General features: G+C 33.7%; 9 protein-coding genes, 2 long non-coding RNA genes and 4 pseudogenes across 14 annotated transcripts; 11 read left to right on the top strand and 4 right to left on the bottom strand.

The window, feature by feature from the left end:
• Positions 1-5,281: 5,281 nt before the first annotated feature.
• LOC146922906 (uncharacterized) lies at positions 5,282-8,703 on the top strand (annotated as a pseudogene).
• An 18,821-nt stretch (positions 8,704-27,524) lies between these two features.
• On the bottom strand, positions 27,525-31,545 carry LOC146922905 (uncharacterized). Of its 2 annotated transcripts, XM_085715687.1 has the most exons (10): positions 31,409-31,545; positions 31,210-31,302; positions 30,849-30,886; positions 29,826-30,088; positions 29,484-29,725; positions 29,192-29,398; positions 28,999-29,091; positions 28,791-28,892; positions 27,886-28,264; positions 27,525-27,771 (listed from the first exon to the last, which is right to left on the bottom strand). In XM_085715687.1, exons 4-10 carry the CDS (start codon positions 30,073-30,075, stop codon positions 27,752-27,754), a joined length of 1,293 nt encoding a protein of 430 aa, XP_085571813.1. In that variant the 5' UTR covers positions 30,076-30,088; positions 30,849-30,886; positions 31,210-31,302; positions 31,409-31,545; the 3' UTR covers positions 27,525-27,751. The 2 variants fall into 2 exon arrangements, with proteins under 2 accessions (XP_085571813.1, XP_085571812.1); XM_085715686.1 differs by lacking the exon at positions 31,409-31,545 and having other exon boundaries at positions 31,210-31,320.
• Positions 31,546-37,404: 5,859 nt separating this feature from the next.
• Positions 37,405-37,728, top strand: LOC146922904 (uncharacterized). Its single transcript, XM_085711632.1, has one exon. It carries the CDS (start codon positions 37,405-37,407, stop codon positions 37,726-37,728), a length of 324 nt encoding a protein of 107 aa, XP_085567758.1.
• A 122-nt stretch (positions 37,729-37,850) lies between these two features.
• Positions 37,851-41,073, top strand: LOC146922903 (uncharacterized). The gene is made up of 7 exons (XR_015010879.1): positions 37,851-38,301; positions 39,135-39,246; positions 39,596-39,632; positions 39,765-39,831; positions 40,075-40,157; positions 40,411-40,489; positions 40,802-41,073. It is a non-coding gene; the product is annotated as an uncharacterized LOC146922903 (long non-coding RNA).
• Positions 41,074-41,420: 347 nt separating this feature from the next.
• Positions 41,421-42,965, top strand: LOC146922902 (uncharacterized). The gene has a single exon (XM_085711631.1). The coding sequence runs from the start codon at positions 41,421-41,423 to the stop codon at positions 42,963-42,965; it is 1,545 nt and encodes a 514-aa protein (XP_085567757.1).
• Positions 42,966-48,811: 5,846 nt separating this feature from the next.
• Positions 48,812-52,569, top strand: LOC146922901 (putative F-box/LRR-repeat protein At1g56400). Its single transcript, XM_085711629.1, has 3 exons — positions 48,812-49,717; positions 51,390-51,473; positions 52,282-52,569. Exons 1-3 carry the CDS (start codon positions 48,812-48,814, stop codon positions 52,567-52,569), a joined length of 1,278 nt encoding a protein of 425 aa, XP_085567755.1.
• Positions 52,570-57,618: 5,049 nt separating this feature from the next.
• On the top strand, positions 57,619-66,073 carry LOC146922900 (putative F-box/LRR-repeat protein At1g56400; annotated as a pseudogene).
• Positions 66,074-69,629: 3,556 nt separating this feature from the next.
• On the bottom strand, positions 69,630-73,324 carry LOC146922899 (protein FAR1-RELATED SEQUENCE 5-like; annotated as a pseudogene). The gene is made up of 3 exons (XR_015012634.1): positions 73,086-73,324; positions 70,339-72,587; positions 69,630-70,056 (listed from the first exon to the last, which is right to left on the bottom strand). The product of XR_015012634.1 is annotated as a protein FAR1-RELATED SEQUENCE 5-like (transcript).
• Positions 73,325-79,322: 5,998 nt separating this feature from the next.
• Positions 79,323-85,493, top strand: LOC146922898 (uncharacterized). Its single transcript, XM_085715683.1, has 5 exons — positions 79,323-79,501; positions 79,880-80,015; positions 81,269-81,406; positions 81,493-81,614; positions 85,108-85,493. Exons 1-5 carry the CDS (start codon positions 79,458-79,460, stop codon positions 85,262-85,264), a joined length of 597 nt encoding a protein of 198 aa, XP_085571809.1. The 5' UTR covers positions 79,323-79,457; the 3' UTR covers positions 85,265-85,493.
• Positions 85,494-86,918: 1,425 nt separating this feature from the next.
• LOC146922897 (uncharacterized) lies at positions 86,919-93,991 on the top strand. Its single transcript, XM_085715682.1, has 15 exons — positions 86,919-87,014; positions 87,121-87,242; positions 87,542-87,601; positions 87,833-87,952; positions 88,129-88,248; positions 88,409-88,550; positions 88,801-88,983; positions 90,121-90,279; positions 90,381-90,487; positions 90,675-90,765; positions 91,327-91,468; positions 91,672-91,828; positions 92,229-92,345; positions 92,658-92,784; positions 93,630-93,991. The coding sequence occupies exons 1-15, from the start codon at positions 86,973-86,975 to the stop codon at positions 93,870-93,872; spliced, it is 1,932 nt and encodes a 643-aa protein (XP_085571808.1). The 5' UTR covers positions 86,919-86,972; the 3' UTR covers positions 93,873-93,991.
• Positions 93,992-95,603: 1,612 nt separating this feature from the next.
• Positions 95,604-96,222, bottom strand: LOC146922896 (uncharacterized). The gene is made up of 2 exons (XM_085715684.1): positions 96,002-96,222; positions 95,604-95,886 (listed from the first exon to the last, which is right to left on the bottom strand). The coding sequence occupies exons 1-2, from the start codon at positions 96,146-96,148 to the stop codon at positions 95,758-95,760; spliced, it is 276 nt and encodes a 91-aa protein (XP_085571810.1). The 5' UTR covers positions 96,149-96,222; the 3' UTR covers positions 95,604-95,757.
• A 3,580-nt stretch (positions 96,223-99,802) lies between these two features.
• On the top strand, positions 99,803-107,492 carry LOC146922895 (uncharacterized; annotated as a pseudogene). Its single transcript, XR_015011158.1, has 14 exons — positions 99,803-99,902; positions 100,009-100,130; positions 100,414-100,473; positions 100,714-100,833; positions 101,030-101,149; positions 101,282-101,423; positions 101,957-102,139; positions 103,258-103,443; positions 103,681-103,805; positions 104,682-104,823; positions 105,595-105,751; positions 106,264-106,380; positions 106,719-106,845; positions 107,131-107,492. The product of XR_015011158.1 is annotated as an uncharacterized LOC146922895 (transcript).
• Positions 107,493-107,929: 437 nt separating this feature from the next.
• LOC146922894 (uncharacterized) lies at positions 107,930-108,695 on the bottom strand. Its single transcript, XM_085715685.1, has 2 exons — positions 108,336-108,695; positions 107,930-108,227 (listed from the first exon to the last, which is right to left on the bottom strand). Exons 1-2 carry the CDS (start codon positions 108,480-108,482, stop codon positions 108,099-108,101), a joined length of 276 nt encoding a protein of 91 aa, XP_085571811.1. The 5' UTR covers positions 108,483-108,695; the 3' UTR covers positions 107,930-108,098.
• Positions 108,696-117,089: 8,394 nt separating this feature from the next.
• Positions 117,090-117,697, top strand: LOC146922893 (uncharacterized). Its single transcript, XR_015012633.1, has 2 exons — positions 117,090-117,280; positions 117,388-117,697. It is a non-coding gene; the product is annotated as an uncharacterized LOC146922893 (long non-coding RNA).
• A 2,884-nt stretch (positions 117,698-120,581) lies between these two features.
• Positions 120,582-124,272, top strand: LOC146922892 (transcription initiation factor IIA subunit 2-like). The gene is made up of 4 exons (XM_085715681.1): positions 120,582-120,707; positions 120,859-120,999; positions 121,262-121,312; positions 123,858-124,272. The coding sequence occupies exons 2-4, from the start codon at positions 120,871-120,873 to the stop codon at positions 123,996-123,998; spliced, it is 321 nt and encodes a 106-aa protein (XP_085571807.1). The 5' UTR covers positions 120,582-120,707; positions 120,859-120,870; the 3' UTR covers positions 123,999-124,272.
• Positions 124,273-126,554: the final 2,282 nt, after the last annotated feature.

The raw sequence follows: 126,554 nt of genomic DNA, 5'->3' as shown, positions 1-126,554 counted from the left end.
CCATGATGGTCCAAAAGAGTTTGTCCACCATCCTAAATGCCCCATGTTGAAACTAATTAGGAGACTCACCAAGGCTGAATTTCTCTGCCAAATTAAAGCTTTGTACACTTCATACATAGATATATTTTTCACGGAATATTTCTTCAAAAAAAATATTTTTTTTCACGGAATATTCATTGACATTTTTTAGGGAATAACCTAACACTTATCGACATATAATATATAATCTCTTTCTTCAAAAAAAAAATATAATATATAATCTCTATATATGGATGTAGTTATAGGCTGCCATTTCCCCTTGGGACGAGGAACGAGAAGGGAGCAAGGGAAGCATACTAAATTAGTACCTACATGATTATATTAAAAGAAAATGCAAGTGGCTCATAATTTAGTTACAATCACGTGAAGAAAGCGAACTTTTTTTGTAATATATTTCTTTACCGATGATCAGCCATAATTGATTAGTTGTTATAGTGGAGTAATATTTAATTTCATTAATACTTAAAAGTTTAGACTTGATCAAATGTAAATTCGATTTTGACGTCGTTAACATTGTCTGATGACATGGGTATTTCAGAGACTTGAATATAGTTATATTTGCAGGTGTGTATGTATCTAACTGTTTTATGCTTTTTTAAGAAAAAATTAAACTAACCCACTCAAATTGACACCGAGTATTCTCGAACCTGAGACTTGGGAGCATACTCCAAGGTCGCAACTCAAAATCATATTTTATACTATTAACATGGTGTTGCGAGTTTATTCACAGATTCATCATTTTTTATTTTTAGTGACATTGAATTGGTATTGCATCAATGTACTTAATTTAAATAAATGAATACGTTTATTTTTGTCAATAAATATAATAGGAAGATAAATTAATCCTCTTTTTTGTAAAGAATAACTCTAAAAATATAGTAAATATTAATAAATTTAATACATGAGTATTCACATCAAAATTGAATCATGAAAACCTATAAATCACACAAAACCTAGTATTGTTGAATTATTTTAAATTCTTTTATGAAAATCACTCAGATCAGATACATATTGATGTTAGTTTTTTTTTTAAGTAGAATAGAATCACACATATATATATTTTTTTATTGTTGAATCACACATATATCTAAATTTGAGTACATATCTAATTTTTATCTGTATGATATATTGAATTAAAACAGTAATTGTTGGTTTTTAGGCTTTTAAAAGTACTTCTTTGAGAATATGCTTTTAAAAAAAAAAATTAGCGTATACTTTTCACTATTCCAAAGTTTATATATGTTAATTGACATTTTTTTGATGAAATATATGTTAATTGACATAATATAAATATTTTTTTTGACACAATAATATAAATATAAAAGTTGAATAAATCGATCAAAATCAAATCTCACTTAGTTGGATCACATCAAGTTTTTGTTAAAAAACAATCAAATTTAGATGTGGAAGTATTATTGCAATTAGTACTCATAATCGCCACAGATGTTATCCTTATCTTATCTGGTTTTGTTTCTATCTGCATTATAAAGGGCATTTTCGTCATTATAAAATAAAGCAAGCACAAAAGCTTGCTCGAAATCCTAAGTACGATGAAGGAAAGAGAGGGCACGTGTCGTTGATTAGGTTCACAAAGATGGGAACTTCTCTTTTTCTGATATTTTAAGGTTTCTAATTAAGGAATTGGTGGTACACCCGATTCTAATTTCTGCCTCTCTTTAGATAAACAAATGAACCATTTCTGGCACTTCATATTTCGATGGCGATGCCAGCTCCATGAACGTGACTTTTTGCACTTTTGCCAAAGATATGTTATTTTTTAGAATTGTATATTGCATAATCTATTTAAATTGACATGTAGTAGTACTATCATAATTATTACTCCCACCGTTTTAAAATACATATCAAATTTTTGCAATGTGTACTATTCACTTGACTTACTTTGATTATACTTTTTAACTAATGTATAAATACAAATATTAACATATAAGATGTTGTTTGATTTGTCTCGACAAATATTTTCAAAATATTAAATTTTTATGATTTTTTACTTTAGATAATTAAAGATATTAACGGTCAAAATTGTGCATTGACATATGTGAAGTGATTGACTTGGACATATATTTTGAAACGGAGGGAGTATTATAGAGAAAAATGGACTCGTTCAAAAAAAACTTGTTCATAAAATAAATTTTTCTCAATCGTAAATGACACTTTTATATTTTAAGGGGATATTAATTATTGGCCCAGGGGTGGTAGTGAATTTTTAGTTTGGATTTTGAAAATCAACTCCAATACCAAAAGGGTAAATGAGTTTTTTTATTATTATTTTCATAACTGTTTTTTTTTTCTTCCTAAAATCAACTAAAAACACAAGTTTTTGTATGTTTTTGTAAGCTTAATAGGATACTACATAATATATATACATGGGCGTAGTTCGAATCCCGAACACTCTACTTATTCACTTTAAAGTTGAATTTCTAGCCACCAAATTACTTAACCAAAAACAAAATTTTGTTTTTGATTGTTGATAACGATTTTTTTTTTAAACAAACTGGCAAACACCATTTGAAATCCTCACAAAATGCGTCAAACTCTGATGAAGGTGCTCAATTTAACAATATCGGCATTGTTAGTTGAATTATGTCTTACACATTGATTGATTGTGGTTTTCTATTTTAACTCTTTGCAACCTTTTGCATATTGTTCCTTCGTCCTCCTAAACACATTCTTCCTCTTCTATGAACATCGTCCACTCTTCACCAACAACTCCTAAACACGTTCTTCCTCTTCTATGACATCGTCCACTCTTCACCAACTCCTAAACTAGTTCCGGCTTGCACGTTGCCGCCTCTGTATTGGACACCCCTATTTGTCATCTTGTAACACGTTTCTTTTTGACTTGCTTCCTTCCATGAATGATTGTTCCTACGTGTGCTGCTAGCGTGGTTATGTAGTTGCTTTTGAGTGCATCATCATTCTAGGTTGTGTTGCCATTCTAGGTTGCACTTCCGTTTCAGTTCGTTGCCATATCCTTTTAAACTGTTCATGTCATTATTATTTTGTGCAAAATTAATTTTCTCAAACAATTGTATCAATATTCATCTGGTTGTGGCCTTCTGTGAATTTCATCTTCTATATGGGTTGTTTGATGCAGTGTCAAGTTTAGGATTTATATCTGGAAGTTTTCAACTTGCTTTTGTTCTTGTCTATGATGTTGATTTTGATATAGGTTCGTGATCTTGGTGTAATCATTTTTTTTTTGTTACCATAATATTGGTACAAATTTTTCACCATCACTTAACAATGACTAATCTCTATCTAGGAAGCTATGGGGTACACAAGCGGATTCTCTCCTTCAACCAGATTTTTTCCATACGCATGAGTCAGGAATCAAATCCCTGAATACATGCTTAAGAGACCAAAATCCCTTATCACTTGGATCAATTCATTATTGGTTTGTGTAATCAATTTTATGCCCATACAAAGGCAATAAATTTGAGTTAATTAAAGGCAATGGAGGTTGATACACTTTTTTTTTTTAATACTCATCGTCGGTATGCTTTTGGTGTAGATGTTGAGAAAATTTCAAAACTAAAACTGATTTTAGTTTCTGAGAATTTCAAAACTTAAAACACACACTAGTTTTGGCTGTTAAGAATTTCAAGACATTAGGACCGAAAACCACCTCAAACAGGACCTATATTTTTAAACTGTACAACCTAATAAATGATACTTTATCATGTTTGTGTAAGAGTTTGTTGGTTGATGACATGTCATCTTACATTATTCTTAGCATTTTTTTCAGTTATTTTCAAAAGGTTTTTCATCCAAAAGAGAGGACTATTAGAGCAATTGCTTATGATTTTGGGACATTTGCAATGTTTTTTGTATTTGAGTCATGTAATTCTACTTTTCCCGAAACATAACAATTCTAGGGCGTTTTGATGTAATTTATGAAGAAATCATGCAAATTGGCAAAGCAAGACATCTGAAGACTTTGGGAAGATCATGAATGAAGATTGAAGAGGCCTTAAAGGACATCTTACATGGAAGCAAACGCACAATAGACGAAGAAACATGCATTTATGCACAAGAAAACATAGAGGGGCGCCCCGAGCATAGACATATTCCCCGAGCATGACCTAGGTTCCCCAGGCATGCAAAACTGCACACTCATGCGCCTTGAGCATGAGCCAGATTCCTCGAGCATGTAAAATTTGCACTCATGCGTCTGGCATGTGCCTCGAGCATGGGAAAATTGGGCCAAAATTGCTTTTTGCTACCTTTTTAATGGGGAAAGCCCGATTTTAAAGCACAACTTCAGGGGGGAAACTCTCTATAAATACCACTCCTCTCATTCATAATTTCTCGTTCATAACGAAACGGTTCAAGAGGAAGAAATCACTAGGAGCTTCCAGGGAGGAGTTTCTCTCCTTACTTCGAGCTCTATGATATGTTTTTATTTCTTTTGTAATTTATCTTTAGTTACCATGAGTAACTAAATCTTTTTAGCTTAGGGTTGTAAGGTGAACCTCTATTTTGTTTGTTGGATATTTTATTTAATTTAAAGTCTTAATCAATTATTTTTCAAATCCTATTTAATTTCAATGTCGTGCGTAAGAATTGTCTCCTTTGGAGCACAACCATGAGATAATGATACTTATGAAGGTGATGATCAAGCATCATACGTGTTCAACTAACTATGGTGATGATCAAGCGTCACCAAGAACAAAGTTAATATCATAACAAGATTCGATCAACCCTTTTTGCAAGCGAAAAAAGCATATATAGTTTTCTGTTCAAATTAATTTAAACAAGCGATGAATTAATTCGAACAATCTCAACGGTATGAATATGAAACAGAATAATTAAGCATCAATTGTACCAAATTCATACGCATAAGAGAGACAAGAAAATTGATATATGATCAGCATAAACATAACAAATTGCTATTAAAACCGAACCTCAAGAGTAACAACAAAGTTCGTTCACCAATGGATCGAAAGAGAGATTAGTTCTCCATAGCAAGCGGCTGCCTTAGGGTTTCTATTTTCTGAAACGTGAATACAGAATGAGCAGCCCTAGCTGTGTTTTTTAGTTTTTATATTACATGGGAAAAACGGGCCTTACAAGTATCGGGCCAAAAAACAAATGTTGTCTCGAAATTAATTATTTAAAATAACGTCTGGAACAAAACGCGATTATTTGACTCCTTTGCGCTCCGAACTGGGTTCTGGCCTCAACATGAAAGTTGTAGCATTTTCTCTTAGCTTTCCAACGCATGGTTGCGGGCCTCAAACCGATAAACGCAGCTCCAGTTATGCCCTGTGCAATGAAAGGTATCAAATTACTGTTTATTCAGAAAAATAAGTAGCGAAAATAAAATAAATGCAAGACTAAACTAAACTTAGAAAACACATTAAAAACACTAAAAATAAAGGGAGAAATCATAGAATTGCCATAGCATAAGATAGAAGAAAGTACATTAAAAATGCACTGATCAACTACCAAGAGGGAGAGCGTGTTGACGTCCTTCTAAGATTCAATAGACAAGAAAACCGTTAGGACGTTGTGAATTTAAGAACTCTAATATCCGTCATTGTTTCAAATACCTCTGAGAAAGTAAAAACCTACATGTAACCATCCTAGCGTAAGTATATCTCTCTATATGACTGACAACCCTAAACATTGAAATCCGTAGGAACTATGGTGTATTGGTTGAAACTGACATCTGTAGGGCAATGAACCTATACCTCTGAGAGAGTAAGACCCTACACATACGTACCCGTGTGATCAATAGATGCAACTTGACAGATGGTAGGTAGTAGAACCCCACGAACTCATCACTTAGATAGAAAATGCTAAAATCTGAATAAGATTTAACTTTTTAGTAATTCCAACAAATAAATAGAGGGGACTCGAAAAATTCTAACCGCCATTAACATTCTGCAATCAAAATAGGTACTTTGCTCCGTTGCAAACAAATTAAATTGCAAAACCTCTAAACCATATATCTTTTATTTTATTGTTTTATTTAGTTGTTCTCAAATAAGTAACGTGAATTGCCTAGTTGGAACGACAATCCCTATGGATACGATACTCTACTTACACTTTATTACTTGGTAAACGATTTAGTACACTTGCCTAAATCCGACCATCAAGTTTTTTGTGCCGTTTCTGGGGATTGTTGATTTATTTTACTGAGAAATTCAAATTACTTATTTGTAACTGTCATTTAGTTTTTCACATTTTTTAATTTTTGTCATTTAAAGTTTTTTAATTTGTTTTTCAGTAATTTATTTTTCTGTTTTAAAAATTCAAAAATACCAAAAATATAAGTCATAGTTAAGTCATTATTAGGGGTCTAGTTTAGTTATTATTAATTAGTTTATTTTTCTTAGTTGTTATTAACTGTAGTATTTTTCTTTTAGCATAGTTTATTTTTTATTTTGTCATATTTGTTTTATTTCTTTTTAGTACTAACCATTTTTCTTTTCTTTTTAGGAACTAACTTTCTTTTTCGTTTTTAAGAGTCGTAGTATTTTAGGTAATATTTAGTACTCATTAATTTAGAGAGTCATAGTAATAATAACAGTTGTGATAATAACTACATTCATTAGATCGAGTCTAACATTAGGCCATTTAATTTTAGTGGAAGATTTTTTTAGGCATAGTTTGCATTTAGGATTAGGATTAACATCTAGTAATAATAACATTAAGTCTAAACATCGAGTCATAAGTCAAGTTAGATAGAGTAAGCATTGCATAATAGTAACAAAATTAGGTCATAAGAGTCCGTCGAGTCTAGTAATTACATTGGAATAGTAGTTAATCTAAACTTTCTTTTTAATTAAGCGCAACCTTATCTAAATCTTCGCTAGAAAATTTTCTCGAACTGGCTATTATCGTGTGAAATAGGCAATCATGAAAACAACCAAAGACCCACCAATGATATCAATCAAATTATTGATGATTCAAGTTCTGAAGAGGAAGAAGTCCTGAATGAAGAAGGAGATGAACGTAGGAATCACCATGATTACCGTGTAAAGGCTGATATTCCATTGTTTTATAGATTGATGGGAATGGAAGAGTTTCTTGATTGCCAAATTGATGTTGAAAGAATTTTCGACGCCATGGACGTCCCGTAAGCAAACAGGTTAAGATGGTAGCGATTAGGATGAAGAGTACTGCTGATGTCTGGTGGGATATGCTTGTTGTTCAGAGGCAGAGGCAAAGGAAAACACTCATCCAAACTTGGCGAAAGATGAAACAATTGATGTTGGAGCGGTTTTTATTGGAGGATTACGAACATATTTTTGTTTAAGATGAATATTGATCGTGTTCAAGGAAAGCGATCGGTGACAGAATACACAACTGAGTTCCTACGTTTCTTTGAACGTAAGGAACTGAGAGAATTAGAAAATCAGAAGGTAGCTTGATATAACAGCGACTTAAAGGGATCATTACAAGAGAAGATGGGATTACAAACTGTTTAGATCATCGCTGAAGCGTCCAACCTAGCTTTGAAGGCGGAAGAAATCCCCCAAAAAATTTCTTATCATTAAGAAGATATTCTCCCGAGAATAACCTTGAATCAACAACTGACACGGAAATGAGTACAACAAATAGAGATTCTAATCCTAGTAATAACATTGTGCAACAAAGTAAGGCACCGACCCAGAGGCAGAATAATCCATATGTTAAGGCCACCAGAGATACTTGTTACTAGTGTAATGGAAAAGGTCACAAGTCAAATATTTGTCCATAAAAAAGAGTAATTATTGTTGCGAAAGAAAGGGAAGGAGAGGAAGAAAGAGAGCTACCTACTATCAAGGAAGATGAATATGCAGAGGTTGAGTTTGTCGAGGAGGAATTTGATGAAAGGGTAGATTTCGTGTTGCATAGGATATTACTAGAATCCAAAGATGAAGGGCAGTGCAAGAACTAGTTCAAAACACATTGTTTTGTCAAGAACAAAGTGTGCAATTTGATCGTGGATAGTGGCAACATGGAGAATTTGGTATCTCAGAAATTACTAGATTCTTTTAAGTTATCCACAAAACATCATGAGAATCCATACACCCTAGGTATTGTCAGCAAGGGATCGCAGATTCGAGTAACACTATCATGTAGAGTTCCTATCTTCATCATCAAGCATTATAGAGAATATGTATTTTGCGATGTTCTTGATATGGATGTTTTTTCATATTTTACTTGGTAGACCTTGACAATTTGATAATGATATTATTTATCGGGGACGAGGTAACATGATGATGTTTACATGGGGCACACATAAGGTTTCTATGGCTCATGTCTTACACTTTGATAAGAGCCCAAGGGAAAAGAAGACTAGGTTTTTTTATGAGATGAAATGAAAAGGAACTTGATGAAGCTGTTAATGAAATTGAATGCTTTAGTTTAATGGTGAGGAAAGGGCTAATGAGTGTTGTGAAGGAGGATGTGTCAATTCCAAAAGAAATACTAGAGATCATAGGATATTTCAAAGAGCTGATCGCAAGTAAGCTACCAAAAGATTTACCTCCCACGAGGGATAAATGTCATATGGACAATGTTGTTGATAAACGTTGGAGACTTAAATTTTTTAATGTCGCAGACATCTATAAATATGATGCAGATGAAGCTCTTTATCAGAATGAGAACTCGGGGTCGAGTTCTTCAACTGATGTAGGAGGGTTTCCTTAGTATTCTTATTTCAGCCCAATTTTAATAATTTATGTTTTATTTTTTGGATTTTCTGCCCATTAGGGTTTCCTTAGTATTTAAACACTTCAGTTATAGCCAGAGAGGCAGCTTTTCATTCAGTAAAATTTCAGAGAGGTTTCTCAATTTATGGTGGATTCCAAAACCCTATTTTCACAGGTTTGTCGATTTCAAACTTGTTTCTTTTCAATGTAAGTTTAGCTCTTGCTAACCTCCGCTTCCGACTGCGTTAGATTACCTCTTCAGATATAGTTAGAGTTTAAATCTTGATTCATTACGTTGTAGGAGTCTAGTCCCTCTTCAACTAGACTAAATCTTTATTGGTTTATATTAGAGCTCTTAAATCAGATGGCATGCATTTGGCCATCCCGATGGGGCAACATGTATAAATGAATTCCACTTTTCTCCCAACTGTAATTCCCATAATGCCCCTACGTGAGTTAACTCACGCAAAGATTAACACTAGCGTAAGCTAAGTCACACAGAATTAGCACTAGCGTGAGTTAACTCACGCAGGGGCATTTTCAGAAGTTTGGTTAGGAATAAGCAAAACGTGTTGAAAGAAGAGCAGAATTCCGTATAAATAGGCTAGTTAGGATTGCCTTGATTTCTTAGTGGGATACAAAATTGAGCCCAATCCAAACATTATGTGGGGGATTCTGCTCTTTACCCAAACGGTTATGCTCATTCCCAAAGTAAAAGTTCAAAATGCCCCTACGCAACTTAACATGCGTTGAGTGAGTTAACATGCGCTAGTTAGAAAATAAACGCAACTTAAGTCACGTTGCGTGCTGTTATTAGCCCAGACAGAACCTCATTCTGCCTCATTTTCTAACACAACACACTCAAATCTCAATTCTCTCTCAAATTACCCAACTCCAAAATTCCTTCAAATTCAAATCAAACAACACTACAACAACAAGAACAAGTAAGCTTTCACTTAAATTATGTTGGTATGATAGATTTTTTTGTTAATCTAGAATTTGTTTGGTTTATTGTTTTGTTAAATTTTTTTTTTTTGCAAGAAATGATAGAATGCTACGTGCAAATGACTTATAGTGCTTAATTGTTATGATATTTAGATGTTTGCATGATTATGTTAGATTTTTTACACTTAGATTAGATTTTTTTAGATTTAGGGTTTGTTTAATTTTTTTTTTTTTTTGCAATATATGATACAATATTGTTACATGCAAATGAGTAATATTGCTTAATTATTTAGATCTTTGCATGTTTATATTGTAGTTATTATTTTTAGGGTTTATGTATAATTTGCACTCCAAGTGTTTGAATGAGTTTTTCATTGATTATGTTTAATTTGTAATTGTGTAGATTTGAAGCAATGGTCTGGTGGATCGACGTTCATGCATAATTCAACGGCGGAGAACCTCAGAGGTTGAAGGTTCGGTGCCTTGATGTAACATTAAGAGGTCTCAATGATCAACTGAATGAATTCAACCAAGCACTCAACCCGAGAGACACAAGGAGGGTGCAAAATGTTTGGTATAAACGTCCAAAGCTCGACGAGGGGAGAGTATCATTCACTTGGGTGGAGTTAAAGAACGACGAAAATGTGACGAGCATGTTTTGGGACCACACCAAGTTCCAGTGGATCAATATGCGGGTTACGTTGCTGAGATCAACTGAAGATATCATCAAGAGCTTGATTCCGCCAGAAGATCGTCATTAGTTAGGGTAAGGTGCATTCCAACTACAACATTTGTCTTACCTCTGAAATGGGGTAATTCAAACTTGCCAAACGGCGAGGACTCAAGCATTTCGCTCGGCATTCATGTTTTTTCTTTGAAAAGATTAAATTCTTGTTAGGCTGGTTTAGATGAAGGTATTAGGTGTCAAGGAATGGAACTCATTTCGGTGGCACTTGAATACCTTAATCTAAATCAAGCCTAACAAAAATTTATTCTTTTCAAAGGAAAGCATGAATGTCGAGCGAAATGCTTGAGTCCTGTTGTTTGGCTAGTTTGAATTTACCCTATTTCAGAGGTAAGACAGTTGTTGTAGTTGGAATGCACATTTCGACTACAACAATTGTCTTACACTGGATGGGGCAATTCAAACTTGTTAATCGGCATGACTCCAACATTCGATGAGCATCTTGAACGATGGTATTCAAGTGTCAAGGAATGGACCACATTTCGTTGGCACTTGAATATCATCGTTCGAGATGCTGATCGTATGCTGTAGTCCTGAGGCTTAGCAAATTTGAATTTGCCCATTCAGTGGTAAGATAATTGTTGCAGTTGGAAGGTACATTCCGGAATGTAATGTAATTATTGACATGCATGTCGTTTATGTAATGTAACGAAACCTCTATCACAATATTTATTCAAATTCACGATATCGCAATATTTATTCGAATTCACGCTATCGCAATATTTATTTGAATTCACGCTATCGCACTTTTTATTCGAATTCACGCTATCGTACTTGTAACACCCCGTTCTCCCAACAATTAATATTAATAAATAAAATCAGAGTAATCACACAACGGAGTGTCACACTACTTTTCAAAATTTCATAACAGAAAATTGTCTATTTATTTAAAACCGACATTTAAATTATCTTACAAACTGCAGCGGAATAATTCTTTAAAATATAAATTCAACCAAATTCAACATCAATAAAAGTCTTGGCACAAAGCCACAACATAATTCAACTTTATTCTAATAGCAAGTCTTTTCTAAAATATGTGATACACAAAAGAAATGAGAAGACACTCGCGACGATCCCCATCCTAATATGTATCAGAGCCCTAGACACTTGAGCCAATCAACCTACAAGCCATCATTACCTGCACATTACCCACGGTCGAGGCAACATATACGCAGAAGGGGTGAGAAACTTATCCAATAATAATAATATATAATTCATCAAATTAATGAAAATAACAATATATCACAACATGCATCATTAATAATGTATATAGAGAATACATATAACAACAACATAATCATTTTCAGCAACAAGGTACAACAGCAACAACAACAACAACATTATCCACAACGACACCGATAACTTGACAATTCGACAACGACAACAACTCGACAATTCGACAACGACAACAACTCGACAATGCTACAACGACAACAACCCGACAATGCTACAACGACAACAACAACCCAACAATGCTACGACAACAACAACTAATGCATCATGCAGGTGGTACCAATCTACGCGCGTTGAATGCTAAGCATTCCAGGGCATAAGCCCCCAACAAATTGGATGGTTAAAGCATCCCAGGGCATAAGCCCCCAACAAGTGAATGATAAACATTCCAGGGCATGAGCCCCCAACGGGTGAATGATGAACATTCCAGGGCATAAGCCCCCAACAGATGTGAGTATGCAAATGGACTCAACTTGTGTATATCAACATACAACTTCAACAACGACAACAACAACAACGACAACAACGTATGTGCCTAAAACAATTATGACACACTCCCCAACTTCGACATTAGACGATACAACAACTTCGACAATGGAACAACAACTTTTATTATACAAAAGTGCTTACACATACATTTCATATAGTACAACCTTCGATAATAATATATTCACTTCATAAACATGGCTTAATAAATCAAGGGAACCTATTAAAATAATTAGAATAGACCCCTAGCGCTCTAAACAAAATTCAGAAAATGGCCGTACAGGACCAGGGACGCTTTCGCGACAGAAGGACGCTTTCGCGTCCTCTACAAAAAGGGGTAGGACGCTTTCGCGAGCGAAGCACGCTTTCGCGTCCAAAATGTCGTAACTCAGGATGAGGACGCTTTCTGCATGCTAATGGGACGCTTTCGCGTCCTCAACAATTTGGTAGGACGCTTTCGCGTCAAAAGGACGCTTTCGCGTCCTCCACAAAAATTTCTGGGCAGCTACAAGGTGTGGACGCTTTCTGGACGCTAATGCGACGCTTTCGCGTCCTGCTTCAGATTTCAGAAAAAATGCTGCGATTTCAACATAGTTTCACCCCAAAAATCCTAGCTTTGATCCCTTAATCACCCAAATTGGTTTACAAACATGTTTACAGGTTTAGTATACATCATAGGGGTAAAACAACCTATATTCATACAATTAAACAACATGTTTTATTATAAATTATCATCTAACATAACCTCTCAAACCCTAAACTCAAGAACAACAATTTCATCAATTTTCAAATTATATATCAAGATTATTGAAAGGAATCCCACCCTTACCTTAATTCAGCAACACCAAACGACAAGCTACCGCAATCGATTCCTTCCTAGCTCTCTCTTTGCCTCTTCTAGGTTTTCTCTCCAAAAGCAGTTTTCTTCTAATGTTTTCACGTGAAAATGTTTCTCTCCCTTTTTCTTTCTTTTTACTTCAAAAATATCTCTCTTTTCATTTCTCATCCAACTCCCTTAATTTCTATTAATTTCCACTTCATTCCCATTAACCAAAAATAAATACTATTTCTATAATATTTCTATTTCTCATATTATTTCTATCAAATAATAACAACATTCATTTAAATAATACACAACCCCAATATTCATATAATAAAATTGCATCATAACCTATTTCATATAAAAATCATATAAAACATATATTTCACATAAAATCATTTATATAGCAATTAAAGTCATATATAAAATATTCACACATCTACTAAAATATTAGAATAAAAATGGGGCGTTACAACTCTCCCCAACTTATAGAATTTCGTCCTCGAAATATTACCTCAAGTAAACAACTCAGGATAAGACTCCTGCATCTTACTCTCCAACTCCCAAGTAAGACTTTCACCAGCTGCTCCCCCCCAAACAACTCTCACTAGAGGTATCTCCTTGCCTCTCAACGTCTTCACCTTGCGATCATCAATCCTCAAAGGTAAAGTTTCTACCGTAAGGTTGTCTCTAACTTGCACATCATCTCTAGGAATGACATGTGAAGGATCCGCTACATACTTCCGAAGTTGCGACACATGAAACACATCATGCAAGTTTGAAAGATGTGGTGGCAAACCAACTCTATAAGCCACCGTGCCAATTCTCTCAGATATTTGATAAGGACCAATAAACTTTGGAGTCAACTTCTTGGACTTCAATGCACGACCCACACCGGTCATAGGAGTGACTATCAAGAACACATGGTCACCCTCTTGAAACTCAAGGTCTTTTCTACGCTTGTCATGATAACTCTTCTGTCGACTCTGCGACGCTTTCATATGCTCTCTTATCATCTTGACCTTCTTCGTAGTCTGTTGAACTATTTCAGGTCCTAACACAACACTTTCACCCGACTCAAACCAACATAAAGGAGTCCTACACCTTCGACCATATAAAGCTTCGAAAGGTGCCATACCAATACTCGAATGGTAACTATTGTTGTACGTGAACTCTATCAGCGGTAGATGACTATCCCAAGCTCCACCTTGCTCAAGCACACACACCCTCAACAAATCTTCTAATGATTGAATCGTCCTTTCCGACTGACCATCTGTTTGCGGATGATAAGCCGAACTCAACTTCAACTGAGAGCCCAAAGCTTCTTGCAAGCTCTTCCAAAATCTCGAAGTGAACCTCGGATCTCTATCCGACACAATACTCGACGGGTCACCATGCAACTTCACAATATTATGAATATAAATCTCCGCCAACTGAGCTACTGAATAGGTGATATTAATAGGAATAAAATGTGCTGACTTCGTCAATCTATCGATAACAACCCAAATGGCATCATGCCCTCTTTGAGTGTTTGGTAAACTCGTCACAAAGTCCATGGAGATGCTATCCCATTTCCATTCCGGCACATCTAAAGGTGTCAACAAACCAGCAGGCTTCGGATGTTCAACTTTCGATTTCTGACAAGTCAAACACGCATAAACAAATTGTGCGACATCACGCTTCAACCCAGACCACCAAAACAGTTTCTTCAAGTCATGGTACATCTTTGTAGCTCCCGGATGGATACTCAAGCTACTTCTGTGACTTTCTTCTAAAATCAACTTTTCAATTCATTATTATCAGGGATACAAATCCTGCCTCGGAATCTCAACACTCCTTGATCATCAACCTGGAAATCACCATCTGCAGTCTGATTACTAGCAGCCATCAAGTCTAGAAATTTCACATCAACTTCCTGGGCTTCTTTGATACTCTTCAAGAAATCATTATTAATTTTCAACATACCCAACTGTACACTCTGAGGTGCCAATTCACAAACAAGACTCAAGTCTCTAAACTGCTCTAGCAATTCAAATTCTTTCACCATCATAGCCAACATGTGCAATGTTTTCCTACTCAAGGCATCTGCAACTACATTGGCTTTACCCGGATGATAATTCAAACCAAAATCATAATCCTTCAACAACTCTAGCCACCTTCTCTGCCTCATATTCTACTCCTTTTGATCAAATAAATATTTCAGACTCTTATGATCACTAAACACGTCAAATCTGGAACCGTACAAATAGTGCCTCCAAATTTTCAACACAAAAACCACAGCAGCCAACTCTAAATCATGTGTAGGATAATTCTTTTCATGAATTCTCAACTGTCTAGAAGCATAAGCTACTACCTTACCATCTTGCATCAGCACACCACCCAAGCCCAACTTGGACGCATCACAATAAACAACAAAAGGTTTATCTAGCTCTGGTAAAATCAAAATTGGAGCCGTCGTCAATCTTCGCTTCAACTCATTGAAATTACTCTCACACTGAGCATCCCACACAAAAGCTTTACCTTTACAGGTCAACTGAGTCAATGGAAGTGCCAACTTCGAAAATCCTTCGATAAATCTTCTGTAATAACCAGCCAAACCAAGAAAACTTCTAATCTCCGTAACTGACTAAGGAGTCTCCCACTGTGATACCGCTTCAACCTTCGACGGGTCTACAGCAATACCACTACCAGAAATAATATGGCCAAGGAAACTTACTTCACTTAACCAGAACTCGCACTTTGACAACTTTGCATACAACCTCTTTTCTTTCAACACCTGCAAAACAATCCTCAAATGCTCTGCATGCTCCTCTTCAGTCTTAGAATAAATCAAAATATCATCAATAAATACAACAACAAACTTATCCAGAAAAGCATGAAAAATTCTGTTCATATACTCCATGAACACACCCGGCGCATTAGTAACACCGAAAGGCATCACTTTATATTCATAGTGTCCATACCGTGTCCTAAAGGCCGTCTTCTGCATATCTTCATCCTTCACCTTGATCTGATGGTAACCTGACCTTAAGTCAATCTTGCTAAACACGCGAGCACCCACTAATTGATCCATCAAGTCGTCAATTCTCGGAAATGGATACCTATTCTTTATCGTCACTTTATTCAACTGACGATAATCTATACATAATCTCATGCTACCATCCTTCTTCTTAACCAACAACACCGGCGCTCCCCAAGGTGAAACACTCAGTCTTACAAACTTTTTATCAAGTAAGTCTTCCAACTGCTTCTTCAACTCTGCCAACTCTGAAGCTGACATTCGGTAAGGAGCCATCGACACAAGCTTCGTACCAGGCACAAGATCAATTGAAAATTCAACTTCCCTCTCCGGTGGCACATCTGGAATCTCATCAGGAAAGACTTCAGGAAATTCATTCACAACCAGCAACCTATCAATCACAGCCTGATTCTCCACAGACAAATACGCCATCAAGGAAAACATTAAGTTCCCTTCATGTTCCAATTGCTTCAGCTGCTTAGTAGTCAAAAACCCCGCTCCACTTTCTTCTTCAGCAGAAGAAAAATATACCGACTTACTAAAACAATAAATATGAACATGGTTGTCCTCCAACCAGTTCATACTAAGGGTTACACAACAAACAACAAACAGGACAACGAGGACAATACAAAATTGTCACACAACACTACTAGGCTCGACACGACTCTACTAATTGGCCGGACGGACCGACCTGCTCTGATACCAATTGTAACACCCCGTTCTCCCAACAATTAATATTAATAAATAAAATCAGAGTAATCACACAACGGAGTGTCACACTACTTTTCAAAATTTCATAACAGAAAATTGTCTATTTATTTAAAACCGACATTTAAATTATCTTACAAACTGCAGCGGAATAATTCTTTAAAATATAAATTCAACCAAATTCAACATCAATAAAAGTCTTGGCACAAAGCCACAACATAATTCAACTTTATTCTAATAGCAAGTCTTTTCTAAAATATGTGATACACAAAAGAAATGAGAAGACACTCGCGACGATCCCCATCCTAATATGTATCAGAGCCCTAGACACTTGAGCCAATCAACCTACAAGCCATCATTACCTGCACATTACCCACGGTCGAGGCAACATATACGCAGAAGGGGTGAGAAACTTATCCAATAATAATAATATATAATTCATCAAATTAATGAAAATAACAATATATCACAACATGCATCATTAATAATGTATATAGAGAATACATATAACAACAACATAATCATTTTCAGCAACAAGGTACAACAGCAACAACAACAACAACATTATCCACAACGACACCGATAACTTGACAATTCGACAACGACAACAACTCGACAATTCGACAACGACAACAACTCGACAATGCTACAACGACAACAACCCGACAATGCTACAACGACAACAACAACCCAACAATGCTACGACAACAACAACTAATGCATCATGCAGGTGGTACCAATCTACGCGCGTTGAATGCTAAGCATTCCAGGGCATAAGCCCCCAACAAATTGGATGGTTAAAGCATCCCAGGGCATAAGCCCCCAACAAGTGAATGATAAACATTCCAGGGCATGAGCCCCCAACGGGTGAATGATGAACATTCCAGGGCATAAGCCCCCAACAGATGTGAGTATGCAAATGGACTCAACTTGTGTATATCAACATACAACTTCAACAACGACAACAACAACAACGACAACAACGTATGTGCCTAAAACAATTATGACACACTCCCCAACTTCGACATTAGACGATACAACAACTTCGACAATGGAACAACAACTTTTATTATACAAAAGTGCTTACACATACATTTCATATAGTACAACCTTCGATAATAATATATTCACTTCATAAACATGGCTTAATAAATCAAGGGAACCTATTAAAATAATTAGAATAGACCCCTAGCGCTCTAAACAAAATTCAGAAAATGGCCGTACAGGACCAGGGACGCTTTCGCGACAGAAGGACGCTTTCGCGTCCTCTACAAAAAGGGGTAGGACGCTTTCGCGTCCAAAATGTCGTAACTCAGGATGAGGACGCTTTCTGCATGCTAATGGGACGCTTTCGCGTCCTCAACAATTTGGTAGGACGCTTTCGCGTCAAAAGGACGCTTTCGCGTCCTCCACAAAAATTTCTGGGCAGCTACAAGGTGTGGACGCTTTCTGGACGCTAATGCGACGCTTTCGCGTCCTGCTTCAGATTTCAGAAAAAATGCTGCGATTTCAACATAGTTTCACCCCAAAAATCCTAGCTTTGATCCCTTAATCACCCAAATTGGTTTACAAACATGTTTACAGGTTTAGTATACATCATAGGGGTAAAACAACCTATATTCATACAATTAAACAACATGTTTTATTATAAATTATCATCTAACATAACCTCTCAAACCCTAAACTCAAGAACAACAATTTCATCAATTTTCAAATTATATATCAAGATTATTGAAAGGAATCCCACCCTTACCTTAATTCAGCAACACCAAACGACAAGCTACCGCAATCGATTCCTTCCTAGCTCTCTCTTTGCCTCTTCTAGGTTTTCTCTCCAAAAGCAGTTTTCTTCTAATGTTTTCACGTGAAAATGTTTCTCTCCCTTTTTCTTTCTTTTTACTTCAAAAATATCTCTCTTTTCATTTCTCACCCAACTCCCTTAATTTCTATTAATTTCCACTTAATTCCCATTAACCAAAAATAAATACTATTTCTATAATATTTCTATTTCTCATATTATTTCTATCAAATAATAACAACATTCATTTAAATAATACACAACCCCAATATTCATATAATAAAATTGCATCATAACCTATTTCATATAAAAATCATATAAAACATATATTTCACATAAAATCATTTATATAGCAATTAAAGTCATATATAAAATATTCACACATCTACTAAAATATTAGAATAAAAATGGGGCGTTACAGTACTTTTTATTCGAATTCACGCAATCGCAATATTTATTCGAATTCACGCTGAATTTATTCTAATTCATTTATTTAGTCTTATTCGAATTTATTATCTTATTAGAATTTATTAATTCAATACGCAATCGTAAAATAAATGCAACAATTAACAAAAATAAAGAAACAAAAATAATGGATATAAAATATCATTTTATTAATATAATTCTTATTACATTTACAATGGGATAAAACTAAATCTACGAAAAAATAAAAACCACCAGAAAACCTATCTTCCTAGGGTAAAACTAAAAGTAAACCACAAGAAAACCAACCTTCCTGGGGTAAAACTAAATCTGCACATTTAGTTTTATCCAATGTGGTTCTTTTCCCAAGAAAGCTGCTCACTACTTATCTTTTCCCCAGCATTCCCACTACTTATCATTCTTTCTCTTTTTACACCAAAATAAAGAACGAAAAAAAGAAGGAAAGGAAGAAGATTCATAGGGGGAGAGAGTGAGAATGGGAGATGGTGTGAGAAAATGGTGAAGTTTAGAGGTGTATTTATAGGGGGAGATTGTAACATAGGTTATATCTACCATAAATAGGGTCAAAAAACGTGTAAAAACTTAACAAAAACGTGTAAAATTAATTAAAATGCATTGAACAAAGTCAAAAAAACGTGTTCTTGAACCCATGATTAACACTAGCGTGAGTTAACTCACGCCCAGGATTTACACTAGCGTGAGTTAACTCACGCCAAGGATTTACACTAGCGTGAGTTAACTCACGCCCAGGTTAACACTAACATGAGTTAACTCACGCTAGTTAGGCCGGTGGTCACAACTCAAGAACATGTTTGTTGGACTTAGATCGGTTATTCAACCATGGTTTTATTGTGTTTTACACGTTTTTTTTACTGTTTTTTACTTAATTTAGTGCATATAAAACCTATGCACTAAATAATTTTCAATTAGGCCTTTATTTTTTTTGGGTTACATTTAAGGCCTATATTCTAAATTAATTTATTAACTTTATTCTAAATTATTTTGTTTACATTAATCTAAATTATTTTCTTAACTTTATACTAAATTATTTTATTAACATTATTCTGAAATATTTTGTTAACTTTATTCTAAATTAGTTTGTTTACATTAATCTAAATTATTTTCTTAACTTTATTATAAATTATTTTGTTTACATTAATCTAAATTATTTTCTTAACTTTATTCTAAATTATTTTATTAACATTATTCTGAAATTATTTTATTAACATTATTCTGAAATATTTTGTTAACTTTATTCTAAATTAGTTTGTTTACATTAATCTAAATTATTTTCTTAACTTTATTCTAAATTATTTTATTAACATTATTCTTAAATTATTTTGTTAACATTATTCTAAATTATTGATTCGATATTATTCTTTAAATAAATACGAATATAAATAAAAGTAAATGGACTAAATTAATAAAAGCAAATGGACTAAATATAAATAAAAGTAAATATAACAATATCTCATTTCATTGATAATTCATACATTACAATTATTCATTACAATTATTCATACAATAATTTTGAACTAATTCACTAAATCTACTTATTTTATCCTTTTTGGGGTAAAAAGTAATCAATCTTTGTGGGGTAAAATAGTGAGCAGCCTTCTTGGGGAAAATACATCATCAACCCTTATTTAAATCTGGTTTTTTTTTTTTTTTACCACAAGAAGTTCTTTTTACCCACGGTAAAAAGTTTCTGCGGTTAAAAAAGCAGATTTAAAATTATCTCAAGGGTCGATCACTTCCCCAAGTCGGCTACTCACTATTTTACCCCGACGAATTTTGATCACTTTTTACCCCCAAAGAGAATATTGAAAAAAAAAACAAAGAAAGAAGAGAATTAGAGGGAGAGAGTGGGAGGAGATGATGTGAGGAATATGGGAAGTATGTGAGGGTATTTATAGGTAGAAATGGGAACCTAGGTTGTATCTAACTTAAATGTAGTAAAAAAAAAACGTGTGAAAGTGGTAAAAAAACGTGTTTCTTTAATGTTGAAAAGCTGACCAAAGTTGGAAAAGTGTTTGTTCTTCACCGACCAACTAGCGTGAGTTAATTTGTGCTAGTGCTAAGTGGTGCGTGACTTAAGTCACGTTTATATTACACTAACGCATGTTAAGTCACGTAGCGTGACTTAACATACGCTCACAATACACGAACGCATGTTAAGTTGCGTAGGGGCATTTTGGACTTTTACTTTGGGAGTGAGCAAAACCATTTGAGTAAAGAGCAGAATTCTTATGTGGGTCATGTGGCCTAATGGGTCAACCCGACCCATATGTCAATATTACCATTTGTAAGAAAATAATATTTTAAATCAGGTTCTAGTTTCAAATATTTTTGAAATGTTCAACAAAGTTATTCTATTTTTTACACACCAGAAAAGATAAATTACACAATATCTATCACATAAAACTTTTATTAAATCAATGTCCAAACAAAATATCTACCACATAAACATCGTGCAAAATTATAGAGTATTTGTTAAAATCGCAACTTATAAAATGAAACCTTAAATATAATAAAGTATAGTCTAACATAACAAAATAGTTATTAGCTTAACTATTTTAAATATGGGTTTTGCTAGAAGCCACCCATGAAGGTGTCTTTTAGCAACTCACAGCTCAAGTTGTGATTTCCACTTTTTAGTTATAACTTTGCTAAAAGACACCTTCATAAAAATTAGTTGGTGTCTTTTAACAAATGCTCATAGAATAACTTGCTAGAAGACACCTTCATAAAATGTGTCTTCTAGCAAAACCCTTTAAATATATTCTAAAATGAAAAACTTTTTGGCCTAACTCTCTTGAACATTTTTTTTTGGTGGTGTCCAGGGTTCGAACCACGAACCTTGCATAAATATATGCATTGTCCTTACCAACTGAGCTAAGCTCACGGGGACACTCTCTTGAACATTTGATTATACGTATGGTTGTCTCTTTTTTTTTATTAAGTTTAGATATTTAAATATATATTTATTAGTAAAATATATATTTAATATTTTTTAATATTTTTATTGATACAAATTTTCAAAAATCACATTAAAATGTTGATAGTGGGAAAACCTAAAGTCCGATGAACTAGTTAACACGACCCAATTTTTACGAGTTCAATAACTGGGCGTTGTTTTTAGGCTTTTTTTTTTTTTGGAGAGAAAATAACTTATACCATTTCATTAAGAATCAGATCAACAATACATGTAGGAATATCATCAAAGATCTGGAAGCCAGTTGTAGATGGGGCTGCCTTGGCTAAAGTATGAGCAACCTCATTTGCTTGCCTCCTAATAAACTCAACATGAGAGTTTGTTAAGTAAGAATTACAAAATTGTCTACTACTATCCATAATAGACCCAAATTCGGTGACATCTCCACGGCCTTTGTTGAAATAATCGGCAACCCTTTTAGAATCAACCTCGAAATCAACATTTGGTATTTGAAGTTCATGAATCCACCGAATCGCGTGATGTAATCCCAGAGCTTCTCCAACATCTATGGAACAAGCTGGAGTGAAAGACATGGTTTTTGAGCGGATATGATTACCATCAGAGTCACGAATGCACATTCCTAGCCCAACTCTATTCGAATTGTGTGGAAAAGATGCATCAATATTACATTTGTATCTACCGCTTCTCGGTTTCCTCCAACTATGATTAACATTCCCATTATTATGAGAAGAACTCTGATTGAGGGTTTGTTTGCTATTAGCACTCCTCCAACCTTCTAGCAAGTGTCTTGCTCTTTCCAGAATAGTAACTGTCGAATCTGACACCTGTTGCCAAAGCTTAAGATTCCTGGCTTTCCAAATACTCCAAATCACAGACACTAATTTCTCAATTTGTGCTGCAGTCAAATGTTGTAGTAAGTTAGGCTTATTTTCTTATGGCATAATTCATAAATATTTATCGGTTAATGACCAGACTATAGGTTTAGCCTATTTTTAAGAGCTCTAATATTTGTCACATGCCTCAAGCATCATTTTTTTAGACAAAAAAAAAAGGTAGAATAACAAAGTGCTATTACTACCAAAATATATTAAACCAAAGGGAAGGAAACAAACAGAGAAAAAAAATGTGGACTAGACCAAAACCTCCTTAATTAGATACAAACCTAAAACTATATGTAAGCCTAATTTGTTTTTCACACAAGTATCTCTAATGCAAGCAGGAATGCAATGTGACATTGAATTTTTTGAGAATCACAAGTAGAAGCCACAACTTTTGAGTAAATGTTTGAAAAAGAAGTATTTGATTTAGGAAAATGCTAGATATCAAGAATGATTTTATCAAGAAAGATTCAAGGACATGGCAGGATAATCACCCTTAGATTTCAATCTTATTTGTTAACCTTTAATAAAATAAAAAATACATAACACCCACCACCCCATGATTTCCGGCCAGACTGAGATTTTATTGACTAACATTAATTTCAGAACAATTTCTTGATAAAATCTAAGGGTGATTATTCTGCCATGTTATTCTTGAATCTTTCTTGATAAAATCTTTCTTGATATATAGCAATGCTCTTTGATTTAATAGATGATATAGAAATTTTTTATTGGATCTTCTTATTATTGACTATCATTTCGTTTCTTGCATACCAAATTGCATTAATGATGTTAATCATGGAAGTAGTTATAACAATCTTGCACCGATGGTTCCATGATCTGTTACATAAGGACCAAAATATATTCTTCGCATTGAAAGTGGAAAGTACAATAAAGCACAAAGAAAACGAGCTCCCAAATATTAAAGGCACATATTCATTCAAAAAAAAAAATAGATGAAGGAATGTTTCTACATTTCTAACACAAAGAGAGCACATTGAGGGAAGACATCAACCTCTATATGATAAGTTTTCATTAGTATGTAACTTATTAAGCATAAGCCTCCAAATCAACAATGATTTAGAGGGTGGAATGTCGACCAAATGATTTTAGCCCATTGAACTTTGGGAGATGATGTTTCTTAAAGGTATAACCATCTTTTAGGATTAAATCTCCAGTATAATTGTGCTTCCAAACTAGCTTATATGCATGACTTTGTTGTTTCATTCAAACAAATGGGAGATTTCATACCAAAGCTTCCTTCATCATAATCTGCACAAACTTTCTTCCTAGCCACAATAATAATATTTTTTTTTGAAATGTCATCACTCTAGGTGAAGTTTTTGATCCATTTTTCTAATTATATAAGAGTATTACTTTTCCCACCCTATGCCTTTCCTCGCGCGCCCTATTTTTTTTTCTTGCAATTTTACCCCTGGTCCGGATTTCGTATTTTGGAACGTATTGTTAGTATTCTTCAGATGGTTCCGGATTTTAAAATCCGGAATAGTATTTTAGCAGAACTTTTGCAATTTTAAGCTCTACAATTCGTAAAATAAAATGCAAATAAAATAAAAAACAGAAATAAAAAGACACAAACATAAAAACAATTCATTTTATTAATATATGAACAATACATTACAATAATTGTCAAGTTTTTTAAGCTTATTACATAAGATCCTAAATCTATTTCTAATCTCCTAAAAGCCTAATTCTAATCTCCTAAGTGCCAAACCACTGGTATGTGATGGGACATACCAGTAGTTTCGCTATTGGAGGAAAACCGGAGGAGGAGGGAAGAGGGTGCTCAGACTTACGCCCAGGCAGACGAAGCTAATAACCACACTGACCCACATGACCCTCAGATGAACCGCGCTTTGTTGCAGCGCGGTTCCATCCTCATTGACCGTTCATACAAACCCTGAAAGTTTTCAACGAGGCCCTTATCTATGAAAGGCCAACGATGGAAAACCATGGTTGTAGAAGGAAGAAGAGGAGGAGAGGGATGGTGTGAGAAATGGTGAGGTATTTATAGGGAGGGGTGGGTGAAAAATGGTTGGGAAGCAATAAATGCAGTCAAAAAACGTGGTAAAACACGTTTTTTTTGACTTGACCACTGTCAAAAACGTGTGTGGCTGACCACCGGCCATGGCACTGACGTGTTCCGGAATGTACAAACCGGAATTCACCTTTGATTTCCGGAATATATATTCCGGATAAATGCGATTATGGTGAACGAGGGAAAGGTTGGCACTTCCTGTACTAAGGACATTTCGGAAACTAAAATCCGGAACCCTTCAACATTGGATTCTTTTGAAAGAGAGCCATTAATTTGGTGGGTTTGGACGGTTACAACCACTTACATGTTTTCATTGACTCTATTAATGACCTAGGACTTATTTAAGGCTATAAATAGGCTTCCATCTTCAACAAATACCTCCATTCTTCACTTCACCTCTTTTCTTCAATTTTCTTCAAACGTTTATAGTTTTTTAGGGGTGTCGGTGGTGTCATGGTCATTGTTGACCGTTCCTATGAACCCTGCAATAACATTTCAGCTTGTGTGGGGTTCATAGAACGGTCAACAGAGACCCTTGACATCAAAGAAAGACACAAAAAAACGTACAACATCTGATCCGGATTACGTTTTCCGAAAAATACTTCACCTCTTTTCTTCAATTTTCTTCGTATGTTTTTAGTTTTTTAGGGGTGTTGGTGGTGTCATTGTCATTGTTGACCGTTCCTATGAACCTTGCAATAGCATTTCAGCTTGTGTGGGGTTCATAGAACAGTCAACAGAGACCCTTGACATCAAAGAAAGACACAAATTATTCATATCATATTTGTCCGGAATTTATAATCCGGAGAAACTAACAATCTGGTTCGGAAAATGTAATCCGGACCAGGGGTATTTTTGGAATTTTTGCAGGGCGCGCGAGAAGGCGATATGGTGGGAAAAGTAATAAAGGCCATATGGTGGGAAAAGTAATAACCATTATATAAATACACTTGTAGGCCAAGAATAGATGGACATGGTGTGAAGGAGAATGCTTTGCACCGTAGAGTTTACTAATTGAACCCTACAAGAAATAGAAATAATGAAAGCCCTCCTAGAAGCTAATTTAATCTTAACCTTATCTCTTATAGGTTGTAAGTAGATACTTTTTGGTCTCCCTTTGAAGATTTGGACACCAAGATAAGTGAAATGCAATGAATTAATTGAAAAACCTAGCAGATTCACGATTCATTCTATTATTGCTGATTGAAGAATTGCATTGATCCACTAGCAAAAGATTTAATTGAAGCCAAATCATTGGTTCACTTTGAGCAGGAAATCCCAATTTAAAGTGTCAAATGGTTTGGAAATATCAATCTTAAGGGCCAATTTACCACCAAAGCTTCTCTTATCAAGAACATTAATTTCTTCTGAAGCTAGTCCAATGCAAATCCTTATTATTTCTGCCTCTTATGAATCCTATTTTCTCCTTAGATATAATGTTGTGAAGTAATGAGCTAATATATCATCTAAAACCTTGGAAATAATTTTGACATTGAAATTTACTAAAGCTATTGGTTTATATTGATCAATGGTATCAATATTTGAATTCTTTGGTATCAAAATGAGAGAGTTCACGTTAAAGTTTAGAAGCAACAAACTAGTTTAAAAAAATTCTATCACAACATCACATACATCTTTATGAACAATCTCCCAATAAGACTGAAAGAAACATGCTCCAAATCCATCATAAACAAGAGCTCCTTCATTGTTCAGATCAAACATAACATTCTTGATTTCATCTTTAGAGGGAATCATGTTGAGTAAGTTGTTGGCATGTTCATAAATTAATTTTGGGATAACTTCTTCCACAAGCATCCGTTACTGCGAAAAATAGTTAAAAGAAAATAATTTTTTTATAATAATCCACACTTTCTCTGCAATTCTCTAGGGCTTAGTGATAATCTCCTCTCGATTTCTAATATATTTTGGTTTTGTTTTTGATTTTGGTCATTCTATGAAAGAATATGGAATTTCTATCACCATTCACATGCCAGTTAATCCTAGCTTTTTTATTCCAGAAAACCTCTTGTCTATGTAGGGCTTCGTCTAAAATCATATGAGCTTTCTTTTCATCAATCATAAGATAATAAGTATGACCTCCCAATTTAATTTGATTTTGAATTTCACTCAAATTATTCTTAGCATAATTGTCATAGGAGTGGACAATTCCAGAAACTTCTTTATTCCACAGTTTCAGCTTATTTTTCAAAAGCTTCAACTTAGTAATTAAATCATATGCATAAGGCACCTTGTAACTCTCATATTCCAACATTTAGTAATAAAATCTCTGCAATCTTTACTGAGATTCCACTTCTTTAGAACACTACCAGAAAACCGGTGATTAGCCACGGTCAAAGGCGTGGCTAAACTATTGTATAACCGTGGTTAAGGAATGTTACCACGCAGGCCACAATCGTGGCAAACAAGGGCGTCGCTAAACTTTAGCCACGGCTATTCCATGTGTTAGCCACGGCTAATTTTGTCGTGGTAACCTTGTGTTAGCTACGGATTTGAGCTCTTATAGCCACGGTTAACTCGTGGATAAAGAAATGAAGAAGGTCTGTTATACATACAGTTTGCCACAGGCCTATCCGTGGCTAAAGTGTTTTTTTTTTTTTTTTTTAATAATTGCTAATTTTTCAGCTTCAGCATACTAGCCAAAATGCAGTACAGTATATAAAGACAATAGTAGCAATACTCCTGCTTGGGATATAAGTAGACATTAAACTAACAAGGTCAAGAGCCAATTTCTTAAAGCAATATGTAGGGATCAAAATACAAGTTGCAGTCATATAAAATGTAGTGGAATCAAAATTACATTCTTAACATATTATAGCATGACTAATATACTAACAAGGCCAAAAGCTAATATACTAACACATTCACTACTGAAGCTAAAAACACAAACAGAGTCCTTCATTTAGCAGTCCAAAAAACAGCATGTTCCTTATTGGTTTAATTACTAGAACTGGTACCTGTCAAGTAAAGAAAAATGAAAGGAAGAATTGGTTAATTAAAGATCAACAATTGTATAATGCTAATTATAATGTAAACTAGAAACACAAGATATGATTATTATGAAGAAATACCTTGGTTGAAACTTGGTAATTCATCGCCAAATTTTTCTTGCAAAAAATTGGTGAGAAATGCCAAGTGACTTTGAGCTTGTGTAAGCTGCTCCTTAGTCTCTTCATATCCAGTTAACTTTTCCCATAAAGTGTGTACTTGCTTCTTCAAATCCTCAATATTTTGGCTAGAGCTACCAACATTAACAAATTCAGAGAAACGCTTGCGTGTTCCAAATACCTTCGAGGGGCAAACACCAACACCTAATCCACGCACTCGACCTGAATGCTCAGCTCCATACACTTTTCCGACAACATCATCTGGATAGGCATTAATCTTTAAGGGAACACCTAAAGTAGCAACACGCTCTTGATCTTTGAGCAAATTCTCTGATATCTTATCCTATTAAAAACAGGTAATTAGCTACCATGAAATATCCAAATAGCAGGCTATATACATCAAGAGTGATGTTATATCTCGCGACCCAACTAGATGCAATTTCATATGCTCTGATAATTAAATAATGCAATTTCAGCATTACTCTTAAATTAAATATTGTGTCACATAGAAAAGAAAGCAATGACTCATTCAAATTAAATAGTATCCAGACAATAAATATAGAACCAATGCCCACCCAAAAAAACATGAAAAAACTGCTAGTGTCATAGCAACATGTTCTACCAACACCCACCCCAAAGATGACAAAACATAAACATAACACGTCATTATCAAATTCAACTATAACTGAAACTGAAGCCCTCACACACAAGATCAAGGGGAACCTGGAAATTTTGCAGAAAATACATTTGACATCTCCAAACAACTTATTTGAATCTATGTCCCGCCTAATCTAAGTCTTTAGAACACATTCATTAAACTAAAACAAAATTATAGAAAAATGATAAGGAAATGCAATCAATTTACTTACAGCAATAACTTTTCCTTCGTCACTCACAAATTTTCCGTGCTTATTTATTAATGTTGACAAAATAACCTCACTGCGACATACCGGTCGTTTTAATCGTAGCTCCTAATAAAATCAATACAATAAAAGTTAACTATTAATTATCATATATAATATAACATACTTAAACTTTACTATGATAAAGTAATATAGAACGCTCTAAACAACTTACCATCTGACGACCCCTTCTTGCATTGCTCTTACTACCTCCAGCATGTGAAACTTTCAGCTTCTTGCGGTTTCTTGTATTTTGCTCACTTATTTTCTATAATTGTTAAATATATTAGTCATTTTATACCTTCAAAGTGAAAATATAAATATCTTTTTACATATTTTGTTAAAAAATATACAATGAACATCTATACCTTCATTTTGTCACTAGTATAGTAACTCACAAAAGTTGCCCATTGAACAGGAGGAACACTAGAAGGACGATTAGCAAGTATCTCTTCTTTACTTTTCCTGGGATAAAAGTGATCACACCTTAACTTGTATTTATAGGCCCTCCATCTTTCCCCTAGTGCACTCCATATCCAATTGATTCCAGCAGCATAATCAAATTCAAAACGATCCTTTAAATATTATATTCATCAATCAATCAGTAATAACAAGAAATACAATAAAACAATTAAAGTAATGGTAATTTTAGATAACAACCTCGATAGACTTCCATTGTGCCCGACCATTCTCGATTGGCATCAGATCCCATGTTTCAATAGATACAGGACAGAATGCTGACTTTGTAGCAAGTTTACCTAAATATCTCACAAGTAGATTTGAACCATCATCAATGCCTGGTCCGTCACCACCGATCTCCACCATAACTTTCTTTGTCTTTTCCAAATGCCAAACTTGGTTTGCTACCATTCTTCGAATTGTAATTTCATTGGTAATAGTATCTAAAATTATGTACATGAAGTGAAGTAAATAAACTTAATTAGAGAATAAACTTAATAGTGCAACTAACAAATTAGAGAATAAACTTAATAGTACTTTTACCTCTAACTTTGACAAGTAAGGGCTCCTCTTTTAGCTGCGGGACTGTTTCATTTGGGCATGAAGAAGAGTCAAATATGTCATTCTCAATTGAGTTATCTGTCATGTCCACATTGGTAAATTGGTCATCCAGTTGATCGTCGATATTTTGTTGGGGCTGGTCTTGTAAAGTCTCCCTGTCATTTTGATTTTCTTGTCCTTGTAACCTTTCTAACAATTCGTGTCCTGAAGTATTCTTGCGTCTTCTACCCATATCAAATCAATACCTATGTATACATGGTTACAATTCATGTCTTGAATTACTCATTTCAGCAACAAAAAAAAGTTTAAAATTGTGAATAAATACTAAAACTAAATGAAGCACATTATCAACCACAATTGAAGAAGTATGTTCATAAGATTAATCGCTACCTACCACTAATACAGCACAAAAAGTCTCATATAAAATTCAAATTTATACTAACAAAAAGTCTCATATAAAATTCAGAACTGGTGTAAGGACTTTGTTCCATTGGTTTTAGTTTAGAAATAAGTTATGCAGTGCAGGAGAACATTCATTGTGACAGTCCAACAGTAAAATGCAACTTAAATAAGTTATGCAGTGCAGTCCCCTGAACTTTCCTCAACCACAACCAAACCAAAAAACTTTCCCTCTTTATTATAACACAACCAACAAAGGGTAAAACTCGACTACGCCGCAATTTGAGAATAAGTAATAGCTTATCCTTTACTTCAGAAACAACATTAACAATTTAAGGGTTTCAAATCTAAGTTTAAAATATTGAATAACACAAAAAGATCAAATCTAATAAGTTTAAATCATCAAATAATAGCAACGATCGAACTTAATAATTTCAAGTCATACAAATTCAACTTCTCAGTGAAGAAAATATAAACTGAAGTAATACCAATGCTAAATACAACTTTTCACAGAATAATAATCACAAAAAAAATGCTAAATACAACTTTTCACAGAATAATAATCACAAAAACTAAACGAACAAGAGAAAGATAAGAAATCCTTACCTTGAGCAAGATCAAAGTGAAACCAGAAATTTAATAACCTGTGTTAAAAAACATGAAAAAGAAAGAACAAGTTAAAATCAAAAGAAACATGGGCAAAAATCAAAGAATCAAATAAAAAGACAGAGAACCTAGAAATGGGTTAGAATGGGTTAGTGGGTTAAGGAATGAAATGAAATAAAAACACAGAGAACCTAAAAATTTCATGCTCCAAACGATGAATACAGATTGAAAATCAAACTTGAAATAGCAAAACAGAGATAGATGAATACAAATTGGAAATTACAAAGGTAAGAAAATTGAGATTTGAAGAAAACTAAAGTTAGGGTTCGGCTGGAAGGAAGAAGAGAGAAAAATGATTCACCTTGATTCCTTATGTGAGAATGCTGGATGGACGGCGCTTAGTAGGTGGAAGGAGGTTAGGGTTTCATGTTTGGGGAAAATGAATTTTGTCTCTCTGTTTCACGTTTTTGAGGGAAATGAAATGAAAAAAATAAATAAATGAATGAAGGAGGGAGAATGAAAAAAATAGGCGCGGAGACAATTTTAGTAGAGGGGGAAACCTGAATTGGGATTGTTGACTTAGCCACAACTTTGACCGTGGAAAATGAAAATTTAACCCGTGGCAAAATGAAATGTTAGCCACGTTCACCATACCGTGGCTAAATAACCGTGGCTAATAGCCGGTTTTTTGGTAGTGGAAATTTAAAACTTGAAGCAAATTGTTAATTTTATGTCTTGAACTCTAGCAGGAGAGGATAAGGATCCGAACTATTTTTAATTAATGTAGAAAAAGAGATAAAGGTACACTTATGACTTATCTATAAGTGTTGATTGCGAACTACTATTCACTTGACTTACTTTCACCATACTTTTTAACTAATGTATAAATACAAATTAATATTAGCATGTAAGATGTTGTTTGATTTGTCTCGACAAATATTTTCAAAATATTAAATTTTTATAATTTTTTACTTTAAATAATTAAAGATATTAACGGTTAAAATTGTGCATTGACATATGTGAAGTGGTTAATTTGGACATGTATTTTAAAACGGAGGGAGTATTATATTTAACCTCTTTTTGGTGTGTCTCCTACAAGTGCTACAATTTTTCCAAGTGAAAGCTACACCTTTAGTAAGAAGATGAAGTAAATCATTGTTGTCAGTCTAGTTTAGAAAATCAATCATTCGAGGCCTAGCTCAAGTGACGTTACCAGTGTATTCAATTGCTAAATGACGTTAAAATTACCAATGAAGCACTAAGAAGCATCATGTTGGTTTGAGGGAAAATATTTTCCCTGCCATTAAAAGAGAAAATCTTTAGACCTAATATATTGAGCCAAGTTAAGGTAAATGCTTCAAAATTCATCCAGGGTTCATCTATAAAAACAAACTTAGGTTTTTGAAGAAGAATCAATATTTCTAAAGCCAATCTTGAATGGGAATTGGCCAAAAACCCTTATATTCCAATAGATAACCTTCATCTGAAGGGTTTAGGAATACTATTTTTGCTTCTAGTTCCATAATTACTTTTCATTTGTGAACCTTTTTTATTTGTAGCTTTACATTTTGATCTTTTAACCACTTGAAAATAATTATAATTTGCAGGTTGCGCAGCGAATTAGGGACTCAGAGATTCTAAAACTTGAAGTTATCTTTGTTTAACCTCCTCATTTTCAACAATGTTGGCTCGAGATTGATCAAGAGAGGTTATATTTTTCTTTTCTTCTTCAATTCTTCTAGCCTCCTTAGACAACACCTCATTGTTTTGCCTTGCATCAGAGTTCATCTCCTTATTTACATGGTCATCTAATGCTCCATCTGACTCATTATTGTATTGAGTATCATCAACAATGTCAAAACCTTGGGAACTAACATCCTCACCCTTTCTAATAGTTTCATCAGTTCTTCTTTTCTGAGTAGCATCTAGATCTGCATTGATCTCAAATTCAACTTGTTTTTCATTTTATCTCCCATCATCTCTAATAGATTGATGTTGTTCATCATCATTACTCAAAGAGCATCAAACCTATTCTATTGTACCAAATCTTTTGCTCCTTTGGTGTTCCACTTGTACCAACTTTATCTGAAAGTTGCACCATGATAAGAGACTTATCTTTTATAACAAGTTGATAAATTTCGTTTGTAATTCTAACTTCTTCAACAATGATAGGGTCATCAGAATTCTTGCACTGTTCTTTCCAACCATATTTGCTTTGCATATTCTCCATTCTAGGATCTTCGTAACTCTTTTTGGTGGTTATATTTCCTTATTAGCCTCAACTTTGTTGACATTCTTGTAGATATCAATGTAAGGCCCAATTTTCTTACAATGAGTAGAAAAACTAGGTATATTTTCAAAATCAAGTTCTACAAAGAAAGCAAATCCCTTCATTTCCACAAGCACTTTATATCTCTGATTTTGAGATATCTATATCAACCAAAACTCTCACGAATTGGTGTTCCTACAATGATAGTGGTTGCAAATAATATCTTTGGATGCCAACATTCCAGTGAAAAACCTTAAATTCACTACAAGAAAAAACGCGTTTTGCGACCTTTAAAATTGACAATTGCGACTGTTAGAAGGGTCGCAAATGTACATTTGCGACTGTTCCCCAACAGGCGCTAATGTTGGGGTCGCAACAGTCATTTGCGACTCTTCGGAGAACAGCCGCTCCAACCGTCGCGAATGTTATTGCGACAGTTCCTAACAGTCGCAAATGAAGAGTTTTCACTTGGTTTTGAAGGGGCTTGCGACCCTTCACAACAGTCACAGATGTTAAATTTTTTTAAAAAAAATGGTTTTGAAGGGGCTTGCGACCCTTCACAACAGTCGCAAATGTTAAATTTTTTAAAAAAAATGGTTTTTAAGGGGCTTGCGACCCTTCACAACAGTCGCAAATGTTAAGGCTCTTTTTTAAAAAAAAAATAAAATTGAATGGGGCAGTTTTTGTTGCCAATTTAAATAAATATATTATTAAATACTTAAAATACAGAAATATATAACTAAAAATATCAAAATCTCATTCATATAATTCTTTCAAGAGTAACAATCAAAACAATAGATAAAGTACATAGTTTAAACATTGAAAAACCAATACACTAGTGGGTAATCATTCAAAATAATATTACCAAAAATTAGATTAAGTAATATTCCTAAATATCGTTGGCCAGAAAAGTTGAAGAGCCTCATTACAATAGATATATCTGACTGCACAAACACGATCCATGCACTTCTATCGGTACCGCATCTGCTGCTATTCTCAACAACAGACTGAAACTTTGGTGTAAGCATAGGCATCAAGAACAGAGAAATATGACCCTAAGATATTTAAATATGATTAACTATAGCAGACTCTAAGACATTAACCATCTGAAAGACAAATGAAAGAATATGCTCACCTCAGGCTTAAGATCTTTGTGCACCACACCCTGAAGATGACAAAATGCAACAACATTTAGTATTTGTATGACAACCTTGGTTAGGTTAGGTTAGGCATAACAATTAAGTGGATTGAGAGTGAGATGAAAAATTTGGGGGTTAGGTTTAGACAGATTGGAGATTTGGGGGAAAGTAAGATGGAGAAAGCGGGAGATGAAATTACATAGTGAAATGAAAAATTTGGGAAAGTAAGAGTGAGAAAGCAGGAAGGAATATGGATAACGCGCCTTCTAATTAATTTAACAAAGAAAACCTGCGACAGTTGACCCAAACAGTCGCAACAACTATCGCAAGATGCACTTTGAGGCAGTTACAAGACAAGGGTCGCAGATGAAGTGTCGCAAATTGTTGATTTTCATGTAGTGATTCTAATCCAAACTTGTGTCGAGAAGCTATTTTGCAAATTAGGGTTAAAATCTCTCTTCCAAGCAAAAAGCTCCATGATACCAGGGTTAAGATTCCATGATGCAATAGACCTGATTATTTTGACATCTTCTAAACATGACAAAGAGAAATCATAAAAGCCTTTCCGCAAAGAGATTACTCCCCACTTACCTAAATCTTTCCACAAAGGTTAGTTTGGAGCGCAAGGTAATAACAGTAAGATGAGTCACACCTTTTGACCAAATAATCTTTGCATGGAGATTGTGCATGCAGGGATCAATCCCTGCAAGAAATTCATCGTCAAGAATGGTGAATTCAATATTATAACCTTTAAGGACCAATTTTGGAAGCTGCAACAAAGGAATGTCATATAGATTGGTTAAGGCTTAAGTAAACGTCCGATGAAAGGTCATCTTTCATTATTCTTAGCATATTTTTCAGTCATTTTCAGTAGGTTTTTCAATAGAATAGAGTTGCATTAGAAAAATTGCTTATGATTTTGGGACAGTTGTAATGTTTTTATATTTGTGCCATGTAATTCTACTTTTTTCCGAAACATAGCAATTCTAGGGTGTTTTGATATAATTCACGAAGAAATCATGCAAATTGGTAAAGCAAGACATCTGCAGACTTTGGGAAAATCATGAATGAATATTCAAGAGGCCTCAAAAGACATTAAAAAGGGAGGAATACTGTTCCCAAGTCCCAAGACATCTTACATGGAAGAAAACACCCAAAAAGACGAAGAAACAGACGTTTATGCACATGAAAACATACTAGCGCCCCCCGAGCATAGCCATGCGCCCCAAGCATGACCTAGGCGCCCCGAGCATGCAATTATGCACACTCATACGCCTTGAGCATGAGACAGGACCCCGAGCATGCAAAATTTTCACTCATGCGACTCGGATGCGCAAAAATTGGCGAAAACTACTTTTTGTTACTTTTTAGTGGAGAAAGCCTAGTTTTAAATAGGGTAGAGCATCGGTCGGGTTCATGGCTGAACTGGCTAAGATGAATGAAACCGATCAACTTATTTCAAGGCCCAATTTCTCCCATAATTACATTCGGTTTGGGCAGGTCTCGGTTTCGACGGGTCACGGTTTAGGCGGGTGGGTTGGATCGGTTATGGCATTCTCATAAATGAGACTTTTTTTATAATAAAAAAATCAGTATTTTTTAAAGTCTAATTTTAAGCCTAAACATCATTGGGAGTCTTTTTTAAGCCCAAAAACCATTGTACATGAAATTATACATATATATTGTAATTTCTAGTCTTAAACACACACACACATATATATATATATGGGGCTGTTAACTTGCACCCACCTAAAAACACTAAGGTGCAAGTTAACAAGCTGCACCTACTTGTACTTTACTAAAATATTTTTGTAAATAGCATAAAGACACAACTGTTTTTCCTAATTTTCCGGCGGAATATCCGTTTATGTTCGATTTGTCTCACCTTATACTATAAAAACATGTAATTTTTTTTGTTGAACTTTTTAAGATGGTTCTAATTCTGTGTTTTCATCATTCATGATAATGCTTTAGTTCCCTTTCTTATTTAATAATTAGGTCAAACTTTAATATCCATTACGAAAAAGAGGATAGTCATGTATAAAGAATATATTAGTTAAAAAAAGAGGAAACATCATTCAACAAACTGGTTTACGGAACATCCTTCAAAAAAAAAAAAAAAAGAACGCTGGAACAATGGAACGAACATAAGAGCTAGATAAAACATGTTTTGAGGAAAACGGTTGGTGTGTTTTATTTAAACTAAATTTACAAAACTATCCCTTGTCTAATATTTGTTTATAATAGAAAAACATGAGTGTTTTGGTAAATAATTAGTAGGTGCAGCCTGTTAACTTGCACCTTAGTGTTTTTAGGTGGGCGTAAGTTAACAGCCCCCTATATATATATATTTATTGCTCAAAAAACCTGGAAATAAAACAAGGCATTTTAAGAAAATACTAATAGTCATTATAAGAGCAACATCTATTGGCAGTGTACTTGTGCAGTAGCTATTTAAGTCTTAGCATCAACATGCATCATAATCACCATGCTACTAGCACGGCAACAACTGTGCTTAATAATAAACTGAACGTAATAATAATACTAAGTTTTGTCCCTGCTTGACTTGGATCGCATTCGCAGAAGTTTGGTCGTCTTACAGTTATACTAAATCTAATCCACCATGGATATCGAAATATATTACATACCCAAATAAGAAAAAAAGTCTAGACTATTACATCATGAAGATAAACAAGATAAGGACAATAACTTGCGTAGCAAGTTACCAAACTAGATAGCTTCCTTTGTTCATATTAGTTAGTTAATCTAGTTTCTATATCCTATGTGATTACCATTGTAATATTGTGCTCCTGCACTATGTCTATATAAGTTGTAATCACTCACATTTGATCAATAACAACAATATTATTTTCTCTATTATTCTCTCATTTCTTCTCTCATAATATGGTATCAGATAACTTTCTCCATTGGTTGAGAAAGTTAGTTACGATTCGGTTACGGTGCTTCCGCCATTGAAGCTTCACTTTGAAGCTTTCTTTCTCCTTCCTTTCTTTCTTCTTCCTTTCTTTGCTTCCTTCGTGAAGCTTGTTTCTCTTCCTTTCTCTTCTTTGCGTATTATCGCATTTTCTTCTCCTTTTCTTTGCGTTCTTCTCGCAAATTTTTCTTGTGATTTCTTGCCTCTGTTTTCATGGCGCCTCGCAATGTTTCTCCCAATTCTGATACTGATTCACCATACTACGCTCATCCTAGTGAAGGTCCTAATTCCCTCACAATTTCACCAAAATTAACTGGTTCTAACTACCTTGCATGGAGTCGTTCCATGCAGCGCGCTTTGGGAGCCAAGAACAAGCTCGTATTCATTGACGGTTCTATTCCAATTCCTGATCTTGATGATCTCAATCGTAGTTGCTGGGAACGCTGCAATCATCTCGTTCACTCATGGATCTTGAGCTCTGTTTCAGATTCTATTGCTCAGACTATTGTTTTTCACTACCACAATTTTGGCTTTTAATAGCACAATTTTAATAGCGCTTATGAATAAATGCTATTAAAAATGCAACTCATAAACCTGTTATAGCACTTTTCAGAAAGCGCTAAGAAAAACATGTTAAAAATTGGGTTAGATAGCGCTTTGAGATAAACGCTATTATAAAGGTACCGTTTGTTAGCGCTTTTGCAAAAGCGCTATTAAGTGGCTGTATATCAAAATAAAATAAAAAACACGCAGCTTATTAATTTTGCCTTCAAAACTCATAAACCCATCTTCCACAAAGAAAACCCATTACCTCTGAAACCCTTCTTCTTCCTATTCCAGTTCAATCTGAAACCCTTCTTCTCTTTTGTTTGTCTCTCACCCATGAACTTAGAACTCACCATCTTAAAACCCTCTTTTCTTTCATTGTTATTCACCCTCACTCACAAACCCATTAAAACCCTAAAATCAAGAAGCTTTCCATGGATTGAACCAGGATTCGTTGAAAACCAAATCAAATTTAGAGCTCGTCGAATTCCAAACCCGAATTCTGATTCATACACGAATCATAACCCAGATCTGCATCATACAACGAAAGGTAAATCATGTAAGGTATGTTTATACTACTCATCTATTCTTAAGGTCAAATCTAAGAAAACCAACATGCTATGGTCTATCTAGAATGCTACATGAAGGTCTCTCTCTGCATTTTTTTTTTGTTTCAATTTTTTTGGGGTTGAATTAGAAAACACGTGAAATGAAATTTTGTGTGTGGATGTTTTGAAAATTTGTTATTGAATATGTTGTGTAGTGTTTTTTTGAGTTAGGAAAAACAAGTATTGATGTACAATTGTGTTTTTATGTGTTCAATCTTAATTTTAAAACCTGAAGCTCATACAAAAATAATGTGGTGGTCATGTATAGGTAATTGAACAGCGTAGGATTCTTAAAAGTCTTGGTTCTTCAAATTTTATTTTTTTTGTATATATAGTCATCATTGATCTACTACTTGAGAAATTTTGAATGTGAATAATAGCCTTGAAATTTAATATTATTCTCTGGACTCTATACAACTTATTATTTCATATGTTAATGTACTTTTGTCCTTCGTTGACATCTTTGTAAGTATTTGTTATTAATTACAATTTCATTGCTAACCAAATACTATGAAGCACAAATACTCCTCGGATTAGGCGTATCTCAGTGTCGGATATGTATTGTGTTTGACACCGACACGACACTGACACATATGTTTATATTGAATTATATAAGTTTAAAAAATATGTCTACGTCGTGTCCGATGTCCGTGTCCATGCTTCATAAATTTGTACAATAGACACACGCAAACGAACTGTTCATTGTTCCAGTAAGTTTTTACTATAAAATGGTCTGGTTTCTTTCTTAGCTTATGTGATTTGTTTGGCTTAACATATGTTTATTGTTAGCTAATGGAGGCTGCAACGCAATTATATGAAGTTTTGGAGAAATGTGAGGATATAGTAAGCATTGAACAAGCTTATTAAAGCATAGTTTGTCACTCTCGTTAGATTTGATGAGGTATAGTCACCCTTTATGTGTTTCAAAGTTAGTAAATGATGGGACCTACCTATATTTGTGGACATGTCATCTAGGAGATTGTTGATGAGAATATGAAATTCATGCTTCTGATGATATATTATTCTATTTTATCAATTTCTCATATATTGTATATATATGCTACATGCCTCTTAATAGTTTATTCTTGAATAATCTCATTAATTCACAAATCATTGTATTATATTCTCTGCACAAGTTGACATCTTAGAGTAAGTGCATTATTAAGTTCACATCATAGTTTTATGCAGTGGACTACAGATGTTGCCTAGGCATAACATTATACACTTTTCTATTCTATTTTGCATGACAGTCCTGGAGAAGAATTAAGGATCAGGGTGGGCTGCAAAGTAAGTTCATAATAGTTTGTATTTACTAAATTTTAAATGATCTGAGTTGGTGTTATGTGGCATAATTTTGCTATTCATTTTTCGCTATCGATCCTAGCGTGATCAATTTTTGTTGTTGCTAAGATGCTGTAGAATTTTGGGGTTCTGTTTTGGTGCATCAGCTTTGATCCTTAGCTTCTTTCCAGCCATGTGTCCTAAGGTACGTACTGAGCGAGTGAGCTTCAGGTTATGATTGGTAATGCTCAAATATATGTTGACTACTATGATCAAAATCACACTTAATAGTTTTTTGTCGTTTCTGGTGGCTGCTTAAAGTCATGTAAACTGTAAAGTGTTGATGGCATGTAAAATTATACATGTTTCTATGGTGTATAGTGTGTACAAAGTATTGATTTTGACGCTTTTTCAATCTATATCTGAATTTTCTTTTTGTTGGTCCAAGTTTTCTTTTTCAGGGAAGCATCCATATCACGAGTCTTGTTTTAAAGAGTTAACTCTTCCAAATGTGATGTTTGCTTCCAATTTGTAAGATCAATCTTTCTTTGTTTATTCAATCTTCCAATTATGTGTGAAAAGCGCTTTATGTTGAGAGTGAGAACTTATAGAAAAAGCTTATGACATGTCCACAAGCTATTTTCAACTTATTTCCATAAGCTCTCCATGATAGCTTAAGAGAACAACTTATAGTTATATAAAAACAGTTTGACTTTATTTTCAACTTATTTCCATAAGCTCTCCATGATAGCTCTCCATAACCTCTTTTTTTTTTTTTTTACAGTTTTTACAGATGGAAGGCATATGGTCCGTCTAAGCTTGCTAACATTTTACATGCCAATGAACTTGCAAGATATCTTAAGGTAATATGATATTGCTAACATTTTTTGTACGTACCATAATATGATTGTGCCATTGTTCTTTTAACAATAAAGCAACTATTTAAAAGGTTATTGATGGCCAATAAAAGTTTGAATTTTTGTCTTCTGGACTCTACCTTATTGGTTTTATTTCTATAGGATAAGTAACTTTGGTATATATTAGGTCATGTTTGGTCCTTCGGAATATGTATTCTTTATGGAATTTGTTTAATTTCTCATGTCCCTTATGGAGATTTTTTGGACTTGTTTATGCATTGCTGAATTCATTTTGTATACCATGCAATCTTACTTCAGGTTCGTTGGAATGCCCGTGGTCAACTAGTTGGGGAAGAAAGGCAGGGTTTTGTCAGTTAAATTGGAATCATTCGTCGGGAGGTTCCAATTAGTATGGAAAATTGGAGGAAAAAGCCAAGGTTTTGTTAGTTACTTTAGGTTTGTCATCGTTCATATATATACGTATTGTGTCTAGACTTTGAATTTTTATGCAAGAGTACATTTGATGTCATTTGTAATTAAGTTTATGATCAACACATTATTGTTGTTTATTTCTATTAATGGATGATTAGTGTTTCTGATAAGTATGTATATTTTTTGTCTGGTCGATACCTAATTATGATGCATTTAGGTGTAAATGTAATTTTTAAAATAAAAAAATAGGACTTTTTTTAGCGCTTTTATGAAAGCACTATTAAAGGGGGAATAATTAAGATAGCGCTTTGCAAAAAACGCTAAGAAACATTTGTATAAAAGTAGCACAAAAATAAGGCTATATTAGCGCTTTTCTAAAAGCGCTATTGAAACACTGCTGTTTAATAGCGTTTCAAAAGCGCTATTATTGGCTCCTGACCTTTTATAGCGGGGGCTTTCTTAGCGCTTGAGAAGCGCTATTAAGAGCCAAAATAAGTGCTATTAAATGGGGTATTTTGTAGTAGTGTTTCACGATACCGCCATTTCTGCGTGGATTGATTTGAAGGAACGATTTGCAAAGGTTGATCGTGTTCGTATCTCAACACTACGCTCCACCATTAACAACCTCAAGATAGGTAATAAAACGGTTTTGGAATATTTTCTTGAGCTCCGTTCTCTTTGGGATGAATTGGACTCTCACAGACCTATACCTAATTGCACTTATGTTCAACAATGTCGTTGTGCTTCTATTCGTCTTACCAAATCTTATCGTGTTGAGGATCAAATTATTCAATTTCTGACTGGATTGAATGAATCTTTCTCTGTTGTTAAAACTCAAATTTTACTCATGGATCCTCTTCCATCAATTAACAGAGTATACTCTTTTGTGGTTCAGGAAGAAAGTCAGAATGCTTTACTTCCTTCTCCTGTTTCTATTGATGAATCAAGCATCTCTGTTAATGCTTCTGATTCCAGAAAATTTGCTGGTAATAAGGGCAAGACTGGTAATGGTGGTAACAAGGGCAGTGGTAGGTTCTGTACCTTCTGGATCCGTTACAATCACACCATTGAATTTTGTTATCAAAAACATGGTCACCCCAATTTCAACAAGGGTGGTTCATCTTCACAAGTTGCTAATGCTGAGTCTTCTGATGCAAGCAAACCTACACCTTCTTTTGATGTGGTAACAACAGGTTCCAGTTTCAGTTTAACACAAGAGAAGTATGATCATCTTGTGTCTTTGCTGCAACAAGCAAATTTACTTTCCTCAGCTTCACCTCCATCTGGACCTGTCTCAAATCATGTTACCACTGCTTCTCCAGGTCATTCATCTGGTGCTGCTTCTCAGACAGGTATCTATAGTGTTATTTCTTGTTCTCTTCAAACCAATTCTGAGTATTGGCTTTTAGATACAGGTGCTAATGATCATATATGTTGTTCTTTGTCTAGTTTTGCTTCCTTTTACAAAATTAAACATGTTAGTGTTAATCTTCCCAATGACACTTTTGTGTTAGCTCACCATGCTGGTAACATTCAATTTTCACCAGATTTGTATCTTACTCATGTTTTATACTCTCCTTCATTCAAATTGAATCTCATTTCTGTTTTCAAGATGTGTGAATCACTTTCATGTTATGTGCAATTTTCCTCTAATAGTTGTGTCATTCAGGATTTGAATACCAGGAAGATGATTGGTTTGGGTGAAAAATTGAATGGCTTATACAGATTGGTGGTGAATGCTTCTGCTTCAAGTCACCCTCACTTGTTTCATTCCAATAAAGTTTCTTCTACTATTTGTAATTCTGTTAAGTCTTTAGTTTCTTATGTTAAAACTTCCAATGTAATTCCTGCTTCAGCCATTTGGCATTTTAGATTGGGTCACCTCTCTCATCAGAGATTGGTTTCCATGCAAACTTTGTATCCCTCAATTTCATGTGATAATAAAGCTATATGTGATGTTTGTCATTTTGCTAAACACAAGAAGTTACCTTTTGTTTCTAGTGTTTCTCATGCACATTCTAAATTTGAGCTATTACATTTTGACATTTGAGGTCCTCTTGCTATTCCTTCTGTCTACAATCACAAATATTTTCTCACTATTGTAGATGATTTTAGCAGATTTGTATGGACAATTTTGCTTAAAAATAAATCTGAAGTTTCTAACCATGTTAAACATTTTCTCACTATGATTGAAACCCAATACCACATTGTTCCTAAAACTGTCAGATCAGACAATGGTCCTGAATTTCTTATCCCTGATTACTATGCCTCTAAAGGTATTTTACATCAAAAATCTTGTGTTGAAACTCCCCAGCAAAATGGGAGAGTTGAGAGAAAACATCAACATATTTTGAATGTTGCTAGAGCCCTTTTGTTTCAATCTAAACTTCCTAAGAGTTTTTGGTGTTATGTTGTGCATCATGCTACCTTCCTTATCAATAGAGTTCCCACTCCTTTATTGAATAACCTTTCCCCTTATCAACTCTTATATGATTCAGTTCCTGATATCAATGTTTTCAAAGTTTTTGGTTCTCTTTGTTATGAATCTACTCTTCAATCTCATAGAACAAAACTTGATTCTAGAGCAAGAAAATGTGTTTTCTTGGGTTATAAGTCAGGGTACAAGGGTTTTGTTCTTTTTGATTTGCAATCTAGAGAGATTTTCATTTCTAGGCATGTCACTTTTCATGATCATATTTTACCTTATGTTTCTTCCCATGTTCAACAATGGGAGTATTTTCCCTCTCAATCTTCCTCTTTCATTGATCCTCCTTCTGATGCTTCTGCATCACCTTCCTCATTCATTGATCCTCCTTCTATTACTACTTCTTCCAACACTACTTCTTCTGATCAATCTCCCACTCCTCTTCTTGATCTTCCTAGATTTCTAATCAATCATCTTCTACAACTTCTGACAGTATTTCTTATCCCATCACAGATTCTCTTTCTTATAATAATTTTTCTGACTCTCATCTTCATTTTGTTTTGTCTCTACAAACACACACTGAGCCAAAATCATATGCTGAGGCCAGTAAATTTGATTGTTGGAACAAAGCCATGGAGACTGAACTCACTGCTCTTGAACAAACTGGAATCTGGAAACTTGTTGATTTACCTCCCAACATCAAACCTATTGGCTGCAGATGGGTGTATAAGATCAAACATCATGCAGATGGCTCCATTGAGAGATTTAAAGCAAGATTGGTTGCCAAAGGATATACTAAAGTTGAAGGTTTGGACTATTTTGACACATACTCTCCTGTTGCCAAACTTACTACAGTCAGACTGGTGATTGCCTTGGCATCAATCCATAATTGGTTTATTCACCAACTTGATGTAAACAATGCCTTCCTTCATGGTGAATTACAAGAGGATGTTTACATGCAGTTACCTCTAGGAGTCAAAGCCTCTAAACCTAATCAAGTTTGTAAACTGGTGAAATCTCTTTATGGTTTAAAGTAGGCCAGCAGAAAATGGTATGAAAGGCTCACTGCTTTATTACTGGCTCAAGGATATAAGCATGCAAACTCAGATCACTCCCTTTTTACCAAATCCTCCTCTGATACTTTCACTCTTCTTTTGGTATATGTGGATGATATTATACTTGCTGGCAAATCCATGACTGAGTTTACCAATATAAAGTCCATTTTGCATGCTTCCTTCAGAATCAAAGATCTAGGTCAATTGAAATATTTTCTTGGTTTAGAGGTTGCTCATTCACATCAGGGTATCTCTCTTTGCCAAAGAAAATATTGTTTAGATCTTTTGAAGGATTCAGGTCTCACATATTCCAAACCTGTCTCCACACCTTCTAATCCATCAGTAAAGCTTCATAATGATTCCAGTTCTTCTTATGAAGATATTTCTTCCTATAGAAGATTGATTGGCAGACTCTTGTACCTCAATACCACAAGACCTGATATCACCTTCATTACACAACAACTTTGCCAGTTCCTCACTAAACCTACACATGTACATTACACTGCTACTTTAAGAGTGTTGAGATATCTTAAGAGTTCTCCAGGCAAAGGCTTGTTTTTCCCTAGAGATTCAGAACTTCACCTTTTGGGGTTCTCTGATGCTGACTGGGCAGGGTGTTTGGATACCAGAAGATCAATCTCTGGCCAATGTTTCTTCTTAGGCAAGTCATTGATTTCATGGCGTACTAAGAAACAACTTACTGTCTCAAGGTCATCCTCAGAGGCAGAATATAGGGCACTTGCAGCTGCAACCTATGAGCTTCAGTGGTTACTTTACTTGCTTCAGGATTTGCAGATCACCACCATCAAGCTACCTGTCTTACAATCAAAGTGCTCTTCATATTGCTGCTAACCCAGTTTTTCATGAACGCACCAAACATCTTGAAATTGATTGCCATTTAGTCAGAGACAAGCTTCAGGCAGGCATGATGAAGCTTCTCCCAATCACTTCTTAAGCTCAAACTGTTGATTTCTTTACTAAAGCCTTGCTTCCTCAGCCTTTTCAGACTCTCTTATCCAAGTTGGGCATGGTTGATATTTACCATCCTCCAACTTGTGGGGGGATATTACATCATGAAGATAAACAAGAGAAGGACAATAACTTGCGTAGCAAGATACCAAACTAGATAGCTTCCTTTGTTCATATTAGTTAGTTAATCTAGTTTCTATATCCTATGTGATTACCATTGTAATACTGTGCTCCAGCACTATGTCTATATAAGTTGTAATCACTCACATTTGATCAATAACAACAATATTATTTTCTCTATTATTCTCTCATTTCTTCTCTCATAATATAGACAAATTAGAACATAGAGTTAACATTCTTCCATTCCATGTTTTTTACTACTACTGCCATGCCAACAAAGTTCCATCAATTCCTAAAAAAAAAAAAAAATGAGATATCAATAACTTAAGTTAAGAAATAAACCAACAATACATACTTGTATGATACTAGCATTATTTGTTATTCCATCCTTAACACATGTGGTTTATTATATTAACCAAATATAAAACAGATAGATCTTATATCACTAATCACCTCATTTAAAACGTGTATCCAAATTTGGTTATGGGAGAGGCCTAAAGCAGCGACAAGTCTTAGAACACTTAAAATTATGTTGGCAGCAACTTTTTGCAAATTCCCTTCAACCATGATAGCCTAAAACAAAAACCAAGTTATATTTCAAAATAACAAGCAATTGATTCAAGCAGCGGGAACTTTTTTAAAGGCTAACTTCAAGTGAAAACTCTCCCTATAAATACCACTCCTCTCATTCATAATTTCTCATTCAAAACGAAGCGGTTCAAGAGGAAGCAGGGAGGAGTTTCTCTCCTCACTTCGAGTCTCTAGAGTATGTTTTATTTCTTTTGTAATTTGTCTTTAATTACCATTAGTAACTAAATCTTTTTAGACTAGGGTTCTAAGATGAATCTCTATTCTGTTTGTTGGATATTTTACTTAATTTAAAGTCTTTATTAAGTTATTTTTAAAACTCTACTCCCGCTGGTCACTATTATAAGCAAAATTTGACTTTTTAGATACATTGAATAATTAATGTATCTAGTCTATAATAAAGTCTAGATACATTAATTATTCAATGTATCTAAAAAGTGAAATTTAGCTTATAATAGTGACCGGAGGGAGTATTTAATTTTACTGTCGTGCATAAGATTTGTCTCCTCTGGATTAACCTTGAGATAATGGTACGTAGGAAGGTGACATACCTAATATTGGTGAATACCTACCTGAATCAGGAAGTAATTACTACAACAAAGTCAGTCATTAGCGAAACAAGTGACTCCATGACTTAAATTAGCCCAATAAGGTAGATGAGGTAGGGCTACCCGTTTTGTAGAACTACCGAGAGGGAGAGTGTGCTGATGTCCTTCTAAGATTCAATAGATGAGGGATCCATTAGGACATTGTGGATTTAGGAACCCTAATATCCATCGTTGTTTCAAATACCTCTAAGAAAGTAAGAACCAACATGTAACCCTCCGAGCGTAAGTGTATCTCTATAGGACTAACAACCCTAAACATTGAAACCCGTAGGAACTCTGGTGTAATAGTTGCAACTGACAGCTGGAGGGCAATGAACCCATACCTCTGAGAGAGTAAGACCCCACGCGTACATACCCATGTAATCAACAAGTGCAACTTGACAGCTGGTAGGTAGGAAAAATCCCACGAACTCATTACTTAGATAGAAAACGCTAAAAGTTGAATAAAACTTGACTGTTAAGCAATTCCAACAAATAAATATATAGGGGATTCGAAGAATCCTAACCATCGCTAACATTCTGCAATCAAAAACATGTCAACTTTGCTCTGTTGCAAACATATTACGTATACATTGCAAAACCCCTAAACCCTTTATCTTTTATTTTATTGTTTTATTTAGCTGTTCCTAAATAAGTAACACGAATTGCTTAGTTGGAACAACAATCAATGTGAATATGTTCCTCTACTTACACTTTATTACTTAGTAAACGATTTAGTACACTAGCCTAAATCCGACCATCATAGTCTTTGCTGGCTTTTAGATAGCTTAAGGTGGTTTTTTTTGGAGGATTCATACATGTTTCCTGAAGACAAATCCATGGGATAGTTGTTGAGGAAATGGTGGTTTTAGGTTGAACACTGGTTTTGGCTTTAGAACCTAAGTTTAATATATGTGGTATTAACACAATATGCATGATGACCGGTGAAGAAAAAACTGTGGCGGTGGTGGTTGTTGAGGTTTCCCAATAAGGAAAATAGCTAGATTGTAATGGCATATGTGAGTAGTATTTTTTTTGGCTAAAAATTTCGCCAAAGAACATGGTTTTATCAATGGAAAATGCTATTTATCTAGAAAAATAGCATCAAGAATTTTTCAAGACACATGTGACAAGTTTTAATTGCATGATTTATTTGTCCACTTCCTATTTTTCAGCCACACCTCCTTGAATTGTGGCAAATATTGCATTGTGATTGGTTGCTTTTTATTCTTGAAGAATTCTTGATGTTTTTTTACCTCCAACAGTTATTTATTTCCAAAGTCAAAACTCAAAAAGTTGTGACATGCCTCAAGCATCATTATTTTTAATTTCATCTGACTTTATAAAACCCTTTAAAAAAAAAAAATCCGACTATCCATAACATTAAAATATTATGAGTCAATTTTTGGTATCTTTATCTATTACCATTCATTGTATTCAAAGTTCAGCCAATTTTCTAAATATTTCCTTTAAAAAAATTATAAATATTACGTGTTCATACCTACGCGCTTCCTTAAAAGACCTATTTCCATATACAAAAAACAAGTAAAATAGGGAAAATGATAACAGAATATTTAAAAAGTTGTACATTTTTTTTAAGGGAAAAAGACCTATATTCAATCATAATAATAACGATCCCTACATAAATAAAAATGGAGATAATAGTAATAATGATAATAATAGTTATTATTATACGATAATACGTAATATCTGTCTAGGAAAAACTCCCTTAAAAAACTGTTTACAACATAACATTAAAAATAAATCTATATAAAAAAAAATTTGAACAGCTGTTTCCATTGGTTTCTTTTTGAAAAAGAAATTAACTTTTACTTTTTTTGGCATTTTATATATACACATTCTTTAAAACATTTCAACAAATTTTTTTTTTGGCATTTTATATATACACATTCTTTAAAACATTTCAACAAAAAAAAAACCACAATAAGGAAAACCATTATAATAAGATTATGTACTATAAGTAATAAAAAAAACAAAAACCAAAATATTATTTAACATTAATTATATTTCAGCCATGAGCATTATGTATATATACCTTCATTCTCTAGTTGAGTAACATACACAACAGAAAAACACATACACGCATTTTCTACTATCTTGATAATTTTCTCTTGCAAGTTGCAACATAACCATGGGAGTGAGCAATGACATATTGAGTTCATTGCCCGAATCATTGCTTTCGGCCATCGTTTCCTTTCTGCCGTTCAAAGAAGCGGTGAGAACTTCTATTCTCTCTAAAGATTGGGTCAATGTATACAAATCAACAAGAAAAATAGAGTTCAATGAACTCTTCTTTGTTAACGTTGATCAATCTCCTGAAATTGTTGATGCTCAAAGAAGGGCATTTTCAGCTTTCGTGAGAAAATGGATTGAAAAACACGGAGAAGATGTCATTGACAAATTCTCTTTAACAATTATGTTGCCTGAATTTTTTAGTGAGCTCATTGATCAATGTTTTCGTTTCGCTTTAAGAAATGGAATCAAGGATTTGGAGCTTGATTTCACTTATCAACCTTATGATATTGTTTCAGCAGTAGTTGTTTTGCCTACTTATTTTTATGGTTGTAGTGGGTTTGAATCTTTGAAATTGTATGCATGTAAATTTGATGCTAGTCAATGTGTTAATTTTCATTCACTCAAAAAAATTTCTTTGGGTTACATGGGAATAAAGCTACATGCTATTAAGGCACTTTTGACCAATTGTGAAAAGTTGGAGTGTTTGAGTTTTTTGAAATGCTGGAATTCGGAAGGAGATTTTATTTTGAATGAAGAATATATGGGGTTGAAAAAATTGGTTATCAATAGCTGCGATTTTAAGTTTAATATTTTTAGAGTAAATGCCCCAAATCTAAAGGTTTTCAATTATCATGGATTGATGATACTTTTTGCCGTTGATATTAAATCTCCTGCATTGGATGAGGTTAATCTTGACTTTTCCCTTGAGCATCGTGGTCAAGGACATGGTTCTTATCTTTACAAATTTTTAAAAGAGTTCTCTTCTGCTAAAATTATGACCGTATGCAGTTACTTGCTTCAGGTACCATTTTTTTACCTTTTGTCTTTTTTCTTAAATTTCAAATTTCTTTTTGATAATCAATTTAATTATTATTGCACAATAGATTGCTTTTACTGTATTAATTAACTTTATTCGTTGAAACAATTTATAGCTAGATCTACATATTATTCTTCTCTAATTGTTTTGAAGATCTCTATATTGTATTCATTGGGGGTTTTTTTTTTATTGTTTTGCTCTCTTGGGTTCGTGTATTTTGCTTGGTTGGGCAGTAAAAAGGTATATATTTTTCTTAGATTTCAAAGTTTTAGAGGATGGCTGCGTTAAAAATTCTAAAGCTAAATTTTTTTATGAGAAACAACTGAGAAGACCATTAAATTTGTGTGAAATTTTCTTTCATTAGACTTAATGACCTCACAGTAGCTGCACCATGTAGTTGTTATTCATGTCCTTGAGAGAGATATCGATAGAATGCATGCAATATCTTATACTTTCACTAATTTTGTTTTTATTCTAAAAAACATTACTTCTATTATATTAAAGTAATGTTTATAAACTAGGATTAGTCCAATTGTTAAGCAGTTTTATTTTCCTTTACATGACTTGAATATATATTTAAATAGTTAGCTTACATGACTTGAATATATATTTAAATAGTTAGCGTAACTTTTAAAAATGAATTTGTTATTATCTTTCTTAATGTTTTGTGTATGATGTGATAAGGTTATTTATACCGAAGGAGGACCAAAACGAATGTATCCTAGCATTAGGGCTGGAAATGAGTCGAGTCGAGTCGAACCAGTCTGAGCTCGATTCGACTCGATAAGAATTGACTCGGCTCGAAACTCGACTCGAGTTCGATACGAACCATTTTTTTAGCTCGAGTTCGGCTCGTTTAAAGTTCACGAGCAACTCGGTTCGGCTCGTTAGGTTCAACTCGTTTGCTCGAGTAACATAATTCAAAAGTTTTTTTTTTGTTTTTGACAAAAAAATATATTTGACATTTTAATTTACTTTTTAAGAAAACAAAAATTGAACTAATATTAAACGCTGGTCTAAAGACCACTATGGAAAAAATCATGCGCCCCTTATATGTTCTACTGTAGTGCTACGCATACAATTGTGCTGCTATTTATAATCACTTTTCCTTACTAATGTGTTAAAACTAACCGATGTGGGACAAATTTGAGTATACATATGTGTAGTTAAAAGCCTAAGCTTCCACCTGTTTATTATTAGCTTTTTTTTTCTCTCTTCTTTTTTTTTTTTTTTAAGGATCTCTTTTCTTATAATTATTGATAATTGTTAATTAAATTAGTAGTATTGTCTCTAAATCCAAGTACTTAAATATCGGAAGAAGCTTGTAATAAATTAGATATTTTTTTATTTAAATACTTAAGTTTGTACTATATTAATTTTTACTAAACTAATATATATAAAACTATATGTATATATATTATCGAATCAGTTCATGAACCAACCGAGTCGAACTATATACAACTCAAGTTCAGCTCATTTATTTAACGAACTTAATTTTCAGCTCAAGTTCAGCTCATTTGGTTCATGAACTAAGTTCAACGAGTTAATTGTCGAATCGAGTTCCGAACTATTTTCGAGTTGGTTCGGTTCATTGCCAGCCCTACCTAGCATGAATGTTAAGCATTTGATACTGAAGACCGCTTTGCACCATTTTGAGTTTATGGGAGTATCTTTTATGCTAAGAAGCTGCCCTTACTTAGAGCGTCTCACAATTGAAATTGTTGACGAAAGACACCTGTTTGTAAGTATTACATAAATTTGATTTAATTTGATTTAATTTAATTAATTTTCTCTCTCTATATGTGTCGATGTAAAATATTTTTATACAGACATGTAGTCATTTTCGTTTTGAGGCAAATATCTAATCATAATTAACCAAATAGAAATTCATTTTGTTCTTGACCAAAATACTTTTAGTTTACTTTATTTTGTTGGGTTGGATTTCACTTGTATTTTTTTTCGTCAATGGGTTTGGTACCACTTATATTTTCTCTCATCAGAAAATAAAATTCATTATATATATATATATATATATATATATATATATATATATATATATATATAATTGTAGATTTTAGAAATTAACATAATGAATACCATAGCTTCTTTTTTTGGTTACAAGTATTATTTTTATGGAGAAATGTTAGGAATACTCTCTTTATAGCACTCTCTAACACTCACTTTTCTATTAGGTGAAACGCATGCGAATCTCACCACTTTATGTGAGATCCATTTCCAATGTGTGGTACCCACATGGATTTCACCCAAGCGAGTGTTAGAGAGAGTGTCCATATCACTCATCTTTTTTTGTTTATAAATATCATAGTTTAATTTGACTAAATATATGCATAAAAATATTATAATATTATTTTTTAATTGTGAATTTTTGAAGTAGGTAGGATAAAAATCAAACTATTTTTATCAGTTGATGATCACAATTGATTGAGAGTCTAAACTTACTTGGCACATATAAATTAAATTTTATACTTCATATGCCTTTTGATATAAAATTAAAAACATGGAACTTTTTGTTGTTGTTTATATTGTAGGGTTATGAAGCAATGTTCAATGTTATCCCAGAGATATACTGGGTTGACTCTATAAAAGTTTACAAATGTGTGAAAGACTGTTTGAAGGAAATCGAGATTAAGAGCTTTAAGGGAACTAAAAATGAGTTGAACGTGATTACTTACTTTCTCACTTATGGAAAGGTCTTGAGAAAGTTGAGTATCAATTTCCTTAGAGATGAATGGAATGTCGCTTGTCCCCGTAAAGCAGTAGAGCATTTTCGAATGATTCCAAAAGCTTCAAATAATTTGGAGATATCAATCTATTAGGAAACTTTTGAGAGTGTTATGCTTGTATGGAACATGATTTTATTTCGTTTTAATTTTGCAATTTATTATTGGGTTTAATTGCCAAGGCTTTATTTATTTTTTTACATGAAGTTTGCTTGTAAGACTTTTATTTAGAATTGGTTTAGGCGTTTTATCAATAATTCTATTTAGCCTTTTATTTGATTGTTCCTAAGACTTATTTTATGCATCGGTCTCTCTTTTTTTTTTTTTGACAAATTATGCATCGGTCTTTATATAATTATGTTTATAATAAAAAAAAATTATATTAAAGTACAAACATTGCATTGGTTTCAATAGAATTGGACTTGAATATCTTCCTATTTGGGAGTTTGTTTATTTATTTGGAACACGGGTGGAATCTATCTCAGATTGGGAGTGTAGAACTTGTTTGAGTAAGTTATTATAGATTGATTTAGGTGTTGAACCAACATAGATTATTTATTTGTAACATTCGCTACTAAGATTAGGACATGGAATCTTACTAGGAGTATGGATTTCTTTGTTTAGGTATATCTTTTGTGGCATCTCACATAAGTCTATTTGTCATCTATTTGTTACTAATTGTGAGTTTGCTCTTTATGCATTGCTTAAGATTGTTGGTGTTTCCGGTGGAAAATTGCCATTGATGTTTTTTCTTCAAGCTTTTCCTTTCTTCTTGTTTTCTTTGATTTTGTGAAGAACCTCCTTGATTCTTCTTCGTTCCTTCTCGTTTCAATCTCAATTCTGCATTGAGATTTTTCCTTTTTCTTCATCTTTGTGATTTCATGTATCGTTGTTTGCGATCTCACACCTTACTCTGTTTTTCTATCTTTGATATTGTTCTTGCATCTTCTTCATCATGCCTCCTCGTCAAGCTCCATCGGTTGTTCATCAACCAAACATTGATTCTCCGTTTTATGTGCATCCTAGTGAAGGACCAAACTCTGTGATGTTTAATCCTCTTCTTGATGGTTCTAACTACCTCACATGACATCATTCTATGAAGTGTGCGTTGGGAGCTAAGAACAAACTCATTTTTGTTGATGGATCGGTTCCAATTCCTCATATTGATGATTTGAATCGTAGTGCTTGGTAACACTGCAACCATTTGTCTGGTTTGTCTAGGTAACATGGATTACGATCTAGAGGCCGACATATACCTACGAAGACACTATGCTGCAACGAAGCATGGTTTGTCTGGGTGTCAGGTTGACCATCAAGGTCTCTTTCACCCCGGAAACAAACCTTACCTCAGTAGTCGCCCACCCCCCCCCCCCCCCCCCCCAACCACCACCACCACCACCACCACCACATTTGACCAACCTTCTTGGGGTAAAGCTAGATTTAGTTTTACTCCAGGGAGGTAGGTTTCCTGGTGGTTTTTTCTTCCTTCTTTCTTTTCTACTTTTCTATTAATATTAATAAAATGAGCTTGTTTTAGGCTCTTAGAAGATTAGAAATAGTTTTAGGTTCTTATGTAATAAGCTTAAAAAGCTTCAACATTATTGTAATTATTATTCATATATTAATAAAATGATTTCTTTTTATCTTTGTGTTCTTTTTAATTCTGTTTTTTATGTTTATTTGCATTTTATTTTATGAATTTGAAAGGCTAAGATAAAAAAAATTATGGAAAAAGAGCATTCCGGATTTTAAAATCTGGAAAATCCTAGCAATTAAATTCAGAAAACAAAATCCGAACAGGGGTATTTTTGAAAAAAAAATAGGGCTCACGAGAAATCTATAGGATGGGAAAAGTAATACTCTTAGTTGTTTAGGTTACAACTAGATTGTTGTTGACCCAACAGATCAAGTGAAGACCACCTTTTAATGTCCCTTTGGAGCATTTTCTTATGGGAGGATGCACTTAAGTTTATGAAATGCTCTAGCAACTTTTAAAAGTTGTATGCTCTTTCTTTTTTAATATGATTGAAAATTCTATTGAGATGTTCATGGTTGACATATCTATTTTGGTAATATTTTTAATGGTTAAATATGTTTTTGGTCTCTATAAATATACCAACTTTTTATTTTAGTCCCTCTAAAATTTTCCTTCAACTTTTAGTCCCTATAAAATTTTCAACCACTACTTTTGGTCCCTATATTTAAGTTAATGTTTTTATTTTTTAATGAAATTGTGCAGAAAACTGTAGAATATTGTAAAAAAATTCCAAAAAAAAAAAATTTGAATTTTTTAACAAAACAAAAATAATTTACGAATTTTTAACTGTAAAAAATATAAAAATTCATTTTAAATTCATGCTTTGTTACAAAAATCTAATTTTTTTTTTTGGAAAGATTCTTATAATGTTATGAATTTTTCTGCAAAATTTTATTCAAAAATATGAATTCTACATATGAATTTACTTTAAATGAGAGGCCAAAAGTGAAGATGGAAATTTTTTGAGGGACTACTAAAAGTTAAAGAAAAAATTTAGAGTGACTAAAACAAAAAGTTGACATATTTATAGGGATTAGAAACATATTTAACCCTTTTATATATACACATTGCTTAAAAGTTCCAACAACGGGGTATAGTAGATAATACTTTAAAAAAAAACCACAATATGGAAAAACATTATAATAAAATTATCTTTTTTTTATCAAGCAAAGAAATCAATAAAACTCATAAGAGGCCTGAACCAAGGTACAAGAGATAGCATTACATGGTAATTATAGTAAAGGGTAAACCTAAACTATCCATATGAAGAAGAGAGAGAACAAAATGAGGCTAGCCCACCATTGAGAAGAAAACATGGCTAGCCCTTGCCCACTTTTTGGCTAATGCATGAGCCACCATGTTACCTCTCTAAACATGAGTGCATTTACACATAAGTTGCCTGGATAAGCTTTTGCAATTATTCCATCGAGTTTGCATTCTCTAGGGCACACAAGCATCATTATGGAAAGCTTTAACAACCACCAAAGAATCACTTTCGATCCAAAATTCTATCCATTGCATTTCAACAACCTTCTTTATTGAGGTAGAAATTATTGCTGATTGAAGAATTGTATTGATCCACTAGCAAAAGATTTAATTGAAGCCAAATCAGTGAATTACTTTGAGCAGGAAATCCCAATTTAAAGTGTCAAAATGCTTTAGAAATATCAATCTTAAGGGCCAATTTACCACCAAAGCTTCTTTTATCAAGAACATTAATTTCTTCTGAAGCTAGTGCAATGCAATCCTTATTATTTCAGCCTCTTATAAATCCTATTTTCTCCTTAGATATAATTTTGTGAAGTAATGACCAAATATATCATCTAAAACCATGGAAATAATTTTGACATTGAAATTTACTAAAGCTATTGGTTTATATTGATCAATGGTATCAATATTTGAATTCTTTGGTATCAAAATGAGAGAGTTAGCATTGAAGTTTAGTAGAAGCAACAAACTAGTTTGAAAAAATTCTATCACAACATCACATACATCTTTATGAACAATCTCCCAACAAGACTGAAAGAAACAGGCTCCAAATCCATCATGAACAAGAGCTCCTTCATTGTTCAGATCAAACATAACATTCTTGAATTTATCTTTAGAGGGGATCATGTTGAGTAAGTTGCTGGCATGTTCATAAATTAATTTTGGGATTACTTCTTCCACAAGCATCCGTTACTACAAATTAAACAATAGTTAGAAGAAAATATATTTTTTTGTAATAATTCACACCTTCTCTGCAATTCTCTAGGGCTTAGTGATAATCTCCTCTCGATTTATGATATAGGAAATTATTTTGGTTTTGTTTTTGATTTTGGTCATTCTATGAAAGAATATGGAATTTCCATCACCATTCACACGCCAGGTAATCCTAGCTTTTTTATTCCAGAAAACCTCTTGTCTATGTAGGGCTTCGTCTAAAATCATATGAGCTTACTTTTCATCAATCATAAGATAATAAGTATGACCTCCCAATTTAATTTGATTTTGAATTTCACTCAAATTATTCTTAGCATAATTGTCATTGAGTGGACATTTAGAGAAAATTCTTTATTCCACACTTTCAACTTATTTTTCAAAAGCTTCAACTTAATAATTAAATCAAACATAAGGCACCCTGTAACTCTCATATTCCAACATTCAGTAATAAAATCTCTGCAATCTTTACCGAGATTGTAATGCATGTGAGTAGTATTTTTTTTGGCTAAAAATTTCGCCAAAGAACATGGTTTTATCAATTTTACCTCCAACAATTATAAATTTCCAACGTCAAAACTCAAAAAGTTGTGACATCATTATTTTTAATTTCATCTGACTTTATATAACCCTTTAAAGAAAATCCGACTTTACATAACATTAAAATATTATGAGTCAATTTTTAGTATCTTTATCTATTACCATTCATTGTATTCAAAGTTCAGCTAATTTTCTAAATACTTCCTCTAAAAAAATTCTAAATATTACGTGTTCATACATACGCTCTTCCTTAAAAGACCTATTTACATAAACAAAAAAAAAACAAGTAAAATAGGGAAAATGATAACAAAATATTTTTAAAGTTCTACAATTTTTTAAAGGAAAAAGTTCTCAATATTATTCCTTTTTCCGCTATATACTATTATTCAATCATAATAATAATGATCCCTACACAAATAAAAATGATAATAATAATAATAATTATTATACGATAATACGTAATAGCTGTCTAGTAAAGACTCCCTAAAAAAACTATTTACAAGATAACATTGAAAATAAAACTATATATAAAAAAAAAAATTGAACAGCTGTTTCCATTGGTTTCTTTTCGAAAAAGAAATTAACTTTTATTTTTTTGGCATTTTATATATACACATTCTTTAAAACATTTCAAAAAATAAACCACAATAAGGAAAACCATTATAATAAGATTATGTACTTCCCTCAAAAAAAAAAAAAGATTATGTACTATAAGTGATAAAAAAACAAAAACCAAAATATTATTTAACATTAATTATATTTCAGCCGCGAGCAGTATATATACATTCATTCTCTAGTTTAGTGACATACACAACAGAAAAACACATACACGCTTTTTCAACTAGATGATTTTCTCTTGCAACATAACCATGGGAGTGAGCAATGACATATTGAGTTCAATGCCCGAATCATTGCTTTCGGCCCTCGTTTCCTTTCTGCCGTTCAAAGAAGCGGTAAGAACTTCTCTTCTCTCTAAAGATTGGGTGAATGTATACAAATCAACAACAAAAATAGAGTTTAATGAACTCTTCTTTGTTAAAGTTGGTGAATCTCATGAAATTGTTGATGCTCAAAGAAGGGCATTTTCAGCTTTCGTGAGAAAATGGATTGAAAATCACGTAGATGTCATTGATAAATTCTCTTTAAGAATTTTGATGCCTGAATTGTTTAATGAGCTAATTGATCAATGTGTTCGTTTTGCTTTAAGAAATGGAGTCAAGGATTTGGAGCTTGATCGATTTCAGTTATCCTTATGATATTGTTGATGTTGTAGTTGTTTTGCCTACTTATTTTTATGGTTATAGTTGGTTTGAATCTTTGAAATTGTATGCATGTGAATTTGTTGCTAGTCAATGTGTTAATTTTCATTCACTCAAAGAAATTTCTTTGGGTTACATGAGAATAAGGCACTGTGCTATTAAGGCACTTTTGACCAATTGTGAAAATTTGGAGAGTTTGAATTTTTTTAATTGCTGGAGTTCGGATGGAGATTTTGTTTTGAATGAAAAATATTTGGGGTTGAAAAAATTGGTCATCGATAGGTGCGATTTTACGTTTAATATTTTTAGAGTAAATGCGCCAAATCTAAAGGTTTTCAATTATCATGGATATATGACACTTTTGGCCGTTGATATTCAATCACATGCATTGGATGAGGTTAATCTTGACTTTTCCCCTGAACATCGTTGTCAAGGATATGGTTCTTATCTTTACAAATTTTTAAAAGAGGTATCTTCTTCTAAAGTTATGACTGTATGCAGCTACTTCCTTCAGGTATCATTTTTTACCTTTTGTCTTTTTTCTTAAATTTAAAATTTATTTTTGATAATCAATTTAATTATTATTGCACAATAGATTGTTTTTACTGTATTAATTAACTTTATTCGTTGAAACAATTTATAGCTAGATCTACATATTATTTTTCTCTAATTGTTTTGAGGATCTCTATATATGTATTCATTGGGGGGTTTTATTGTTTTGCTCTCTTGGGTTGGTATATTTGGCTTGGTTGAGCACTAAAAAGTATATATTTTTCTTTGATTTCAAAGTTTTAGACTGAATTTTAAAAATTCTAAAGCTAAATTTTTTTATGAGAAACAACTGAGAAGACCATTAAATTTGTGTGAAACTTTCTTTCATTAGACTTAATGACCTCACAGTAGCTGCAACATGTAGTTGTTATTCATGTCCTTGAGAGAGAAATCGATAGAATGCATGCAGAGATTCTAAGCCGGTCTGAGCATATCTTATACTTGTTGGGAAATGCCTGCATAATTTCCCTCCTCCGTGAACTCAAAATAGGCACTAGCGGAAATGTGAAAATATAAGAGTAATGACACAGAGAATTTTAGCGTGGAAAACCTTCTCAATGTGAGAAAGGGAAAAAACCATGGGACCCTTGGGCCTCTTAAAAAACCTCCACTATAATGATAATGGGAATACAACAACTTCACCCTTAGGTGGATCTCACTACAATATATCTCACAATTTGTAAGGAATACTCTCACAAATTGGCTCACTATTCCTCTCACAAGAAAACTCTCTATGAGGATGACTTTTCTCTTGAGCAAGGCTTTCTTTCTCTTTTGCTCTTTGTTGTTCTTCTCTTGTGGTGTGTTGTGAATGCTTGTTCATGGTCCTATTTATAGGAGAAGCAAGCCAAAGTTGTCTTACATGCATGCAGACACTTGTCATTTGCCTTTCATGCAAAACACCAAGTGTTCCTTGCAATGCATGCACCACACCAAGTGTCCTTTGCATGCAACACAACATGTGTCACTCATACACTACACCATGTGTACACCATGCATCTTGCTACTTGTCATCACATGCAACCTTCCATTTTGTCAAATGTAGGTTGGACATGTGGCAATGGTTGGACCCCACGTTTCTCCCCTTCCAGCCATAGGGGAATGCCTTGATTAGTTTGGGGTTGTTGCCAATCCAGCAGCTTGTTTGCAAAACTCTATCTTCTCTTTTGGTAGAGGTTTTGTCATCATGTCTGCTCCATTCTCGTTGGTGTGAACTTTCTCTACTTTCAACAATTTACTCTCCAGCACATCACGAGTCCAGTGATACCTCACATGAATGTGTTTTGATCTGGAGCGGTATGTTGAGTTCTTGCTGAGATGAATCACGCTCTGACTGTTGCAATAGAGAACATAGCTTTCTTGATTTTGGCCTAACTCTTGCAGGAACTTCTTCATCCACAGGATCTCCTTACAACCTTCAGTGATTGCGATGTACTATGCTTCTGTGGTACTTAAAGCAACACACTTTTGTAGTCGTGATTGCCATGAGACAGCTCCCCCTGCAAAAGTAATCAAATATCCTGAAGTAGATTTTCTGGAATCTACATCTCCTGCCATATCTGCATCTACATGCCCAATGAGTAATTGATTTTCATTGCCAAAGCACAAACATTGCTTGGCAGTTCCTCTTAGATACCTCAGTATCCATTTCACAGCATTCCAATGCTCCTTTCGTGGATTCGACAAGAATCTACTCACAACTCCTACCGCATAAGCAATGTCTGGTCTTGTGAAAACCATTGCGTACATAAGGCTACCCACAGCTAAAGAATAGGGCACCTTGCTCATTTCTTCTTTTTCTTGGTCATTCTCTGGACATTGTGTCTTACTAAGTTTCAAATGACCAGGTAGCGGAACATGCACAGGTTTTGCATTATGCATGTTGAACCTTTCAAGAACTTTCTTGATATAGTCTTCTTGTGACATCCACAACATTGTTTTAGAACGATCTCTAACGATCTTCATTCCAAGAATCTTCTTCACTACACCCAGATCCTTCATAGCAAAAGATTTGCTCAATGCTTTCTTGAAAGCAGCTATCTTTGCCTTATCTTTTCCAACAATAAGCATGTCATCAACATACAATAAAAGTGTGATGAATTCTCCATTTTCATAGTTCTTCACAAACACACAATGATCTGTTGACGTCTTTGTGAAATTATGTTGGGTCATGAAGAGATCAAACCTCTTGTACCATTGTCTCGGAGCCTGTTTTAAGCAGTATAGACTTTTCTTTAAGCGACACACAAGGTGTTCTTTGCCTGGTTCAATGAAACCTTTAGGTTGCTCCATGTAGATTTCTTCCTCTAGGTCTTCGTGCAAGAATTTTGTTTTAACATCAAGTTGTTCTATCTCTAAGTCTAGTTTTGCAGCTAGACCAAGGATTGCTCTAATGGATGTCATCTTCACCACCGGTGAGAATATTTCTTCAAAATCAATGCCTTTCTTTTGATGGCACCCCTTCACGACTATTCGTGCTTTGTATATGGGATTTGGGCTGTTCTCTTCAGACTTAAGTTTGAACACCCACTTGTTTTTCAACGCTCTTCTACCCTTTGGTAGTTTCACCAAGTCATGTGTTTGGTTTTCCTTCAACGACTGTAATTCTTCTTGCATGGCTTACATCCATTTGTCCTTGTCATCCATCTCAATGGCTTCCATGAAGCTTTGAGGTTCTCCTTCATCGGTGAGAGCGACATATTCACCTGAGAAGTACCTTCTTGATGATTGTTTGGATCTCGTTGATCTTCTCAATTGAGGTTCTTGATCCATCTCATCATCATCATCATCATCTGCCATCTGCTCTTCATGCATTTCTTGATCTTGTTCTATCTGATCAGGATGCTCCATTTGATCGGGTTGTGTTGGCTGATCACGATCATAATTCATTTGAGGAATATATCCCCCTGAGTTGTGTACCACAATGGTTTTTGGCTTCTTAGATTGAATGTCGTGGATTGTCTGATCTTCATAGAATACCACATCTCTGCTTCGAACAAGCTTCTTAGTAGCAGGATCCCATAATCTAAAGCCAAGTTCATCTCTTGGTGAACCAAGGTATATGCACTTCTTCATCTTAGCATCTAACTTTGCTCTTTCATCTTTTGGAACATGCACAAATGCCCTGCATCCAAAGACTCTCAAATGACCATAAGAGGCTTTCTTTCCATACCATACTTCATCTGGTATCTCTCCATTTAAAGGTCTTGAAGGAGATAAATTAGTCAAATCAACTGCAGTTCTCACTGCTTCACCCCAAAATGATTTGGGAAGTTTTGCTTGAGAAAGCATGCTTCTGACTTTCTCTGCAATCGTTTTGTTCATCCTTTCATCTAGTCCATTCATTTGAGGAGTCTTGGGAGGTACCTTCTCATGTCTTATTACATGAGATCTACAATAGGCTGAAAATGGGCCTATATACTCTCCACCATTATCTGTCCTTAAACATTTCAGTTTTCTTCCGGATACCCGTTCTACAGAGGCATGGAATTCTTTGAAAACTTTAAGAACTTGATCTTTCGTCTTCAATGGATACACCCACACTTTTCTAGAGTGATCGTCAATGAAGGTAACAAAGTATTGTGAACCACCAAGGGACCTTTCAGATGTAGAGCAAACATCTAAATAAACAAGATCTAAGATATGCTTTCTTCTTCTTGCATCATCTGATCTTTAAAAGGATACTCTGTGTTGTTTGCCTGCTAGACAATCTTCACAGGATTCAAGTGGTTGACCCTTGATGTTTGGAAGATGATTCTTAGCAAGAATATCCAAACTTTTCTCGCTCATGTGGCCAAGTCGTTTGTGCCACAATTCTTTGCTCTTGTCTTGAGATACATTGATATCTCCCTTGTTTATCTTTCCCTGCATCATATACAAAGAGCCTTCCTTTTTACCACGAGCAATGATCATGCTTCCCTTACTGAGCTTCCATCTACCAGCTCCAAATTGGTTTATCATCCCAACATCATCTAACTTTCCTGTTGAGATAAGGTTTAGACCCATGTCTGGAACATGTCTAACCTCCTTTAATACGAGCTTACAACCATTCTCTGTAACTAGAGTCACCTCGCCAATGCCAACAATCTTGCTTGTGACTTGATTGCCCATCTTCACCATACCAAAATCTTCTTTTTGATATGATAAGAATTCTTCATGAGGGGTTACATGAAAGGATGCTCTTGAGTCAATTATCCAAATGCAGTCATCAGACGCTATATTTAGATAGTTCTCATCTTCAACAAGAAAGAAATTCTCGTTAGTTGCTACGACTGCTGTCGTGGTTCCATCTTCTCTACTCTTCTTTGGGTTTATCAGATATGGATGGATTGTCCCAGCCTGTTGATCTCTCTTCAAGAATCTGCACTCAGGTCTTTTGTGACCCGGTTTGCCACAATAATAACGACTTGGTCTTGTGCGCGACTTGGATCTAGCATGTGATCTCCCACGACCTCCTCTTTCACGACTCTTACTCCTTCCTCTATTATCAACAATATTTGCTTCGAATTGGTTGTTGAAGCCTATTTCCCTCCGTCTTGATTCTTCACTTAGCAAGGAATCCGTAACAGAATCCATGACAAGTTTCCCATCTGGAGCAAAGTTACTGAAAGTGACGACTAGAGTGTCCCAACTCTCAGTTAGAGAACTTAGGAGTAGAAGAGTTTGCAACTCATCATCTATCTTCATGTCAGCCTTCGTTAGTTAATTCACGATACCTTTGAAGGTATTCAAATGCTCAATCATGTTTTGGCCATCTGAGTACTCCAATTTCACCAGTCGTCTACAAGGTGGGATTTGTTCCTTGGCGTCTTCTTTTGAATCAAGGATTCAAGTTTTGTCCATAACTCATACGCATTGGTATAAGTTGACACATGCTCGAACAAACTTCTGTCGATGTATTTTCTGATCATGGCTACTGCCTTCCGATTTTGAAGCTCCCACTCCATAGCAGTCTTCTTCTCGGGTTTATCCTTTTGGGGGATTGGCTCATGAAAGTCTTTGCAATACAAGTGGTCTTCCATCATTGGCTTCCAATATGAGTAGTTGTCAGCAGTTTACTTGAACATATCACCATCATGGTTGATTGAACCCTCCATCTTGAGTTACACAGGAAATAATTTCTTTAACCGGTGTGACTAGTATCGTATAATAGAATAAATATGAGTTCGTGAATAGTGCACCAGGAAAGTTCCCAGGAAAGAGAGGTGGGTCAATAGACACGCTTAAATACCAAGTCTTTCCATGCCATAACTCCTAGACATGCAGTATAACACTACCTCACTTTATTTCTAGCGACAAGAATATTTCTTTTCTGATGTGGAAGATCAAACAATGTTGCAGCCACAGAGCATACTAAGAATTATCTTGCAGATACGACACCTCAGAGTCCCAGAGCAACGAGTGCTCTGATACCACTGTTGGGAAATGTCTGCATAATTTCCCTCCTCCGTGAACTCAAAATAGGCACTAGCGGAAACATGAAAATATAAGAGTAATGACACAAAGAGAATTTTAGCGTGGAAAACCTTCTCAATGTGAGAAAGGGAAAAAACCACGGGACCCTTGGGCCTCTTAAAAAACCTCCACTATAATGATAATGGGAATACAACAACTTCACCCTTAGGTGGATCTCACTACAATATATCTCTCAATTTGTAAGGAATACTCTCACAAATTGGCTCACTATTCCTCTCACAAGAAAACTCTCTATGAGGATGACTTTTCTCTTGAGCAAGGCTCTCTTTCTCTCTTGCTCTTTGTTGTTCTTCTCTTGTGGTGTGTTGTGAATGTTTGTTCATGGTCCTATTTATAGGAGAAGCAAGCCAAAGTTGTCTTACATGCATGAAGACGCTTGTCATTTGCCTTTCATGCAAAACACCAAGTGTCCCTTGCAATGCATGCACCACACCAAGTGTCCTTTGCATGCACCACAACATGTGTCACTCATACACTACACCATGTGTACACCATGCATCTTACTACTTGTCATCACATGCAAACTTCCATTTTGTCAAATGTATGTTGGACATGTGGCAATGGCTGAACCCCACAATACTTTCACTAACTAGGATTAGTCCAAGTGTTAAGCAGTATTATTTTCCTTTATATGACATGAATTAGAGATTAATATAGACAATATATATATATATATATATATATATATATATATATATAGGGTTATGTTACAAGACACCTTCATAAAAAGTAGTGTGGTGTCTTTTATCAAGTCACACCTCAAGGTGTGATTTTCACTTTTTTAGTTATAACTTTGATAAAAGACACCTTCACAAAAGGTGTCTTCTATCATAACCCACATATATATATATATATATATATATATATATATATATATATATATATATATATATATATATATTGCTGTTAATATTTCAATACTTAGCGTAACTTTTGAAAATGAAATTGCCATTATCTTTAATAAAGTTTTGTGTATGATGTGATAAGGTTATTTATACTAGAGGACGACCAAAACAGATGTATCCTAGCATGAATGTTAAGCATCTGATAATGAAGACCGCTTTGCACCGTTTTGAATTTGTGGGAGTATCTTTTATGCTAAGAAGCTGCCCTTACTTAGAGCGTCTCACAATTGAAATTGTTGATGAAAAATACCTGTTTGTAAGTATTGCATAAATTTGATTTAATTTAATTAATTTAATTAATTCTCTCTCTCTCTCTCTCTCTCTCTCTCTCTCTCTTATCTATATATATATATATATATATATATATATATATATATATATATATATATATATATATTAGCATCTAATTTGGATACATTGTCGATGTAAAATATTTTTATTCTGATATCTAGTCATTTTTGTTTTGAGGTAAATATCTAATCATAAGTCCCCGTGAGTTTAGCTCAGTTGGTAGGGACAAATGCATATTATATGCAGGGGCTACCTAACCAATGGATGAGTTCAAGCCACTTAAGTCCCCACTTAAGTCCCCAATGGATGAGGTAAATATCTAATCATAAGTCCCCACTTCCACATTAAAAATGGATGAGTTCAAGCCACTAGGCTACCTAACCAAAAAAAAAAAATATCTAATCATAATTAACCAAATAGAAATTCATTTTGTACTTGAGACCTAAAAATCTTTTAGTTTACTTTTTTTTTTTAGGTTGGATAAAAATCAAACTATTTTTATCGTTTGATGCTCATGATTGATTGACAGTCTAAACTTACTACTCTAATGGTGCATATAAATTTAATTTTATACTTCATATGACTTTTGATATAAAATTAAAAACATGGAACTTTTTGTTGTTGTTGTTTATATTGTAGGGTTATGAATGTTCAATGTTATCCCAGAGAGATATTGGGTCGACTCTATAAAAGTTTACAAATGTGTGAAAAAGCGTTTGAAGGAAATCAAGATTAAGGGCTTTAAGGGAACTAAAAATGAGTTTAGTGTGATTACTTACTTTCTCACTCATGGGAATGTCTTGAGAAAGTTGAGTATCAATTTCCTTAAAGATGATAGATGAGATGTCACTTCTCGGTGTAAAGCAGTAGAACATTTTCGGATGCTTCCAAAAGCTTCAACTAATTTGGAGATATCAATCTATTAGTAAACTTTTGAGTGTTTTGCTTGCATGGAACATGATTTTATTTCGTTTTAATTTTGCAATTTATTATTGGGTTTAACTGCTAAGACTTTATTTATTTATTTTATATGAAGTTTGCTTGTAAGACTTTTATTTACAATTGGTTTAGGCATTTTATCGATAATTCTATTTAGCCTTTTGTTTGATTATTCCCAAGACTTATTTTATGCATCGATCTCTTTTTTTTTTGACAAATTATGCATCGGTCTTTATATAATTATGTTGATAATAAAAAATTATTTAAAGTACAAACATTGCATTGGTTTCAATAGAATTGGACTTGACCCTTCCTATCTGGGAGTTTGTTTATTTATTGAAAACACCGGTGAAATCTATCTCAAATTGGGAGTGTAGAACTTGTTTGAGTAATAGTTATCACAGGTTGATTTAGGTGTCGAACCAACATAGATTATTTATTTGTGACCTTCACTACTGAGATTAGGACATGGAATCTTACTTGGAGTATGGAGATCTTTGTCTTTTGTGGCATCTCACATGAGTCTATTTGTCATCTATTTGTTACTTATTGTGAGTTTGTTTTTCATGTGTTGTTTAAGACTGTTGGTGGTTCCGGTGGAAAATTGTCATGCAAACAAATTTGGATTGTTTTGTTTTTATTTTCACCTCTTTTATAAGTAATTGTTGGATTAGAAATGGTCGAAGCTTGGTTTAGCATGCAGTGGTGATGACTATTTCGAAGTATCGGAAAATTTTTATTTTCTATATTAGAGTTGTTTGTATTGAGAAATTAGGGTTGTTGTCTCATGGGTGCTCTTGTTACTTGTATGTGTGGGTAGTGGAACATTTCTTGTGTTTGGCCATATAGCGTGCTAGTTCATCCTCTAATTCCTTGGTGATGTAAACCCCAACGAAATATTTAATGAGCTCTTCATCCAACCTCTCAATGATTTCAGCGGTTATTTCCCCACACTCCACCCCCCAACACCAATAAGGTCTCATCATTTGCAAATATTCACTATGTACGATGTCAAGGAAGACCTCCTTAGACCTTTTCTAATTTGATAACAAAACCAATTCTACCAAAAAAACTAACCAATTCTAAAAAAAGGAAAAATATAGATAGACACCCTTTTTCAAGGGTAGCACTTCGGTGCCTTTAGCTTCGGTGCATTTGGGTGCCTTTGTTCCTATCTCTCTCTAAACCATCCATTCTCTCTCTCTTACCATGAAATTATGCTAAGTTAGTGACAATAATATTATGTCACTTGCTTATTGTAATTTATGGCAATTTTAACATATAAACAACAAGAATTGCTTTGGGGTGCTAAAATCATATCTTACAAACTTAGCATAATTTCATGGTTTTCTCACAAGAATTACACAACCCAAATGGTGGGAAAACTATCTATAGAACTCACCTTAACATAATCTTGCAATTCTTCAAGCTTCAAGCTCCCTATGATCAAACCCTAGTTTGATCCACTTGCTAAAACCAACCAAACCAAAGCTTCCATCCATTCTTTCTAGTTGTTTCTTGCTTGCTAAGTTACCAATTGTATAAAACTTGGAAAGATTGGTGGATTAGAGGGAGAGAGAGGGGCAGCCAAGTAGAGAGAAGAAGGAGAGAAAATCTTCTCTCAAACCTAGAGAGAGAAAGGGCAATCATATTAAAGCCAAAACCTTTGTGAAGTAACTAAAATAGAAAAGCTATCATATTAAAGCTGCATTTGAATATGGTAGACCAAATCAAGTTGATGTCTTGGTATTGGAGTTTGAGTAGAATGAAAAATGCTTCTTGCCTTTACTATGAATGGTGTTGGAACTTAGGGGAGTGTCTTTTGAGGTAATTTTGGGCTTATCATGGTGGAGGGTTGTAGCTGCTGTTTTGCTGTTTGGTGTGTCAATTCATTGCAAGCCGTCGTGATTTGTTGTCGTGGCTGTTTTGGTGCTGTCATCGGGCATCTCCTCTTGCCTGCTATCACAAGGCCAGCAACTGACTTGTTTTTGTGGGATTTTTCTAGTTTTTAGGAGTTGAATGTTAGTAGGGGTTCTTTGGTTTTGAGGTTTTTTCCGCTTATATACGGAACCTTTGTACTTTGCTTCTCTATCTATGCAGCTTGTGTGTCTTGTACGAGCTTGCTTTCAATAATATTCGCTATTTAAAAAAAACTGCATTTTGAAAATTCTTGGCATTTTACTTATATTACTTTTCCTTGGTAACATAAATCCACAAATTGAACAACAGATTTTGACAAATAGCATACTCTTGACTCTCCTGTGTGGTTGAGATGAAGTCTTGCTACCATTCATTGAACAAGTGGAAAAGCCATATGTTTTCTATAAACTAATTATGGCCTTTTGATAGAAAAAAGAAGGCACCATATGTTTTCTTTAGTGTGTGACTGTGAATTAAATGACTGTTGGAAATGCATAAACTGATCAATTTGGTGTGACAAGTTTTGCTTTGAATCGTGTCTAGTTTATGTTCTTTTCAATTTCTGTCAATCTTATTTATCTCTATTTTCCTTTATGTCCAGCATGAGGAGTCAAGTTCATGTTCATCTAGACTGTCGGGGAAAGGAAAATGACATTTTAGTAATAAGGTTAGTGCTGCAGCTAGGCATTCTCCTCAGGGAAAAAAAGGGTGTGGAAAATGACGGTGAAGTGGCGTTGGACCCTATAACATTGGCTACAGACGACCAACTTTGCGAAATGGATAGGCTACAGACTAATGCTGCAGTTACCTCTACCATTTTCAGTTGTGTCAGTATTGACAATATTCATGCAAACAGTAAAGGACTTGATGTTGGAAGTTCAGACGATATTGAGCAGGGCAGAAAGTCTTGCATACTAAAGAAAAAAGATATACAATCATGCAATTGAGATTATTATACATTCTTGAAAGTTTGCTGATGAGATGTTTGCTGAAGAAGAGAAGAAAACACGTGTAGACAGAGCAAAGGAGTATCATTGGTAGCTATGGACATTGGACATATTTACTCAACCTTTTCTAGTATACTTCGACCCCAAATTTGAATATGAAATTGAAGATAATGAAGATCTAGAGAAGTTTGAGACTTCAACTGATGCACCTCCCATCTAGACAATGGTTGACCACCATTTTTTTTATCAACTTGTCATTGTATCATATAAAATGTTATGTGTTTGAAAATGAAACCATGTACTTTATTGTCTTCCCAACTGTTTAGAATGACTTCCATATTGTAAATATAAAAATTGGTGTACTTTTGAATTGTTTCCAGATTGTGAAAATAAAGGTGATATATTTTTGAATTGTGTTCTTCATTCTAATGCATTTACCATATTACTTTTAAATTATGCCCATGTAATCAATAATACTTCCTCATATACTCCTAAATTTATCAAAACCAATTCTCAATAGCCAATGAACTTGCTAAGATATACACATCATTGAGCAAGCTTATACACCTTTACTATAAATGGTCACAAAATGTATCAGAATTGATGATATATCAGTGTTATTTCTTCTTGTAGCACCAATAACATTCAGCAAACAACAACTCCTTATATTAAAGTAAAATGTTACAAGAGGAAGCAAAAGATAGCCTAAAAAGAAAAACAACAAAAGCAACTGCCAACTAGCTGAAACTAAAATAGTAACTCCTACAAATCAAATATCAAAACCGAACAGATCCCCTCCTCGAAAACACAATCTGAAAAGTTGCAAAATCAGACCCGCACAGCCGCACCAGAGGTACAAAAGCTGGGAAATTCACACCAGAAAAATAGATGGAAATTCACACCAGGACCGCATCCAAAACCTGAAATCACGCCAGAAGTGCATCCAAAGCCTAGAATCACATTAGAGAAATCCACCACCTTTGGCTTCGGCAAAATTATCCCTTATTGGCAAAACAGGTCTGCAACAAACCAATACTAGGAATTAACACTAGAAGAACATGATCTTGTAACAATAATATATTTAGGATCAAAATAATAATTGTATAGCATTGCCAGCAAAACAATAACAACAGTACCTCTTAATCAACAAAACTAGAAGCTTTAACATTGGAATTTGAAAGTTGACCATTGATGATATCACACCTAAAAGACATTGGTTTGTAACTAAATAAACTTGGCATGGTAAAATGAAAAATTCAAATTAACTGCACAATTACTTGTAACATGTAATTTTAAGATACCTTCCATGTTTTAAACTTGGACATCTACGTTTGTTGTGGCCTTTTCCGTTGCAATAACTACAACTGATTGAATTTTTCTTGTGCAATTCCAAACTGCCTTTCATTTGTAAAGTGCGTGGACGACCTTTAGGGACCGCACGTGGAGGATCACACAAGTTTATGGTCAGGTCATCAGAGACTTTAGGCATAACTTCAAATGTCGATTTATCAAACTCTTCATTTGGTTCTTGAAGATCAAGTTTTGCGATTGCCTTCCTCAAATCTTGAATTGCAATATCATGATGCTTTTCTGATCGTGAACCTCTTTCAGATAGTTCAAGAGACTCAACCATAATACTATTAAATAATGAAGTACTTGAAGCTCTGTTTCTGCCTTCCTCGAGGTCTTCAATTGCAATTCCTTTATTTTTTTCTTTCTTAGCATTTATGGTCCATCGGCTTAGAACATATTGAGAAGGGAGAGAATAGACATTTTCCTTTATGAATACATTTAATACATGTCTACAGAGAATTCCCACAAACTCAAACATGCGATAACTACATTTTGCTTCTTTTGAAATGATCTGAAAAGTCACATGATAGTTAGGTTTTTCTTTGTAAATTTCATGAATCTTGTATGTGGAAACTTCATCAAAAAACTTAACTTTCTCTGCGATAAATATTTGGGACCCAACCAACTCATCCTGAAAAATCCTAAACACTTTTCTTGTATAAATTTTTGAAGCCTCTTCTTCCATGGGATATAAAGTACGCAGAAGTGGTTTTGAATTCCTTGTCTTGACATTCTTCTCTCTTTCCTTGTTATAACGTGCATCAAGAGCCTTCTCATACTGTATCACAAACTTGCTCAATGGAGTACTTGAATTCAAAAAGCCCTTAAAAAATTTATTCATACTTTCATTTCTTTGGGTGGTGGACATTCCAGCACAAAAACTCTGACGTACATAAGAAGGAATCCATTTTGCTCGAATGGAGTAGATCTTCTTTAGCCATTTGTTATCTTGCAACTCGTACTTATCTATCATTGCTCCCCAATCAGAATCAAAGTCATCAGTAGTGATAGTTTGGTGAATGCACATGTGAAATTGATTTTTAAACTCACTATGTTCATGATAGATTTGGTTCAAGTACTCTAGAACTTTCTTCTCAATATGCCACATACAATAATGATGATTCACCTCTGGAAAATCCTTTGCAACTGCATTAGAAATAGAAGTGTCTTGATCAGTGATAATAGTTTTAGGACTAACTCCATCCATTGCTTCTAACCAAGTACGTAGCAACCAAACAAAACTCTCTTCAGTTTCATCCCATAACAGAGCACAACCAAAAAGTATAGACTGTTGGTGATGATTAACTCCAGTGAATGGAACAAAGGGCATTAGATATTTATTTGTTAAGTAGGTTGGATCAAAAGTCACCACATCACCAAAATATTTGTAAGCCATTCTAGACCTTGAATCAACCCAAAAGCAATTTGCTAATTTACCTTCTGCGTCCATTTGAAATGCATAAAAAAAAACCCAGGATTCTTCAACTGACAATTCTTAAAGTACGATAACATCAAGTGAGCATCTCCATTTTCTAATTGTTTTTGTCTCTTTACACTTAAATAATTAATAACATCTTGTTGGCTAAATCCAACATTATCAACACCACCACTCTCGGTACATAACACTGATGTTATTTTACTAGGGCCTATACCAGAATCATGAAGCACATCAATAAGTTTTTTTTGCACTGGGGTTTTCTTTCTATGTACTCGAAGATGCTGTGAACTTCTTGGGGAAAATAGTACATGATTATGGTCTCTTACAAATCTAGAAACAACCCACCCATCTTCATTTTTCTTGATGTACAACATTGACTTGCATCCTACCCTTGTTTGATCGTGTACTTTAAGACTACCATTTTCTTTTTTCAAATTTTTTTTGGATCTAAAACCCTCCTTTGAACAAAGAATCTCTTGACCAATCACAATACCATTCGTTCTTGATTTAGTAACACGACCCATGCGAAAACTAAAACCTTTTTTCTTGGCGTACCTTACATAGTAATCCTTTACATCTTCAATTGATGCAAACTCCATTCCTTCAAAGGGCTCTAAGGGGAGCTCTGATGGCGGTCTATCATTGAGAGAGTCTGCATCAATAGCATTTGCAAGTACATCATCTGAGCCATTCATGGTGGTATGTTCATGCATATCTGTCATTTCTTGATCAGTCATTGTAGCACTAGCACCCACAATCCTGTTACGTACATGTATGATGAAATCAATATACCAACATATATATAATTAAAAAAGTGGTTTCACTTGAAAAGCAAGAAAATAAAAATCTACTATAATATGCTATTATAAAGGCTTATTATACTTGCACAGAAGAAACATCCACGACTAGTAATGCTACACACAACAACCAGCAAACTAAAGATTGGAGGTTATATATATCACTAAGAAAACATTCTATCTAAATTACTATAACAATTATAAAATGAAAAAACCAGAATAATAGAGGTGCATGGGATGGCTACGATTATGTACATGAAAAATTCTAAATATTATCACTTCAAATATCTAAAAGCTTATCAGGAATAGATGTACAAACAACTTAAACAAGTATAACGATGAAAAAGACCATAATAGATGAGTAACTGTGAAGAACTGAACGATGGGAATTTGGTACGTGGAGATGATTAACCAAAAAACAAAGATTGTGAATAGAGTGGTGATTAGCGATATTCCATACCTTGAATAAGAAACGGAAGGATGCAACAGAGAGTTGCAGATTCGGTTGTTTGTCGAGAATCAAGTACAGAGCGGTTGTGAAAATGAAGGAGAACAGGGTAACTGATGTTGAGGCACGAAGGAAAAATAGCAAAATTAATTTTAGGATTTTTTTTATAATTTAAATAACACAACTTATGAGTAAATGATGTGGCACATTCCTATTGGATGACTGTGTAATCTTGCTTTACACAGTCAGTGCACCATAATTAAACTCTATATTTTTTATAGAAATAGAAAAATATCTTTAAAAAATCAACATTTTAGAGCAATCATAAACATAACCTATATAATGTTTGCCCACTTATGCGTTTATATAGTTTCATATAAATTTTTATGATATAACTTTGACCCCACTTATTAAAATTTCTGGATCCGTCAATGGGTGGAGCTAAGTTTGATTCTAAACGTATAGCTTCCAATTCTCTTTTTTTTTCTTCATGCGCACATAGCTTCCAATTCTATTATTAATTTTCATACTATATTTTTTTTTTGGAAGAACTACTAAAACTTATTGATCAATTCAATTTTTATTTAATTGTATGTAAATATAAATCATTTTATATCCTACTCAAATTTTGCTATAATCAACTTTCTAAATAACTAGTATTTGGACATGTGCGATGCACAAAAAGTTGATTATCTTATTGGCTAATAAATATGGTAGTTGATCATGAAATGAAATAATAGTTGTTGTTGAGCATGAGTTAATGCTTCCAAAAACATTATCCCACTAAGTGGGTTTGACTACATAGATTGAAATATGTCATATTGTTATATCATAAACCATATTTAGATCAAACTCATTAATCTATAGATCTCTTCTAATAGTTTCTCTTATAATTCTTCTAGGTCTTCCTATACCTCTTGTAATATGATTATCCTCTATTTGATCTACTCTTCTTACTATAGAATCTATAGGTTTTCTCTCTACATGTTCAAACCACCTAAACCTATTTTCCACAACATTTATACTATAGGTGCTACCCCAACTATCTCTACAATGTTGCCATTTCTAATCTTATCACATCTAGTCTTACCACACATCCAACTCAACATTCTCATCTCTGCACACTAACTTTATTCTTGTGTTGGTTCTAAACCTCCAATACTATGTTCCATAAAACATCGTTGTTCTGACAATTGTCTGGTATTTTTCACTTCAACTTAAATGACGCGTTTGTATCACAAAAAAACACCTAAGACTCTTCTCCATTTCAACCATCCAACTTGAATACAATGATTTACGTATGCTTTTATTTCTCCGTCATTTTGTACTATGAGTCCAAACATCTTGGTGCTAACTATTGAATGTGTTTTGTAAGTACATCCAAAACTAATGTAAAAAGAAAATTGCTTTTTTGACATGAAATACTTCCTATTGACACAAGTAATTTACCAAATAGCCCCCAGCGGTAGTTAACTACCGTTGTGAAAATCGTCGGCAGTTAACTGCCGCTGGACCCAACAGTTGTTAACTGCCGTTGCATTCTATATGTTAAGAACGCAGAAAACTTCCAGTAAGTTAACAACACAAACTTGCAGTAAGTTACAAGTTCAAAACAACACAAACCCAACTTCACCCCACCTTCAATTGCACGGATTTGAGCCAAATTTCTTCAAGTAATTAACAAGTAAGTACCTTTCTTCCTATTTACATGTAATGTAGGTTGTTTATGGTGTTAGTTTTCATAATTTTAGCAAAATGTTTAGGGTTTAGGTTAGGTTTAAAAATTGCAAATTATGATAGAATTAGATGTTGCTTAGGATTGTTTATGTTGACATTGTTGTTTAGAGTAGTTTTAGGTACAATGTAGTTGAATTTGATGTTGAATTAACACTGATTGTGCTAGTATTTTAAAATGCACTTAAGGTGTTTGATGAAATGCCTAAGTGAAATAATCTTGCTTTTTTTGTGATTTTTTTTTCCAAATATGTTAAATTTAATAATGTATATATGTTATAATTATTATAATGTTGGATTTTGACATTTTTTGGCAAGTTTAAGAATGACATAATGTTATACGATACGTAATTTTTTTTGTTTATGAAATGTCTAAGTTGAATGATTCTAAGTTCGAATTTTTATGAATGCCTAAGTAAAATTTGTTACATGTTAAATGCCTTAAAAGTATATAGTTTTTAAGGAAATGCTTAGATACATTCAACTTCGGGATATGCCTTAGTAAAATATGTTACATGTTAAATGTCTTAAAAGTATATATTTTTTGGCAACTTATTTGTGTTTTTTAAATTTGTTTTGAACAGATATGGCTAGGGATGAGGATGAGCGGCAGTGGGTTATTAGAGAGGATAGGATGCGTAAAGGTAAAGAGGCGAGTACCGCTAGCGCTCGGAGAGAAAAGAAGGATCAAAACCCGTATGTCCCTAAGACTCGGAAGCGCAGGGACCCGAGGATAGTTGGAGAGGGCTCACAGGCACAGGTGGATTAATCCTTCCAGGTGGTTAATCTGACACCAGCGCATGATTATGCTGGGTATGCGGATGAGGGTTTTGTTGGATATGATCGGATGGAGGAGGAGAGAATGTTTTTTCAGCCGCCGCAGGACGAGGCAGAGGATGAGGAGGTGGGAGATGATGAGGGGGTGCCACAGGATGTTGTGGAGGATTATCTTGAGGCAGATAATCTAGTTCGTGAGGGTGAGCCTGAGCCTCAGACTCAGCCACGACGTCGTCGTGTTCCGTTGATACCGCCGTATCCTGTTGGAGGGACTCCCTTTCCTGGAGGACCTGAGACCACGTCACTGTTTTCCGACTACGCGGGGCACGTGGCGAACCCTCTTTGGGTGAACCATAATAATGTAAGTGTTTAAATTGTTTAAAATTCTTTAAATGCTTTAAAGTGATTATTTAAAATAATGTAGCGTAAGTGTTTTAATTATTTAATATTATGTAGCGTAAGTGATTTAATTATTTAAAATAATGTAACGTAAGTGTTTTAATTATTAAATATTATGTAACGTAAGTGATTTAATTATTTAAAATAATGTAGCTTAAATGTTTTAATTATTTAATATTATGTAGCGTAAGTGTTTGAATTATTTAAAATAGTGACAATGTCTTAATTAATTTGAATTTCAGATGTGGTATGATGAAGTGGGTTACAAGAGTATAAATGCAGGGAAAAGGATAAAGGAGCTTGATAAGCCGGAGGCGGGTTTGAGGTGGTTTTGGGAGCCTGTGAAGGGGTCTGGCCTACATGATTTGATATACACCAGATATTCGACTGTGACTCATGCCATGATACGTGCTATGTGCGAGAGGTGGCACACGGAGACCAGTAGTTTTCGTCTACCTGTGGGGGAGATGACGATCACTTTGGACAATGTGCATAATCTCCTACACATTCCTATTCACGGCCGCATGCTGGACCACGACGAGGCAATGGATCGGGACCGTTCGATTGATTTGATGACAAGGTTGTTGGGCATGTCAGATGTTGATGCTGGGGCTGAGGTTAGGAATGAACCTGCTGGTCATATCAGTTATCCCTCACTGAAGCGGGTTTATGAAGAGCACCTGACATAGGCTAAACGGCTTGAGGAGCCACAGACGAGGGAGGAGCTGCATGAGAGAACCAGGAGGAGGGTGTGGTGTATGAGGAGTTTCCTTTTATATCTCGTCGGTTGTGCGCTGTTCACTACCAAAACGAACAGACACATCGACTTGATATATCTTGATTGCATGGCGGGCTTGCAGGCGATTGGGAAGTGGTCATGGGGAGGGATGACCTTAGCTTACTTATACGATTATATGGATGATTCTGTTATCTTGAATAACATAACGATGGCTGGTTGTACGACTCTTTTTATGGTAATAATTTAATATTTATCTTCATTTCTTTATGAATTTATTTTATAAATTTTATTATCATGTTAGATTATTTTATAATGTATTAGATTTATTGAATATTTAACTCGAATAATTATTTTTGTGTATTATTTATTTTGTTGCAGGGATGGATTTTGGAGCATTTGCCAGGTCCTTACCCAAGGAAGCCTAACCCGGGGTGGAAGCCGGAGAGACCATGTGCTGGGAGATGGCTTACTAGCAGAGGGCATAAAGATGTGCACCATTACCGCTTACGCCTGGATCGCTTGGAGGTGGATGACGTCAGGTTTTCTACTTATGGTGATCACAGAGACGTGCACCCATTTCAGCTTCTGTGCACTTACTCGGGATGGCTGATGTGCGGGAAGGAGAGGGTGTACCGTCATTTACCTGAGCGGGTAAAGAGGCAGTTATCCTTTGTACAGGACGTTCCCAAACATCCGTCTTCTGTCGTTCAGGTGCCTACGCAGTTGTTGACCACTGTGTTGATGGGCGCTCAGGCGTGGTTATTCACTGCTTGGGGAGATGAGTGTGAGAGAGCATGACATCATGCTCCTGGCTACATGGCTTGGTATGCCAAAGTCTCTCACCCTCATATTCTCCCACCTGATGAAGGATCTCCTCCCAGGCCGGCGAACGTGGAGCAGATCATAGAGGAGGAGCATGCCAGGGAAATGTCTGACACACTGACGATCATCCGGGATGTGGTGCATATAGTTGATGATATTGTGGCGAGGCAAGCCGAGATGACTAAAGAGGAGATTGTCCAGGAGGTGATGCAGATAGCTAGTACTAGTCGCCCTGCCCTTACTTATCAGATTGCCAGGCGGCGCAGGGGGCAGAGGCAAGGTAGGCAGCAGGGCTGATTATTATTAGGCTTTTTTATGTATTTTTTGACTATGATGATGATGATGATGTATTATTATGACATGTTCCATACATTTTCGTATTTCTATGACATTTACGTACGTACGTTTTATATTATTTCTTGCGTTTTAATTTTACCATGTTCCTGTTAAATATTGGATGAATATGTTTAGGTATCAATTGCTTATTAGATGAAAATTTTAGATGAATTTTCAATTGGTTATTGGATGAAAATCTTAGATGAATTTGTTTAGGTACCAAAGGATTTGGTTAGGAAAGACACTGGAAAATGAGTTTCTGGAAAATGATCAAGACACGTAGCGGCAGTTAACAACCGCTGGATGCAGCGGCAGTTAACAACCGATGGGGGCATTTATGTATTTTACTTGTGTCAATGTGAACTTATCAATGTCAAAAAAGCAATTTTCATGTACTCCCTCCGTTTCAAAACGAGTGTCGCTTTAGCCAAAAAAAATTGTTTCAAAATGAGTGTCGCTTTCAGTTTCCAATGCAATAATAACTTTTTCTTTTCAATTGTACCCTCCAATTAATACTATGCACACTACTTCCAAAGCATTACTTTTAAAACTAACCAATAGTTAATAAGGATAATTTGGTAAAATAACCATTTTCTTTCTCTTAATCATTGTGTTTCTTAATATGTGTGTAAACACCTAAAACGACACTCATTTTGAAACGGAGGGAGTAAAAAATAAGAGATTAGGGTTGACCCTTGGTCCAATCCTTGTTATGAAAAAATCATTGATAATGCATCCAAAAGACAAATAATATAACCCCTAAAGTAATTTAGACTTCAACAACATTTTTTCTCCAAAAAGTTGTGTAAGATACTTAAGAACTTTTATAAATAAGATAAGACATGTGATCATTTTCTAAAAATATAAAGAAACAACAAAATATTAAAAAGTAAATATACAACAACTTTTTTGGCTCCAAAAAATTATCTAAGAGACTTAAAATATTAAAAAGTAAATATACAACAACTTTTTTGGCTCCAAAAAATTATCTAAGAGACTTAAAAACTTTTATAAATAAGATAAGACAATATCTCTCTCAAATAAAATAAAATAAAAAAGGAAAATGCTAACAAATGCCCTAAGGGCATTGTTTAAGCATTTAAAAGTAGCAACTTTTGCATTGAAAATTGTACGATTATAACTTTAACAAGTGTTTAACTTTTAAGACATAATTTCCTTTTGTGAGTTCCTTAAACAATGCCCTTAGGGCACTTGTTAGCAAGACCCAATAAAAAACTAAATAATCATTTCATTTCTGTCCTCCAAAAGAAAAGTCTTCCCAACCAGAAACAGAAAGTCATAGAAAAGACATAATTTCCTTTTGTAAGTTCCTTAAACAATGCCCTTAGGGCACTTGTTAGCACGACCCAATAAAAAACTAAATAATCATTTCATTTCTGTCCTCCAAAAGAAAAGTCTTCCCAACCAGAAACAGAAAGTCTTAGAAAAAGAACCAAACCAAAAGATCCACCGAACCTTTGTCTTTCTATTCCTTCCTCATCCAGAAACAAAACACAAACAAATTTATCTGTTTCCTCGTATAATCCGAATCTCAATCTTATCTTCTATCTTCTACAATGGATTCTTTGTTGGATCAAGCTACTAGTACATGTTCTCACTGGTAAAACAAACACATGAAATTCTCTACAATTCATTTTTAATTATTTATATTTGTCTCCTCTGATTATATTACGGTTTAAATATGATTTTATTCCCTGCAATTAATGTGTTTTTATTTATTTTAATCTGGTAAATTTTCTTGTTTAGATTCAGTTTCTGAAAATTATTAAATTGTTGTTTTTTACTATCATACATGAAACATTAGAATCATGTCACGTGTTCCAATAAGTTGCAAGGATCAAATTCAAACAAAAAAAAAACTTGCAGGATTAAAACCAAAAAACACCTATTTAATCTATGTTAAGTTTTATGGGAAATTGTAATCTTAGAAATTTTATGATGATGATGATGATATGTGTTTTTGATTTAATGGTTTCAGTGGTCGAGCTATTCCGGTTGCGAATGTTGATTTGCATTATGCTCATTGCTCAAGGAAACTTCAAAAATGCAAAGTTTGTGGTGATATGGTTCCTAGAAAAAATGCTGAGGATCACTATTTAACCACTCATGCGCCAGTATGTCGAATTTGTGTTGTTTTTATCTTTTTTCAGCTTCCAAGGTTCAATTTTGCAGAAATTTGTGATAAATCTATGAAGTTCATGTTACTATGAAATGAAGAAAAAATAGGGAACAAAAATCTCAAATAATGGAGGTTTAACTCCACCTCATTAAATAATAGTAAGGCTTGAATATGCTAGCTGCGAAACATTGACACAGACACCGGACACGACACTAATACTGATACGTCGACACGGGTGATAATTTAAGAAAATAAATGAATTGAATGTAAACACATGTGTCAGTGTCACACCAATGCGTGTTGGACAAGGGGACATGCCTAATCTCAGAGATGTTCGTCGTTATGTAATTTTATAATTCATTAATGTCCTTACAATTTTTTTGGTTCAGAATGATCACCGGAATTTCCTTTTTTATCTCGATTTTGGTCCATGCTGTTAGGTTGCTACTGATAACTATTAAGGTGATACCACCTCAGCATATAAGTGACAAGAAACTGGAGTTTGTGTGGGAAATGGTGGTGTAGCTGAGGAGAAGTGAGGCCGAGAACGGGATATTGTGAAGGAGGCATGGAAAACAATGGAGATGGTAGAGGGAGACATTCATTCTGGCAGTTGGAGAATAGAGGAAGTGGAAAGAGGAGACGTATAAAGATGAATTCAAATATTGTAATTGACTTGAAAACTGCACACAACAATGGTAAGGACCATACACCAGATTACACTTCTGGTAGTCACTTGAAGTGGCATATGGTAGTAATGGTTCTAGTCGTAGTGATTTTACGGTGCCGAGAAGGGAAGGAAGGGAGATAACGAGATATTAAATTGACGTAATATGACCCGTCAGTTTATATGCCCACCGCCACACCCCTCCATGGGATAGAAACCCCCACGGAGCCCTAGGCTCCTTTCATACTGTAACCATCATAAAATTTGTTGCGTATGGCTCATAGTTTACTGATAAGTTGGCAGACGCTGTATTCTTTTTTTGGTAAAATCAGACGCTGTATAATATTTAAACACAAGTTTTACTCTGTAAACCCTGCGTTTGAAAAATAGAAAGGTAATGCAGCCGCATCACAGTTAGAGATGTAGGCAAAATTGTTTGAACTCCGCTGTCAACTATCGCATTCTCTGTTTGTGTTTTTTTGTATACTTTTACTTTTGAAGCAGGGTTGCTGTTCTGACAATCAGATTTGGCATCCACTTTTATGTCAGTCTTTTATAAACAAAAATGTGGATTTGTGTAGGTTTCCTGTTCATTGTGCAGTGAGACAGTGGATCGTGATATCATAGATATCCATACAGGTGAAAACTGCCCTAAAAGGATTGTCACTTGTGACTTCTGTGAGTTCCCATTGCCAGCAATTGATCTAGCTGAGCATCAGGTAGTGCTTATGAAGAACTTTGGGATAGACGATTTTTTTGACATTTGTTTTTGCACTAATTTCAGTTTGTAATTCATACCTTGTAGGAAGTATGCGGGAATCGAACAGAACTCTGTCAACTTTGTAACAAATATGTTAGACTTCGTGAAAGATACAATCATGAAGCCGGGTGCAATGGCATTCAAGATAGCACTGTGGGCTCTTCAAGGTAAGAAATATCACTATTCATGTGAATAAATTCTCTAACACATTGTTTATTTTTTTCAGTCGTGGACTTAAGGTAATTGTTCATATAGACCGAATCCTGCAATTTGTCTATCATCATAGTATGTGTAGGCTATTACACATGCATCACAGCAAAACATTCCTATTATGATTGTTACCAACCGTTCTGAGTTTAAAGAATGGTCGAGTATCCCCATTGTCTTCTACTATTTTTCTCTGGTTTTGAGTCACCTTTACGAGTATAAAATGCATGATTGCACAGTTACTGTCTCATATCAGTAATATACATCCAATCTTAAGCCTTCTTCTAACAATTCAAGTTTAAGGAACAAGTTAGAATGGGTTTGTGCATTGTCCACCCTTGAACCCCAAAGGACTCTTGCATTTTGTTGTGTATTAGAGAAATAAAGCCATTATTGAACCTCCTATCAACTAATAATAGCTTCAACTTTTAGGTGATTTTGCCTATGACACTTCATATAAGTTATAACAAACCAAACCCCTTACGGTTATTCTTCTAATTGTTTTGTTGTGATTGGATCAAAATTATCTTCTATAAAATTGAACTCTATTTGTTGGACATTCCGCATTTATTGCAATCCGCCCCTAGTTGACTAATTGCGACATTTGAGTTGCCTCGTGTTGGCTTGCCTTGTGTTGGCTTTGAGGGAGTGGCTTTAGTGCCACATCGGTTAGATAAGACTCTTGATAAGAGTTTATAAAAAGGAGGCACTCCTCTCCTTACAAGCCGAATTTGTAAGAATGAGTTAGGCCCCAAATTTCTACAATATTAATTAATACTGATGAAGCCTCAAAACAGAGGAGACTTTGCTTTTACTATGGAGGTAAATTCCTTGCAACGATGGAAATGAAATACTAAACCTATTTCTTGAAGAATAACAGAATCTCCACTCAGCCTGACCAACCGAATTACTCACCAAATGATTGCCTGTCACGTATCTTTTCCTCCACCAGATTTTTCCTTTTGCTTTCCCACATTTCCTCATTACATACACCAGCTGGCCTTGTTTCTTAGACCCACGAACATCATCTCTTACTCCTTCAGTCTCCTTTGTCCCTCTCCTCTTATATACATGTGTAATGTAATAGCTAGGCCTATCAATGATCTAGAAAATGTTTGTTGTTTTTAGCTGACTGGGGGTTATTGTCAATTTTTTATTTTTTTTTTTAGAAGCAATTTGGTGTAATTTATAAGCTTTCATTTTGCATGTGACTACTATTAGTACCACTAATGTTCTTTCACTCAATACATTATTTAAGCTATTGGGAGAGTTGGTTCATTGCATGGTGTCTGAGCTTTTGTGCGATCTTGGGCTGAGAAACCCTAGAGTTGCATTATTCTAGCTACCACTATCAAGGCTGGATAATTGTTCTCTGTTGAGAAGTCCCACGTTAGATATGGTCTGAAAAATGTTTTTGAATGGTATGCTGTTTTCACCATACAAGCCGGTTTATAAGGGTTGAGTTAGGCCCAACCTAAAGTTCTTAAGATTGTATCAGAGTCTATCGAAGATCCATTTGGCCATCTGCTATCGAGACACTTGGGTCACACGCTAGATGTCCAGTCTTCGATGTGACAGGGTGTGTTAGCCCTCACCTTACAAACCGGTTTTGTAATGGTTGAGTTAGTCCCAACACAAATTCTATGATGTCTCCATTCCATGCACTCAAGCTCTACCATCAATCTGAGGGAGTATGCTGTCTCTGGTTGATCATCTGTCAAAGCTGGGTTGCCGGACTACCCCTCAAGCATTGTACCCCGTGTCCTTTCTTAGTGGTCTGTATAGCTCACTGTTAGGAATCCAGTGTTTTAATAGGAAATAAATTGGGGAAATCTCCTTCAATTACAGAATGATGTTGCAAATATTTTAGGGTCTACTCCCTATCCTAAGGTCCAAACCCTCTCCTATGACTACATAGATATCCCTTCTAACCTCTTCTGTTATTTATAGGGAACATGTCTTGTTTCTTCTAAATATATTCCTACCCAACTAAGGTAACTAACAAAGTCTTTCCCTAACAGATACCAAACTAACAATGGCCTAAAACTCACGTCCGCTCATTAGCATCTTCTCGTCTTGTTCTTGGGGTCAGAAGTCCAGTTTGGACCTTCATTTAACTCAGACCCCAAAAACTGGGGCAATCGCCTCTTAGGCCTTCACTTTTCAATTTCTTTGATATGAATTAAAACCAAGATAAAATAACAAATCACTCATGCACAAATTGCACTGATTCATGCATCTATTTGATGATTCAAAGTCATTAATCACATGATGTATATTGGTGGTTTCTTGACTCGCATCAAACTGTGCAATTTGAACATGAATTATACAATTCTAATAAAATTTCCCTGTTCTCCCAAATAAGAGTTAAGTTAGCGCAAAGTTGATGGATCTATGCATTTGTGCATGCTTCAAGCTCAAAGACTTGTGCGCAAAGATATAAAACCATTCAGGTGTATTCATTTAACAGCGCAAGTTTTTCAAAGAGTTGGCTCATCACAAGTACAACAATTTCACTGTATTCATGCATCTATAAGTGAATCCTTTGGCTTCATTTTAAAGCCGCTCTTATTTGCAAGCATGAGCTGCAAAATGGCACAATATGCAGATATTCACTTCATAAATTTTCATTGTCTATAATCTATAAGCAGTAATTAGCAATATTTCCCTATTATTATTTTGAATATTCTACTGCTACTGTAGTATTTTCCTTATTTCACAAAAGTGCTGAGATGTACATTCATTTATGTCCTAAGTGCGTACATGCATGAATCATGTTCGCAAGTAAATGTAGTTTCTATTGGAGCATAGTAGATGGTTTTGTGAAAATCTTAGTTTTTGTTGATTAGATGGATTAAACAGTATTCAATAGACATGCTACACGAACTCATGGACAGGGAGTTACCATGTGTGTTGTTTGAGTTTTAGTACCCCTTGTACTCTCTTTTACGTGTTTGTTTGTGTGTATCTGCTTGTTTAAAAAAAAAAAAAAGTCATATGCATATTTGACTTCAATCCTAAGTTTACAATGTGTGAGGAGTGGGGACATGTTAGAATTATTTTGAAGTTGGTTTCATTGTTTGCATACAATGAATCAAGAAATACTAGATTATGTTGAGTTAAAGGACATGCATTGTCGGTGTAAACCAGTTTTACGCTGATATCTAATGAGTATCAATTGTTTTGCCACATCTTCCCACTCTTATATGTGAATTTGAAATCGATTGCATTTAAGTGACAGAGCAGTGAATTTTTATTGGATGTCAGTGTAAAACTAATTTACACCAGCAGTGCATGCTCCTTTAACTCTAGGTTTTTGTGTTTTGTTGTGTTGGAATTATTGCAACATATCATGTATGAAACAATCTATTTCTATTGTATTTCACGTTATCGCACAGTGTTTTTCGCTTACATTGTAATTAAGGAAAGCTAACATGGAACTTCTTTTTGAAGGAATGTAAGGGAAACTGAAAGAGATGAAGGTGCTCGGCGAAGGCAGCCACGGAATGAGTACTCAACTAAACGTCTCCTTTTCTCAATAGCCGTCACCGGTGGTATTGCTGTTATACTAGGATCTATGTTCCTACAGAAGAAAACAGATCCCAGCTAGATGCATTAGCAACAAAGAGGAAACATTTTAGGATCTCGTAAATCTACTTTATCTCTATAATCAATCCATTTGCCTGCTTCAGAAATCTTATGAGATGTAACTTTTATAGTGTATTTTGTAACACATTGGCATTGTCATCATTTATATATAAATAAATATCAGATAACAATATATACATAATTATTGAAAATTCAAACAACCAAAGGGATGCATCTGAGTGTTTATGTTACATAGACCTTGTATTCAAAGATAATTTTTATTTTAAAAGTTGAGTTGTATTTAGAGACCAAACATGCATAACAAGTTTTGAGACAAGTATGAAGGGTAACAAGTTTTGAAGAAGTGACATATGATTTGGACTTGGTCTCAATTTCTTGTTCAAACTTCTCAAGATGACTTATGGCTTTCCTTTGCAACATGGCTTATGTAATACCCCATCTTCAGATTCTTGCTTTCCTTTCTTCATGATGTCAACATAAATAAATCAGTTCATTGGTCTAGTTTTTCTTTGTCATGTATAATAAATCTTCACTCACTTTTGCTTCAAGTTAAAATAACGTCGGTTTACCTTCCATCTACGAAAAAGTATGATAGTTTCAACCCATCTTCTAATAAATTGAAATACGTTAGCCAAAATGAGATCACAAATCACCAAATAAAATGTTCAAGTGGGGTTGAGTCTAGCAAAATAAGCTTGACTCACAATGAAACAAACTAACGTTAAATCTCGATTGTGAGTGGCGTCCACATAGAATAGAATTAATTACCTTCAGTAAAAAAAAAAGTATGAGAAACAAAAAAAAAAAAAGTAAATGAATAGTCCCTATGTTCAATCGACTAATCGTCATATTTAACTATTTTTCATATATCAAGAAAAATGTATAAAAGAAAGATAAATAATAGTACATTTATATTATTACTCTTATTACGATTTTTTTTTTTTTTTACTAATTTATTAAGAATTGTTGTAATTATCTTTATCATAAATATAAAATTGGATATATTGAATCTAGAGTGAAGTTTGTAATATTACTTAAATGATACAATTTAAAAAATATTATTATATTGTTGAGAAGAATGGTAGAGGGTAATAATGAGAAAAATAAAATGATAGAAAGATTGGTTCTGGAATTGATTGTAAGAAGTTGATAAAATGAGTATAGAATGGAATAAGATTGGCCAATTTTGAAGTTTGATGACTTTGGTAACTTTGTTCATATCTTTTTTTTAACCAATTATTTTCTCACTTAAATAATATATTTCTTAAACATACTAAAGTCATCAAAATTACTAAGTACCAAATAGTAAGTAAAGTTATCTAATCCATTTCCGTGTGTAGGATACATCTTATGTACTCTTTTTCTTTGGTAACTACTAACTAGTCATAAGTAACTGGTAAACTAACTAAACAATATTAAGCTAATTCTCCTTTCCAATAAACGAGTCTCTTTTTGTATATGACTTGAGGGATTATATTAAAAAAGGAAAACATATGTTTGGTGATTTTTTTTGTTAGAAAACATATGTTTGGTGATTGATTGAGAAAGAATTGACCATGAAAACCGAATTAATTATTTAAAAAGAAAAAGTGATTGCTCAACAACTCCTAAACTCTTATGAACTCAACAACTTATATAACAAATAAATCAAATTATAGGAACAATATATTGTAAAACTGTAGATATAGCTTTAGTGAAGATCCTTCAACATGTCCTCACAAGCAGTGCAATTGCGTATCAAGAGTAACCATGTAAGCCATTGTTTTTCCTTCATTAGTTTATTGTATAGTTTGGGGTTAATATTATGAATTTATATCAAAATTTAATTACTTGAGACTTTGATCTTAAAACTTTCAGGTGGTTATGGACAATGGTATACTACAAGTGTATTTATCCAATCCTGGTGGATTTGTAACTAGAATACAATATAATGGCATTGATAATCTGCTTGAAGCTCTTAACGAAAAGAATAATAGAGGGTGCATCACTACAAACAAACTAAGATTAATTTCTCTTTTTTCATTAGTCATGCAACTATAACGGACTTTTTAAGATTTCACATAGCAAATGTGTGCCCATTTATTGATCTTAGTCGTCTGATCTCAAATCAACCATAAAAATTATTTAAGAAAGATGTAATCTTAATCGTCCGATCTCAATTTCAAATCGATGACGACTAGATTAATTGATGCATGCAAATGCATGTTTTTCTAAAAGTAGAGAATTCGGATCCCGACTATAACATATTGTAACATTGTTGGCCTCAATGGATTAACAGGTATTGGGATGTTGTTTGGAGTGAAACAGGAAGTGCAGGAACAACCGGGACGTTCGAGCGGTATGTGATAGTCTTATCTCATAATTTTTATCTCTATTTAGTTGAATCTTTCAAGAGATTATTTATATGAATGCTAAAAGAAAATGAATTAAAGACACAAACTAATATAAATTTTATATCTAACTTTCTAAGTAAATTTAGATATATTCTATTTTTTTCCGTCGTAAATTCAACTTTTTTACCAAAACATTTGTACTCTACTTTGCAATCAATTGATTATTACATATGCAGGGTTGTGGGAACAAGTTTTAATGTGATAATGGAAACAGAAGAACAAGTTGAAATCTCATTTACAAGAACATGGAATCCATCTCTAACGGGAAAGTTGTCACCTCTTAATATAGACAAAAGGTATGTACTATGTTATTTTTTTCATAGACCCTGAGACAATCGTAAAATGACCATTAGTGTCACTTTAATTACTGGTAATTTTTCTTTTACTCATTTTTTTAAAAGAATTACAAATTAGTTTATAGTTTGCAATTAATTTGTAATATTTCTAAGATTAACTAATGCTTGTTGTGTAGGTATGTGATGCTACGTAATTCCTCAGGATTCTATTCATATGCTATCTTTGAACACCTAAAGGAGTGGCCAGCTTTCAACATACCTCAAATCAGGATTGTTTATAAGCTTCGTAAAGACAAGTGAGGAGTAGTTACCTTATAAAAAATACACATGCACACATCTATATATATTAACCTTATATACGAAGGAAGGATCTTTCAACATATACTATGACATTAGCTTTATGTAAAATTGCAAATTACTATAATTTTTAGATCATGTGATAATTCATATGTGTAGGTTTCATTACATGGCTGTAGCTGATAATAGACAAAGGTTGATGCCTCTTCCTGATGATCGATTACCAGGAAGAGGAGAAGAACTTGTTCCCCCAGAAGCTGTTTTAATTGTAAATCCCATCGAACCAGAATTTTTAGGAGAGGTAATTATTAGTGAAAAAATTGGTGAAGTAGAATGATTAGTGTGTATTATTGTGAGACCAAATTAATTGGAAGAGAAAAAAATTACATCTTTGTGACCAAATAATTAAGAAAAGTGGTAATAAGATTTTTTTAAAGTGATTTTAAAATTTTAATAAAAAAATTGTTATTATTTTTTTAAGAATAAAAGGGGGTTCATTCTATAATATTTTTTTTGGGTTAGTAAAATTTTGGTGATGACTAATATTTAAGGTTGATGACAAGTACCAATACTCAAGTGAGAACATAAACCTTAAGGTTCATGGATGGATAAGTGCAGAGTCTGAATCAAATCCAGCAACAGGTTTTTGGGTAATCATACCTAGCAATGAGTTTCGATCAGGTGGTCTTGTTAAACAGAATCTTACCTCCCATGTTGGCCCCATCAGCCTTGCAGTAAGTTTTCTTCTTTGTACAAAAAATGCACCAACCTTATTCACACTATATTCTTATTATTATCATCTAGTATTCTCTTTTTTAATATATTTCTTTGTTATTCAAAAAAAGAATAAACCATCAATGATCTTTGAACTATCACCTTCTCTCCAATTCGGACATAGATTACCTGCTGTAACTGCTTCATGCAATTACACGCAGTAAGTGATCTCAGCCGTAGAGAAGTGATTAAACAGTTTAGATTGTTTTGACCAATTTTTACACAATTTGATCTCAACCATCAATTAGGGATCAGATGGCCGATCGAGATCTGTTACAGCAGAACGTTGTAACAACACCAAATTTTTTTCCCTCCAATTCGTTCTTTGAATTATAGAAATATAATAAGTACTCCCTAAACTATTAATAATTCATCAAGTTTATCCCTCAATTCTTAAAAACAAGAGAGACTATTTTAATGGATTTATAATAGTTTAGTGACTAATTAGTATATTTCTTTAGTCCAAGGACCAAATTAGAGAGAAAGCGATAACTCGAGACTGAGTTGATAAATTATTCTTGTAAGAAAGAAGTATCATTCATGAATCTATGAAAATGTTGACCATATTGATCCCTTAAATTTGGGAAATTTTAAATTGATTTGTGAAAAGAAAAAAAAACCAATCACAGTAATCATTTTGGATCGATAAATGTAATCTTAATATTGTAAAGAGATCTATATGATAGAGAATTTTCAATTTTGAATCATCATTTAGAATTTGTGTTAATTTAAGACGTTACATTTTTCAAAAATTTACAATTTTAAAGATTAATTTAGTGATTCACTCTATAAGTATATATAGTTTTTTTTTTTTGACAAGAATAAGTATATGTAGTTGACAAACATGGAACATTTTTATTCATGCAACAGTTTGACGGGACTATCTTTCCACGTATCTAAGGGAATATTTTTTTAGGAACCGCTTTGACCTACCTAATTTTAGGAGAACCGACGACTTAGTTAGAATGAGCTGATGTTTCCCTTACTCTTGCCTTATCCAGAAAAAAATAAGTATATGTAGTTGATGGATAGTTAATTCCAATATGTTGTAGATCAACTAAAAGCAAAGTGGTTGCAAAATTTGTTGTATGTTTCAGATGTTTCTTAGTGCTCATTACGCAGGAGAGGATATAGTTCTTAAACTTCAGCCTAATGAGCCATGGAAAAAAGTTTTTGGGCCAACTTTTGTCTATCTTAACAACTTGTTGGATCATCAGGACCCACTAGCTCAGCTCTGGGATGACGCCAAATTTCAGGTTCAGAATTAAAATCTAGAAATTTTAGTTTTATTTAGGAAGATAAATGTAACATAAACACTAATTAAATACTAATTAAGACCACTTAAAATGGCTTTTAGATGAACAAGGAAGTAGAAAGTTGGCCCTATGATTTTCCAGCTTCAGATGATTTTCAAAAGGCTAGCCAAAGGGGTAGCGTTTGTGGCACGTTACTAGTTCGTGACAGGTAACACCAAAATAATGTTATGACGTCCATGAAGAAATGAGAGAAAAGTTTCAAACTCTTCGGACTGATCAAAGTAGAATATTGAAATGTGGCTTTTATGTTTTAATACTATTTACATGTGAAAATTTATACTATCTTTTTACCAAAATGAAGTGCAGCTTATAAGCTCTCAAATGACAAATTTCAGGGGTGTAAGTGACAAGGACATAATAGCACAAGGTGCGTATATAGGATTAGCCCCACCAGGAGAAGCTGGATCTTGGCAAAGGGAATGCAAGGTTTGCAGTAGCCAAATATATACTCCCTCCGTTTCAAAATGAGTGTCTCTTTGGCCAATTGCACACAGATTAAGGAATGGAATAAAGTAGTCAAATGTCATAGCAATTTTACCAAATTATCCTAATCAACTATTGGTTTGTTTTTCATTAAAGAAAAAATAATACTTTGGAAGTAGTGTAACATAGTATTAATTGAATGATACAATTGAAAAGAAAAAGTTATTATTGCATTGAAAACCGAGAGTGACATTCATTTTGAAACAAATTTTTTTGGCTAAAGCGACACTCATTTTGAAACGGAGGTAGTATAGATTTAGCAAGTAATTTTACATACCCTTCAATATAACTTTCGAATGTACACATTCTCAAAAGGAAAAAAAAGTGAGTTTTGTACCATCTAGATCTATGATTACAGACAAAATATGCCTATACATTTCTAAAAACACATGTAATTTTAATAATATGGGGTTAGGAAACAATTTCTCATAAATTTAAGGATGCAAGTAGTGATTCTGTGATTGGCCAGCAATTTTTACTTACAGTGAATGACTTTTTGGTCAGGGATACCAATTTTGGAGTAAAGCAAATGAGGAAGGCTACTTTTCAATCAATAATATACAGAGTGGTGATTACAATCTATATGCATGGGTTCCAGGTTTCATTGGAGAATATTGGAACAATGTTGTCCTCAAAATAACCCCAGGTTAGTTCTTCTATATACACGGGCTCTAAAGGTGTCAATTTGGTGATTGTTGAAATTTGGTCTAACTCATCATTACAAAACCGATTTAAGGTGACGAACGCCTCTCTTTATAAAGAAAGTCAAATGGCTTATATTTCAGTCATGTTTGTTGATTTGAGTCGCACAAAAGAGTTCATATTTGTTGAATGTTATGCAACATGCAGGTTGTGAAATAAATGTTGGTGACATAGTCTTTGAGCCTCCAAGAGATGGTCCAACATTATGGGAGATTGGAATTCCTGATCGCTCTGCTGCTGAGTTCTATGTTCCAGATCCTAATCCTAAATTCATAAACAAGCTTTTTATAAACCATCCAGACAAGTTAGTAACTCTTCCTATTTTAGGCAACAACAAATTGACAATGATTTTATTTTATAGGGGCTCAATCTAAAGTGGACTCTACACCATAGTCTAAATGGTCTTAATAAAATAAAATAAAATAAAAATAGACATGCATATAATCTTATCTCACCATTCATTATTATGTCACTTTACCATATAAGTTCTTAAAATATCTTAATAAATATATCTATTTGATTAATATGATTGGAGGCACGTGTAAAATTCTTTACACCGACGGTACATGTAAATTAAACTTTAGTTTATTTTCATTGAAAACGTTTACAAAAACATTGTCTATGGAATAATTGAACCTCAACGGTTTAACATTGTCTTCACAAAACAACCATCTATAATGATAAGTTTGATTGATTGATCACAGGTTTAGGCAGTATGGCTTGTGGGAAAGATATGCAGAGCTATACCCAAATGAAGATTTGATTTATAATGTTGGTGTTAGTGACTACACCAAAGATTGGTTCTATGCACAAGTCACCAGGTACACTTAAAAGAAATTTTTGGCCAGTAGCGATTGATTTAAGTAACTAAATTGGTTTCTCAATCGAATGCTAAATGATTTTCCGACCGATTTAGAGACTAATTTATCAAAAATCATTAACCATCGACCGATGATATTAGCGACTGGTTAACAATTTAGTCTCTAAATCGGTCGATAAATTAGTCACTTGTGCAGTAGTTTTTTCTAGTGATTATAGAGAAGTTAATTACTTTTATTTTTAGGATATATATGCTTATTTGTGGTTTTCTATATCATAGATTAATTGTTCTTACATATATGCATGAAATACAGGAAGAAAAATGATGGCAGTTACCAAGGAACTACATGGCAAATTAAGTTCAACATGGATGATGTGCAAGAAAATGGACTGTATAAATTAAGATTAGCTCTTGCAAGTGCAAATGTCTCTGAATTACAGGTAAGGAACTTCATCTAAAACTTTCAATTAGTTTTCCAATGTAATAATCAAATTTGTTAAGAAGAAAATGATATCTAAACTAGTTTACACAACTAACATCAAAAATAAAAATTCAGTATTTTACAATTATTTCTTTTTTTTGAAGAAGCTAAATAGCCCACCTAAATTGGCACCGGAGATAATCGAACCTGAGACCTTGCGGAGGAGCACACTCCCAAGACCCAAGCCAATACCACCAGACCAACCCAAGTGGGTTATTTTACAATTATTTCTAAAATACAGTCAGGGCCGTCTCCGACAATTCGGAGGCCCTGTTGTAATCTTGAACATTTTAATTTAAAAAGTATTAAAAAAATTCAGCATCACTTAGAGTCACAAACATGACTTTTACATACGGACAAATAGACATTTACCTACAGAAGATATATAATTGACAGTAAAATAGTTGAACTCTGAACATTTACCTACGGAAAAATGACATTTAGTGACGGATTTTGTCCGTAGATACAAGTTTTTTTTTTCCATTTTTTCAAATTTTCAGGCCCCTTTAAGTTTGAGGCCCTGTGCCAAGGGTCTTGATGCTCTTGCACAGGGCCGGCCTTGAATACAGTTATCAGATAAGTTTATATGAACCCACTTAGATTGGTTTAATGGTATTTTTGATTCTCCCCAATGCCTTTAACTTCTTAAAAAAAAAGTTTATACGGAATATGATAAGTTGTCATCGGATGTCGGTGTAAAACTAATATTTACATCGAAAGCGAGCCTTCAATAAGCACATTTTCAAGTGCTTTCACTTTTCATTTGTCTCATCCCACTAAATTGTTTACTTTTTGAATTTAAAGGTTAGAGTGAATGATGTAAAACAAGATCCTCCACTATTTACTACGGGGGTGATTGGGAAGGACAATGCAATAGCTAGACATGGAATTCATGGACTCTATTGGTTATTCAACATTGGTGTGCCAAGTATTTTGCTATTCAAAGGAGATAATACTATTTTTCTAACACAAACTATGGCTACTGGTCCCTTGGCCCTCTTTCAGGGAATAATGTATGATTACATTCGTTTAGAAAGCCCCTATTAAAGGAAATTAAAGGCTAAATTATATACATAGTGTGGTAAATGAGTGGATTGTATGGTAATTTCAAGTGCTTAAATTATAAATCATGTATTTTAAATTAATAAAATTTGGTCTAACCATTACTTTTGGTGCATTCATAAAAATAAGCAAAGAAATACAAAAAAAAAAAAAAAATCATTTTTTATAGTGGGAGTGTAAGAGAAAAGAGATGCAGCAAAACAAACCCAAGATATCAATTATGCATATCTACATCTCTTTTAACATTTCAATATCATATGTGACATGTTGATGCTCCCTTAATTCTAGTTCGTTGATTTTTTGATGAAATTCTAGTTCGTTGATGAGACAACTTAAGAAAAACAAAATTACTAAATATTACATTATATACTTTTTTTTTTTAAGAATACATATTACATTACATATTAAGTTTAAATAAATGATTGAATATTATATTATATCAAATTAAAAAATAAAATTGTAAAAAATATTTAGATTAAATTTTGTTGTGCTTCCAAACTAGTTTTGTCAGATTGTACACTTCCAGACAAGAAGAAATTTGGAAGAAGAAAAAAATACTATCGTAGAGGATTTTTAACAAAACAAAGGGAAAGGTGGCCCCAATTACTTTATTTGTCAGAGGAAAGTATACTATTTACTAAAAATAGTACATTATTTATGTGTTATTTTTTTTTTGGTACAATTATTTATGTGTTATTTACTACGTCATGATGTCATTAGATGTTTTTGTTAGAGATATACGTTAGTTGTCAATTTTAATGATACGCTCACGTATTTTTAAGGATGCCTTGGAACAAAATAATTATTTTGCATGAAATTCATATAATTAGATACTAACTATGTCCTATAATATTTGTGGCATATATATGACCATTTCACATGACTTCATCCAATTATGCATATTAATTATGGGTATATTTATATTATCGTAAATGTAAAATAGTGAATAACAAATTGAAAATGATGCATGTAATATTAATAAGATGGCATAATTGAAAAATAAACAAGATGGTATAATTGAAAAATAAACGATTAAAGTTACATTATGACATTTTCTAAACATATTTTTCTTTGCAAATTAAAATGTTGGTTATTATAGGGTATTTTTTTTAAAGTAGTGTGTAATCGTATTTTTTTTTGTCAGGTAGTCTAGTGGCTTATAAGGTGAATAAGTGAGGTGTCCGGGGTTCGAACCCCGACTGCTGCATATCAATATGCATTGTCCTAACCAACTGAGTTATGCTTACGTAAGAGTAGTGTGTAATCTTAAACTAGGCTTATAATAGGACAGATAAAATAAGTAATATTCTTGTTGTCAATAATATGTTAATGGGTCATGTTAACTTGTGCACTAAGAGCACGTGTTAAGGAACAAAAAGAGCAACTTTGCATTGGAAAACATAACATTTTAACTTTTAAGAAGTTGACTGCACGACTTTTAATAAGTATATTTCTATATTGAGTTCCTTAACATGTGCCATTGAGGGCACAAGTTAACATTTCCCTATGTTAATTTGTCCAACACATATAGTTGCGTGTCACTCACCCATTACTTAGAGTTTATGTGAATCACACGTGTCTTGGCTTTGCTTCTCCCTTATCAATAAGATGCAAACCTAACAAATAAAAAAGTATAAAATATATTTCCCATGTTTATCTTTTTTTTTGACGTTATGTTTATCAAAATCATGATTCAACAACAAAACAAACAAAAAAGAACAAACAAATAAATATTAATATTAATCAAAACCAGAAAAGAAAAACACTTGCATGAGGTTGCATTCACTCACGTGAATCAGTAGAAGTAAAAGCACAAATTTAGTTGCAAACAAGCTATAGTATCTTGAATAAAAACTAAACATTAATTTAATTAACTATGAGGATCATTGAGTCTATTCTTGATATGTTCAGCAGCATCAGCAGCCTCAACTTGTTTCTTTGAAGCCTCAAGTTCAGCTTCACTTGCTTCCTTCTCATTTTTTGCAGTTATAGTCTTTGCCTATTTTTTTTCACACCAATTCCTCAATCAAACAAGGCAATTTCAAAATAACGATAATATTAAAATAAGTAGTAGCTAAAAATGGAAAGGGGGTTGTTTTTGGATATTGAATTACCTGACCGACAAAAAAGGCTTTTGCATATCTAAAAGTTTCTTGTATAGAAACGGCAAAAGATAAGCAACTGATCTTCAAACGAGTACCAAAAGAAGTTTTGTTGTGATTTGGTAAAGATGTTGTAGATGAAGAACCCATCTCTTCCATAGCTACTTTTATTGCCTTATAGAGATGAAATATATATCACTTGTGTGTATGTCTAGAGACAACAATATGAACATACTAAACTTGTACCATTTGTCCTTCTTTTATAGATAAATAAACTAACAAAAAGATAATGTTAGAAGACTTAATGGTGTCTCGAAGATGCTCTCTAACCATTTAGCAATTGTTCACCGACATCTCAAATCGCACAAAATACCTTCAATGACAATTAACTACTGTTTGAAAAACTTTGTAAATTGATTAGATTGATTTAAAAAGTGATTAATTGATTTAGAAAATATCGAAGAATAGTTAACTATCACTTAAAAACAAACGGTAGTTAATTATCGTTTAGTAGATCGAATAATTACTAGATATCTAAATAGCAAACCCCAAGATGTTTTAGGACTGGACCAAAAGCTCGAGGCCCACACCAAATGCCTAGCATCAAGTAATAGAAGGTTGCTTTTTTGACAAGGAATACTTCCAATTGACACATGGAAATGACCTTAATGCCCCAGCGGTTGTTAACTGCCGCTGGTAAACACGCCGGTTGTTAACTGCCGCTGGGACCCAGCGGTAGTTAACTACCGCTGAAAATTGCTTTTCTGCCACTTCCACTTGTTTCTGCCACTTCCAGGTTCCATTATTCTTCCCTCAAAAAAAAAAGGTTCCATTATTCTTCAATTTGTTATCCCGCTGGAAAACACCTTAATTTGCATCCAGCCACTAGCAAATTCATAACAAAAAAAAAGTTTTTCATCAATAGACTCATACCTTCATCAACAAAAACCAAAAATTCAAACATTAATAAAAATTCCAGAAATCAAAATGCAACCCAACTTCACTCTTTGCCTCACATAATCTTATTAGTTACAAGTTTAACATAAACTTATTAATTGTCAATTGATTTTGACCAATCTTACAAGTTACAATCCGTATGTTAATATGCCACAAAGCAATAAAAGAGATGAATAAGTGTTGGAGGGTAAATGATTTAATTTAGCGCACAAAACCAACATTCCAAAACCCAAAAGCAACACTAAGATGCAGATTTGTAACCCATATCTCTCTCTATTTCTCTCTCACACAAAGGAAAAGTGGCAGTAAGGCAAAGTGACAACAAGAGGATGGTGGTGAGGTTGTTGTGGAAGAGGGGGTTGTTGTGGAAGAAGAAGATGGGGAAATACTTGGGTGCCATTAATGGCACCGTGCCATTACATCCTGGCCATTGATGGCACCCAAACATTGTGGATGTGTGTGTGTGTTGGAGATCTAATGGCATGGTGCCATTAATGGCACCAAAGTGCACCCCAAGAAGAAGAGGGGGTTGTTGGGAGGGAAGAGAGAACATTACTTATGAGTTTGTACGGTAAAGTGAGTTTGTACGGTAAAGTGAGTTTGTACGGTAAAGTGAGTTTCCAGCGGTAGTTAACTATCGCTGAGAGTCCAGCGGTAGTTAACTACCGGCGCTTAGCTCAGCGGTAGTTAACAACCGTGGGGGCATTTACGTATTTTACTTGTGTCATTGTGAAGTTTTCTATGTCAGAAAAGCAATTTTCCAAGTAATAAAGAAGAAAATTATACTTTGTCAAAAAAGTATGATTACTGCTCTCCCCCTTGCACTTTTCACTCGTGCACAGCTGAACTGACCAAAATACCCCTGTGTTAGTTAACTAACGCAAATGTAAATCAAACATTACACATACATGACTTAAGTCACGCTGCATGAGTTAAATCATGCAGGTGTTAACACCTGCATGAGTTAACTAACCTCACGCAAGTATTGTTTTTCATATTCACAATGTTTTTACATATTCACGTGCAAATATATACCAGGCACTGGTGATGAATGAATCCTAGTTCTACTTCTAATTGAATATACCAAACACAATAAATTCCTTTGAACCATCATATGTAAGCCACGTGGATCTTAATTCCATACCTTGAATTGAAAAAAAAAGGAATAGTAACTGCATCTATTTCTTTAGAGTAATGATATATGAACAACTATTGGTGACAACTTTCAAGACAACTTCCATTTCCTTTATTTCTATTGGTCAAAAATGATAGAGAGAGAAAAAGGAAGAGAGAGAATAAAAACATGATGTGAGTATGAGAGAGAAACTTGTCAAAAAGTTGTTGCAAATTGGTTGTACAAATATCATTTCTCATTTCTTTAAGCTATAAAGCAAAACAGTGACTTTGTAAGTACAATAACTAATAAGCATTAAAAGTAGCATAACCATTGAAGCACCGTCAAGCTCTATAATCAATCCATTTGCCTGCTTCAGAAATCTTATGAGATGTAACTTTTATAGTGTATTTTGTGACACATTGGCATTGTCATCATTTATATATAAATAAATATCAGATAACCATATATACATTATTATTATTATTATTATTATTATTATTGAAAATTGCTGCTATAGTTCTGCATTTGATAAAAAAAATCAAACAACGAAAGGGATGCATCTGAGTGTTTATGTGACATAATAAGTTGACTTGTATGAGGGGTAGTTAGTGATATTTTTATTGAAGAAGTGACATGTGATTGGGACTTATTCTCAATTTCTTGTTCAAGTGACATGCTCTGATACCAAACTATACGACCAGCTAAGCTTTCATTTGCAACATGGCTTATGTAATAACCTAGATCATGGTAAGTACCAAGGGTATAACAACTTCTCAATATTTGCATATGCATTAATTTATCCAGGGAAATATATTTTTGTGTCAATCTTCCATTTTCCAGGGAAAAGGAACTCTAACAATCCGGAGTTCGATTGGAGGTAAGTAAAGTTTAGTCAATAATTAATCTATCCAGTAATCGAACCAGGATTCTTCCAAATGATTGTTCTCCTTAGGTGAAATTCATTAACCACTTAAAAGTATATCTTGATGTTAAAAAAAAACTTAAGCAAATTTTGAGACCTGCTTTTTTTGTCCAAACTATACATAAATAAATGTTTTAACGAACGGATGAAAAGGTTGATGCAGATTTGTCAATTGGATGAACATAACTAATTTAGACTAACTTAATAAAATCAAAGGACCAATATGACACTTTTTTAAGGGACCTAAATGAACCTCAAAATAAAGTTTAAGAACTAAAAAGTAATTAAACCTTATAAATATCATATCTAAAGATTGTTCCAGGAATATAATGGCAAATTTCATTCATTTTTTTCAATTCAAAACATTGTAAAAATAATCAGTATATCTTCAAACTGGTTTTGAAGAGCAAAAAGTAATTAAACTTAAGGTAAGTTCTTCGGATTCTTGCTTTCCTTTCTTCATGTTGTCAACATAAATCAGTTCATTGGTCTAGTTTTTCTTTTTCATGTATAAATCTTAACTAACTTTTGCTTCAAGTTAAAATAACGTCATTTTACCTTCCATCTACAAAAAAGTATAATAATTTCAAACCATCTTCTAATAAAGTGAAATACGTTAGCCAAAGTGAGATCACAAATCGCCAAATAAATGTTCAAGTGGGGTTGAGTCTAGCAAAATAAGCGCTTTGACTCTCAATGAAGCAAACTAAGGTTAAATCTTGATTGTTAGTGGCATCCACATAGTGATTGCTCAACAACTCCTAAACTCTTATGAGCTCAACAACTTATATAACAAAACAAATAAATCAAATTATAGGAACTAGGAACAATATATTGTAAAACTATAGATATAGCTTTAGTGAAGATCCTTCAACATGTCCTCACAAGCAGTGCAATTGCGTATCAAGAGTAATCATGTAAGATATTGTTTTTCCTTCATTAGTTTATTATATAGTTTGGGGTTAATATTATGAATTTATATCAAAATTGAATTACTTGAGACTTTGATGTTAAAACTTTCAGGTGGTTATGGACAATGGTATACTACAAGTGTATTTATCCAATCCTGGTGGATTTGTAACTAGAATACAATATAATGGCATTGATAATCTGCTTGAAGCTCTTAACGAAAAGAATAATAGAGGGTACATCACTACAAACAAACTAAGATTAATTTCTCTTTTTTCACTAGTCATGCAACTATAACGGATTTTTTAAGATTTCATGTAGCAAATGTGTGTCCATTTATTGATCTTGGTCGTCCAATCTCAAATCAACCATAAATAAAGATGTAATATGAGTTGATCAATTTTAAATCGATGACGACTAGATTAATTGATGCATGCAAATGCATGAATTTCTAGAAGTAGATAATTTAGATCTCAGCTATAACGTATTGTAACATTGTTGACCTCAATGGATTAATAGGTATTGGGATGTCGTTTGGAGTGAAACAGGAAGTACAGGAACAACCGGGACATTCGAGCGGTATGTGATAATCATCTCTCATAATTTCCATCTCTATTTAGTTGAATCTTACAAGAGATTATTTATATGAATGCTAAAAGAAAATGAATTAAAGACACAAATTACGGATGAAAACATAAAATTTATCTCTAACTTTCTAAGTAAATTTAGATATATTCTATATTTTTTCGTCCTAAATTCAATATTTTTACCAAAACATTTGTATTCTACTTTGCAATCAATTGGTTATTACATATGCAGGATTGTGGGAACAAGTTTTAATGTGATAATGGAAACAGAAGAACAAGTTGAAATCTCATTTACAAGAACATGGAATCCATCTCCAACGGGAAAGTTGTCACCTCTTAATATAGACAAAAGGTACGTACTATGTTATTTTTTCATAGACCCTGAGACAATTGTAACATGACCATTCGTGTCACTATAATTAGTGGTAATTTTTATTTTACTCATTTTTTTTAAAAGAATTACATAGGTTTCTTAAGTTGAAATTAGTTTAGAGTTTGCAATTAATTTGTAAATATATTTAAAAGATTAACTAATGCTTGTTATGCAGGTATGTGATGCTACGTAATTCCTCAGGATTCTATTCATATGCTATATTTGAACACCTAAAGGAGTGGCCAGCTTTCAACATACCTCAAATCAGGATTGTTTATAAGCTTCGTAAAGACAAGTAAGGGGTAGTTACACATGCACACATCTATATATTATATACGAAGGATCTTTCAACATATACTATGACATTAGCTTTATGTAAAATTGCAAATTACTATAATTTTTAGATCATGTGATAATTCATGTGTAGGTTTCATTACATGGCTATGGCTGATAATAGACAAAGGTCGATGCCTCTTCCTGATGATCGATTACCTGGAAGAGGAAAAGAACTTGTTCCCCCAGAAGCTGTTTTGCTTGTAAATCCCATCGAGCCAGAGTTCCAAGGAGAGGTAATTAATTGGAAGGAGAAAAAAAAAATGATGCATTTATGTGACCAAATAATTGAAAAAAGTACTATTCTACCTTGAACTAAATATGATTTTTATTTTTGTGTTGTGATATTTTAATTCGAAAAAATATATATTTTGCAAATAAGTATTTTCAATTTTAATTTTATCTCAACTAATTCTTAACATTTCATTCTGATAAAATCTCAAAATGCACTCCGCATTTATTTTATTTTAAAAATCAAACTCAGCATTTAATTCGTAATAAGTTTAAAATTTTATGCACTTAAAATCTTCAGTAGAAAAACCAACTTGGGTTGACCTGATTCAGTAGGGAATATTGGTTGTTCTTAGATTTGACTGAGATGGAAGATCAAGATTTATTCACGTTGAGACGAAACTATTATAACATTTTTATGTTATTTTACAATTTTCAGAAAAAATTGTTATTATTTATTTAAGAATAAAAGGGGGGTTCTCATTCTATAATGTATTATTTTTGGTTAATAAAATTTTGGTGATGACTAATATTTAAGGTTGATGACAAGTACCAATACTCAAGTGAGAACATAGACCTTAAGGTTCATGGATGGATAAGTACAGAGTCTGAATCAAATCCAGCAACAGGTTTTTGGGTAATCATACCTAGCAATGAGTCTCGATCAGGTGGTCTTGTTAAACAGAATCTTACCTCCCATGTTGGCCCCATCAGCCTTGCAGTAAGTTTTCTTCTTTGTACTAAGTGAACCAACCTTATTCAAGTAATTCAGTAAATACTTATTGCTTATAAAAAATATAATATCTAACAATTGTCTTAATAACATTGTTTAAGGAACTTCCTTAAAAAAAACATTGTTTAAGGAACTGAATGAGGTCATTGACTTATATTTCTAAGACACCGTTATTTATTCTAGATACTTCAAACAATGTCTTACGACATTTGTTAACACGCCAAAAAATAGTATATATACTTGTTATTATCATTGAGTACTCTCTTTTTTAATATATTTCTTTCCTATTAGAAAAATGTATAATTGTTGAACAACTTGATCCCTTACATTAACAAAATTGTAAAATGATTTGTGAATTAAAAATACTTAACTATCGAGTATCTCTAATGGTCTTTCTAAGGAACTGAGCTTCATACACTACTAATAAATGATCTCTATCTCTGTAACTTATACAACTCATAAATTTTGTTCTAATGATAAGAAAATAAGATACCTTATATTAATGATGATAGGTATCACATACAAAAAATATGATGATAGAATGCAACAATGACTTACTTGGTCACAAACACAAATATATTGCATTTAGACACACACATTAACAATCACATCATTCATTTATTCTAATAATAATAATATAAATGTTTTTTTTCTTTTTTAACTAATGAATGTTTGCTTAAATATAAAAGATTCATGTTTGTGTCCAACCAAGTGTAGCTAATAGAATACATTATTATTGCAACATTAATGATTACATCGTATCTTATTTTAGCTATTTTTATAATTTTAATGAGAGGAAAAATAAGATATAGGTTTATCGGTCTATGAAACTTATTTGGATATCTGCATTAGAGATGCTCTTAGTCATATATATGGATCAATTTAGTCTTATATTGGCTTAACAATACATTAATGTGATAGTGGATTTTAGATTTCTCAATAAACATTTACAATTTGTGTTAATTTCAGATATTACACATTTCGAAAATTTACAATTTCAAAGATTAATTTGGTGATTTACTCTATTAGTAGTGATGGATGCTTAATTTCAATATGTTGTGATCAACTAAAAGCAAAGAGTTTGCAATATTTTTTGTTTGTTTCAGATGTTTCTTAGTGCTCATTACGCAGGTGAGGATATAGTTCTTAAACTTCAGCCTAATGAGCCATGGAAAAAAGTTTTTGGGCCAACTTTTGTTTATCTTAACAACTTGTTGGATCATGAGGACCCACTAGCTCACCTCTGGGAGGACGCCAAATTGCAGGTTCAGAATTAAAATCTAGAAATTTTAGTTTTATTTAGGAAGATAAATGTAACATAAACACTAATTAAATACTAATTAAGACCGCTTAAAATGGCTTCTAGTTCGTGACAGGTAACACCAAAATAATGTTATGACGTCCATGAAGAAATGAGAGAAAAGTTTCAAACTCTTCGGATTGATCAAAGTAGAATATTGAAATGTAGCTTTTATGTTTTAATACTATTTACATGTGAAAATTTATACTATCTTTTTACCATAATGAAGTGCAGCTTATAAGCTCTCAAATGACAAATTTCAGGTGTGTAAGTGACAAGGACATAATAGCACAAGGTGCGTATATAGGATTAGCCCCACCAGGAGAGACTGGATCTTGGCAAAGGGAATGCAAGGTTTGTAGCCAAATATATATAGATTTAGCAAGTAATTTTACATACCCTTCAATATAACTTTCTGTTAGATTATGTGGCTCTAATTCTCCACTTTTACAAGCCATTATGTTTGACTTACTTATGAGGAAGGTTACTCTTGGATTTAATGTGCCTACAATCTTTGACCAAGAGAAATCATAATTTCCTTCCAATATGTGCCTACAATCTTTGACCAAGAGAAATCATGATTTTCTTCCAAGCTCCTACTCTAGGTGGATGTTCCAACTTTGATTCCTTCACTCTTAAGTATGAGATTAAGGCATATATATATATATATATATATATATGGAAGCAACGTGAGATAGTGAGTTATCACAAAACAATTTGAACACACTTTGTATACACTTGAGTGTATTTTTGGTGAGAATTCTTGTTCCATTTTAGAGAGTATTTTAGGAGATATTGAGAGAAAATATTGTCATTTGTCCTCATCACTATAAGAGGACTTGTTGTACTCTTTTCTTTTACATAGTGGAACTTTGCTCGTGATCGCCCGTGGTTTTTTACTTCTCATATTGAGGAGTTTTCCACGTAAATCTTGTGTGTTATTTCTCTTGTTATTTTACTTACTTTTCTTTAATTCCCAATTGCATCGATCTTGTGCTTCCGCATTGCGCTGATATCCCTAACACTTTCAAATGTACACATTCTCAAAAGGAAAAAAAGTGAGTTTTGTACCATCTAGATCTATAATTACAGACAAAATATGCCTATACATTTCTAAAAACACATGTAATTTTAATAATATGGGGTGAGGAAACAATTTCTCATAAATTTAAGGATGCAAGTAGTGATTGACCAACAATTTTTACTTACAGTGAATGACTTTTTGGTCAGGGATACCAATTTTGGAGTAGAGCGAACGAGGAAGGCTATTTTTCAATCAATAATATACAGAGTGGTGATTACAATCTATATGCATCGGTTCCAGGTTTCATTGGAGAATATTGGAACAATGTTGTCCTCAAAATAACTCCAGGTTAGTTCTTCTATATACATGGGCTCTAAAGATGTCTATTTGGTAAGATGAGGAGTTCACTCTCTTTATAAATTTCAATTAAGAATCTTATTTATCTAATGGAAGACTTGTGTTTTTTCTGATAGCGATCGTTCATCTAACCTCCGAAAAATATGGGATTTCGATAGTTTGTATTATATTTGAAAATAGACTATCGGAAGTTAGCTTCCAGTAGTGTATTTTGATAGATTTGAATATGCAAGGGGAGAGAAGATGAGCAATCAACGTCAAATTTGGTTCGGTCCATTAGTCTAGCCCCAAAGCAACAAGACTATTTTGGTCCGCCCGGTTGGTCCATTAGATTATATTGAGCAACAAATTAAACTTGCTTTTTGTAAAATACACTAATAAGAGTTTATACACACTTAACTTAATTTGAAGTACATAATCTTTCTTTTAAGGAAAATGTGAAATGTGAACGAGTGCCCCAAGCACACCCTTTAACAACCTTAAATACTAAGTGTTTTTTATAAAAATAGATGAATTCAATGCATTAGAAATTAAACTATTTGACTTTTTCGATAAATATTTTCTTAATTAAAAATCCTTAAAATACTAATTAGCAAAACTCTTCTTTTAAAGTGCATGATTTTTACATACAATTGAAATTTCAAAAGTATGTAAGTCTTTAAATCTATAACTAGTAAAAAAGTCAAATGGCTTCAGTCCATATTTGTTGATTTGAGTCACACAAAATAAGTCCATGTTTGTTGAATACTATGCAACATGCAGGTTGTGAGATAAATGGTGGTGACATAGTGTTTGAGCCTCCAAGAGATGGTCCAACATTATGGGAGATTGGAATTCCTGATCGCTCTGCTGCTGAGTTCTATGTTCCAGATCCTAATCCAAAATACATAAACAAGCTTTTTATAAACCATCCAGACAAGTTAGTAACTCTTCCTATTTTAGGCAACAACAAATTGACAATGATTTTATTTTATAGGGGCATAGTCTAAGAGTGTGTTTGGTAACACGTTCCAACTCAAAATTGCACGTCCCAATGCAAAGAAAACGTGAAAATAAGGAAGCTGAGATTTATAGAGTTGGTCAAAACGCAGGTTTGTGGGTGTCCCACCGTGTAAACAAACACAGGCTAAATGGTTTTAATAAAATAAAATAAAAATAGACATGCATAAAATCTTATCTCACCATTCATTATGTCACTTTACCATATAAGTTCTTAAAATATGTTAATAAATATATCTATTTGATTAATATGATTGGAGGCACGTGTAAAATTCTTTACACCGACGGTACATGTAAAAAATTAAACTTTAGTTTATTTTCATCGAAAACGTTTGCAAAAACATTGTCTATGGAATAATTGAACCTCAAAGGTTTAACATTGTCTTCACAAAACAACCATCTATAATGATAAGTTTGATTGATGGATCACAGGTTTAGGCAGTATGGCTTGTGGGAAAGATATGCAGAGCTATACCCAAATGAAGATTTGATTTATAATGAAGGTGTTAGTGACTACACAAAAGATTGGTTCTATGCACAAGTCACCAGGTACACTTAAAAGAAATTTTTGGCCAGTAGCGATTGATTTAAGTAACTAAATTGGTTTCTCAATCGAATGCTAAATGATTTTCCGACTGATTTAGAGACTAATTTATGAAAAGTCATTAACCATCGACCGATGATATTAGCGACTGATTAACAATTTAGTCTCTAAATCGGTCGATAAATTAATCACACTATGTAATAGTTTTTCTAGTGATTTTAGAGAAGTTAATTACTTTTATTTTTAGGATATATATATGCTTATTGGTGGATCATGTTTGTAGAAATTTGATGGTTTTCTATATCATAGATTAATTGTTCTTACATATATGCATGAAATACAGGAAGAAAAATGATGGCAGTTACCAAGGAACTACGTGGCAAATAAAGTTCAACATGGATGATGTGCAAGAAAATGGACTGTATAAATTACGATTAGCTCTTGCAAGTGCAAATGTCTCTGAATTACAGGTAAGGAACTTCATCAAAAACTTTCAATTAGTTTTCCAATGTAATCATCAAATTTGTTAAGAAGAAAATGATACATAAACTAGTTTAGACTAACATCAAAAATAAAAATTCAATATTTTACAATTATTTTTAAAATACGGTTATAAAATAAGTTTATGCGCAATATGATAAATTGTGTAAAACTAATATTTACATCAAAAGTGAACCTTCAATAAGCACATTTTCAAGTGCTTTCACTTTTCATTTGTCTCATTCCACTAAATTGTTTATTTTTTGAATTTAAAGGTTAGAGTGAATGATGCAAAACAAGATCCTCCACTATTTACTACGGGGGTGATTGGTAAGGACAATGCAATAGCTAGACATGGAATTCATGGACTCTATTGGCTATTCAACATTGGTGTGCCAAGTATTTTGCTAATCAAAGGAGATAATACTATTTTTCTAACACAAACTATGGCTACTGGTCCCTTGGCCCTCTTTCAGGGAATAATGTATGATTATATTCGTTTAGAAAGCCCCCATTGAAGAAAATTAAAGGCTCAATTATATACATGGTGTGGTAAATGAGTGGATTGTATGGTAATTTCAAGTGCTTAAATTATAAATCATGTATTTCAAATTAATAAAATTTGGTCTAACCATTACTTTTGGTGCATTCATAAAAATAAGCAAAGAAATACAAAAAACATCATTTTTCTAAACATATTTTTCTTTTCAAATTAAAATGTCAGGTATCATAGGGTATTTCGAAAAAGTAGTGTGTAATCTTAAACTAGGCTTACAATAAGACAGATAAAATAAGTAATTTTTTTTTTTTTTGAAGGAAAAAATAAGTAATATTCTTTTTGACAAAAAAATAAGTAATATTCTTGTTGTCAATAATATGCTAATTTGTCCAACACATATAGTTGCGTGTCACTCATCCATAACTTAGAGTTTGTGTGAATCACACGTGTCTTGGCTTTGCTTCTCCCTTATCAATAGATGCAAACACAACAAACAAAAAAGTATAAAATATATTTCCCATCTTTATCATAATCATGATTCAACAACAAAACAACAAAAAAAAAAAACAAATAAATTTACTCAAAAAAAAAAAACAAATAAATTTACTCAAAAAAAAAAAATATTAATCAAAACAAGAAAAGAAAACACTTGCATGAGGTTGAATTCACTCACGTGAATCACTAGAAGTAAAAGCACAAATTTAATTGCAAACTATCTTGAATAAAAACTAAACATTAATTTAATTAACTATGAGGATCATTGAGCCTATTCTTGATATGTTCAGCAGCATCAGCAGCCTCAACTTGTTTCTTTGAAGCCTCAAGTTCAGCTTCACTTGCTTCCTTCTCATTTTTTGCAGTTATAGTCTTTGCCTATTTTTTTTCACACCACAATTCCTCAATCAATTTCAAAATAACAATAATATTGAGATAAGTAGTAGCTAAAAAATGGAAAGGGGTTGTTTTTGGATATTGAATTACCTGACCCACAAAGAAGGCTTTTGCATATCTAAAAGTTTCTTGTATAGAAACAACAAAAGATAAGCAACTGATCTTCAAACGAGTACCAAAAGAAGTTTTGTTGTGATTTGGTAAAGATGTTGTAGATGAAGAACCCATCTCTTCCATAGCTACTTTTATTGCCTTATAGAGATGAAATATATATCACTTGTGTGTATGTCTAGAGACAACAATATGAACATACTAAACTTGTACCATTTGTCCTTCTTTTGTAGATAAATAAACTAACAAAAAGAGAATGTTAGAAGACTTAAAGGTCTTTCTTCAAAAAGAAGACTTAAAGGTGTCTCGAAGATGCTCTCTAACCATTTAGCAATTGTTCACCGACATCTCAAATCGCACAAAATACCTTCAATGACAATTAATTACCCTTTGAAAAACTTTGTAAATTGATTAGATTGATTTAAAAAGTGATTAATTGATTTAGAAAATATTGAAGAATAGTTAACTATCATTTTAAAAACAAATGGTAGTTAATTATCGTTCAGTAGATCGAATAATTACTAGATATCTAAATAGCAAATCCCGAGATGTTTTGGGACTGGACCAAAAGCTTGAGGCCCACACCAAATGCCTACCATCAAGTAAGAATTTTGCTCTTCACCCAGCACATTTCGCTTGCGTCCTGCAAGCCTTCCAAATATACTCTTGTATTAGTTAAGTCACGCTGCGTGACTTAACTAACGCACCTTATAAGTTATGTGTGGTTTAAGTCACGCACCACTGAGCCTCTGCGCGAGTTAACTTGCGCAAGTTGGCCGGTGGTAAAAACTGAAGCACAAACATTTCTTGGACGGTAGTCAATGGTTTTGATTTGTTTTTACACGTTTTCCTTAAGTTTTTCACACGTTTTTGGACCTCATTAAGTGCTATATACCTTATACCACATATAAAAACCCTCACATACTTCCTCTTTTCCACACATTTTCTCCTCCCATTCTCTCCCCCTCTTTCTCTTCTTCTTCTTCTTTGTTTCTATAGTTTCTAGGGTGCTTATACCCCTTTAGGTAAATACCGGTGGCTTTTGGGGGAAATAGTGGTCCGTTAGGTTGGGGAAAAGGGCATCATCCCTTGAGGTAAATTTCGATTTGCTTCCTTTTACTCCCAAAATCTTTTTACCGTGGGTAAAAAGAATCATCATGGGGGTATAAAAGGAACCAAATTTAAATTTACCTCAAGGGGTCTTGATGTCGCTTTCCCCAACAGGACAGATCACTATTTTCCCCAAGAGCTATTGGCATATATCGAAGAGGGTAAAAATAAGTTTTTACCTCAAGAGGGTAAAAAAATATTAAGTAGATTAGTGAATTGGAATAAAATATATGTATTGCTTATTGTAATCTTTGAATGATATTAATAAAATGAGAGTTCTATTTATTAATTTTATTGTCTATTTGTATTTATTTTTGCATTTATTTTATAATTTCGAATAAAATTGAATTAGTATAAAGTAAATAAAATAAATTAGAATAAAGTAAATAAAATAAATTAGAATAAAGTACATAAAATAAATTAGAATAAAGTAAATAAAATAATTTGAATTAAAAATTGCGATTAAATAAATTCGAATAAAAATTGCGATAGCGTGAATTCGAATAAATATTGCGCCAACGTAAATTCAAATAAAAATTTGAATTAAGGTTTCGTTATATTACATAAACGACATGTATGTCAACAATTACATTACATTACATGCACCTTCCAACTACAACAATTGTCTTGCTCCTGAATGGGGCAAATTCAAACTAGTTAAGCAGCAGGACTCCAACATACGATCAACATCTTGAATGATGGTATTCAAGTGCCAAAAGAATGAGGTCCATTCCTTGACACTTGAATACCAGCATTCAAGAGGCTTATCCTATGTTGGAGTCATGCCGATTAACAAGTTTGAATTGCCCCATCCAGAGTAAGACAATTGTTGTAGTTGGAATGTGCATTCCCAACTACAACAATTGTCTTACCTCTGAAATGGGGTAAATTCAAACTCGCCAAACAACAGGACTCAAGCATTTCACCCCGCATTCATGTTTTCCTTTGAAAAGAATAAATTTTTGTTAGGCTTGCTTTAGATGATGGTATTCAAGTGCCAACAAAATGAGGTCCATTCCTTGACACTTAATACCTTCATCTAAACCAGCCTAACAAAAATTTAAGCTTTTCAAAGGAAAAACATGAATGTCGAGCGAAATGCTTGAGTCCTTGTCGTTTGGCGAGTTTGAATTACCCCATTTCAGAGGTAAGACAATTGTTGTAGTTGGAATGCACCTTACCTAACTAATGACTATCTTCTGGCGGAATCAAGCTGTTGATGATATCTTCAGTTGATCTCAGCAACGTTACCCGCATATCGATCCACTGGAACATGTTGTGCTCCCAAAACATGCTCGTAACGTTTTCGTCGTTCTTTAACTCCACCCAAGTGAATGATACCCTCCCCCTCGTCGAGTGTTGGACGTTTATACCGGACGTATTCCACCCTCCTTGTGTCTCTGGGGTTGACCCTTGGTTGAATTAATTCAGTTGATCCTTGAGACCTCTTAACGTTACATCAAGGCACCGAACCTTCAACCTCTAAGGTTCTCCGCAGTTGAATTGTGCATGAACGTCGATCCACCCCGCCATTGCTTCAAATTTACACAATAAGAAATTAAGCACAATCAATGAAAAACTCATTCCAACATTTCATCAAACACTTGGAATGCAAGTTATACATAAACCCTAAAAATGATAACTACGACATAAACATGAAAACATCTAAATAATTAAGCAATGTTACTCATTTGCATGTAACATTGTATCATATCTTGCAAAAAAAATCAAAATTTAAACAAACCCTAAATCTAAAAAAATTCTCTAAAACTCAAAACTACAACATAAACATGCAAACATCTAAACATTTAATTAACACAAGTCATTTACATGTAAACATTGTACGATTTCTTGCCAAAAACACCAAAATTTAAACAAAATCTAAATCTAAAAAATTTCTAATTTAAGAGAAAAAATCTAACATGTAAAAATAAAAGGTTAATGGTGTTTGATCATGAAAACTTACTTGTTATTGGAGTGTTGTTTGATTTGAACTTGAAGGAATTTTGGATTTGGGTGATTTGAGAGAGATTTTTGAGATTTTTTGAGATTTTAGATGATAAACGAGGAAATGAGGTGCTCTGCCTTGTTTAAGACAGCATGTAGCGTGAGTTAACTAACGTTGCGCTAGTTAACTCACGCAGCGTTAGTTAAGTGGCGCAGTGATTAACACTTGCGCTAGTTAACTTGCGCAAGGGTAATTTTGGCATGACTGCAGGGCGCGAGAAAAATGTGCAGGGTGAAGAGCATAATTCATCAAGTAATAAAGAAGAAAATTATACTTTGCCAAAAAAGTATAAATGTTGCTCTTCTCCCTGCACTTTTTGCTCGCGCCCAGTTGTTTTGTCGAAAATACCCCTGTGTTAGTTAAGTAACGCAAGTGTTAAATTCTGCGCTACTTAACTAACGCCGCGTGATAAAAATCAATGTGAATCAACTACAAAATTTTATATTTATTCGCTATGATAAAAAAAATATTTTATAATAAACAAATCTTACAATACGTTTTGTGCATTAGTATGTTCTCATGCCGATTTTGCATAATTCATAGTGATAACTTTGCTATGTTTCACAAAGGGCAAAAACTTTCTGGTACCGTGATGGGGATTTAAATACCAAATTTTTTCATGCTGCCGCAACTTCTAGACGCAAGGTAAATCGAATTGAACATCTCGAAGACAACAATGGAACGATATGCCGTAAAGAGGAAGAGCTTCCGGTCATCGCTCGTGATTATTTCACGCAGCTGTTCACCAAATTGCCCAGCACTCGTGACACGGTTGTCTCAAAGGTGTTGAAAGCAAAATCCTTTATTGAGGTTTTAAAGATAACAAACATATTTACTTTTATTTATATTGTTATCTACTAATGAATTTTGTGAGAAATGTTTCATGAGAATGTTTGGTAAAAGCAAGAGAACGTTCTGGCCTCACAAGGGATAGCAAAAATCTTTATTAAATATGGACATGAACAAATATGAGCTTTTTGGGCAATTGTCAAGATATGCATAATTAAGATCAAGACTCAAGCAAATATTCTTTTTGTCTCACTTAAAGAAGAAAGGAATCAAGGCTCTTTGATAATGCATTAAGGGACAAAAGAACAAAGGAAATTAAATATGTCTTTATTACACATGTGTTGAAAGCAAAAGGAATAAAATCATCTTTGGGCCCTCATGTGTGTATTTCGATCCATTAAGGAATTTTAAGGAAAAGAAATATCCAAAGGATCAATCTTTATCAACAAGATACATGACATCATCAAGTGACATCAACAAAAGTCATCAAGTGGGCAGCAAGTTTCAAAAGGCTTGATCACAGCTCATCACCAACTAGCAAGCACGTGCTCTACAATTTCGTTCAAGATTGGCTAGGACTGAGAGAACGTTCTGGGCAAAAGTGAAGAAACATTCTCTACATGCTTTCTCCCCAAGTTTCTTTGGAGCCAAAATTCGAATTCAAAATGGAAGCACAACAGCTCTTTGACAGCTTACTTTCCAAGGGATTCCATCTCTATAAATAGAAGAGGTCATTGAAGGAGAAAAGCAAGAGTTTTGAAATACAAAGCAATTATCTCTCTCAAAGCAAAAAGCTATCAATCTCTTCATCATCACTTTCGACATTCATCTTTATTTCTCATTGAGAATATTGTTCTAAATTTGTACAAGGATAGTTTGTTTAACATATAAAGTTCCAAACAACATCCTACATATTTTTTGTTTGAGACATTCGATCTAAACAATTACCTTACAAAGAGATAACTAGATCTCAAGTCTATTGGGCTTAATAGTTTGAGATAGGAAGAGTTCCAACCTTTCTTGTGCGAAAGCAAAGAATTGTAGAAGCCTGCTGAGGTTGATAATACAGGGATTACGGACTGATCTGGTGTGATCAAGACCTTATAGTGTTGGTTAGAAGTTTCTACCAACTGTATACTATGGTGGACAATCTCACACGATGTGTGGGGACTGGAAGTAGCCGGGTTTGGTGAACCAGGATAACTCTTCTGTGTTATTTTTCTTTCTCTCTACTCTCTTTTACTTTTACACAATATACACACACGATCACAAAGCTTTAATATTTATCTCCAGAACATTCTGGTCCTAATTAATCTCAACCATATTAATCCAGAGTTCTCTGGTCCTAAACTTAAACTATACTTAATTGATTAATTACACTGCTTCCAGAACATTCTGGTCCAAGATAAAACAACTGCTTAATATTTAACTAAAGTTTAAATTCGGTCTATTATATTGTTTTATCATTCTACCTTTATATCTCTCCAGAACATTCTGGTCCTTGCTAATTTAACCTTATAACTTAAGATCAAATATCATATTATTATTCTACTTATATTATCTCTCTCCAGAACGTTCTGGTCCTTTATACATCAATTAATTATTTATCTGTCTAACTAATACTGACCAAGAATTTTCTTGAGTATCTACAACCTAAATTGAAGTTTCAGGAATAATTTTAAAGGGTCACAATTCAAACCCCCCCTTCCTTGTGACATTTATTGCTACTTCAAAAGGTTCACACCTCAATCAATCATGAAGACAATATTTCACTAACAGCAGATTTTACAATTGCTGAGTTTCGAGAGGCTGCGTTTTCTATGCAAGCGGATAAATGTCCGGGACCGGATGGTTTTAATCCTGGTTTCTATCATCATTTCTGGGACATGTGTGGCAAAGAAGTTTTCCAGGCAGGTTGTGAATGGCTTGCTAATGGAGTGTTTCCCCCTCATCTGAACTCAACAAATATTGCTCTAATTCCTAAAGGAGAGTCTCAAGCATCCATGAAAGATTGGCTCCCCATTGCGCTATGCAACGTGGTGTATAAAATAGTGGCAAAGGTTCTGGAAAATAGGCTCAAAGGAGTGCTAAACAAATGTATATCTACTTCTCAATCTGCCTTCGTACCAGGTCGTTCTATACTTGATAATGCGATTGTGGCCATTGAAGTAATTCATTATATGAAAGCTAAAGCAAAAGGAACACAAGGTGATGTAGCCCTCAAATTAGATATTAGCAAGGCATATGATAGACTAGATTGGGAATATCTTCGGGATGTTATGCTTCAGATGGGATTTTCACTTAGATGGGTCCAATGGATTATGTTATGTGTTGAGATTGTGGATTACGCGGTGTTGGTTAACGGTGCTCAGGTTGGGCCTTTTGTTCCGGGTCGAGGAATACGACAAGGTGACCCTTTATCGCCCTATCTTTTTATTATATGTGCTGAAGGCTTATCTGCACTTATCTCTGATGCGGAAAGAAGGGGTGTTCTCAATGGTACGCGTATTTGCATAGGAGCTCCCGCAATATCACATCTGTTATTTGCAGATGACTGTTTTCTATTCTTTAGAGCCTGTAAGCAGGAAGCTATGGCAATGAAGAACATTCTAACCACTTATAAAGCTGCGTCGGGACAAGCGATTAATCTGCAAAAATCTGAGATGTATTGTAGCAGGAACACGCCCACAGATTGCAAGGAGAGAATAGCACAAGTGCTTGGAGTTAGGCAAGTTCTTGGTACAGGCCAATACCTAGGCCTCCCATCAATGGTTGGAAGAAGCAAAAAAGCGACTTTTAAATTTGTGAAAGATCGAATTTGGAATAGGATAAATTCTTGGAGTAGCAGATGTCTGTCTCAAGCAGGAAGAGAGATTCTTATCAAATCAGTCCTCCAATCTATACCTTCGTATGTTATGAGTGTTTTCTTACTGCCAGGTACTTTTATTAGTGAAATTGAAAAAATGCTAAATACATTCTGGTGGGGTCACAATTCGAACAACTCGAAAGGCTTGCATTGGATGTCATGGGAACGTCTCTCAGTTCCTAAAGTCTTTGGAGGAATGGGTTTCAAGAGCCTTCGAGCTTTCAATTTGGCCATGATTGGAAAACAGGCTTGGAAACTGGTTACTCATCCTGATTCACTCATCACTAGATTACTCAAAGCTAGATATTATCCACATAGTGATTACTTTAGTGCTTCCATAGGACATAATCCCAGTTTTGTATGGAGAAGTTTATGGAATGCTAGAGAGGTGATTAATCAAGGGCACAGATGGAGTATAGGAATAGGAGAAACTATATCTGTATGGAACCAACCTTGGTTACAAGATGCTCTTCGTCTCCAACCTTTAACGGAAGTGCAAGTCATGTGGGATGCTCTCACGGTTGCTCACCTTTTCAAGCCAAACACGAAGGAATGGAATGAGAATTTCATCCGGTATGTTTTCGATACAGGAACAGCTACTCAAATTTTAAATACACCGCTTCTCCCTTCTGTTCGTGTGGATAAAGCTACATGGCGTTTTGAAAAGAATGGGATTTATTCAGTGCATAGTGCCTATAGGAGTATTGTTAATAACGATACTGTCATGCTGCAACATAGATTACCTGGGCATTGGAATTCTATTTGGAATCTTAAACTCCCACCAAAGGTTAAGAATTTCATATGGCGGGTTTGTAGAAATTGTCTTCCAACTCGGATGCGCCTCATTACAAAAGGGGTGAACTGTCCTACCTCCTGCGCTATATGTGATATTTGCGACGAAGATGCTAAACATCTGTTCTTCGAGTGCAGCAAGAGTGTTGTGTGCTGGCAACGGGCTGGTCTTTGGCATACAATCCAACAGGTGCGGTTACCCACATTTTCATGCGCTGATATGATTTTTAATTTGCTCAAGCATCTTGATATTCCCCAACAACAGCTGTTCGCGGTTATTCTATGGAGTTTATGGAAACATAGAAATAACAAGGTTTGGAATAACGTCACGGAAATGGCTCAACAAATAGGTGAACGCGCCGGGAATTTTTTGAGCAGTTGGAAGAATGCTCAAGAAGTGAGGAATCGGAACACCAACAGAAACACACATGGTGTGATTGACACTTGGGAAAAACCGAGTCCAGGGAGGTTCAAGTGTAATGTTGATGCATCCTTTTCCACTACCCTTAACAAAGTTGGATTTAGAGCTTGTATTCGAGATGCCGAAGGAAATTTTATGATAGCGAGAACTGCTTGGACTACCCCTCTACTTGATGTCGATATGGGGGAGGCTATGGGTCTTTTAGCTGCATTGAAGTGGGTAAAAGAGCTAAACATGGTGCATATGGATTTCGAAACAGACTCAAAAGTTGTGGCTGATAGCATATATGGCATGGAGGGTGTCTCTGATTTCATGGCAATAATCAATGATTGTAGACACTTGTTGAGTACCGATTTAGTGAACTCTGATCTGAAGTTCATTAGGAGACAAGCCAATGGTGTTGCTCATAGTTTAGCTAAGGAAGCACTACACCACACTAGTCTCCACTTTCATCTTAACATTCCACATTGTATTTCTACTTTGATTAATAATGAAAAGCTATAAGTTTCTTTCTGTCAAAAAAAAAAAAAAAACTTTGCTATGTTTCAACTATATTTAAAAAAAAAAATATCTCTTTTATTTTATCAAAGGTTGAAGAGTTAATTATAAAAGAATGAATTATAATGATTGGCAAGTTCTTTTTACGTTACCCCTTTAGTAAGTATGCTGAAGAGACATTTAATAATAATAATTATGCTGAAGAGACATTTAATAATAATAATTCTAATTTTAGCGAATGTGTTTTACAATTCCTTAAGCGCTAGAAAATATTGAATTGTTTTAGAACAATATGTTTTCTACACACTATAAAGTGATCAAATCATACTCTACTCGTATCATGTAAAGAGAGAAAAATATGACTAAAACTCTCAAATTTGTGTATGTTATGATTTTATTTTTTTCTCTATTTCTTGTTGCAAAGAATGATACCACTCCCAGTAAGCTATTTTTTATACTTTCCAAATTTCCTTCTTTACTTTGTTTTTTTTAGACTATATTTTATCTTCTTTTATTAATATTATTTTATTCAATTTCTTTGTTACAGAGCATATTGAATGCTCGACCAATGCTGATTGTCTAAATAGTCAATCAAAAATGTATAGATTGATTTGTGAAAAAAATCGATGTATATATGAGTTCTCAAAATCTATGCATTATAACTTATCCTAGAATATTCAAAAGTTGTTGTTTAGTATTTTGCTCGCTCCCAATAATTGTATTTTTAATTTATTTATTTTCTTCGTAATTTCACAAACATTGTAATTGTGGCTTAGTACTATAAGATGTTGTTAATAAAATGAAACAAGACACAAAAGAATATTATGATTAAAAGAACCTTCTCTTTTAATTTTGTATGTATCGTCATGGTCTCTAATTTAGATATATCACATTTTCTTTCCAACTCAACCACTTATCAATATATATGCAATAATTAAGTTAGAAAAAAATTGTAAGAAAATAACTGTTACTAACAAAGACAACAATATGAAAATACTAAACTTGTATCATTGTCCTTCTTTTATAGATAAATAAACTAACAAAAAGAGAATGTTAGAAGACTTAAGGTGTCTGGAAGATGCTTTTAAGCATCTAGCAATTGCTCACAGACATCTCAAATTACTGAGAATACCTGCAATAGCAATTAACTACCGTTTGAGGAATTTGTAAATCGAATAGATGATTTAAAAAGTGATTTAATCGATTTCAAAAATGTCGAACAATAATTAACTATTGTTTAACAGGCAAGCAAACGGTAGTTAATTGTTGTTTAGTTGTTGCATGTGAGCAATTGATATATGCAAGTTGCTATATGCCTAAAGAGTAAACCCCAGGATGTTGAAAATTGCTCTTCTCCCATACAAAATTGCTCACTCCCATACAAACTAACGAAAATACACCCACGTGACTTAAGTCATGTTCGCCTTATACCAACGTGAGTTAACTCACACTCACTATTGGTCAACGTGAGTTAATAACTCACGCTGACTTCTGGTATAGCCGCAAAACAACATTGAATGTCATCAACCAAGCCACTAATGACCTGTAATCAATACACCCTCATAGTTGATCCAAATTACATCATTTCAACAACATTATCACACATAATCGATCCAAATTACACAAATTCGTCAATAATCACACAATCACACATAAACGATCTAAATTACACAAATTTGTCGTTAATCATGCATAATAACTTAATCATACACAATCGATCCAAATTACACAAATTCGTCGTTAATCACACATAATCACTTAATCACGCATAAACGATCCAAATTACACAAATTCATCGTTAAATACATAATCCACAAATTCATTAAAATGCAACATTACAAACACAAAGCCGAACACATTACACTATTAGACTTCAATGGATCAGACATAAATTTCTAAAATGTTATTTTCAACCATTAACCTAAACATGTAATCAACGTTGTCATCATCACGGATAACTTGTGAAAAATTCACGATCTTCCAACTGTCTTCATCCTTATCCTCCCCAGGTTCAAGCATGGCACAAACCAAGATTTTCACGATCAACGACGACTTCCGTGATTAAAGAAGCAAACCAACAAATGCAAGATGGTTTGCGACTAAGAACAAGCTTGGAGCTGAATCCATAAGCTACTTCATGACTAGCACCACTTTTTTTATTAAAAATAATGTGGTGACCCTGAACTTATTTGAGAATGGGTTTTAAATGATAGAAAACTATCAGAGCATCTGCAATGGTTATTATTTAAGAAATTCATTGAGTTCCATAGACTACTGATAGGTAGTCTCACAATGCCACATTTTACTTATGTAACTTATACAAATTATTTGAGAATGGGGTTTACATGATAGAAAACTCTTAGAGCATCTGCAATGGTTATTATTTAAGAAATTCATTGAGTTCCATAGACTACTGATAGGTAGTCTCACAATGCCACATTATACTTGTGTAACTTATACAAATTTTGCTACGGTAGAAAATTATGCAATTCTTAAGCCGCCCATATTTTATAATTTTTATTGGGTCTTGTTAACGAGTGTTAACGAGTGTCCTCGGGGCACTCTTTAACATGCTAAAATAAGTAATTATTCTTTTAAAAAGTCAAATATTTCGATTTTCAATGCATTAATTACATGCATTTTCATAAATACTTATTATTTGTGGTCCTTAAAAAGTGCTCCGGAGACACTCGATAACATTCCCTTTTTTTATTTCTATTCAATGTTGTCTCAAATTCAAATAATGATTAATTGTTGTGATATTGTATATTATTTAAGATACTTTTACAATTTCTATCCTATCCACATTGCCATATCGAGTTCACCAAATAGACTGAAAAATTAAGATACGGGTTCATCCACTTATAAAACTCTATGATACTCTCATTGAAGATGTTGTTATTGATGTATATTACAAAAGGTAGCAAAGGCACACGAGAAGGAGATGAAAAAACGAGGCAAGGTCTATGTAAATGAGTTGTTAATGTTGTGTGACATCTATGAGAGGATTTTGTATTTTTAATTAGTGGATGTGTATATCAATGTTAATGGAAAAAATTGGGCTATTTCCCTCTTTTTAACAAAAAAAGGTTAATGAAAATATATATAAAAACATTAACCATATACAAAGGTATTGTGAGTGAGTATAATGTATACATTGACAATATTCAATATTTTTTATGAACATTATAAACTTGTTTCATTTTTGTAACTTTTTCTTTTCTTCTATCTTTTTGTTTGATGAGGGGTAACCTTGGCGCAATTGATAAAGTTGTTGTCATGTGACCAAAAGGTCAGGGGTTCAAGTCCTGGAAACAGTCTCTTGTGTAAAAACAGGGTAAGGCAGCGTATAATACACCAAATGGTGGGACCCCTTCTCCGGACCCTGCATATGCGGGAGCTTTAGTTTTTTTATCTTTTTGTTTGATGCTGATTGGGGCTTGTCGAAAACTAATTTTTGTTTAAGAGTTGTCGGTTGAAGGTTAGAGTTTGTTAGAAGACAAAAAATGAAGTCACTCATAGTTTAGCTAAGGCAACCACATCCTCGGTTAAAATTAAAGTTCCTTCAGAAATTTTCTATGGAATTTTTTTTTTTTTTGGGGGGGGGGGGGGGGGGGGGGGGCTGAAAGTAATTAATCCTATAAATTCAACTTCAACGTATTTGTGGGCTGGGCTTTACAAACGTTTATGAGGATACGATGGTAATTACAATCTGTTCTCCAAGCTTCCTCTATATATACCCTCAACTCCAAATTCTAGGGTATATAAGGCCCCAATTTTCTTCGCTCGCAAAATTCTATCGACCACATCAACCTTAACTCGCAGAACAACAACAACAACGCTACTCCAATTTTTTCTCTCAAATTCGTAATTACCTATTTCAATTCCTTAATCTTCTTCAATTTTTCATCATAATCATCATCATTATTGATTATTATCATTATCTTTCAATTTTTCTGGATTATTTTCTGTTTCGGTTATCAACAATGTTATTATAATCTTAATTTTTTCAATGTAGATCGCATTTTTCATGGCGACGTTCGAACTTTATCGTAGGTCGACGATCGGACAGTGCTTGACAGATACTTTGGATGATATGGTTCAGAATGGAACTCTTAGTCCTGAACATGCCATTAAGATTCTCGTTCAGTTTGATAAGGTTGGTTTCAGACACTAGGATTTTGGTTTTTGGATCTGATCTAATATTGGTGTCATCTATGAAAAATTCTCTTTATGGTCTAAATTTTGAACCATATACATCAATTTTCATTGATCCAACTTTATCTTATATATATATGACCGGAGTGAGTAATATTAAATGAATGATAGGTGCATACCTAACAAAACACTAGGTGACCAGAGTGTTTGCCATTATTTATTTGTATCTTATTATTGATTTGAATTGCATGTGGATTTTGTAGTCTATGACTGAGGCTCTGGAGACGAAAGTTAAGAGCAAGGTTTCTATCAAGGTAACGTCGCTTGTTTTCTTTGATGCTTATCTTTTGTTACATCTTTTGTTACATAGTGTAAGGTGTTAAAAAAATTGTGTGGAATGATGGTTGTTATTAGGATATATGCTTAGGGTTGTTTGATGTTTTGTTGGTTGTAGTTAAGATTAGAAGTGACTTGTTATGAGCTCTAGATATTTGGAGCGTAACTGAATGTTGTAGTATACATTTTGGGTTGGTGCACGATTCTGCAATTGTGCTTGCCCTCAGCGCTTAAGAGCATACGCATGTTCTTATGTCAATCCTCTAATTACTTATTCACAAACATTCCAACCTCTCCTTGCTCCGGCCATGAATTGCTTGAAAAGTTTTGTTATTGGCCGTTTCGTAAACATCACTTTCTGTTGAATGCCTAAAACACGTTATCTCGTCCCTGTCTTTACAGATTTCTAGTACTCAGCTTCTCTTTACAGTATCCTGTAAAGAAATTTTCGCTGTGATTTGTCACTGAAGTGTCTACTGCTTAGAACACCAAGCTGATAAACCATAAACAAACACACAAACCAAGTCAACAAATCATTATAAATAGAATCAGATGTGTAATCTTCACATAGTTGTTGATGAACCAAGCTGGAAGCAAGTTTTGGAGCATAGTTTCCTTCCCTGGTTGTAGGTTTATGCAATTTAGTGGTAAAATCATGTTTGCTGCTGTTATAAGCTTGCTTGTTAGCTACTCCCTGTGAATCTTATAATTTTTTATGTTAGAAAATAAATGAAGCATTAATTTCTGGCTTGATCATTTTAAATGAAATAGATTATTAGAAAAGGTAAAGGATGGTAGTGAAACTGTGGCTTACAAAGTGTAACAGAACATAGATATGGTTTGATTGTGACGGTGATATATGATTTCTCAGGTGCTTCTGTTACTAGCTTTGTTAAAACATATTATTTTTATTTATTTAAGTTTTTTTCAAATTAAATTGAAGATTTTATAAGATCTTCTGTTAGTAGAAAACAATATAACATCTTAAACTGAAAAATTCAATTTGGATGCTACATCAAAAAAATATAATGAACACAGCGTGGGGAAATTTATGGGTGAGGTTGAGGGATTATTGGTGGCGGTGGTAATTTGCAGTTTGAGAGATAAGGGAAAAAGGCTGAGCTAGTTGCCAAGTACAATGTCTATGAAAGTGGGTGACGTGGCTCTGTAATTGGAAGAGTGTCCAAGAGAGAGTGGGAAAGCGATTGCAGCTAGCATTCCTCATGTAACTTTTTGTTGAAATATATAAATTTCTTATGCTTAAAGATACCCTCTCCCGTAACACGCCTCTTTTATATTCTCTATTTACATTCTTTTCTTCGTTATTTTCATGACTTCTGAGTGGAAAAATATGTTTGTTCAAAGTTTAGTTTATGGTTCAATCATGCATACTGTCATTTTTTACTGAAAAACAAAACACCTGTCTTCATATTTGCGAAACTATCAATATAACACACGACATTCAAATGGAATTTGTTCGCATGACTATCCATCCACAAGTACCTTATTACTTAATTTTATAGCTCTAAACACTTGAGGTTCATTTGGCTGGTGTGTGGCCTGCTCATTTGTCTTATTTGTTGTATGATGATCCCATAATTTTTAGTCCTTACGATGACTACCATTGACGTCACTTATTTGATTAGGAATATTATAGTTTGTTGTAGCTTTTTCCACTATACTCTTTCTCACTCTTAATTTTGTTTTCATCTATTTTTTTGGGGGATAGGCAGAGACTAAATGTGGTTTGTTTATTGCATGTCTCATGTGGTATATGACAACTGTGGTTTGCTTATGTAGCAATTTTCTTTGTGGAAATGTCCGGTTAAATGGGTTTGTATTTTTTCTCATGATGAATCTATATATGGAACAGAGAATGGAAAACTTTTTATTAGCCGACTCAGACTACATAATAGTTTTATCTTCATAAGTTGATATTATTGTCATACCTCTAAAGAATAAAGAAAGGTTTGTCTCATAAAAAATTCTTTAGCTGAGCTTTGAATTTTCTAAGATTTAAGTTTCTTATATAGTTTCTGAGGACCATAGCAGAATTTCAACATAATGGAGTTAACCTGAATCTTTGGGGCTTTTGATGAAATGTTACCTGTATTGCATAATCATTGAATACTATATTAATCGTTCCCTATGTTAATCAACACAGTTTAAGATTACCAGATAATTTTATGAACGGAGTTCTATGATTTTGCACCACTGTTCATTATATTGTGGGAATGCTTATGAATTTGAATGCAAGTCGAAATGTCACTGTAACTTGTTTCATAGAATATGAAATATTATTTTGCATATGGGTGCCATTTCAAGTTGCCAGTGTGTTTGGCAGCTCTTGTCATCCAACACCTCAAAACATCTTTTTATGTTCGATACTCCATATATATATATGATTTACATTTGGAATTCATGAATTTTTGCTGAAGCTCAAGTCTTAAATAATTAATTAATGTAATTATTTCCCTTTTTCTTTCCCTGACTTTTCTTCTTATTTTCACTTTTGAACCATAGGGACATCTTCATACATACAGATTTTGTGACAATGTCTGGACCTTCATCTTACAAGATGCTTTGTTTAAGAGTGAAGACAAGCAGGAGAATGTTGGAAGGGTTAAAATTGTGGCATGTGACTCAAAGTTGCTCGGTCAATAATATGCTTAATTGATGTTACATGATCAATGAGGAGCATTGTCATCATCTGCTGGTACTATGATGGCTAGACCATAGTGATGAATGGCCTTAATTTCTTGCAGGAACTAGTATATACACTGTTATGATAGATTTAAAAGGCCTTTTATCTCCATGGCATTAGATAATTAATGTTATTTTGATAATATCACATGGGAATTGGATGAATCGTTTAACCGTACTATGTTCTGTTCTTCCATGAGCCAGGAAACAAACTTGTTTATTTATCTCGGGAAAACTATGGTTTGAAACTAGCTACCCTCAAAGTTAAGCTATTACTACCTCGATTCCTTTTTACTTGTCGATTTTGTAGAATTTTTTGCTCTCTAATTACTTAGATCTCATTTGTTTGTGTAAACAATCTTCGAAAGGCAGGTTTCTTAAAAAAAATCTTAGAAAGACAAGTAAAAAAGAACAGGGGAGTAAATGTTATAGGATTGAAGTTATTTACGGGGATATTAGTCACTTTAGTCCCTGAATAAAAAATGAGTCGTCACTTTAGTCCCTGAATGCAGATAAATTGCAAAATAGTCCCTGAATGTAGACTATGTTAGTCAATTTAGTCTCTAAATGCAGACTCCGTTATTCAATTTAGTCCCTGAATGTAGACTCCGTAGTCACTTCAGTCCCTGAAATTGACTAACATAGTCTACATTCAAGGACTGTTTTGCAATTTCTCTGCATTCAGGGAGTAAAGTGACTACTCATTTCCCATTCAGGGAGTAAAGTGACTAATTCCCCTTATTTATGTTTGGAAGAATTTTACAGTATATGTGTCAGTTTAATATTCGGCATGTATCGATATAGTTGATCTTTAAATTAATAATGAAATAAGTTATTAAATAAAACCTATTTATATCCCCATTAGTATAGATTTCTTTTTTAAAAGGTTAGATATTTTACTGGTAAAGAAGAAAGGTATGGTTTATAGTTCTTACGTGAACAAATCTATTTCAATAATCATACACACGTTAATAACTGTTTGTTATTTTTCAGTTAGTTACAAAATATCTCTTTAGAGCCAATTAGTTAAAAGATAAGGATGAATGTGCGATCGATTATTTTATCTCATATGATATGAGAGTGTATCATACGAGCTACTCACCATTTATATATAGGCTCCAAGTTTAGTGGTGTATTGGAAAAATTCAAGTAACACGTATGATAAATAACTAAAAAAAAAAAAGCCCATTTAGTTAGTTTATTGTATGCTCAATTATATTTTTTATGCTCTAACTTCTATAATTTTGTCCCCCTAATTTCAAAATAACACGTTTGACGTTCTATCTTTACCTCTCTTCTAAAAATGTTAGTCCCCTTTAATTTTATAATAATGCTAACAACACTGATTCTAACACATTCTTTTTAACACATAAAAATCACACGTATTTCACTCAATAAGAAAGCAAGTATTCGATAGAATGTGTCAAAATAAGTGTTGCTGACATGGACAAAGTCGACATATACATAAACACTTCATTATTTAGATACCATATGTACAGCCCCATCACTTGACTAACAAAATTTGAAAAAAGAAAATAAAAGTCAAGCGAAGTGGGAGAAATCCCAAAGAAGAATCGAGAAGGGGAATTTTACCCAAAAGAAAAAGACAAATTGGGTGGAAGGGGAACATCAAAATTTACTCATAATCTCAATCAATTAAATTAAATTAAATTAATGTTGTGCCATAAGGAGTAACATTATTATTGTTACCAATTAAATGTTGGTGGAAATAAATTGGAGTGGAGATATGGATGATTAAGAGCTGACGAGGATGGTCCCACGTGTCTAATCAAGCAAAGATACGCTCAAGTTGACAATCAAAATCATTGGTGTACTGGATTCATATCATTTTTGTTCATTTCACTTACCTTACTTGGATCTTAGTCAGCATTGATATTTCATCTCTGCATTGGATAAGAATGTGGCACAGGATTCATATCTCTTCTTTTTCATACCAACTAATTTTGATCTCCGTCAAAATTGCAAATATACGTAAAAATGTCGTTTATGAGATTAGTTTCTTCATAATAATATCAAAATTATTTCTAATATTTTCATATGATAATGCATAATTAATATATGCAAGATTCGAGGTTCAAACTCCGACCACAAAAAAGTAGTTTCTAACTCATTACACGAAGAAATGACTAATTCTTTCCAATTTGAAATTGTTAGTTTCTAACTCATTACACGAAGAAATGACTAATTCTTTCCAATTTGAAATTGTACTAGTGTGGTATTAATTTTCGTTAAGATTTTTTTTTGTGGTGGTCGAGGTTTGAACCTTTGACCTTGCATATATTATACATTGTCCCTACCAACTGATCTAAGCCCACGAAGACAATTTTCGTTAAGACTAAATTAATCTAAGAGAAAATTGTTAGTTTTTTAATAACAAATATTAATAATTAGTTGTTAAAATGGTTTTCTCATCTATATAAATTTGATTGTAACCAAAAAATCTAGTTAAGTTTAATCCCAATTCATATCTTTTAACTCAACCAACGAGAGAAAAAA

The sequence above is a fragment of the Medicago sativa genome, chromosome 5 (genome assembly GCF_051527215.1).
Source record: "Medicago sativa cultivar Bolivia chromosome 5, Bolivia_mono, whole genome shotgun sequence".
Lineage (NCBI taxonomy): Eukaryota > Viridiplantae > Streptophyta > Magnoliopsida > Fabales > Fabaceae > Medicago > Medicago sativa.
Note: the sequence above shows the minus strand (reverse complement) of the source record. Positions and strands in the feature narration are given on the sequence as shown.

Excerpts from the sequence above, each read along its gene's own strand:
- LOC146922904 (XM_085711632.1), top strand. The coding sequence starts at position 37,405 with ATGGCGCCTCGCAATGTTTCTCCCAATTCTGATACTGATTCACCATAC.
- LOC146922902 (XM_085711631.1), top strand. The coding sequence starts at position 41,421 with ATGGGGTATTTTGTAGTAGTGTTTCACGATACCGCCATTTCTGCGTGG.
- LOC146922894 (XM_085715685.1), bottom strand. The coding sequence starts at position 108,482 with ATGGAAGAGATGGGTTCTTCATCTACAACATCTTTACCAAATCACAAC. Across the intron at positions 108,228-108,335 it reads AAGCCTTCTTTGTGGGTCAG|GCAAAGACTATAACTGCAAA; the intron begins GTAATTCAATAT and ends GAAAAAAAATAG.
- LOC146922896 (XM_085715684.1), bottom strand. The coding sequence starts at position 96,148 with ATGGAAGAGATGGGTTCTTCATCTACAACATCTTTACCAAATCACAAC. Across the intron at positions 95,887-96,001 it reads AAGCCTTTTTTGTCGGTCAG|GCAAAGACTATAACTGCAAA; the intron begins GTAATTCAATAT and ends GAAAAAAAATAG.
- LOC146922901 (XM_085711629.1), top strand. The coding sequence starts at position 48,812 with ATGGGAGTGAGCAATGACATATTGAGTTCATTGCCCGAATCATTGCTT. Across the intron at positions 49,718-51,389 it reads TATGCAGTTACTTGCTTCAG|TTTATGGGAGTATCTTTTAT; the intron begins GTACCATTTTTT and ends CACCATTTTGAG. Across the intron at positions 51,474-52,281 it reads TTGACGAAAGACACCTGTTT|GGTTATGAAGCAATGTTCAA; the intron begins GTAAGTATTACA and ends TTTATATTGTAG.
- LOC146922897 (XM_085715682.1), top strand. The coding sequence starts at position 86,973 with ATGTCCTCACAAGCAGTGCAATTGCGTATCAAGAGTAACCAT. Across the intron at positions 87,602-87,832 it reads ACAACCGGGACGTTCGAGCG|GGTTGTGGGAACAAGTTTTA; the intron begins GTATGTGATAGT and ends TTACATATGCAG. Across the intron at positions 90,280-90,380 it reads GGGATGACGCCAAATTTCAG|ATGAACAAGGAAGTAGAAAG; the intron begins GTTCAGAATTAA and ends AATGGCTTTTAG.
- LOC146922892 (XM_085715681.1), top strand. The coding sequence starts at position 120,871 with ATGGCGACGTTCGAACTTTATCGTAGGTCGACGATCGGACAGTGCTTG. Across the intron at positions 121,000-121,261 it reads TTCTCGTTCAGTTTGATAAG|TCTATGACTGAGGCTCTGGA; the intron begins GTTGGTTTCAGA and ends TGGATTTTGTAG. Across the intron at positions 121,313-123,857 it reads AGAGCAAGGTTTCTATCAAG|GGACATCTTCATACATACAG; the intron begins GTAACGTCGCTT and ends TTTGAACCATAG.
- LOC146922898 (XM_085715683.1), top strand. The coding sequence starts at position 79,458 with ATGGATTCTTTGTTGGATCAAGCTACTAGTACATGTTCTCACTG. Across the intron at positions 80,016-81,268 it reads ATTTAACCACTCATGCGCCA|GTTTCCTGTTCATTGTGCAG; the intron begins GTATGTCGAATT and ends GGATTTGTGTAG. Across the intron at positions 81,407-81,492 it reads TTGATCTAGCTGAGCATCAG|GAAGTATGCGGGAATCGAAC; the intron begins GTAGTGCTTATG and ends CATACCTTGTAG.
- LOC146922905 (XM_085715687.1), bottom strand. The coding sequence starts at position 30,075 with ATGGGTAGAAGACGCAAGAATACTTCAGGACACGAATTGTTAGAAAGG. Across the intron at positions 29,092-29,191 it reads ATACTAGTGACAAAATGAAG|AAAATAAGTGAGCAAAATAC; the intron begins GTATAGATGTTC and ends TAACAATTATAG. Across the intron at positions 27,772-27,885 it reads ATTACCAAGTTTCAACCAAG|GTACCAGTTCTAGTAATTAA; the intron begins GTATTTCTTCAT and ends TTTACTTGACAG.